At 44.7% G+C, this 144,179-nt stretch overlaps 2 protein-coding genes across 4 annotated transcripts; one reads left to right on the top strand and one right to left on the bottom strand.

The window, feature by feature from the left end:
* Positions 1 to 32,734: 32,734 nt before the first annotated feature.
* MRPS23 (mitochondrial ribosomal protein S23) lies at positions 32,735 to 62,067 on the bottom strand. 2 transcript variants are annotated; one of them, XM_075334303.1, is made up of 5 exons: positions 61,936 to 62,067; positions 60,072 to 60,248; positions 50,986 to 51,060; positions 35,452 to 35,575; positions 32,735 to 32,911 (listed from the first exon to the last, which is right to left on the bottom strand). In XM_075334303.1, the coding sequence occupies exons 2-5, from the start codon at positions 60,233 to 60,235 to the stop codon at positions 32,840 to 32,842; spliced, it is 435 nt and encodes a 144-aa protein (XP_075190418.1). In that variant the 5' UTR covers positions 60,236 to 60,248; positions 61,936 to 62,067; the 3' UTR covers positions 32,735 to 32,839. The 2 variants fall into 2 exon arrangements, with proteins under 2 accessions (XP_075190418.1, XP_075190417.1); XM_075334302.1 differs by lacking the exon at positions 61,936 to 62,067 and adding an exon at positions 61,628 to 61,709.
* A 210-nt stretch (positions 62,068 to 62,277) lies between these two features.
* Positions 62,278 to 140,489, top strand: LOC142290340 (uncharacterized). 2 transcript variants are annotated; one of them, XM_075334300.1, is made up of 11 exons: positions 62,278 to 62,345; positions 81,712 to 81,804; positions 88,591 to 88,657; positions 93,738 to 93,781; positions 113,230 to 113,260; positions 114,866 to 114,906; positions 116,015 to 116,084; positions 132,973 to 134,192; positions 136,319 to 136,364; positions 138,705 to 138,753; positions 139,069 to 140,489. In XM_075334300.1, the coding sequence occupies exons 1-11, from the start codon at positions 62,319 to 62,321 to the stop codon at positions 139,106 to 139,108; spliced, it is 1,728 nt and encodes a 575-aa protein (XP_075190415.1). In that variant the 5' UTR covers positions 62,278 to 62,318; the 3' UTR covers positions 139,109 to 140,489. The 2 variants fall into 2 exon arrangements, with proteins under 2 accessions (XP_075190415.1, XP_075190416.1); XM_075334301.1 differs by lacking the exons at positions 62,278 to 62,345; positions 88,591 to 88,657 and having other exon boundaries at positions 81,786 to 81,804.
* Positions 140,490 to 144,179: the final 3,690 nt, after the last annotated feature.

The following is a 144,179-nucleotide window of genomic DNA, read 5'->3' as shown; positions in this document are numbered from 1 at the left end:
GTTACACAGGGGATGGATATTTCAGCAAGACAATGATCCAAAACACCGCTCCAAATCTACTCAGGCATTCATGCAGAGGAACAATTACAATGTTCTGGAATGGCCATCCCAGTCCCCAGACCTGAATATCATTGAAAATCTGTGGGATGATTTGAAGCGTGCTGTCCATGCTCGGCGACCATCAAACTTAACTGAAGTGTAATTGTTTTTTAAACAGGAATGGTCAAATATACCTTCATCCAGGATCCAGGAACTCATTAAAAGCTACAGGAAGCGACTAGAGGCTGTTATTTTTACAAAAGGAGGATCTACAAAATATTAATGTCCCTTTTATGTTGAGGTGCCCATACTTTTGCACCGGTCAAATTTTGTTTAAATGAGGATTGCTCATTTTATGTTAGTACAATAAACCTCATTTCAATCCAGAAATATTACTGAGTCCATCAGTTATTAGATATATGAAACAGAAATAGCTGTTGCAAAAACCCAATTTGTTATAATGAAAAAAGGTTAACATTAATAGGGGTGCCCAAACTTTTTCATATGACTGTAAGTCCGGGTTGTTGCATTCTCATATTTTTGTTTTCCTTAGAGGACTCCTGATCAGACTTTGAATTGAGCTTTCTCTGTCTGTTTGTTTCCCTCTTTTGGGCTTATGAGATATTGTTTACTTTTACAATGCCCATCTGGACGAATTGGAAATGGATGAATTTTTAAAAATAATTCTTAAAACATCAAAAGTTGCATCATGTAAAAATCAGTAGCCATTTTTAAAGTGGACAAAATATGCAGGATTGTATCCCCTTGATACTTCCGCTTTCAGATCGTGTAACAACTGGCTAAGGCTAGGTACACACATCAGGTGTTCATTGAGCATACAGAAGCGTTTCCCCGAAATATACTATAAAGTCGGCATTGGCGACCCTTCATCAGCAGGGGGTCAAAGTGTGTTTTTATGGCCAGCACATTGTTTATCTAACTTTGTAGGAAAGCACAGCAGGCTGATGTAGTCCTCTGTATAAGAAAGTGCAAAGAAATCTATACCAGGTTGTATAGATTCTTTATGGAGGATCCCTATGGTGGAGGAATGCCTCGGTATCCATACTTGTGAAAAACCGTGATGGTCTGGCTCACTGTTTAGGCGGTGCTCAGGAGAACACTATGAATAGATTATCAAAAAACTCCGGCACTCGTTTATGATGAAAATAATTTTGTTCTTTATTGCATATCCATTAAATAAACGTTTCGGCTAATGCCTTCTTCATAAACTGGAATTTTCAATGAAAGTAAAAAACATATATCAGTACCATAGACATATATATTCTCGTACATATATACATATCGGTAATTCTCATGTAATATCAAAAAAAAGAGGGGGAAAAAATTGTTTTACCTAATAGATGAAAAAGCTCTATATTAGGAAGAACCTCAAGTGTACTTTTGAACAGTATATCTGAAGAAAAAAAGGAGGAAACAACCAAATATAACAATGAAGGAAACAAAAATTGATCTAGATCAAAATCTAGTAGTGAGAAATAGTATACAACATACCTAATGAGAGCTCACAGTAATCTATGGCTCCATATATGAAGGTCTTCAATTTTTATTATATGAGTAAGGGTACTTTCACACTTGCGTTATTTTCCTTCCGTTACAATCCGCCCTTTTGGGAAACAGCGGAATCCGTTAACGGATTCCGCTGTTTCCCATAGACTTGTATGGTTGACGGATTGTACCAAAAGGAGCTGCGTTGCTTCCGCTGGGCGACGCTCCGTTGCTTCCGCCCAGCGGGAGGAACGCAGCATGTAACGTTATTTTGAGCAGCGGAATCCTCTGGATTTCACTGCGCATGCTCTTTTTTTTTTTTTTTTTTTTTTTTTTTAAATCAAACTTTATTTTGGCTCGCGGTGGCCGAACGTTCAGCTGAGCGCCCGGCCGTCGGCAAGCGACAGCGCTCAGCTGAATGACCGGCCACCAGCATGCCCGGCCGCCGGCAAGTCACAGCGCTCAGCTGAGCGCCCGCCCGCCGGCATGCCCGGGCGCCGGCAAGTGACAGCGATCAGCTGATCACCCGGCGGCCGGCTGCAGGGAGCGATCAGCTGATCACCCGGCGGCCGGGAGCGATCAGCTGATCACCCGGCAGCCGGCTGCAGGGAGCGATCAGCTGATCACCCGGCGGCCGGCTGCAGGGAGCGATCAGCTGATCACCCGGCGGCCGGCTGCAGGGAGCGATCAGCTGATCACCCGGCGGCCGGCTGCAGGGAGCGATCAGCTGATCACCCGGCGGCCGGCTGCAGGGAGCGATCAGCTGATCACCCGGCGGCCGGCTGCAGGGAGCGATCAGCTGATCACCCGGCGGCCGGCTGCAGGGAGCGATCAGCTGATCACCCGGCGGCCGGGAGCGATCAGCTGATCACCCGGCGGCCGGGAGCGATCAGCTGATCACCCGGCGGCCGGCTACTGGGAGCAATCAGCTGATCACCCAGCGGCCGGCTGCAGGGAACGATCAGCTGATCGTTCACTATAGTCTGCCGCTGGTAAAACCGGGAAGAAAAAAAAAAAAAAAATCAAAACGAATTGCGTTGTTTTGCAGCATCCGTTGCATCCGTTGTGTCACTATATGCAACACATCCGTTGCATCCGTTACACAACGCAATGCAACGGATACCGTTCAACGCAAGTGTGAAAGTAGCCTAAGAAGAATATCTATGGGACAAAAAAATAAGATTTCAAAAATGAAAGCCATATCTATATTCACAAATCATTAATTATATAAATAAATATATTACCTCAATTAGGGGAAAAAGAGGGAATGACTGCTATCTCCCAGTGGGGCAGTGATAAAGTGGCAAAGTCGCTATATATAGGGAAAAAGAAAAGGAAAGAAAAGCTGTTAGAACATCACACTAAAGTGAGGAAAAAGAACCACAGGATAAAATCACAAGGATGAAGTCCCATAGAAACATACCAAAAGAGTGTAGACAGACGCAGTGCATTACCTGTGCAGCCGGTGGTCAGCGGTGAATGTGGAACCATGTAACCGCGAGAGGGAACAGGGGGAATATGTGAGAAGGGGGCGGGTCATAGTAATCATTTCCTATATCATGGAACGCACGGTGAGACGCACGCCACGCGTGCGCAGTGGAATCCGGAAGTGCGCGCATGCGCAGAAGCATATTTTGATTATAAGCGCTCAGAAGTCTTGGAACTCCAAACGGGACGTTATTAAATGCGTGTCTGTAAGATAAACAAGAAAAACGGCAGGATGTAATACAATAACTGGAAGGAGCATATAAAAAGCGATATCTACTAATATGAGATATGAAAGATACATACATATAATATATGCATATATCTGAGTACACATACACATAGGCCCATACACACACCTTTCAACCTAACCTTTGTAAAAGATTTGAACTCCAATATTACAATATTTATTGTCATGCATGAGTCCATGTGTATGTGTACCCCGATGCCTCCAAACATAGCATCATAGAAAAAATCATAAGCATATAGGGTCATCAGGCAGAACGGACCTCATACCTCCTAGTCAGAAATTTTCATATTCCCTGTTAAGACCGTGTGGGGAAAGGGTATTAAGCATATGGATCCAAAAGGATTCCCTTTCTTTTAATTTTTAAACCCTGTCCCCCCCGCGTCTCAACAGGGGAACATGCTCCAGAACTTGATACCTCAATTGTGAAATCGAATGTCCACACTGAATAAAATAAAATGGGATAGGCAACATAGTCAGCTTGCACCTGATGGTGGATTTATGTTTACCTATGCGGTCTCGGATATGCTGGGTAGTCTCACCAACATATCCGAGACCGCATGGACATTTAATTAAATAGACAACATATGAAGTGTCACAAGTGTAAAATTCTTTAATATAAAAAACCTTACCAGTACGGGGATGTGTGAATTGGTTGCCTTTAATAATGTTGGAACAGTGGGGACAATGAAGACAGGGAAAATTACCCTGTTTAGGGGTAGATAGAAATGTCTGACGGGACTTGAGGGCCGTAGACCCTATATCAGCCCTGACCAGTAAGTCACGAAGATTGGAGGAGCGTTTATAGCTGAATAGAGGCAGAGAGGAAAACTCCGGTATCTTAGGGTAAGATCTTGATAAAACCTGCCAATGTTTCGATATAATTTTCTTAATTATGGAATGAAAGGGATGAAATGTATTCACAAAGGAAATAAATGGACCATCCCTTTTAATCTTATGGGTAGTTTGTAGACTTTGTTGTAATGCAGAATTAACAACGGGTAAGGGGTACCCACGCTGTAAAAATTTATGTGTCATCTCTTCATGTCTAATCTGACGTTGAGCATGCGATGTAACTATCCTAGATACTCTTTTATATTGGGAAACAGGTAAAGAATTTTTAAGATGACGCGGATGGCTACTCGTGTAATAGAGCAAACTATTACGATCAGTAGGTTTTGTATACAAATCAGATGTGACAATACCCATAGAATCAATCTGTATAAGAGTATCTAGAAAGCTGATCGTAGAATGATCAATATGCTGAGTAAAGGATAAGCCTTGTACTCGTGTATTGAAATACTCAAAAAAGTCATTAAACTGTGTCTGAGAGCCTGTAAAGATAATGAAAATGTCATCTATATATCGTTTGTACATAAGGACATGATCTTGAAACAAAGGATGAGTGTGGACGAACATGGACTCGAAATGCGTCATGTAGATGTTCGCATAGGGTGGCGCGACATTTGAACCCATAGCCGTGCCTTTCTTCTGGAAGTAAAATTGGTCACGGAACAGGAAATAATTTTTGTTAACTACAATATTCAATAGATCTACACAGAATCCCTTCTGTATCGGAGAAAATTCACTATAGTGGTCAAGAAACCAAGTGACTGCTTCCATGCCTAATACATGAGCAATAGATGTATATAAGGAATTCACATCAAGAGTGACAAGAAAGGAATTAGGAGGAAGTGGCCCCAAGGAGCGTAATTGATGTAAAAAATCACCTGTATCACGAAGATATGAGGGGGTCTTAGTCACTAAGGGTGACAATATGTGATCAAGAGTTATCGCCAAAGGAGATAACAGAGAATCTATAGACGCCACAATGGGACGTCCAGGTGGATGCCATAAATTTTTGTGCACCTTGGGTAAGGTGTACAGAACAGGAACAACTGGACTAATCTTATTTAAGAAAGTAGCTAACTTGGTGTCTATAACACCAAGAGATGAGTAGTGCTGGATCCTCTCCAAAATAGTTTGTTTAATATCATTAGTAGGATCACGGGGATAGGCATGTATGTGGACGTATCTGCAACTGTGACATAATTTCAGAGATATAATAATTTTTATCCATCACCACTAGGGCACCGCCCTTGTCTGCTGGTTTGATTATAATAGAGGCATTGTTCCTAAGAGACTTTAAGGCCTGGGTTTCACCTGGAGGTAAGATTATTTTTTGATATGCAAATCACCATTTTTAACAGTATTGATAAAATTATCAATATCCGATTTGACAAGAGAGACAAATGTCTCTGCAGGATGATAAGTCTTGGGTGGCATGAAACTGCTTGGCATAGTAAGATTAAGATCACTAAAGGAAAATTGTTTGATATCACGGGTATCCGAAAGTACAATACCACGATCAGAAGGGAGCTGACTAAAGTGTACCTTAAGTCTTACCGACCTATAGAATTTGTTTAATTCCTGTTCCAATTTAAATGTATCAAGATGAGGAGTTGGACAAAAGGTTAAACCTTTTTGTAAAACCTGTGATTCGAGAGGGGACAGGGTGTAGGAGGAAATATTGAAAATGAGGTCCGTCCTACCTGGGATCTCGTTGTTTTACGTTCTCCGGATGTGGCTCTCCTCGGCCCCCTCCTCGTCTTCTTTGGTTGTAGGTACAGCGTGGTCCTAAAAAAGAACTACTATGGGACTCAATTTCACTACCAGAACTGGCAGAAGATGAAAATTCAGATCTGACTGGAAAACATCTACGTGGAAATGTTTCGCCACACCGCCATCTGTAGACCTGTCCACGTTTGTAATCTTCCTCATCTCTTGTAAATTTCTTGCGTTTACGTTCCTGTAAAGACTTCTTATATTCCAAAATAGTGGATTCCATTTTAGTTTTCATATTATTTAATTCGGTTGAGGAAAAAATATTCGAAAGTTGTCCCTCGATTGTAGATATCTGTCTGGAAATAGTATCCAGCTCCTTATGTAAAAAATCGATAGAGTCATCAGATCGTATGAACATTTATTCAGGATCTGTTCAAATGTTGTGCAAAAAATCGGAATTATCGGAAAATAACGTGGGGCGTAATGAAACGCGTAAACCGCGTGGTATCCGTTTTACCTTGTAATATTCTGCCAAGGTGATAAGGTGGAGTTCAAGTGCTGTCTGTCGCTTCAGCTCGCGTTCATATTCTTTCGTTCTAGATTCTTCACTGGGTGTGAATAGAAATTGGCCCGTGGAGGTCACTCTAGAGTGAATAGTAGAAGTTTTTGTTTCCTTCATTGTTATATTTGGTTGTTTCCTCCTTTTTTTCTTCAGATATACTGTACAAAAGTACACTTGAGGTTCTTCCTAATATAGAGCTTTTTCATCTATTACGTAAAACAATTTTTTCCCCCTTTTTTTTGATATTACATGAGAATTACCGATATGTATATATGTACGAGAATATATATGTCTATGGTACTGATATATGTTTTTTACTTTCATTGAAAATTCCAGTTTATGAAGAAGGCATTAGCCAAAACGTTTATTTAATGGATATGCAATAAAGAACAAAATTCTTTTTATCATAAACGAGTGCCGGAGTCTCTCGGTATCCATACTGACTGTGCAAACTGTTGAGCGCATGCACCAGACATTGCAATCTGACCTAATGACCATAGTCCGAAATCACACTAGAGTCGATTCTCGCATGCAAGAAAATCGGATCGATTATGGTAATGAGACGGTAATTAAACTCTGTTCTGAATTTATTCCGAGTGTCAGCACAGTGTGATCTGATTTGAAGTATACTGCCAGAAGATAGAGTCATTTTGTTCTCTATCTTCTCCATTCTGAGTCCGCAGAAATTTGATTGCACTTGGATGTTGCATGTTACAGAGTTGCTGCATTTCTTGTGAGGTGAGGTTTGTTTTCATCATTAAAAAAAAAAAAATCTCTAAAACCCAGATGTTCAACTGCAACTGTCTACTTCATAAAGAGTGCATACGACAAACAATTTTTATATATATTTTTTTTTTTTAAAAATCACATTTGTTGTTCTAGTCAAATTTTACAGTCAGACATGCCCCACCAATACAGAGCCCTAATGTAATGAAGGTGCTGGCTTTATGGATGTGTATACATTATTCATTTCTTATTGTCTATTTTTTGGGGGAAAAGTACTGAATTGGGTTGAAGATTTTATACAGTATAATATATAAAATATACTATATATATATATATATATATATATTATATATATATATTTTTACACATATATACACACACACATATATATATACACGCATACATATACACACTGTGTTTTCTCTTTTTAAATCCTGACAACCAAAAACGTCCAAATGACCCTGATCAGAAGTTCACATACCCCAGTTCTTAATACCGTGTATTGCCCCTCTAACATCAATGACAGCTTGAAGTCTTTTGTGGTAGTTGTAGATAAGGCTCTTTATTTTCTCAGATGGTATCTTTCCTTCAACTTTGACCAAGTTTCCTGTGCCTTTGTAGCTCACACATCCCATCCAAAATCATAACCGATCCACCTCCGTGCCTTACAGTAGGAATGGTTTTCCTTTCATCATTTGCCCTGTTGATACCTCTCCAAATGTAACTTTTATGTGTTGTTGGCCAAAAAGTTCGATTTTTTATCTCATCACTCCAAATTACTTTGTTCCAGAAATTTGGAGGCTTGTATCTATGCGGTTTGGCGTATTGTAGGCAAAATACTTTGTGGCATTTGTGTAGTAATGGTTTTTCTTCTGGCGACACGACCATGCAGCCCATTTTTCTTCAAGTACCTCCTTATTGTGCATCTTCAAACAGCCACACCGCTAGTTTTCTGTGAGTCCTTAATTTCAGCTGATGTTACTTGTGGGTTTTTCCTTTTCATTAAGAACAATTTTCCTGGCAGTTGTGGCCAAATTTTTGTTGGTCTACCTGATCGGGGTTTGTTTTTTTACAGAGCCTCTGATTTTCCATTTGTTAATCACATTTTGAACACTGCTGACTGGCATTATCAATTCTTTGAATATCTTTTGTATCCCTCTTCACCCAACCACTAACCATGAGTGAAAAATAGATTTTGTGTTATCATTCATATTCTCTGAAAAAAGGCCAAGAAAGAAAAAAAATTGCCGGGGTATGTAAACTTTTGAGCACATCTGTGTGTATATACAGTGCCTTGCGACAGTATTCGGCTCCCTTGAATTTTTCAACCTTTTCCCACATTTCAGGCTTCAAACATAAAGATAAAAATTTTACTCACTCCAGAAGTTCATTGAGGATCTCTGAATGATCCAAAGTTGTCCTAAATGACTGACGATAATAAAAATAATCCACCTGTGTGTAATCTAGTCTCCAAATAAAAAATTCCACAAGGTGAAAGTTACCGAAATATCGGTTTCTTCTACAGATTGGTTGGGTAGAGAGTATGTGACCTTATTCATCAAGTGTCTAAAAAAATCAATACAGAAAAAAGGGCAAAGGGAGGAATTTCTTTCCTTTTTCTTACCATATCAGGGTGTATTCCTGCCTGCCAATGGAGCACATCCTTACTTAACCGATGCCCCCATTCCTCGGCGGCTCTCCCTTTCCCTAAAGGCCCCGTCACACACAGATAAATCTTTGGCAGATCTGTGGTTGCAGTGAAATCATGGACATATTGTTCCATTTGTACACAGCCACAAACCTGGCACTGATTGTCCACAATTTCACTACAACCACAGATCTGCCGCAGATTTCTCTCTGTGTGTGACAGCGCCTTAACTCTCCCTCTTCAATTATAATTTTAAAGGCCTCCTAAAGAACCTTTATTAAAAGGCAACAAAACCACCTAATGTCTCCAGGCACCCCAATATAGTTGTACATATAAGGGAATACAGGAAAATCCCACACACAACAAAAATAATTTTTGTCTCAAAATTGAAATAATAGTTCGTGAAAGATTCCACTAAACTATCCCTTAATCCTCTTTCTCCTGCCTAACAATGGAGTACATCCTCATTTTTTCGATGCCCCCATTCCTCGGCGGCTTTCCCTCATATGCCCTAAATTCCCTACTAACAGTCACAGGGAGACAGTCAAAAAGACCTTTTAATGAATATGAACAATAGGGTTTAGCGCTAGGTCAGCACTTATCTGTCATTTCTTATTGTACGGTGCCTAGAGGCACCCATAGAATCAAATCGAAGGTTCTCAAGATCTTGACGCGTTTCACTCCATTTCAATAGTAGATGGAGTTCATCAGGAGTTTTTTTCTTTTTTCATTAAGGCATAAGAGCCTCCTATCAAGGAGTTATTGTCAGAGTCAAAATCCTCAAAATAAATACTCTATCAATAATTTATCAAAAATTAGTCAAAATGAATAGTTAGAAGTTATCCCCCAAAGATGTTCAGTGTATCAATATGGAAAACAATGCTCCATTACATAATAAAGCAATAGTTCACTTCCCCATTTATAGAATGATCTTTTTACCTTAGTTGTTGTAGCCTCCAGGAATCAGAGTGGTATGATACACTGGGGCTCACAAACGGAGGTTTAAATAGTGTAAATCCCTCCCCTTGCAAACATGTGACCTTTTTCAGTTCATTCATTGGTGAATAAATAATTTTAACCAATACCTAATTAAACCTATTTGGGAATCGATATGAATCTCCATTATGTTCTCATTACTATAATTGCTACCTACAAAAAGTGTTCAGTTAGTGTAAATAGCTTCATATAAGTGTTATCGATACCCGGAAGTATGGTGGAACGCAGCGTGAGATCCACGCATGCGCATTTAATCCTATTAAACCAGGAAATGTATCAGTGAAACACTTGATTCTATTGGATGTCTCTAGGCACCGTACAATAAGAAATATTAGATAGGTCAGCACTTATCTCTAAACCCTATTGTTCATAGTCATTAAAAGGTCTTTTTGACTGGCTCCCTGTGACTGTTAGGGAATTTAGGGCATATGAGGGAAAGCCGTCGAGGAACGGGGGCATCGAAAAAATGAGGATGTACTCCATTGTTAGGCAGGAAAATGAGGATTAAGGGATAGTTTAGTGGAATCTTTCACGAACTGTTATTTCAATTTCGAGACAAAAATTCTTTTTGTTGTGTGTGGGATTTTCCTGTATTCCCTTATATGTAAAACTATATTGGAGTACCTGGAGACATTAGGTGGTTTTGTTGCCTTTAATAAAAAGGTTCTTTAGGAGGCCTTTAAAATTATAATTGAAGAGGGAGAGTTAGGAAAAGGGAAAGGGAGAGCTGCAGAGGAATGGCGGCATCGGTTAAGTATGGATGTGCTCCATTGGCAGTCAGGAATACACCCAGATAGGGTAAGAACAAGGAAAGAAATTCCTCCCTTTGCCCTTTTTCTGTATTGATTTTTTTAGACACTTGATGAATAAGGTCACATACTCTCTACCTCTTAAGTGCCTCAACCAATCTAATGAAGAAACCGATATTTGGGTAACTTTCACCTTGTGGAATTTTTTGTTTTGAGTTAAATTTTTAATGTATACTAATAAAAAGTAAATTTTATTAATAGTTAATGGGCAAAACTTTAAACATCCCAAGAAGCACTGTGCAAGCGATCATATTGAAATGGAAGGAGAATCATACCACTGCAAATCTACCCAGACCCGGCTGTCCATCCAAAAATGTCATCTCAAACAAGGAGAAGACTGATCAGAGATGCAGCCAATAGGCCCATTATCACTCTGGATGAACTGCAGAGATCTACAGCTGAGGTGGGAGAGTCTGTCCATAGGACAACAATAAGTTGTACACTGCATAAATCTGGCCTTTATGGATGAGTAGCAAGAAGAAAAGCCATTTCTCAAAGATATCCATAAAAGTGTTTAAAGTTTGCCACAAGCCACCTGCGAGACACACCAAACACGTGGAAGAAGGTGCTCTGGTCAGATGAAACCAAAATCGAACTATTTGGGCACAATGCCAAACGATATGTTTGGCGTAAAAGCAACACAGCTCATCACCCTGAACACACCATCCCCACTGTCAAACATGGTGGTGGCATCATCATGGTTTGGGCCTTCTTTTCTTCAGCAGGGACAGGGAAGATGGTTAAAATTGATAGGAAGATGGATGGAGCCAAATACAGGACCATTCTTGAAAAAAACCTGTTGAAGTCTGCAAAAGACCTGAGAATGGGACAGAGATTTGTCTTCCAACAAGATAATAATCCAAATCATAAAGCAAAATTTACAACGAAATGGTTCACAAATAAACGTATCCAGGTGTTAGAATGCCCAGGTCAAAGTCCAGACCTGAATCCAATCGAGAATCTGTGGAAAGAGCTGAAAACTGCTGTTCACAAACGCTCTCCATCCAACCTCACTCAGATCGAGACGATTGCAAAGGAAGAATGGGCAAGAATGTCAGTCTCTCGATGTGCAAAACTAATTGAGACATACCCTGAGCGACTTGCAGCTGTAATCGCAGCAATAGGTGGTGCTACAAAGTATTAACTTAAAGGGGACAAATAATAATATTGCACGTCCCACTCAGTTATTTATTTTTTAAAAAAGTTTAAAATAAGCAATAAATTTCCTTCAACTTCACAACTGTGCCCCATTTGTTGTTGAGTCTTCACCATAACATTAAAATTTTTATCTTTATGTTTGAAGCCTGAAATGTGGAAAAGGTTGAAAAATCTAAGGGAGCCGAATACTTTCGCAAGGCACTGTATATAGCGTATGTTTTTGCACACTTGTTTTACTAGATCAATTTGACAACTGTACATGCCACACCTAAACTATTGCTGGCTGCCACATTTTGTTTTCTGTATATGACCCTCCAGACTCTACTTGCCATTGGAACCAGCCTTTAGTAGTTGAGGCTCATGGTCGATCCTACATGGTGCAGTCTCTCATAGCCAACATTCTTCCAGCCTAACTGTCCTGTGTCTTAAAGTGTGAAGGATGATCTGATAGAATGAGGCATAGCCTCGATCATAATAGAGGGCTTTTGTTAGGAGGTAGTGGTGTGCGAGTTTGCTGGTAACTAAGAAGAGTGATGTACTGTAAGACAGGGCTATATACAGGGGCTGAAAGGAAAAATACATAGTGCAGGATGGGCAGTATTCAGGGGACTGAGAGCAGACATGCTGCAGTAGCGACTGTGTACAGGGGCTATGGCTAGTTGAGCTGTCTTTGTTCCCTGCTGTTGAGAGACCAGTGATATGAAACTGAAAATACGGTTTTATTGCTGCATAAGACAAAAGCTTATTTTCTGCCATATGCCTCAATAGCAAAATGCACAAAACTGATCTGTCTGCAGCAGAAAAGAAATACAGCTCTGCACTGCCATTGTTATGAAGTACAAGAGAGTTGAGCTCTGCTACCACACTGCAGCAATATAGATATAAAAAAAAAAATCTGTCAGGTAGGGTACTGTAGAGGAGCAGACAGTACACAGAGGCATAAGGTGAATCCTACACTTATATTAGCTCAGAGAGGTCAGGCTAGTAAGAAGCACAAGGGAGAGGGGTCTGCAGCAATGAGGAAAAGCAGGGTGCTGCAGAGCAATCTAGTGTTAGCAGTAAGAAGAGCACCACACATTCAGCTTAAGCGGGCTTTACATATAGGGTCATCAGGCAGAACGGACCTCATACCTCCTAGTCAGAAATTTTCATATTCCCTGTTAAGACCGTGTGGGGAAAGGGTATTAAGCATATGGATCCAAAAGGATTCCCTTTCTTTTAATTTTTAAACCCTGTCCCCCCCGCGTCTCAACAGGGGAACATGCTCCAGAACTTGATACCTCAATTGTGAAATCGAATGTCCACACTGAATAAAATAAAATGGGATAGGCAACATAGTCAGCTTGCACCTGATGGTGGATTTATGTTTACCTATGCGGTCTCGGATATGCTGGGTAGTCTCACCAACATATCCGAGACCGCATGGACATTTAATTAAATAGACAACATATGAAGTGTCACAAGTGTAAAATTCTTTAATATAAAAAACCTTACCAGTACGGGGATGTGTGAATTGGTTGCCTTTAATAATGTTGGAACAGTGGGGACAATGAAGACAGGGAAAATTACCCTGTTTAGGGGTAGATAGAAATGTCTGACGGGACTTGAGGGCCGTAGACCCTATATCAGCCCTGACCAGTAAGTCACGAAGATTGGAGGAGCGTTTATAGCTGAATAGAGGCAGAGAGGAAAACTCCGGTATCTTAGGGTAAGATCTTGATAAAACCTGCCAATGTTTCGATATAATTTTCTTAATTATGGAATGAAAGGGATGAAATGTATTCACAAAGGAAATAAATGGACCATCCCTTTTAATCTTATGGGTAGTTTGTAGACTTTGTTGTAATGCAGAATTAACAACGGGTAAGGGGTACCCACGCTGTAAAAATTTATGTGTCATCTCTTCATGTCTAATCTGACGTTGAGCATGCGATGTAACTATCCTAGATACTCTTTTATATTGGGAAACAGGTAAAGAATTTTTAAGATGACGCGGATGGCTACTCGTGTAATAGAGCAAACTATTACGATCAGTAGGTTTTGTATACAAATCAGATGTGACAATACCCATAGAATCAATCTGTATAAGAGTATCTAGAAAGCTGATCGTAGAATGATCAATATGCTGAGTAAAGGATAAGCCTTGTACTCGTGTATTGAAATACTCAAAAAAGTCATTAAACTGTGTCTGAGAGCCTGTAAAGATAATGAAAATGTCATCTATATATCGTTTGTACATAAGGACATGATCTTGAAACAAAGGATGAGTGTGGACGAACATGGACTCGAAATGCGTCATGTAGATGTTCGCATAGGGTGGCGCGACATTTGAACCCATAGCCGTGCCTTTCTTCTGGAAGTAAAATTGGTCACGGAACAGGAAATAATTTTTGTTAACTACAATATTCAATAGATCTACACAGAATCCCTTCTGTATCGGAGAAAATTCACTATAGTGGTCAAGAAACCAAGTGACTGCTTCCATGCCTAATACATGAGCAATAGATGTATATAAGGAATTCACATCAAGAGTGACAAGAAAGGAATTAGGAGGAAGTGGCCCCAAGGAGCGTAATTGATGTAAAAAATCACCTGTATCACGAAGATATGAGGGGGTCTTAGTCACTAAGGGTGACAATATGTGATCAAGAGTTATCGCCAAAGGAGATAACAGAGAATCTATAGACGCCACAATGGGACGTCCAGGTGGATGCCATAAATTTTTGTGCACCTTGGGTAAGGTGTACAGAACAGGAACAACTGGACTAATCTTATTTAAGAAAGTAGCTAACTTGGTGTCTATAACACCAAGAGATGAGTAGTGCTGGATCCTCTCCAAAATAGTTTGTTTAATATCATTAGTAGGATCACGGGGGATAGGCATGTATGTGGACGTATCTGCCAACTGTGACATAATTTCAGAGATATAATAATTTTTATCCATCACCACTAGGGCACCGCCCTTGTCTGCTGGTTTGATTATAATAGAGGCATTGTTCCTAAGAGACTTTAAGGCCTGGGTTTCACCTGGAGTAAGATTATTTTTGATATGCAAATCACCATTTTTAACAGTATTGATAAAATTATCAATATCCGATTTGACAAGAGAGACAAATGTCTCTGCAGGATGATAAGTCTTGGGTGGCATGAAACTGCTTGGCATAGTAAGATTAAGATCACTAAAGGAAAATTGTTTGATATCACGGGTATCCGAAAGTACAATACCACGATCAGAAGGGAGCTGACTAAAGTGTACCTTAAGTCTTACCGACCTATAGAATTTGTTTAATTCCTGTTCCAATTTAAATGTATCAAGATGAGGAGTTGGACAAAAGGTTAAACCTTTTTGTAAAACCTGTGATTCGAGAGGGGACAGGGTGTAGGAGGAAATATTGAAAATGAGGTCCGTCCTACCTGGGATCTCGTTGTTATACGTTCTCCCGGATGTGGCTCTCCTCGGCCCCCTCCTCGTCTTCTTTGGTTGTAGGTACAGCGTGGTCCTAAAAAAGAACTACTATGGGACTCAATTTCACTACCAGAACTGGCAGAAGATGAAAATTCAGATCTGACTGGAAAACATCTACGTGGAAATGTTTCGCCACACCGCCATCTGTAGACCTGTCCACGTTTGTAATCTTCCTCATCTCTTGTAAATTTCTTGCGTTTACGTTCCTGTAAAGACTTCTTATATTCCAAAATAGTGGATTCCATTTTAGTTTTCATATTATTTAATTCGGTTGAGGAAAAAATATTCGAAAGTTGTCCCTCGATTGTAGATATCTGTCTGGAAATAGTATCCAGCTCCTTATGTAAAAAATCGATAGAGTCATCAGATCGTATGAACATTTATTCAGGATCTGTTCAAATGTTGTGCAAAAATCGGAATTATCGGAAAATAACGTGGGGCGTAATGAAACGCGTAAACCGCGTGGTATCCGTTTTACCTTGTAATATTCTGCCAAGGTGATAAGGTGGAGTTCAAGTGCTGTCTGTCGCTTCAGCTCGCGTTCATATTCTTTCGTTCTAGATTCTTCACTGGGTGTGAATAGAAATTGGCCCGTGGAGGTCACTCTAGAGTGAATAGTAGAAGTTTTTGTTTCCTTCATTGTTATATTTGGTTGTTTCCTCCTTTTTTTCTTCAGATATACTGTACAAAAGTACACTTGAGGTTCTTCCTAATATAGAGCTTTTTCATCTATTACGTAAAACAATTTTTTCCCCCTCTTTTTTGATATTACATGAGAATTACCGATATGTATATATGTACGAGAATATATATGTCTATGGTACTGATATATGTTTTTTACTTTCATTGAAAATTCCAGTTTATGAAGAAGGCATTAGCCGAAACGTTTATTTAATGGATATGCAATAAAGAACAAAATTCTTTTTATCATAAACGAGTGCCGGAGTCTCTCGGTATCCATACTGACTGTGCAAACTGTTGAGCGCATGCACCAGACATTGCAATCTGACCTAATGACCATAGTCCGAAATCACACTAGAGTCGATTCTCGCATGCAAGAAAATCGGATCGATTATGGTAATGAGACGGTAATTAAACTCTGTTCTGAATTTATTCCGAGTGTCAGCACAGTGTGATCTGATTTGAAGTATACTGCCAGAAGATAGAGTCATTTTGTTCTCTATCTTCTCCATTCTGAGTCCGCAGAAATTTGATTGCACTTGGATGTTGCATGTTACAGAGTTGCTGCATTTCTTGTGAGGTGAGGTTTGTTTTCATCATTAAAAAAAAAAAAATCTCTAAAACCCAGATGTTCAACTGCAACTGTCTACTTCATAAAGAGTGCATACGACAAACAATTTTTATATATATTTTTTTTTTTTTTTTTTTTAAAAATCACATTTGTTGTTCTAGTCAAATTTTACAGTCAGACATGCCCCACCAATACAGAGCCCTAATGTAATGAAGGTGCTGGCTTTATGGATGTGTATACATTATTCATTTCTTATTGTCTATTTTTTGGGGGAAAAGTACTGAATTGGGTTGAAGATTTTATACAGTATAATATATAAAATATACTATATATATATATATATATATATATTATATATATATATTTTTACACATATATACACACACACATATATATATACACGCATACATATACACACTGTGTTTTCTCTTTTTAAATCCTGACAACCAAAAACGTCCAAATGACCCTGATCAGAAGTTCACATACCCCAGTTCTTAATACCGTGTATTGCCCCTCTAACATCAATGACAGCTTGAAGTCTTTTGTGGTAGTTGTAGATAAGGCTCTTTATTTTCTCAGATGGTATCTTTCCTTCAACTTTGACCAAGTTTCCTGTGCCTTTGTAGCTCACACATCCCATCCAAAATCATAACCGATCCACCTCCGTGCCTTACAGTAGGAATGGTTTTCCTTTCATCATTTGCCCTGTTGATACCTCTCCAAATGTAACTTTTATGTGTTGTTGGCCAAAAAGTTCGATTTTTTATCTCATCACTCCAAATTACTTTGTTCCAGAAATTTGGAGGCTTGTATCTATGCGGTTTGGCGTATTGTAGGCAAAATACTTTGTGGCATTTGTGTAGTAATGGTTTTCTTCTGGCGACACGACCATGCAGCCCATTTTTCTTCAAGTACCTCCTTATTGTGCATCTTCAAACAGCCACACCGCTAGTTTTCTGTGAGTCCTTAATTTCAGCTGATGTTACTTGTGGGTTTTTCCTTTTCATTAAGAACAATTTTCCTGGCAGTTGTGGCCAAAATTTTTGTTGGTCTACCTGATCGGGGTTTGTTTTTTTACAGAGCCTCTGATTTTCCATTTGTTAATCACATTTTGAACACTGCTGACTGGCATTATCAATTCTTTGAATATCTTTTGTATCCCTCTTCACCCAACCACTAACCATGAGTGAAAAATAGATTTTGTGTTATCATTCATATTCTCTGAAAAAAGGCCAAGAAAGAAAAAAAATTGCCGGGGTATGTAAACTTTTGAGCACATCTGTGTGTATATACAGTGCCTTGCGACAGTATTCGGCTCCCTTGAATTTTTCAACCTTTTCCCACATTTCAGGCTTCAAACATAAAGATAAAAATTTTACTCACTCCAGAAGTTCATTGAGGATCTCTGAATGATCCAAAGTTGTCCTAAATGACTGACGATAATAAAAATAATCCACCTGTGTGTAATCTAGTCTCCAAATAAAAAATTCCACAAGGTGAAAGTTACCGAAATATCGGTTTCTTCTACAGATTGGTTGGGTAGAGAGTATGTGACCTTATTCATCAAGTGTCTAAAAAAATCAATACAGAAAAAAGGGCAAAGGGAGGAATTTCTTTCCTTTTTCTTACCATATCAGGGTGTATTCCTGCCTGCCAATGGAGCACATCCTTACTTAACCGATGCCCCCATTCCTCGGCGGCTCTCCCTTTCCCTAAAGGCCCCGTCACACACAGATAAATCTTTGGCAGATCTGTGGTTGCAGTGAAATCATGGACATATTGTTCCATTTGTACACAGCCACAAACCTGGCACTGATTGTCCACAATTTCACTACAACCACAGATCTGCCGCAGATTTCTCTCTGTGTGTGACAGCGCCTTAACTCTCCCTCTTCAATTATAATTTTAAAGGCCTCCTAAAGAACCTTTATTAAAAGGCAACAAAACCACCTAATGTCTCCAGGCACCCCAATATAGTTGTACATATAAGGGAATACAGGAAAATCCCACACACAACAAAAATAATTTTTGTCTCAAAATTGAAATAATAGTTCGTGAAAGATTCCACTAAACTATCCCTTAATCCTCTTTCTCCTGCCTAACAATGGAGTACATCCTCATTTTTTCGATGCCCCCATTCCTCGGCGGCTTTCCCTCATATGCCCTAAATTCCCTACTAACAGTCACAGGGAGACAGTCAAAAAGACCTTTTAATGAATATGAACAATAGGGTTTAGCGCTAGGTCAGCACTTATCTGTCATTTCTTATTGTACGGTGCCTAGAGGCACCCATAGAATCAAATCGAAGGTTCTCAAGATCTTGACGCGTTTCACTCCATTTCAATAGTAGATGGAGTTCATCAGGAGTTTTTTTCTTTTTTCATTAAGGCATAAGAGCCTCCTATCAAGGAGTTATTGTCAGAGTCAAAATCCTCAAAATAAATACTCTATCAATAATTTATCAAAAATTAGTCAAAATGAATAGTTAGAAGTTATCCCCCAAAGATGTTCAGTGTATCAATATGGAAAACAATGCTCCATTACATAATAAAGCAATAGTTCACTTCCCCATTTATAGAATGATCTTTTTACCTTAGTTGTTGTAGCCTCCAGGAATCAGAGTGGTATGATACACTGGGGCTCACAAACGGAGGTTTAAATAGTGTAAATCCCTCCCCTTGCAAACATGTGACCTTTTTCAGTTCATTCATTGGTGAATAAATAATTTTAACCAATACCTAATTAAACCTATTTGGGAATCGATATGAATCTCCATTATGTTCTCATTACTATAATTGCTACCTACAAAAAGTGTTCAGTTAGTGTAAATAGCTTCATATAAGTGTTATCGATACCCGGAAGTATGGTGGAACGCAGCGTGAGATCCACGCATGCGCATTTAATCCTATTAAACCAGGAAATGTATCAGTGAAACACTTGATTCTATTGGATGTCTCTAGGCACCGTACAATAAGAAATATTAGATAGGTCAGCACTTATCTCTAAACCCTATTGTTCATAGTCATTAAAAGGTCTTTTTGACTGGCTCCCTGTGACTGTTAGGGAATTTAGGGCATATGAGGGAAAGCCGTCGAGGAACGGGGGCATCGAAAAAATGAGGATGTACTCCATTGTTAGGCAGGAAAATGAGGATTAAGGGATAGTTTAGTGGAATCTTTCACGAACTGTTATTTCAATTTCGAGACAAAAATTCTTTTTGTTGTGTGTGGGATTTTCCTGTATTCCCTTATATGTAAAACTATATTGGAGTACCTGGAGACATTAGGTGGTTTTGTTGCCTTTAATAAAAAGGTTCTTTAGGAGGCCTTTAAAATTATAATTGAAGAGGGAGAGTTAGGAAAAGGGAAAGGGAGAGCTGCAGAGGAATGGCGGCATCGGTTAAGTATGGATGTGCTCCATTGGCAGTCAGGAATACACCCAGATAGGGTAAGAACAAGGAAAGAAATTCCTCCCTTTGCCCTTTTTCTGTATTGATTTTTTTAGACACTTGATGAATAAGGTCACATACTCTCTACCTCTTAAGTGCCTCAACCAATCTAATGAAGAAACCGATATTTGGGTAACTTTCACCTTGTGGAATTTTTTGTTTTGAGTTAAATTTTTAATGTATACTAATAAAAAGTAAATTTTATTAATAGTTAATGGGCAAAACTTTAAACATCCCAAGAAGCACTGTGCAAGCGATCATATTGAAATGGAAGGAGAATCATACCACTGCAAATCTACCCAGACCCGGCTGTCCATCCAAAAATGTCATCTCAAACAAGGAGAAGACTGATCAGAGATGCAGCCAATAGGCCCATTATCACTCTGGATGAACTGCAGAGATCTACAGCTGAGGTGGGAGAGTCTGTCCATAGGACAACAATAAGTTGTACACTGCATAAATCTGGCCTTTATGGATGAGTAGCAAGAAGAAAAGCCATTTCTCAAAGATATCCATAAAAGTGTTTAAAGTTTGCCACAAGCCACCTGCGAGACACACCAAACACGTGGAAGAAGGTGCTCTGGTCAGATGAAACCAAAATCGAACTATTTGGGCACAATGCCAAACGATATGTTTGGCGTAAAAGCAACACAGCTCATCACCCTGAACACACCATCCCCACTGTCAAACATGGTGGTGGCATCATCATGGTTTGGGCCTTCTTTTCTTCAGCAGGGACAGGGAAGATGGTTAAAATTGATAGGAAGATGGATGGAGCCAAATACAGGACCATTCTTGAAAAAAACCTGTTGGAGTCTGCAAAAGACCTGAGAATGGGACAGAGATTTGTCTTCCAACAAGATAATAATCCAAATCATAAAGCAAAATTTACAACGAAATGGTTCACAAATAAACGTATCCAGGTGTTAGAATGCCCAGGTCAAAGTCCAGACCTGAATCCAATCGAGAATCTGTGGAAAGAGCTGAAAACTGCTGTTCACAAACGCTCTCCATCCAACCTCACTCAGATCGAGACGATTGCAAAGGAAGAATGGGCAAGAATGTCAGTCTCTCGATGTGCAAAACTAATTGAGACATACCCTGAGCGACTTGCAGCTGTAATCGCAGCAATAGGTGGTGCTACAAAGTATTAACTTAAAGGGGACAAATAATAATATTGCACGTCCCACTCAGTTATTTATTTTTTAAAAAAGTTTAAAATAAGCAATAAATTTCCTTCAACTTCACAACTGTGCCCCATTTGTTGTTGAGTCTTCACCATAACATTAAAATTTTTATCTTTATGTTTGAAGCCTGAAATGTGGAAAAGGTTGAAAAATCTAAGGGAGCCGAATACTTTCGCAAGGCACTGTATATAGCGTATGTTTTTGCACACTTGTTTTACTAGATCAATTTGACAACTGTACATGCCACACCTAAACTATTGCTGGCTGCCACATTTTGTTTTCTGTATATGACCCTCCAGACTCTACTTGCCATTGGAACCAGCCTTTAGTAGTTGAGGCTCATGGTCGATCCTACATGGTGCAGTCTCTCATAGCCAACATTCTTCCAGCCTAACTGTCCTGTGTCTTAAAGTGTGAAGGATGATCTGATAGAATGAGGCATAGCCTCGATCATAATAGAGGGCTTTTGTTAGGAGGTAGTGGTGTGCGAGTTTGCTGGTAACTAAGAAGAGTGATGTACTGTAAGACAGGGCTATATACAGGGGCTGAAAGGAAAAATACATAGTGCAGGATGGGCAGTATTCAGGGGACTGAGAGCAGACATGCTGCAGTAGCGACTGTGTACAGGGGCTATGGCTAGTTGAGCTGTCTTTGTTCCCTGCTGTTGAGAGACCAGTGATATGAAACTGAAAATACGGTTTTATTGCTGCATAAGACAAAAGCTTATTTTCTGCCATATGCCTCAATAGCAAAATGCACAAAACTGATCTGTCTGCAGCAGAAAAGAAATACAGCTCTGCACTGCCATTGTTATGAAGTACAAGAGAGTTGAGCTCTGCTACCACACTGCAGCAATATAGATATAAAAAAAAAAATCTGTCAGGTAGGGTACTGTAGAGGAGCAGACAGTACACAGAGGCATAAGGTGAATCCTACACTTATATTAGCTCAGAGAGGTCAGGCTAGTAAGAAGCACAAGGGAGAGGGGTCTGCAGCAATGAGGAAAAGCAGGGTGCTGCAGAGCAATCTAGTGTTAGCAGTAAGAAGAGCACCACACATTCAGCTTAAGCGGGCTTTACATATAGGGTCATCAGGCAGAACGGACCTCATACCTCCTAGTCAGAAATTTTCATATTCCCTGTTAAGACCGTGTGGGGAAAGGGTATTAAGCATATGGATCCAAAAGGATTCCCTTTCTTTTAATTTTTAAACCCTGTCCCCCCCGCGTCTCAACAGGGGAACATGCTCCAGAACTTGATACCTCAATTGTGAAATCGAATGTCCACACTGAATAAAATAAAATGGGATAGGCAACATAGTCAGCTTGCACCTGATGGTGGATTTATGTTTACCTATGCGGTCTCGGATATGCTGGGTAGTCTCACCAACATATCCGAGACCGCATGGACATTTAATTAAATAGACAACATATGAAGTGTCACAAGTGTAAAATTCTTTAATATAAAAAACCTTACCAGTACGGGGATGTGTGAATTGGTTGCCTTTAATAATGTTGGAACAGTGGGGACAATGAAGACAGGGAAAATTACCCTGTTTAGGGGTAGATAGAAATGTCTGACGGGACTTGAGGGCCGTAGACCCTATATCAGCCCTGACCAGTAAGTCACGAAGATTGGAGGAGCGTTTATAGCTGAATAGAGGCAGAGAGGAAAACTCCGGTATCTTAGGGTAAGATCTTGATAAAACCTGCCAATGTTTCGATATAATTTTCTTAATTATGGAATGAAAGGGATGAAATGTATTCACAAAGGAAATAAATGGACCATCCCTTTTAATCTTATGGGTAGTTTGTAGACTTTGTTGTAATGCAGAATTAACAACGGGTAAGGGGTACCCACGCTGTAAAAATTTATGTGTCATCTCTTCATGTCTAATCTGACGTTGAGCATGCGATGTAACTATCCTAGATACTCTTTTATATTGGGAAACAGGTAAAGAATTTTTAAGATGACGCGGATGGCTACTCGTGTAATAGAGCAAACTATTACGATCAGTAGGTTTTGTATACAAATCAGATGTGACAATACCCATAGAATCAATCTGTATAAGAGTATCTAGAAAGCTGATCGTAGAATGATCAATATGCTGAGTAAAGGATAAGCCTTGTACTCGTGTATTGAAATACTCAAAAAAGTCATTAAACTGTGTCTGAGAGCCTGTAAAGATAATGAAAATGTCATCTATATATCGTTTGTACATAAGGACATGATCTTGAAACAAAGGATGAGTGTGGACGAACATGGACTCGAAATGCGTCATGTAGATGTTCGCATAGGGTGGCGCGACATTTGAACCCATAGCCGTGCCTTTCTTCTGGAAGTAAAATTGGTCACGGAACAGGAAATAATTTTTGTTAACTACAATATTCAATAGATCTACACAGAATCCCTTCTGTATCGGAGAAAATTCACTATAGTGGTCAAGAAACCAAGTGACTGCTTCCATGCCTAATACATGAGCAATAGATGTATATAAGGAATTCACATCAAGAGTGACAAGAAAGGAATTAGGAGGAAGTGGCCCCAAGGAGCGTAATTGATGTAAAAAATCACCTGTATCACGAAGATATGAGGGGGTCTTAGTCACTAAGGGTGACAATATGTGATCAAGAGTTATCGCCAAAGGAGATAACAGAGAATCTATAGACGCCACAATGGGACGTCCAGGTGGATGCCATAAATTTTTGTGCACCTTGGGTAAGGTGTACAGAACAGGAACAACTGGACTAATCTTATTTAAGAAAGTAGCTAACTTGGTGTCTATAACACCAAGAGATGAGTAGTGCTGGATCCTCTCCAAAATAGTTTGTTTAATATCATTAGTAGGATCACGGGGGATAGGCATGTATGTGGACGTATCTGCCAACTGTGACATAATTTCAGAGATATAATAATTTTTATCCATCACCACTAGGGCACCGCCCTTGTCTGCTGGTTTGATTATAATAGAGGCATTGTTCCTAAGAGACTTTAAGGCCTGGGTTTCACCTGGAGTAAGATTATTTTTGATATGCAAATCACCATTTTTAACAGTATTGATAAAATTATCAATATCCGATTTGACAAGAGAGACAAATGTCTCTGCAGGATGATAAGTCTTGGGTGGCATGAAACTGCTTGGCATAGTAAGATTAAGATCACTAAAGGAAAATTGTTTGATATCACGGGTATCCGAAAGTACAATACCACGATCAGAAGGGAGCTGACTAAAGTGTACCTTAAGTCTTACCGACCTATAGAATTTGTTTAATTCCTGTTCCAATTTAAATGTATCAAGATGAGGAGTTGGACAAAAGGTTAAACCTTTTTGTAAAACCTGTGATTCGAGAGGGGACAGGGTGTAGGAGGAAATATTGAAAATGAGGTCCGTCCTACCTGGGATCTCGTTGTTATACGTTCTCCCGGATGTGGCTCTCCTCGGCCCCCTCCTCGTCTTCTTTGGTTGTAGGTACAGCGTGGTCCTAAAAAAGAACTACTATGGGACTCAATTTCACTACCAGAACTGGCAGAAGATGAAAATTCAGATCTGACTGGAAAACATCTACGTGGAAATGTTTCGCCACACCGCCATCTGTAGACCTGTCCACGTTTGTAATCTTCCTCATCTCTTGTAAATTTCTTGCGTTTACGTTCCTGTAAAGACTTCTTATATTCCAAAATAGTGGATTCCATTTTAGTTTTCATATTATTTAATTCGGTTGAGGAAAAAATATTCGAAAGTTGTCCCTCGATTGTAGATATCTGTCTGGAAATAGTATCCAGCTCCTTATGTAAAAAATCGATAGAGTCATCAGATCGTATGAACATTTATTCAGGATCTGTTCAAATGTTGTGCAAAAATCGGAATTATCGGAAAATAACGTGGGGCGTAATGAAACGCGTAAACCGCGTGGTATCCGTTTTACCTTGTAATATTCTGCCAAGGTGATAAGGTGGAGTTCAAGTGCTGTCTGTCGCTTCAGCTCGCGTTCATATTCTTTCGTTCTAGATTCTTCACTGGGTGTGAATAGAAATTGGCCCGTGGAGGTCACTCTAGAGTGAATAGTAGAAGTTTTTGTTTCCTTCATTGTTATATTTGGTTGTTTCCTCCTTTTTTTCTTCAGATATACTGTACAAAAGTACACTTGAGGTTCTTCCTAATATAGAGCTTTTTCATCTATTACGTAAAACAATTTTTTCCCCCTCTTTTTTGATATTACATGAGAATTACCGATATGTATATATGTACGAGAATATATATGTCTATGGTACTGATATATGTTTTTTACTTTCATTGAAAATTCCAGTTTATGAAGAAGGCATTAGCCGAAACGTTTATTTAATGGATATGCAATAAAGAACAAAATTCTTTTTATCATAAACGAGTGCCGGAGTCTCTCGGTATCCATACTGACTGTGCAAACTGTTGAGCGCATGCACCAGACATTGCAATCTGACCTAATGACCATAGTCCGAAATCACACTAGAGTCGATTCTCGCATGCAAGAAAATCGGATCGATTATGGTAATGAGACGGTAATTAAACTCTGTTCTGAATTTATTCCGAGTGTCAGCACAGTGTGATCTGATTTGAAGTATACTGCCAGAAGATAGAGTCATTTTGTTCTCTATCTTCTCCATTCTGAGTCCGCAGAAATTTGATTGCACTTGGATGTTGCATGTTACAGAGTTGCTGCATTTCTTGTGAGGTGAGGTTTGTTTTCATCATTAAAAAAAAAAAAATCTCTAAAACCCAGATGTTCAACTGCAACTGTCTACTTCATAAAGAGTGCATACGACAAACAATTTTTATATATATTTTTTTTTTTTTTTTTTTTTAAAAATCACATTTGTTGTTCTAGTCAAATTTTACAGTCAGACATGCCCCACCAATACAGAGCCCTAATGTAATGAAGGTGCTGGCTTTATGGATGTGTATACATTATTCATTTCTTATTGTCTATTTTTTGGGGGAAAAGTACTGAATTGGGTTGAAGATTTTATACAGTATAATATATAAAATATACTATATATATATATATATATATATATATTATATATATATATTTTTACACATATATACACACACACATATATATATACACGCATACATATACACACTGTGTTTTCTCTTTTTAAATCCTGACAACCAAAAACGTCCAAATGACCCTGATCAGAAGTTCACATACCCCAGTTCTTAATACCGTGTATTGCCCCTCTAACATCAATGACAGCTTGAAGTCTTTTGTGGTAGTTGTAGATAAGGCTCTTTATTTTCTCAGATGGTATCTTTCCTTCAACTTTGACCAAGTTTCCTGTGCCTTTGTAGCTCACACATCCCATCCAAAATCATAACCGATCCACCTCCGTGCCTTACAGTAGGAATGGTTTTCCTTTCATCATTTGCCCTGTTGATACCTCTCCAAATGTAACTTTTATGTGTTGTTGGCCAAAAAGTTCGATTTTTTATCTCATCACTCCAAATTACTTTGTTCCAGAAATTTGGAGGCTTGTATCTATGCGGTTTGGCGTATTGTAGGCAAAATACTTTGTGGCATTTGTGTAGTAATGGTTTTCTTCTGGCGACACGACCATGCAGCCCATTTTTCTTCAAGTACCTCCTTATTGTGCATCTTCAAACAGCCACACCGCTAGTTTTCTGTGAGTCCTTAATTTCAGCTGATGTTACTTGTGGGTTTTTCCTTTTCATTAAGAACAATTTTCCTGGCAGTTGTGGCCAAAATTTTTGTTGGTCTACCTGATCGGGGTTTGTTTTTTTACAGAGCCTCTGATTTTCCATTTGTTAATCACATTTTGAACACTGCTGACTGGCATTATCAATTCTTTGAATATCTTTTGTATCCCTCTTCACCCAACCACTAACCATGAGTGAAAAATAGATTTTGTGTTATCATTCATATTCTCTGAAAAAAGGCCAAGAAAGAAAAAAAATTGCCGGGGTATGTAAACTTTTGAGCACATCTGTGTGTATATACAGTGCCTTGCGACAGTATTCGGCTCCCTTGAATTTTTCAACCTTTTCCCACATTTCAGGCTTCAAACATAAAGATAAAAATTTTACTCACTCCAGAAGTTCATTGAGGATCTCTGAATGATCCAAAGTTGTCCTAAATGACTGACGATAATAAAAATAATCCACCTGTGTGTAATCTAGTCTCCAAATAAAAAATTCCACAAGGTGAAAGTTACCGAAATATCGGTTTCTTCTACAGATTGGTTGGGTAGAGAGTATGTGACCTTATTCATCAAGTGTCTAAAAAAATCAATACAGAAAAAAGGGCAAAGGGAGGAATTTCTTTCCTTTTTCTTACCATATCAGGGTGTATTCCTGCCTGCCAATGGAGCACATCCTTACTTAACCGATGCCCCCATTCCTCGGCGGCTCTCCCTTTCCCTAAAGGCCCCGTCACACACAGATAAATCTTTGGCAGATCTGTGGTTGCAGTGAAATCATGGACATATTGTTCCATTTGTACACAGCCACAAACCTGGCACTGATTGTCCACAATTTCACTACAACCACAGATCTGCCGCAGATTTCTCTCTGTGTGTGACAGCGCCTTAACTCTCCCTCTTCAATTATAATTTTAAAGGCCTCCTAAAGAACCTTTATTAAAAGGCAACAAAACCACCTAATGTCTCCAGGCACCCCAATATAGTTGTACATATAAGGGAATACAGGAAAATCCCACACACAACAAAAATAATTTTTGTCTCAAAATTGAAATAATAGTTCGTGAAAGATTCCACTAAACTATCCCTTAATCCTCTTTCTCCTGCCTAACAATGGAGTACATCCTCATTTTTTCGATGCCCCCATTCCTCGGCGGCTTTCCCTCATATGCCCTAAATTCCCTACTAACAGTCACAGGGAGACAGTCAAAAAGACCTTTTAATGAATATGAACAATAGGGTTTAGCGCTAGGTCAGCACTTATCTGTCATTTCTTATTGTACGGTGCCTAGAGGCACCCATAGAATCAAATCGAAGGTTCTCAAGATCTTGACGCGTTTCACTCCATTTCAATAGTAGATGGAGTTCATCAGGAGTTTTTTTCTTTTTTCATTAAGGCATAAGAGCCTCCTATCAAGGAGTTATTGTCAGAGTCAAAATCCTCAAAATAAATACTCTATCAATAATTTATCAAAAATTAGTCAAAATGAATAGTTAGAAGTTATCCCCCAAAGATGTTCAGTGTATCAATATGGAAAACAATGCTCCATTACATAATAAAGCAATAGTTCACTTCCCCATTTATAGAATGATCTTTTTACCTTAGTTGTTGTAGCCTCCAGGAATCAGAGTGGTATGATACACTGGGGCTCACAAACGGAGGTTTAAATAGTGTAAATCCCTCCCCTTGCAAACATGTGACCTTTTTCAGTTCATTCATTGGTGAATAAATAATTTTAACCAATACCTAATTAAACCTATTTGGGAATCGATATGAATCTCCATTATGTTCTCATTACTATAATTGCTACCTACAAAAAGTGTTCAGTTAGTGTAAATAGCTTCATATAAGTGTTATCGATACCCGGAAGTATGGTGGAACGCAGCGTGAGATCCACGCATGCGCATTTAATCCTATTAAACCAGGAAATGTATCAGTGAAACACTTGATTCTATTGGATGTCTCTAGGCACCGTACAATAAGAAATATTAGATAGGTCAGCACTTATCTCTAAACCCTATTGTTCATAGTCATTAAAAGGTCTTTTTGACTGGCTCCCTGTGACTGTTAGGGAATTTAGGGCATATGAGGGAAAGCCGTCGAGGAACGGGGGCATCGAAAAAATGAGGATGTACTCCATTGTTAGGCAGGAAAATGAGGATTAAGGGATAGTTTAGTGGAATCTTTCACGAACTGTTATTTCAATTTCGAGACAAAAATTCTTTTTGTTGTGTGTGGGATTTTCCTGTATTCCCTTATATGTAAAACTATATTGGAGTACCTGGAGACATTAGGTGGTTTTGTTGCCTTTAATAAAAAGGTTCTTTAGGAGGCCTTTAAAATTATAATTGAAGAGGGAGAGTTAGGAAAAGGGAAAGGGAGAGCTGCAGAGGAATGGCGGCATCGGTTAAGTATGGATGTGCTCCATTGGCAGTCAGGAATACACCCAGATAGGGTAAGAACAAGGAAAGAAATTCCTCCCTTTGCCCTTTTTCTGTATTGATTTTTTTAGACACTTGATGAATAAGGTCACATACTCTCTACCTCTTAAGTGCCTCAACCAATCTAATGAAGAAACCGATATTTGGGTAACTTTCACCTTGTGGAATTTTTTGTTTTGAGTTAAATTTTTAATGTATACTAATAAAAAGTAAATTTTATTAATAGTTAATGGGCAAAACTTTAAACATCCCAAGAAGCACTGTGCAAGCGATCATATTGAAATGGAAGGAGAATCATACCACTGCAAATCTACCCAGACCCGGCTGTCCATCCAAAAATGTCATCTCAAACAAGGAGAAGACTGATCAGAGATGCAGCCAATAGGCCCATTATCACTCTGGATGAACTGCAGAGATCTACAGCTGAGGTGGGAGAGTCTGTCCATAGGACAACAATAAGTTGTACACTGCATAAATCTGGCCTTTATGGATGAGTAGCAAGAAGAAAAGCCATTTCTCAAAGATATCCATAAAAGTGTTTAAAGTTTGCCACAAGCCACCTGCGAGACACACCAAACACGTGGAAGAAGGTGCTCTGGTCAGATGAAACCAAAATCGAACTATTTGGGCACAATGCCAAACGATATGTTTGGCGTAAAAGCAACACAGCTCATCACCCTGAACACACCATCCCCACTGTCAAACATGGTGGTGGCATCATCATGGTTTGGGCCTTCTTTTCTTCAGCAGGGACAGGGAAGATGGTTAAAATTGATAGGAAGATGGATGGAGCCAAATACAGGACCATTCTTGAAAAAAACCTGTTGGAGTCTGCAAAAGACCTGAGAATGGGACAGAGATTTGTCTTCCAACAAGATAATAATCCAAATCATAAAGCAAAATTTACAACGAAATGGTTCACAAATAAACGTATCCAGGTGTTAGAATGCCCAGGTCAAAGTCCAGACCTGAATCCAATCGAGAATCTGTGGAAAGAGCTGAAAACTGCTGTTCACAAACGCTCTCCATCCAACCTCACTCAGATCGAGACGATTGCAAAGGAAGAATGGGCAAGAATGTCAGTCTCTCGATGTGCAAAACTAATTGAGACATACCCTGAGCGACTTGCAGCTGTAATCGCAGCAATAGGTGGTGCTACAAAGTATTAACTTAAAGGGGACAAATAATAATATTGCACGTCCCACTCAGTTATTTATTTTTTAAAAAAGTTTAAAATAAGCAATAAATTTCCTTCAACTTCACAACTGTGCCCCATTTGTTGTTGAGTCTTCACCATAACATTAAAATTTTTATCTTTATGTTTGAAGCCTGAAATGTGGAAAAGGTTGAAAAATCTAAGGGAGCCGAATACTTTCGCAAGGCACTGTATATAGCGTATGTTTTTGCACACTTGTTTTACTAGATCAATTTGACAACTGTACATGCCACACCTAAACTATTGCTGGCTGCCACATTTTGTTTTCTGTATATGACCCTCCAGACTCTACTTGCCATTGGAACCAGCCTTTAGTAGTTGAGGCTCATGGTCGATCCTACATGGTGCAGTCTCTCATAGCCAACATTCTTCCAGCCTAACTGTCCTGTGTCTTAAAGTGTGAAGGATGATCTGATAGAATGAGGCATAGCCTCGATCATAATAGAGGGCTTTTGTTAGGAGGTAGTGGTGTGCGAGTTTGCTGGTAACTAAGAAGAGTGATGTACTGTAAGACAGGGCTATATACAGGGGCTGAAAGGAAAAATACATAGTGCAGGATGGGCAGTATTCAGGGGACTGAGAGCAGACATGCTGCAGTAGCGACTGTGTACAGGGGCTATGGCTAGTTGAGCTGTCTTTGTTCCCTGCTGTTGAGAGACCAGTGATATGAAACTGAAAATACGGTTTTATTGCTGCATAAGACAAAAGCTTATTTTCTGCCATATGCCTCAATAGCAAAATGCACAAAACTGATCTGTCTGCAGCAGAAAAGAAATACAGCTCTGCACTGCCATTGTTATGAAGTACAAGAGAGTTGAGCTCTGCTACCACACTGCAGCAATATAGATATAAAAAAAAAAATCTGTCAGGTAGGGTACTGTAGAGGAGCAGACAGTACACAGAGGCATAAGGTGAATCCTACACTTATATTAGCTCAGAGAGGTCAGGCTAGTAAGAAGCACAAGGGAGAGGGGTCTGCAGCAATGAGGAAAAGCAGGGTGCTGCAGAGCAATCTAGTGTTAGCAGTAAGAAGAGCACCACACATTCAGCTTAAGCGGGCTTTACACGCTACGAGATCGCTACATCGATCTCGTTGGGGTAACGGATTTTGTGACGCACATCCGGCCGCTGTAGCGATCTCGTTGTGTGTGACTCCTAGGAGCGATTTTGGATCGTTGCAAAAACATCCAAAAATCGCCCCTCGTTGACATGGGGGTCCTCTCCCAATTATCGCTGCTGTCACTTGGGCGAAGTTGATCCTCGTCCCTGCGGCAGCACACATCGCTACGTGTGACACCGCAGGAACGAGGAACATCTCCTTACCTGCCACACGCCAGCAATGAGGAACGAAGAAAGTGGGCGGGATTCCCGCTCATCTCCGCCTCTCAGCTTTGATTGGGCGGCCGCTTAGTGACGTCGCTGTGACGCCGAGCGAACCACCCCCTTAGAAAGGAGGCGGTTCGTCGGTCATAGCGACGTCGCCGAGCAGGTAAGTACGTGTGACGCTGCCGTAGCGATAATGTTCGCTACGGCAGCGATCTTCACATATCGGCATAACGATAGAGGCGGGTGCTATCACGCTCGCCATCGCTAGCAATCTCATAGCGTGTAAAGCCACCCTTAGTGAAGCTGCATGCAAAGATAGAAATGGAAAAAAAAAAAAAAAAAAGACACAAAGGTACAAGAAAAAGGAACATTATGTTAGGTCTAGTATGTATATTAACAAGATGTATTTACTGTGCTTTGTGAAAAAATAATGAGATTAACAGTGTAAGCCCTTGAAGGAGTTGCCCATTACTTAGACTACTCCTTCATTTATATACACGCCACAGAAAATATAAAAAATAAAAAACAAAAATGTATATAAATTAAATTACCTCCTGGAACAGGATATTTCACATTAGTGCTGTAGACTATCAGCTGATCGACTGCAAATTTTATACTTCCCTCCCTAGATTTTTTTTAATTTTATGTCAAAGTACTGGACGACCCCTTTAATGACGGTCAATATATCTTTTAACATAGCTGATTTAACTATACTATATTCAACGAATGCCTCAGTGGTCCCGTGCTATACATACTGACTTTAACTTCTGCAGACAGTGATATTATATTAACCCCTTTAAATGCTTGCAGATTTCTGGTAGCTGCTTTTCACTCTTCAATTACTGGAATAAATTCTCTATTACTAAAAATCCAAAATATTGTGATCAGCATTCTCACAAATTTGATGCAATTCTGTAGCATCAATTTAAACAAAACTATAAATGAACTGGAAAACAAGGTTAGTTACATTAGACTGTTTAATTAGCAATGTTTCCACAATGTGGCGATTACACAAGACATCCATATTGTTCAAGTAGTCACAATCTAGGGGATTGTCCATGACTCTAATCAACAGGTTTCCTCTGATTTCACCATGGACTCTGGTTGGCTTTCTGGAACAGAAGATTGCCGATTTGAAGCCTAGAAAGAGAGTGAAAATAGCTGTATTGGTGATTGTGAAAGCTCCGCACTTTATGACAATAATGTAAAGGTGCCGTTGTCTTTGGATAAGTATTTTCTTTATGGCTTATTAGGGCACATTGGGGAAGAAGATGAAGGTCCCTTGAATCAGTACTTTCTCTATTTGCTGGATGAGGGATCCATTACTGCAGAGGGCTGCTTAAGTCTCACAAAACCCATTAACTGGATTTTATGTGATTAATGAGATGCTGGGGCACCTCCTTCCTTAACCCCGTCACGACCGGCCGATTTTGCGCTTTCCGTTTTTACTTACGTAAAAACTTACGTTACTTGCGTAACTTTTGTTATTTTTCAATCAATATAGTTATGCAAGGGCTCATCATTTTTTTGCGGAACAAGCTGTACTTTTAAATGAAACTACAAGTTTTACCATATAGTATACTGGAAAACAGCAAAAAATTCCATATGCGGGAAAAATTTGCAAAAAAGTGCCATTGCACTATTGTTTATGAGACATTTTATTCACCGTGTTCACTATATGGTAAAACTGATGTGTCAGTGTGATGCCTGAGATCAGTGCGAGTTCATGGACACCAAACATGAATAGGTTTACTTTTAGCTAAGGGATTAAAAAAAAAAAAAGTCAGAAGTTTGTCCGAAAAAAGTGGCATACATTTTGCGCCATTAACCTCGACCCGTAGTGTTCTCATTTTTTTGAGATCTATGACTCAGTGACTACTTATTTTTTGCGTCTCAAGCTGACATTTTTAAATGTACCATTTTTGCGCAGATGCTATGTTTTCATCGCCTGTAATTGCATTTTGCGTAAAATTTGTGGCAACAAAAAAAAAAAAAGCGTAATTTTGGCATTTGGAATTTTTTTGCCACTACGCCGTTTACCGATCAGATTATTTTATATTTTGATAGATCGCTCATTTCTAAAAGCAGCAATACCAAATGTGTGTATATTTATTATTTTTTTAACCCTTTAATTTTCAATGGGCCAAAAGGGGGGGGAGATTTAAACTTTTAGATTTTTTTAAAACTTTTTTTTTTTAAACTTCTTTTTTTTATTTTACTAGTACACCTAGGGGGCTATAGGGATCAGCTGTCTGATCGCTCATTCATTTCTCCCGATCAGAGCAGTACCGCTCAGACCAGGAGAAATGATCATCTCTTATAACCGGCAGTCCTCTGCTGCTGATTAAAGGACCTGAGTCATGTGAGCTACAGGAGTCATCACATGACCCTGTGCTACCATGACAACCATGCGATCCACGTCACGTGACTTCTGGTATAGGGCAGGGAGTAAACTTCTACTGCTATCGCCGTTAATATGGCGCTGTCACATCTTGATAGTGCCATTTAAGGGGTTAACAGGTCCGGTAGCGATTCCACTCGTACCTGCCATGCACACATGTCAGCTGTACAAATCAGCTGACATGTGCACGGATCCCCGCCTGCAGCAGTACGTGGGGATTAACACTATGACCGTAGGGACGTAATAGCCTGTGGTCCTTAAGGTGTTAAAAGAAACTGCATTAGGGACCAATCACAGTGTCCATACACGAACACAAAAATTAAAACTTTAGGCTATGTCCGCACGTTGCTTTTTACCTGCTTTTTACCTGCTTTTTTGCTGCTTTTTCAACTGCAGCGTTTAATGGCACAATGGTTGTGTTCTGCTTTTCAAGCAAAGTCTATGGGAATTTGGGTTTCTTGTCCGCACTATGCAGTTCAAACTGCAGCCTTTTTGTTGCAGAACTTTGGTCAAAAACTCAGCTTTGCAGTGCAAAACCCAAATGGCAAAAACAATTCACATGTCAATTGTTTTTGCCATTTGGGTTTTGCACTGCAAAGCTGAGTTTTTGACCAAAGTTCTGCAACAAAAAGGCTGCAGTTTGAACTGCATAGTGCGGACAAGAAACCCAAATTCCCATAGACTTTGCTTGAAAAGCAGAACACAACCATTTTGGCATTAAACGCTGCAGTTGAAAAAACAGCAAAAAAGCAGGTAAAAAGCAGGTAAAAAGCAACGTGCGGACATAGCCTTAGGTGTGATTGCCGGAAGCAAAAGATGTAATATTGGTGGCTCATCCAGGATAGGCTACCAATCTAAAAGAAAACTAAGTGTTTTCCCAGCGATCAGCCCATCCCTTTTGCACAACTTTTGTAGCTGGCTAAGGAGCAGCTCCAGATGTAGTTCTCCACCAATTGTTCCTCAAGATGCTAGCTGGAAAAAATGGAGGCGTTCAGGACTAAGTTAAAGAGGGCTTTTCTTTGTTTTGTTTTTTTTAATTGACCTGAGTACTTCCTCCAATTGAGTACGGACAGTGGCATAAGAGTGGATTAAGTGTGAAGATCGGCACTATGTCCAGTCCCAGCACTTGCTCCAGGAGTCTGTGTGTAGGATTGCAGTAAATCACCTGCAATCTTGACAGTTACATCACTTTGCGGGAAGGAGTTAAATAGGTTACAAACTAATTTGGAGGATAACATTGTAAATTTACTAAAATAATAAAGCTCTCACGTTCACTTACCCCTGTGTATCCTGCCCTCCTTAGAATAATGCCTTCTGCAAGTAATGCTTTGGATGCCTCATCAAACAGCTTGTCTTCTGTCACTGCTCCTGCTTTCTGGAGTTCTATGTAGGTTTCTACAAATCTGTAACAAAATAAAAATAAATAAAATATGGTACTAAAATACAACAGCTGAAGATTACCAAATGGATTTGCGTTTTTGTCTTCAAGCGGTTGACGTACGAGTCTTGTATTTAGGAGTTTCATGGAAGCTCCCTCAAACAAGGGATAATAGATATTCTCATGTTAGCACTGGTTTCTCATAGTCTTTTCAGAATTGGAACTGCAGTGTGCCCCTATGCTTTCCTTAAAAATAACAATATATAATTAAAATAATAAAATGTGCACTGTTGACTAGAAATCACCACTGCAGTCAAAGCACAGAAACAAGAGTAGCCGTGGGAAATTGGTGCCGGGCCTGGGGAAGGGCAAGTGCAATCCAAAGTTGTGTTTTTACTAGTAGCTGATCATATGTGGAGCATGTTTCTAAAAGCGGGAAAACCCCCTTAAGCTGCTTTCACACATCCGATTTTTGCTGTGCAACACAATCCGGCTCTTTGCAGAAAAAACGCAGCTGTTTTTTTTGCCGCCGGTTGCGTTTTTTCCGCATAGACTTTCATTCGTGCCGGATTGTGCCGCATGGCCTTACGTTCGGTCCGGTTTTTGCCGGATGCGGCATACTTAGCCCATGCGGCGGCCGGATGTAACTTTGCCTTGCAGGTTTTTTTTGTCCGGCAAAAAAAAAAAAAAAAAAAAAAAAACGCATTGCGCCGCATCCGGCCAATGCGGCGCTTTTTCCAATGCATGCCTATGGACGCCGGATGCGGCAAAAAACGCATCTGGCCGCCGCATGCAGTTTTTTGCACTGCGCATGCTCAGTAGCGTGCCGCAACCGGCAAAAACCGGACGGGCTGCATGTAAAAACTTATGTAAAGGATGCGTTTTTTTTCGCCGCATCCGTTGCATAGGTTTTAGAGCCGGATTTAGCCGCACTGCTAAAACCGGATGTGTGAAAGCAGCCTTAAGCAGCTTAATCCATTAATTAAAAGCCTGACACCATGACGTATCCAAAGTAATTAATATAGACACTTAAAGGGTTATTACCATCTTCAAGATCCTATCCATCCCTCATGTTCAGGGCATTACAGGACCTTAGGTATCCATGGTTACGACCACGCATATAGTCACAGTTAGTTACTAGTGGTGGTAACCATACATACCTATGGTCCTGCATTGCCCTCTTCATGAGGTAAGAGACATATCAGGAGAACTGTACTACATTTCTAATTGGAGATATTTGCTAATATTCTTATTATTACACCTACCACATATTGGGATAGGATCTTGGATAGATGGGAATAACCCTTTAAGCAGAATAATAAATTAGCCAACAGCAATTTATGAGTCGTTTCCTATTAACTTTACTATAAAGGGTAAATTCGCATTGCAAAGTACAGATTGATACATTAGGTTCAGTAGATGTATTTGATTTAATGCAGTCATGAAGGTTGTTTTTAACGTGCACATTTTAGAACAGTTTGTTTTGTCTCCCTTCTCCCCTCCAGCTTCCATTAAAGGTTGCTTTCAGAGAGCAGTAATATAGATATTTTCACTCTTCAGTGTAGTTCTGTTAAACGACGAAAGGTTTAGGTATTGCAATCATCAGAAGAAGCTAAAATGCCATAATATAAAGGGGAATCACAGTAATTTCACCCCATTACGACAGCCTTATGGAAATAAACGGTGGCAGAAAAGGAAAACTTCTTCTGATCCGCCGTTTATAAATGACAGCAAGAAAAAAGTGAAGAGTGCTCCGAGCGTCAGAAAATCTCTGGGGTTTCAGCTACCGGGGGTAGCTGAAACCCTGGAGATCACAATTTGGGCTGTTTTTTTTCCGGTCTCCAGTCTTGTGATTACTGGTACACACTGTGTAACCGTGATAGTAAATGGCAGTGCCGGTAAAAAATAATTTATCTCCCATCTGGCATGTTCAAACATTCAAACATGTTAGATGGGAGATTAATCTCTTCCCTTGGTCCCCAAGTGTGGCAAAGTGCCCCCCACCCCCAGTCCACCTCACCCTACTGATCACCTAATATGGCCACTACATGCGTGGCGCGCCCGCTGCAAGCGTCCTCCTCCTCCGATTCTGCCTCATCTGACATGTCACATGAGGCAGAAAAGTCGTCCCCAGATCCAACTAGGTCGTACCCATGTCCAGCCCGGTCATCCCCAATCCCTTTGGTACCTCTTGCAGAGTCGATCCTCTGCCACCCCTCCTTCTTCTGGTCGTCAAAAGAAATACTGCCACATGCACAGAGCGGCTCTCAGCTGGCTCTGCACACAGTGACACTGAGCTTCCTGCACTCACAGCCATGCTGTGGACCCAGGGAGTGTGAGTGCAGTATTCACAGGTGGCTGCAGCCACACTCACATGGAGGGCCTGCTCTTTCAGAAAATGGGGGATACATTCTCTGAACGTGCCCCCCATATTCTGGAATGAGGTTACTGCAGGTCACTCTGCCCTTGGTTGGATCGGGACCGTGTGGTTGCAGTATTCTCACTCAGATCACTGCAGCCACTCTTCTCACATGGAGTGCCTGCACTTCCAGAAAATGGGGGGGGGGGTTGTGCTCCCTAAGCATGCCCCCCATATTCTGGAAGGTCCAGAGTCGTCGTGTGACCTCCAAAATGGATTGTGTCAAACCGGATTTTTTTTCTTTTCAATAAATTGGTTAAAGGGGGAATGTGTTGGGGGGTATTTTTTCAATTTTTTTTTTGTCTTAAATTTTTTTTTTATTACTGTGATGTCAGGTATCTGATAGACGCCGTAACATCAATAACCTCTGGGCTTGATGCCAGGCGACATTACACAGCTGGTCTCATCCTCATATATTACCTCGTTTGCCACCGCACCACGGCAACGGGATGAGTTGGGGTGAAGCGCTAGGATTGGGACATCTAATGGATGTGCCACTTCCGGAGCGGCTGCGGCCTGCTATTTTTAGGCTGGGAGAGCCAAATAACCATGGCCCTTCCCACCCTGAGAATACCAGACCTCAGCTGTCTGCTTTACCTTGGCTGGTAATCCAATTTGAGTGGGGACCCCCACGTTTTTTGTTTGTTTGTTTTTTTTATTTATAAATAATTTAAAACAAAAAAAAAATAAAAAAAAAACAAACCACATCGTGGGGTGCCCTCCAAATTGGATTACCAGCCAAGGTGAAGCTGTGAGCTGTGGTCTGCAGCCGTCTGCTTTACCCTAGCTGGTTATCAAAAATGGGGGGAGCCCATGTCGTTTTTTTTTAATTATTTATTTTTTGGCTAAGTACCCTTTAGCGCCACTTGATAGTCACTAAAGGGTGCCAACTTAGAATATGTAGGGGATGGGATTTTATATATGTGTTTTACTTCTATCTGTATCCATCCATCCATGCTAGCTTTTTAGGCTATGTGCCCATGATCAGGGTTTGCAGCATTTTGGATACAGAGTGTTTTCACTGTGTCCAAAACGCTGCATTGTGCAGTACAAGCACAGTGGAAGGATTTTTATAAATATCATGCCCACTGCGCTTCTTTTCTCTGCAGCATAAACTGACCTGCGGTGCGACTTCCCGAGCCGCAGCATGTCAATTGTTTGCTGCAGAGATGAGAGTGTTCACCGCGGGGAGAATAGAGTTAAAGTCCGCAGCAGCCTGAACCCTGATCGTGGGCATGGGCAGGTGCGTTCTCCTGAGAACAACACTGACATCTCCACAGGAGGGCTGGCACTTCATCCTAGAAGCGGTGGGCAAGGACAGCTACAGTCTCCTGCGGACAACACATGCCTCTCCACAGGAGGACTGGCACTGCGTCCTAGACACCGTATCGTGGGCACATAGCCTAACAGTGAGAATTTTGCTGCCACATCAACACTTTTGCGAACTATCTGTGGATTCAAAATGCCTACCCTACCCCTAAATAACATCTTTGAGGGGTCTAGTTTCCAAATTGAGGTCACTTATGGGGGGGGGGGTTACTGATGTATAGGTACCCTAGGGGCCCTGCAAATGCGACATTGTGCCCGCAATTTAGTTCAACTTTTCCAAAATTCAAATGGTGTTCCTTCCATTCCAAGCCCTCCCGTTTGTTTGGTTTTTGACCACATGTAGGGTATCCCTGTACCCATAAGAAATTGGATAAACTGTGGGTTCAACTTTTTGGTGTTGCCTAGGAAGTGAGAAATTCGATGATAAAGCAACATTGTTTGTGAAAAAAAAAATGAAAATTTTGAATAGGACGACCTAAGATTATCAAATTCTAGCCCTGCCGTGTGATCAAACAGTTCATTTCCAACACATGTGAGGCATCAGCATAATGCGCAAAAATTGCACGATAAATTTAATTTTTCTTGATACTCGTGGGAAAGAAAACAAACAAAAAAAAAAACACTATCTTGTTGGAAGTAACTATTTTAGGTAGAAATGTATTTTTTTAATTTTCACAGCTCAATGTTATAAACTTCAGTGAAGCACCAGCTCACCACACATATAGATAACCTGAGGGGTCTAGTTTCCAAAATGGTGTCACGTGTGTGTGTGTGTGTGTGTGTGTGTGTGTGGCATCCTACAAATGCAACATGGTACCTGCAATCTTTTTTAGCCGAATGTCCTTTCCAAAATTCAAATATTGCTCCTTCTGTTCCGAGCCCTCCCATTTGTCAAACAGAACTTTCTGACTACATGTGAGGTATCATCACGCTCATATAAAAGTGGCTAAACTGTAGGGTCCATTTTTTAGCGTTACTTCTTGAAAAAGTGAGAAATTTGGTGCTAAATCAACATTTTTTGTGAAAACAAAAATGAAAATTATTCAATATGATTGACTAATATCAAATTCTGTGAAGTACCATATTTTTCGGACTATAAGACGCACTTTTTTCCCCCCAAATGTTGGGGGAAAGTTGGGGGTGCAGCTTATGGTCTGAATATAGGGCTGCGGCCGGGAATGAGGGTGCTGTGGTGGAGCAGGCCATCGGGGGCATGAGCAGGCTGTAGCAGCGCCTGCCTTGACCACATGGGCCTGCTCATTACATATGCACACCCATCCTCCCGCAGCGCTGAAGCCGGCGCTGACAGGTGGGCGCATAATTAACAGCCGGCCATGATCACCCCTGGCAATTACAGCCTGGAGTGATCATGTGCGGCTGTATTCACTGCCCCCGCGCATCATTATCAGCGCAGGGGGCAGTAAATAAGTACGGTACACTCACCGGCCACTTCCATGCAGCATTGCGATTTCCTCTAGTCTGCCGGTCAGCTGATCTGTGTAGAGCGCTTTGAGCACAGCGATGACGTCATCGCTATGCGCGCCCCTAGTCTCCACGAAAGTCAGCTGACCGGCAGACAGGAGGACATCGCGATGCTGCAGGGAAGTGACCGGTGACGGCTCCACACAGATCAGCGGTGCTGTTGCCGCCACAGACAGGGGGAGGAGCAATTCTGCATGGAGCCAGGACTGGTGAGTATAAACGTTTATTGTTTTTTGTGTGATACAGGATACATGCCATATAGCAGGATGAGGGCATATAGCAGGATGAGGGTATATAGCAGCATGGGGCCATATAGCAAAATGGATGGGAGTATATAGCAGGATGGAGCCATATAGCAGGATGAGGGTATATAGCAGCATGGGGGTATATAGCAGGATAGGGCCATATAGCAGGAAGGCGGCATATGGCAGGATGGCGGTATATGGCAGGATGGCGGCATATGGCAGGATTGGGGTATATAGCAGGATGAGGGCACATACCAGGATGGGGTACCTTAGCAGAGAATTTGAGGACATTACCCCCATAACAATGTCAGCAGCAGATCCTCGCCCCATAACAATGTGTCATGACTACATTTTTTTATTAAAATTTTAATTTTCCTCCTCTAAAACTAGGGTGCCTCTTATAGTCCGAAAAATACGGTACCTGTGGGTTCAAAATACTCAGTATAACCCTAGATAAAATTCTTGAGGGGTCTAGTCTCCAGAATGGGGTCACTTGTGGAGGGTTTCTGGTGTTTAGGTACCTTACGGGCCCTACAAATGCGACATGGTGCCCGCAATCTTTTTCAGCCAAATTTGGGTTATAAAATTCAAATATTGCTCCTTGTGTTCCAAGCCCTCCCATTTGTCTAAACCACTGTTTCTCAACTCCAGTCCTCAGGACCCACCAACAGATCATGTTTTCAGGTTTTCCTCAATGTAACAGGGAATAATTCCATCACCTGTGAAACATTAAGGAAAACCTGATGAGGAAAACCTGAAAACATGATCTGTTGGTGGGTCTTGAGGACTGGAGTTGAGAAACACTGGTAAACAGAGGTTTCTGACCACAAGTGGGGTATCAGTGCGCTCAGAAGAAACTGGGGGAACACATTTTGGGGTCCATTTTGATATTTTCTCATTCTAAAAGTGAAATAATTGGGTCTAGAGCAATATTTTTAGGTAAAATGCAATTTTATTTTCATGCCACATTGCTTTGGTCCTGTGAAGCACCTGAAGGGTTAATAAACTTCTTTGATGTGGTTTTGGGTACTTTGAGGGGTACAGGTTTTTGGGTATTTTCTGTTACGTAAATATGGTTTTGTAAAATTTATTGAAAAAATGAGAAATTGCTGATGAACTTTGACCCCTTCTAACTTCCTAACCTCAAAAAAATTTGTTTCAAAACTTATGCTGATATAAAATAGAGATGTGGGAAATGTAATTTATTTACTATTTTGTGTGACATAACTCCCTGGTTTAAGGGCATAAGAATTAAAAGTTTGAAAATTGCATAATTTTTAAAATTTTCATCAAATTTCCGATTTTCACAAATTAAAGCAAAAATTATTGTCCTAAATTTACCATTAACATGAAGTACAATAAGTCACAAAAAAAAAAAACAAACAATCTCAGAATCAGCGGGATCCGTTGAAGCGTTTCAGAGATAAAATCTCATAAAGTGACACTGGTCAGAATTGCAAAAAATAGCCTGGTTATTAGGGACAAAACTGGCTTCGTCCTACAGGTTTTAACACTAGAACTACTGAGGTAGTCATTTTGACTACTTTGCACCATGTATTTCTATATAGGTGTCACGAGTCCAGTAGTTCTAGTGTTAAAGGGGTTTCCTACGAACAAAGTACATTTCAATTAATAGATCTTGGAATAATAATAATTTGCACAATTGGATGTGTTTAAGAAAAAAAAATGTATAAAATGGAAAAAAAAAAAAAAAAAAAAAAAAAAGTGTATACAGATATCACAGTGGGGGGGGGGGGGGGGGGAAGGGAAATCACCGGTGCTGCTTTCTGTGTGGTAAATCATTTTTACAATAAGAAGTGTTTCACTTCACAGAATGAGTCTTGCCTGTATAATCTTTTATTTCCTCCCCAGCCCGGGAGGTGCAGTATAATCAGACCATGTCCCTGTACGGTCAGACACGGCCATTACACAGTACATAGCAGGGACACATATACAGGATTATCTTAGCACAGATACATTTTTTAAACACATCCAATTGTAGAATTTATTATTCCAAGATTTATTGATTAAAGTGTACTTTGTTCATGGGAAAACCTCTTTATGCCTGTTTCACACGTCAGTGAAAAACAGACGTTTTTTACTGACGTGTTAATAACGCATATGTCCATCCGTGTTCTGTGATTCACAGCACATGTGGGTTGTCCATGGGCAATCCGTGATCCGTCATCTGTGATTGCACATGGACGTATACTCACCTGTCCCCGCTCCTGCTGTCCGTGGTGTTGAACTCTTCGGCTCTGCTGTGTTTCCGCCCCGGGACGGCTGTTCCTGTATACATGAATATGCATGAGAATAAGCACCCGGCTCTGAAGCATGCAGAGGCCGAACACAGCGTTGCTGGAGAAGGTGAGATAAAAATGATTTTTTCATTTTCAATGTCCGTGTTTTTCTGGTACGCATTTCACGGACCACACCATAGTGTGGTCTGTGGGATATCAGTGATGCCAGAAAAAAAAAAAAAAAAAAAACAGACATGTTTCCATGTGGCAATCATGGACACACGTGTATGCCGCACAAAGACACGGTAAGTAAAAAAATCACTGATGTGTGTGCAGACCCACTGATTATAATGGGTCTGCGTATGTCCGTGATTCTGGTATGTATAAAAACTAGCACATACGTACCAGAATCACTGACGTGTGAAACAGGCCTTAAGTAGTTTATTTTCTAGAAAAAGTTTCACACATCTGACATTGATGGTGCAAGTACATACTACTATGTCTAGAAAAGCTGCTGGTCTCATGACCAGAAACGATAGCCTCATTTAGGTCTATGAAATTGTTAATTTAGGATCAGGAGACCCAAGCCATACTCGGGACTGTGTGGAGTTAGTGCTGTCTTAGGCTATGTGCGCACTTACCGGATTTTGCCGCGGATTTTCTGCGGATTTGCTGCATGTTTCGCTGCAGAAAATGTTCATAACATCTCTGCAGTGAATCACCAGCAAATCCTATGGAGAAAAAAAAAATCCTGTGCGCACTAGGCGGAATTTGACAGCTGCATGTTTTGCATGTTTACTTACCGTAAATTCTTTTTCTTATAGTTCCGTATTGGGAGACCCAGACCATGGGTGTATAGCTTCTGCCTCCGGAGGACACACAAAGTACTACACTAAAAAGTGTAGCTCCTCCCTCTGAGCATATACACCCCCTGGATAACCAGATCTAGCCAGTTTAGTGCAAAAGCTGAAGGAGAATAGCCACCCACAAGTAAAGACAGAGCAAGAACCGGAACAACCGGAGCCTCTGTCTACGACAACAGCCGGTGATAACACGTGGAACAAGAAACTGCCAACAGGCAACAGGGAGGGTGCTGGGTCTCCCAATACGGAACTATAAGAAAAAGAATTTACGGTAAGTAAACAAAATTCTCTTTTTCTTTATCGTTTCTATGGGAGACCCAGACATTGGGACGTCTCAAAGCAGTCCATGGGTGGGAATAAACAGAAAACTGAGAAGTAGGCGGAGCCTAACTTCACAAATGGGCGACAGCCGCCTGAAGGATGCATCTGCCCAAGCTCGCATCTGCCGAAGCATGAGCATGCACTTGGTAGTGCTTTGAAAAGGTATGCAGGCTAGTCCAAGTGGCAGCCTGACAGACTTGCTGAGCCGTAGCCTGGTGCCTGAAAGCCCAAGAGGCACCGACAGCTCTGGTCGAGTGTGCCTTGATCCCCGGCGGGGGAGGCACCTGAGTACACTGGCAGGCATCGGAAATGGTCGACCTAATCCAACGAGCTAAGGTCGGCTTAGAAGCCGAGAGGCCCTTACGCCGACCTGTGGTTAGCACAAAAAGAGAGGTGCACCGCCTAAGAACAGCGGTGTGAGACACATAGATCCGGAGCGCCCGCACCAGATCCAGAGTATGCAACGCTTTTTCAAAGCGATGAACAGGAGCCGGACAAAAGGAAGGCAGGGAAATGTCCTGGTTAAGGTTGAAAGGAGAAACCACCTTAGGGAGAAAGTCCAGAGTCGGACGGAGAACCACCTTGTCTTGATGAAAAAACAAAAAAAGGTGACTCCGAAGAGAGCGCAGCCAAATCAGAGACTCTCCTGAGGGAAGTTATGGCCACTAGAAAGACCACTTTCTGTGAAAGACGAGACAAAGAAACCTCCCTAAGAGGCTCAAAGGGGGGTTTCTGCAAGGCCGTGAGGACCAGATTGAGGTCCCAGGGATCCAAGGGCCGCCGGTAAGGCGGAATGATGTGAGACGCGCCCTGCATGAAGGTGCGCACCTGAGCCAGCCGGGCGATACGCCGCTGGAACAACACTGACAGAGCCGAGACTTGTCCCTTGAGGGAATTGAGGGATAGTCCTAGCTGCAGACCGGACTGTAGAAAGGACAGAAGGGTCAGCAAGGAAAAAGGCCAAGGAGCATGGCCGGAAGAGCGACACCAGGACAGGAAAATTCTCCAGGTCCTGTGATAGATTTTGGCCGAGGAAGACTTCCGAGCCCGAGTCATAGTGGAGATGACTTCAGGAGGAATACCAGAAGCCGTCAAGATCCAGGACTCAAGAGCCACGCCGTCAATCTGAGAGCCGCAGAATTCTGGCGGAAAAACGGACCTTGTGAGAGAAGGTCTGGACGGTCCGGAATATGCCATGGTACCTCTACGGACAGATGGAGCAGGTCTGGGTACCAAGCTCGCCTGGGTCAGTCCGGAGCAATGAGGATGACCCGACGGCCCTCCATTCTGATCTTGCGCAGAACTCTGGGCAAGAGAGCTAGAGGGGGAAACACGTAGGACAGACGAAACTGGGACCAATCTTGAACCAGAGCGTCCGCTGCAAAGGCCTGAGGATCGTGGGAACGAGCCACGTAAACCGGAACCTTGTTATTGTGCCGGGATGCCATTAGATCCACTTCTGGAGTGCCCCACTTGCGGCAGATTGACTGAAACACTGCCGGATGCAGGGACCACTCGCCACTGTCCACGGTTTGACGGCTGAGATAATCTGCTTCCCAGTTTTCCACGCCTGGGATGTGGACTGCGGATATGGTAGACTTGGAGTCCTCCGTCTATTGAAGGATGCGTTGAACCTCCAACATTGCCAGGCGGCTGCGTGTCCCGCCTTGGTGATTTATGTAGGCAACCGCTGTCGCGTTGTCTGACTGGACTCGGATGTGCTTGCCCGCCAAAAGATGGTGAAAGGCTAGGAAAGCTAGAAGCACAGCTCTGGTTTCCAGCACATTGATCGAGAGGGCTGATTCGGACGGAGTCCAAGTGCCCTGTGCTCGGTGGTGGAGACATACCGCTCCCCAGCCGGCTAGACTGGCATCCGTGGTGAGGATCACCCAGGACGGGGCCAGGAAGGAGCGTCCCTGAGACAGAGAGAGAGGGGCCGAAGCCACCACTGAAGTGAGCCCCTGGTCTGTGGCAACAGAGCCACTAGCCTGTGCAAGGAGGAAGTCCGCTTGTCCCAACAGCGGAGAATGTCCAGCTGTAGAGGACGCAGATGGAACTGGGCAAAGGGAACAGCCTCCATTGACGCCACCATCTGACCCAGCACCTGCATTAGGTGCCTGATGGAATGATGGCGGGGCCTCAGTACAGAGCGCACCGCCAGATGGAGGGATGCTGTTTGACTAAGGGCAGCTTCACAAGTGCCGGCAGAGTCTCGAACTGCATCCCTAGGTCAACGTGAGCCTCTGGGTCGGAGTCAGAGTGGATTTGGGCAGATTGACAAGCCACCCGAATTGGGCTGGAGTGGCGAGAGTGAGCGAGACACTCCGCTGACAGTCTGCGCTGGATGAAGCCTTGACTAGAAGGTCGTCCAGGTAAGGAATCACTGCCAACCCCTGGAGGTGCAGAACCGCAACCACTGCTGCCATGACCTTGGTGAATACTCGAGGGGCCGTGGCTAACCCGAAGGGGAGAGCCACGAACTGGAAATGTTTCTCTCCGATTGCAAAACGTAGCCAACGCTGGTGTGAAACTGCAATTGGCACATGCAGATAGGCATCTCTGATGTCGATGGATGCCAGGAAATCTCCTTGGGTCATTGAGGCAATGACTGATCGCAGAGACTCCATGCGAAAATGCCGCACCTGAACATGCTTGTTGAGAAGCTTGAGATCCAGGATGGGCCGGAAGGAACCGTCCTTTTTGGGGACTAGGAAGAGATTTGAGTAGAAACCTCTGAACCGTTCCCGGGCGGGAACCGGAACAATTACTCCGTTGGCCTGCAAGGATGCCACGGCCTGAGAGAAGGCGGCGGCCTTGGAGCAGGGGGGAGTTGACAGAAAAAATCTGTTTGGCGGGCTGGAAGAGAATTCTATCCTGTAGCCGTGGGAGATGATATCCCGCACCCACTGATCGGAGACGTGTTGAAACCACACGTCGCCAAAGTGGGAGAGCCTGCCACCGACCAAGGACGTTGCTGGCGCGGCCAGATAGTCTAGAGGAGGCTGCCTTAGTGGCAGCAGCTCCTGCGGTCTTTTGTGGACGCGCCTTTGTGCGCCAGTTGGGTTTTTGGCCCTTGGCTGAGTTAGTGGCCGAGGCCGAGGGCTTAGAGGATGACCAGTTGGAGGAACGAAACTCGACTGGTTCCTAGCCTGGGCAGGTTTCCTGGTTTTGGTTTGTGGCATGGAAGTACTCTTCCCGCCAGTAGCTTCCTTAATAATTTCATCCAGTTGTTCACCGAATAGCCTGGATCCAGCAAAAGGGAGCCCAGCAAGGTACTTCTTTGAAGAAGCATCTGCCTTCCACTCTCGAAGCCACAAGCTCCTGCGGATAGCGAGGGAATTAGCCGAAGCCACCGCAGTGCGGTGAGAAGCCTCCAGCATGGCAGACATGGCATAGGATGAAAAAGCTGAAGCTTGGGAAGTCAAGGCAACCATTTCGGGCATAGATTCCCTGGTGAGGGAATGCATCTCCTCTAGAGAAGCAGAGATGGCTTTGAGAGCCCACACTGCTGCAAAAGATGGGGAGAACGAGGCCCCTGCCGCCTCATATACAGATTTGGCCAGAAGGTCAACCTGGCGGTCAGTGGAATCCTTAAGAGAGGTGCCATCAGCCACTGATACAACTGTCCGGGCTGAGAGTCTAGTCACCGGAGGGTCTACCTTTGGTGAATGAGCCCACTCCTTGACCACCTCAGGTGGAAAGGGAAAACGGTCATCAGAACCACGCTTTGGGAAGCGTTTGTCAGGACAGGCCCTAGGCTTGGTCACAGTGGCCTGAAAACTGGAGTGGTTAAAGAACACACTCCTTGTCCTTTTAGGCAAGGTAAACTGGTGCTTTTCTGCCAGAGAGGGTTGCTCCTCTGATACTGGCGGATTGAGGTCCAGTACAGAATTAATGGACGCAATCAAATCACTAACATCTGAGTCACTTTCGGACAGATCAATGGGGCACATGGAGGTAGCTTCCGAGCCCCCCGTAAAGGCATCCTCCTCGTCCTGCGAGTCAGCTCTTGAATCAGAGCCGCGGGACGAGGAAGGAGAGGGGACCCTGCGTCTCCTTTTAGGAGGACGGGGTCTGGGACCAGATGAAGAATCCTCTGTGAGCTCCGCTGAGAGAGCCCTAGCAGCAGAGGCGCCCTGAGAAGGGGGCTGATGCGTGTTCAGCAAAGTCCGGGACAGCTGTCCCATGGAGTCGGCAAAAGACTGGGAGACTGACCTAGAGAAGGATTCTACGCAAGCCGGGGGTTCAGCCACCGGAGCCGGAGCAGCCGGAGGGACCACTGTGGGTGCGATTCCAGGCTGAGGCATTGAACAGGCATCACAATGTGGATATGTGCTCGGTTCAGGCAGCACGAGCTTACATGCAGTGCATATTGAGTACAGCCTTGCAGCCTTGCTCCTCGTGTGAGACATGCTGCTGAAGTGGCGGCTCTGAGCCAGAATGACCCCCAGAGAGTATATAAGAAGGTCCACAACCGGAGGTTGTGGCTTACCAGACCGTTTGTGTGCCCTCCAGATCCCAGAGCCCGGACCCCCAAGCAGCTTAGCAGGGATGCTGCAGCCAGCGCTGATCCAGAGAAAAACGCTGAGAAAATGGCGCCGGAGCGAGGAGAGGGGGCGGGACCTGCTCTGAGAGCGGGATCTGGAGGGCCAAGGAGACTTACAGGGGAGGGGACATGTACTCAGAGAGGAGTGTCCCTCCCCTGTGCCGAACGGCCGCTGGGCGGAGCCGCACTGTCCCTCTGCATGACTGACATGCGAGGGCAGTGAAATCGAAAGTAGGCCTCCGGCGAAGCCGGGGCCTAAATTTAAGCGATGCGGCCGGCGCGCAGGCACCATCGGCGCGGTTCTAAGGCGACAACCAGAGAACCGGCCGGAATTGTCAGAAAAGTTACACAGCACACTCTCCCACCATAATAAAAGTACAGGGACCCCCCAATATAAACGTCTCAGGTACTTAGCTTGCTGAGACGCAGGGTTCCAAGTCCCTGGGGATGAGTGCTCCGTCCAGCAGGATCCTGAAGGGCTGCGGATGGAGACCGGTCTCCTGCAAAGCATGGAGAACCGTGCTGGCTCCCACTTCAAGCCAGAGCCCGAGGGATGGTGAAGGAGCGCGGCATGTAAGGCTCCAGCCTTGGAATCAACCTTAACAGCACCGCTGACACAGTGGGGTGAGAAGGGACATGCCGGGAGTCCAGGCTTGGACCCGCTTTTCTTCAAAATCTTTCCAAAAATGAAAAATCAGATGAGAATGCATGTGTGGATGTATGCCTCCTGAACACAAAGCAATGAACTGGCTAGATCTGGTTATCCAGGGGGTGTATATGCTCAGAATGAGGAGCTACACTTTTTAGTGTAGTACTTTGTGTGTCCTCCGGAGGCAGAAGCTATACACCCAATGTCTAGGTCTCCCATAGGAACGATAAAGAAATAAGCTTTGCATGAAAGCGCCCGTTATTGACAATTATGACTCCTACCAGGACGTAAAACCCTTTCAATAGCAAAGATCTGAAAACCAGATACATCGCTTTTGTGGATTGTGACTAAGGGTGGCTTTACACGCTATGAGATCGCTAGCCGATGCTAGTGATGGCGAGCATGATATCACCCGCCCCTATCGTTATGCCGATATGTGAAGATCGCTGCCGTAGCGAACATTATCTCTACGGCAGCATCACACGTACTTACCTGCTCGGGGACGTCGCTGTGACCGGCGAACCGCCTCCTTTCTAAGGGGGCGGTTCACTCGGCGTCACAGCGACGTCACTAAGCGGCCGCCCAATCAAAGCGGAGGGGCGGAGATTAGCGGGACGAACATCCCGCCCACCTTCTTCCTTCCTCATTGCTGGCGTGTGGCAGGTAAGGAGAGGTTCCTCATTCCTGCGGCGTCACACGTAGCGATGTGTGCTGAAGCAGGGACGAGGATCAACTTCGCCCAAGCGACAGCAGCGATATTTGAGAATGGACCCCCATGTCAACGAGGAGCGATTTTGGACATTTTTGCAACGATCCAAAAATCGCTCCTAGGAGTCACACACAACGAGATCGCTACAGCGGCCGGATGTGCGTCACAAAATCCGTGACCCCAACGAGATCGATGTAACGATCTCGTAGCGTGTAAAGCCCGCTTAAGTGTTTAATAGTTCCTGAATAACTAGCATTCCCCCTGGCTACATTGGACAAAATGGTCAGAAATTCGTTTTAGCCATTTTCTTATGGTGCATCCCACATAGCGCATGTTGCAGATTTTATATACTATGCAATAACCAGGTTGCAGTTGGTAAAAGTCTCGATCCTGCGTTCCACACAATGTCGCAATAAAGAATGGTCAATCTTTCTTCCAATCTGGACAACAGTGGCCAAACACCCTTTTTCTATTTGCTGCAATTTAATTGGTTGTTACACCTTGGACGGGCACCTGAAGATTGTATTCCCGAGAACCCGTACATTCTTATCAGCGTTAGTGAGCTTTTATCTTATTTGTAAGTTTTTATAAATTCATAGTAATAACTATTTTTAATGGGTCATGCATCTTACCTTTCACAAACAGATCTGAAGTTTTTTCTGTACAAATGAAATATTCCCGCGCTACCATACGTCTCATAAAATTTGCTGAGCAGAAAATAAAAAGAAAATAGAACTGTCAAAAAAGGGTAAAAATAAACAAGCTACATACAAAAAATTTTTACATCAAATAAATTTATCCACCATTTCTAATACATGTAAAAATACTGAACTCTGAAGAAGGGAATTTTGTTTACTTACCGTAAATTCCTTTTCTTCTAGCTCTAATTGGGAGACCCAGACAATTGGGTGTATAGCTACTGCCTCCGGAGGCCACACAAAGTATTACACTTAAAAGTGTAAGGCCCCTCCCCTACTGCCTATACACCCCCCGTGGGATCACGGGCTCCTCAGTTTTAGTGCAAAAGCAAGAAGGAGGAAAGCCAATAAACTGGTTTAAACAAATTCAATCCGAAGGAATATCGGAGAACTGAAACCATTCAACATGAACAACATGTGTATACAAAAAAACAGGGGCGGGTGCTGGGTCTCCCAATTAGAGCTAGAAGAAAAGGAATTTACGGTAAGTAAACAAAATTCCCTTCTTCTTTGTCGCTCTATTGGGAGACCCAGACAATTGGGATGTCCAAAAGCAATCCCTGGGTGGGTAAAATAATACCTCGTGATAGGGCCATAAAAACGGCCCTTCTTTACAGGTGGGCAATTGCCGCCTGAAGGACTTGTCTACCTAGGCTGGCGTCCGCCGAAGCGTAGGTATGCACCTGATAATGCTTGGAAAAAGTGTGCAGACTCGACCAAGTAGCCGCCTGGCACACTTGCTGAGCCGTAGCCTGGTGCCGTAATGCCCAGGACGCACCCACGGCTCTGGTAGAATGGGCCTTCAGCCCTGAGGGAACCGGAAGCCCCGCAGAACGGTAGGCTTCAAGAATTGGTTCCTTGATCCACCGAGCCAGGGTGGATTTGGAAGCTTGCGATCCTTTACGCTGGCCAGCGACAAGGACAAAGAGTGCATCCGAACGGCGCAGAGGAGCCGTGCGGGAAATGTAGATTCTGAGTGCTCTCACCAGATCCAACAAATGCAAATCCTTTTCACATTGATGAACTGGACGAGGACACAAAGAAGGTAAGGAGATATCCTGATTGAGATGAAAGGGGGATACCACCTTAGGAAGAAACTCCGGAATCGGGCGCAGAACCACCTTGTCCTGGTGAAACACCAGGAAGGGGGATTTGCATGACAGTGCTGCTAGCTCGGACACTCTCCGAAGAGATGTGACCGCTACTAGAAAGGCGAGAAAGGGAAACATCCCTCAAAGGCTCGAAAGGCGGCTTCTGGAGAGCAATTAGAACCCTGTTCAGATCCCAGGGCTCTAACGGCCGCTTGTAAGGAGGGACGATATGACAAACCCCTTGCAGGAACGTGCGTACCTGAGGGAGTCGTGCTAGGCGCTTCTGAAAAAATACAGATAGCGCAGAGACTTGTCCCTTAAGGGAGCCGAGCGAGAGACCTTTTTCCAACCCGGATTGCAGGAAGGAAAGAAAAGTAGGCAAAGCAAATGGCCAGGGAGAAACTCCCTGAGCAGAGCACCAAGCTAAGAATATCTTCCACGTCCTGTGGTAGATCTTAGCAGAGGTTAGTTTCCTAGCCTGTCTCATGGTGGCAATGACCTCTTGAGATAATCCTGTAGACGCTAGGATCCAGGACTCAATGGCCACACAGTCAGGCTCAGGGCCGCAGAATTCTGATGGAAAAACGGCCCTTGAGACAGCAAGTCTGGTTTGTCTGGTATTGCCCACGGTTGTCCTACCGTGAGATGCCACAGATCCGGGTACCACGACCTCCTTGGCCAGTCTGGGGCGACGAGGATGGCACGGCGGCAGTCGGACCTGATCTTGCGTAGCACTCTGGGCAACAGCGCCAGAGGTGGGAACACATAAGGCAGCCGGAACTGCGACCAATCTTGGACTAAGGCGTCCGCCGCTAGAGCTCTGAGATCGTGAGACCGTGCCATGAAGGCCGGGACCTTGTTGTTGTGCCGGGACGCCATTAGGTCGACGTCCGGCCTCCCCCAGCGGCGACAGATCTCCTGAAACATGTCCGGGTGAAGAGACCATTCCCCTGCGTCCATACCCTGGCGACTGAGGAAGTCTGCTTCCCAGTTTTCTACGCCCGGGATGTGAACTGCGGATATGGTGGATGCTGTGTCTTCCACCCACGTCAGAATTCGCCGGACTTCCTGGAAGGCTTGCCGACTGCGTGTCCCTCCTTGGTGGTTGATGTATGCCACCGCTGTGGAGTTGTCCGACTGAATTCGGATCTGCTTGCCTTCTAGCCACTGCTGGAAGGCTTGTAGGGTAAGATACACTGCTCTGATTTACAGAACATTGATCTGAAGGGTGGACTCTTGCTGAGTCCACGTACCTTGAGCCCGGTGGTGGAGAAAAACTGCTCCCCACCCTGATAGACTCGCGTCCGTTGTGACCACCGCCCAGGATGGGGGTAGGAAGGATTTTCCTATGGACAGTGAGGAGGGAAGAAGCCACCACTGAAGAGAGTCCTTGGCTGCCTGAGAAAGGGAGACGTTCCTGTCTAGGGACGTCGACTTCCCGTCCCATTGGCGGAGAATGTCCCATTGTAGTGGACGCAGATGAAACTGCGCAAAAGGGACTGCCTCCATTGCTGCTACCATCTTCCCTAAGAAGTGCATGAGGCGTCTCAAGGGGTGCGACTGGCCCTGAAGGAGAGATTGCACCCCTGTCTGTAGTGAACGCTGTTTGTCCAGCGGAAGCATCACTATCGCTGATAGAGTATGAAACTCCATGCCAAGGTATGTTATCGATTGGGTTGGAGTCAGATTTGACTTTGAAAAGTTGATGATCCACCCGAAACTCTGGAGAGTCTCCAGCGCAACGTTCAGACTGTGTTGGCATGCCTCTTGAGAGGGTGCCTTGACAAGTAGATCGTCCAAGTAAGGGATCACAGAGTGACCCTGAGAGTGCAGGACTGCTACTACTGCTGCCATGACCTTGGTGAAGACCCTTGGGGCTGTCGCCAGACCGAAAGGCAGGGCTACGAACTGAAGGTGTTCGTCTCCTATAACGAAGCGTAGAAAACGCTGGTGCTCTGGAGCAATCGGCACGTGGAGATAAGCATCCTTGATGTCTATTGATGCTAGGAAATCTCCTTGAGACATTGAGGCGATGACGGAGCGGAGGGATTCCATCCGGAACCGCCTGGTTTTCACGTGCTTGTTGAGCAGTTTTAGGTCCAGAACAGGACGGAAAGACCCGTCCTTTTTTGGCACCACAAACAAATTGGAGTAAAAACCGTGACCTTGCTCCTGAAGAGGAACAGGGATCACCACTCCTTCTGCCTTTAAAGAGCACACCGCCTGCAGAAGAGCCTCGGCTCGGCCGGGAGGCGGAGAAGTTCTGAAGAATCGAGTTGGAGGACGAGAGCTGAACTCTATCCTGTACCCGTGAGACAGAATGTCTCTCACCCAACGGTCTTTGACATGTGGCAGCCAAATGTCGCCAAAGCGGGAGAGCCTGCCACCGACCGAGGATGTGGAGAGAGGAGGCCGAGAGTCATGAGGAAGCCGCCTTGGTAGCGGTTCCTCCAGCTGCTTTCTTTGGGCGTGACTGAGCCCGCCAAGAATCTGAGCTCCTCTGATCCTTTTGAGTCCTTTTGGACGAGGAGAACTGGGACCTGCCCGAGCCTCGAAAGGACCGAAACCTGGACTGTCCCCTCCTCTGTTGGGGTTTATTTGGTCTGGGCTGAGGTAAGGAAGAATCCTTACCCTTGGACTGTTTAATGATTTCATCCAATCTCTCACCAAACAGTCTGTCACCAGAAAATGGTAAACTGGTTAAGCACTTCTTGGAAGCAGAATCTGCCTTCCATTCCCTTAACCACAATGCTCTGCGTAAAACCACGGAGTTGGCGGACGCCACTGCCGTACGGCTTGTAGAGTCCAGGACAGCATTAATAGCGTAAGACGCAAATGCAGACATTTGAGAGGTTAAGGACGCTACTTGCGGAACAGATGTACGTGTGACAGTGTCAATCTGCGCCAGACCAGCTGAAATAGCTTGGAGTGCCCATACGGCTGCGAATGCTGGAGCAAACGACGCGCCGATAGCTTCATAGATGGATTTCAACCAGAGTTCCATCTGTCTGTCAGTGGCATCTTTAAGTGAAGCCCCATCTTCCACTGCAACTATGGATCTAGCCGCAAGCCTGGAGATTGGGGGATCCACCTTTGGACACTGGGTCCAGCTCTTGACCACGTCCGGGGGAAAGGGATAACGTGTATCCTTAAGACGTTTGGAGAAACGCTTATCTGGATAAGCGTGGTGTTTCTGGACTGACTCTCTAAAGTCAGAGTGGTCCAGAAAAGTACTCAATTTACGCTTGGGATACCTGAAATGGAATTTCTCCTGCTGTGAAGCTGACTCCTCCACTGGAGGAGCTGGGGAAGAAATATCCAACATTTTATTAATGGACGCTATGAGATCATTCACTATTGCGTCCCCATCAGGTGTATCCAGATTGAGAGCGGTCTCAGGATCAGAATCCTGATCAGCTACCTCTGCCTCATCATACAGAGAGTCCTCCTGCTGGGACCCTGACCAGTGTGATGAAGTCGAGGGTCGCTCATAGCGAGCTCGCTTAGGCTGTCTGGGACTGTCGTCCGTGTCAGAGCCATCACACCGGGATGCATGGGACCCCCCCGGAGCACGGATTTGTTCCAAATGGGGGAGGCCAGTGAGCATTGAATCAACAGTGCCCATGGTCTGAGCTACCGGTCTGGACTGCAAAGTCTCAAGGATTTTAGACATAGTCACCGACAGTTTATCAGCAAAAACTGCAAACTCCGTCCCTGTCACCTGGACAGTGTTCACAGGCGGTTCTCCTTGGGCCACTTCTAGCAGAGACCCTGGCTGAGCAAGTGCTACAGGGGCCGAGCATTGCACACAATGGGGGTCAGTGGCACCTGCCGGTAGAACAGCCCCACATGCGGTACAAGTACCATAGAAAGCCTGTGTCTTGGCCCCCTTGCTTTTTGCGGACGACATGCTGTTGTCTAGCAATCTAGGAGGGTATATAGCCAAGAATAGCGACCGTACAGTGCACTGTATAGCATACAAGCATAAAGTACAAATGAACACTTCGGCACAAATGGGGTCAGCACCCGAGGTGCCTCTTACCGCCCGCTGCCAGCGGGTGTGTGGTCGCCAGAATCCCGTGTCTGGGTCTCCCAGAGCTTGTCTCCCCTCTCCAGTCAGACTGCAAACAGGAATGGCTGCCGGCGTCCTATGAAGAGGGGCGGGCCGTGGGCGTGCCCCAGACAAAGTGCGGGAAACTGGCGTCCCACTGTGCCCAGTGAGGGGGGTGGAGTATGCTAAGCAGACTCCAGCCCTCAGCGCTGACGTTCTGACCAGCGTCCCGCCCTTCCCCTGACTGGCAGGCCTGGGGGCGGGAACGAAACGGAACTAGGCCGCAAAAGCCGGGGACTCGATTTATAAGCGCGGCCGTCATATATGCACGGCCAGCGCGGAAGTCCCCGGCGCACCACAAGTCCCAGCCGCGCCGCAGTGTAAAAAACCGCCAGCAGCGGCTGGCGCGGCAGTCCCTAATACATAAACTCACGCAGCAAAGCTGCGGTGAGTAAAGCACAAGCGTGTCGCGCTGCTGTCCCCGGCGCACTAACACACCCAGCAATGCTGCAGTGTGTGTGCGCGATTTGTACGGGGACACAGAGTACCTTAATGTAGCAGGGTCCTGTCCCTGACGATACTCATCTCCACGTCCAGCAGATTCCCAGGGGCTGTGGACGGAGCACGGTCTCCTGTGCTTGGAGACCGATAGGATCCCACTTCACCCAGAGCCCTAAGGGGATGGGGAAGGAAAACAGCATGTGGGCTCCAGCCTCCGTACCCGCAATGGGTACCTCAACCTTAACAAACACCGCCAACAAAAGTGGGGTGAGAAGGGAGCATGCTGGGGGCCCTAGTATGGGCCCTCTTTTCTTCCATCCGACAAAGTCAGCAGCTGCTGCTGACTAAACAGTGGAGCTATGCGTGGATGTCTGACCTCCTTCACACAAAGCATGAAAACTGAGGAGCCCGTGATCCCACGGGGGGTGTATAGGCAGTAGGGGAGGGGCCTTACACTTTTAAGTGTAATACTTTGTGTGGCCTCCGGAGGCAGTAGCTATACACCCAATTGTCTGGGTCTCCCAATAGAGCGACAAAGAAAGAAAAATTTTAGGCTGGTCTACATAGCGACTTTAGCCAGGTCATCATTGCACGGTCAAAGATGGCACTGTTAGAGCTACATTGAGTTAGAATTAAGCCTGCTTACATGCTGTAATTTCTCGTGCGTTCGCATTTGCGATCGCACCCAACCCCATCATTTGTGCGATATGGGCAATTTGTTGCCCGTGTCGCACAAAGTCGTAACCCCCCGTCACGCGTATTTACCTTCCAAACGACCTCGCTGTGGGCGGCGAACATCCACTTCCTGAAGGGGGAGGGACGTTTGGCGTCACAGCGACGTCACACAGCGGCCGGCCAATATAAGCGGAGGGGCGGAGATGAGCGGGATGTAACATCCCGCCCACCTCCTTTCTGCCGCATTGCCGGCGGGACGCAGGTAAGCTGCAGTTCATCGTTCCCAGGGTGTCACACAGAGCGATGTGTGCTGCCTCGGGAACAATGAACAACCGGACGTTTGATTTTTAGAAAATGAGCGACGTGTCAACGAGCAACGATAAGGTGAGTATTTTTGCTCGTTCACACTCGCTCGTAGCTGTCACACGCTACGATATGTCAAATGATGCCAGATGTGCGTCACTAACGACGTGACCCCGACGACATATTGCCCGATATATCGTAGCATGTAAAGCCCGCTTTAGTGTAAGCTGTCTTGTTGCCTTAGCAAGTTGTTTTGACTGCAACAAAAAAGTTGCATAGGATCCAATGTTGGACATTGTGACATTTAAAGGGGTTGTCCACTACTTGGACAACCCGTTCTCCCCGTTCTCATTCACCATGTTTGCCCAAATTGAGTATGTGTTGTTATTTTAAACGGGGGCAAACATGGTGAATGAGAACGGGATGTCCAAGTACTGGACAACCCCTTTAAGTAATGGATGTGACAAACTTAATGTCACAACATGACCAAATTGAAGGGGTTGTTTGTTGACTAATGGACAAACCCTTACAATTGGCCCCACGGTGCTGCATAATAAAAAATAAAATTAAAAAAAAAAAAAAAATGTACACTTAAAGGGAACCTGTCATCAGAAATTTCGCCCAAAAGCTAAAAGATTCCCCCTCTGCAGCTCCTGGGCTGCATTCTAGGAAGGTCCCTGTTATTATTGTGCCCCATGTGAGACCAAAATAAAGCCTTTATAAAGTTCTACCTTTTTGTATGCAGCTTCTGTAAATGTGTCACGGGGGCGGGCTCTCTGCCGTCCGTTATTCTGCCCCCTGGTCCTGTATGCCGCCCCCATCGCTCCTTTCCATATGTGATGCACCGCCCACTGCTCCAGCCATCCCCGCGCATGCCCAGTGCCAGTCTCACAGGACTGAGCAGTGTGAACGCTGGTGACATGTGCGCAGGCAAGTGATTATGGGCGGGACTGTGACTGTTATCAGCAAGTACCCGCCCATAATCTCGTGAGCGCGCAAACCTCTCCAGCATTCACACTGAGCTCAGTGTAGATGCTAGACTGTATGGGCTGCTTCCAGGAATGACGTCCCTTTGTCATGTGATAGTGTTTTGAACACGCCCCTATCACATGACAAAGGGACGTCATCCCTGGAAGCAGCCCATACAGTCTAGCATCTACACTGAGCTCAGTGTGACCGCTGGAGAGGTTTGCACGCTCACGAGATTATGGCCGGGTACTTGCTGATAACAGTCACAGTCCCGCCCATAATCACTTGCCTGCGCACATGTCACCAGCGTTCACACTGCTCAGTCCTGTGAGACTGGCACTGGGCATGCGCGGGGATGGCTGGAGCAGTGGGCGGTGCATCACATATGGAAAGGAGCGATGGGGGCGGCATACAGGACCAGGGGGCAGAATAACGGACGGCAGAGAGCCCGCCCCCGTGACACATTTACAGAAGCTGCATACAAAAAGGTAGAACTTTATAAAGGCTTTATTTTGGTCTCACATGGGGCACAATAATAACAGGGACCTTCCTAGAATGCAGCCCAGGAGCTGCAGAGGGGGAATCTTTTAGCTTTTGGGCGAAATTTCTGATGACAGGTTCCCTTTAAATCTTGGGCTAGCATATGTTATGGACTGCAGCACTGACATCATGTGAACAGTGCTCTAAAAAAAAAGCCGTATAAAATATGACCGAACTGAGTCAATTATACAGAAACTAAAAACCTCAAGTTCTATTAAAAATAATTCCTTTATTGATATATATTAAAATTGAAAAAACACCCAGTGGTTATAAACACACAAGGACACGTGAGAGGAGGAGCTAAATATATGTGATCCCTGTAGTGCCCTAAGGGACCCTGCTCCTACTTGCCAACGGAGGGTGTGACACCGTAAATGTTTTGGGTGCCCCTGTTCCACGTCGGCTTACCCACACTGTGCCCTATATAGTTAGTGAATTAAGATTATAATTACACTATAGATGGATATATATCAATGTTGGAATGTATAATGCACAAAGTGTTGATAAATCACACTGTAAGCAAAAAATGATAGCTTCCAATCAGAAATAAGCCATACAGGACAGAAAGATCATATGCTAAGCCCCAAAACATTTACGGTGTCACACCCTCCGTTGGCAGGTAAGAGCAAGGTCCCATAGGGCACTACAGGGATCCCATATATTTAGCTCCTCCTCTCAGTTGTCCCTGTGTGTGTTTATAACAACTGGGTGTTTTTTCAATTTTAATACATATCAATAAAGGAATTATTTTTAATAGAACTTGAGTTTTTTTCGTTTCTGAACAGTGCTCTAATAACTGACCCATCCTAGCAGCAGTTTATCAACTAGATGGCGCCTATTTTACTTACTTTGTGTATGCCCAACCCATATATAGCAGTTAATAAACTTACGCGCGTATGATGTCTTCACTGTACAGAATTTCCGGCACATTATCCGGCAGCTTGTTCCTGCGGTTTAGCGGTTTCTCATAGGTTGGTTCTCGCTTTGGTGGAAAGGCAGCGTACACATCGTACCAGATGGGCTTCTCCTTTTGCTTTATTACTCCGGCACGCATGAGATCTCGTGTTCTATGAAACACGGGCCACAATTACAAATAATTGACCAAATACGTGTGCAGTCACACAGAGATAGGTACATGTAAATCTGATGTTGTGTCTTGTAATAAATCACCTAGGCAGGTTAACAAAGCAATTATTTTTATTTCCTTCGTCCACAGTTTTACAGCAACTCCGAGTAAATGGTCAAAATGAGGCATCCCCAGTCCAGAAGATTCCAAACCAGGACCAGAACCCCCGTAAGAGGCGGTACCCACTGTCACAAAAACTGTGGGACAATCAAAAGTTGTGAATCTCCGCTGGTATACTGTGTAGTCACAGACTATGCTCCTTCAGACGACAGATACCATGACTGTAGAACATGTTTCCAGCCAGCAACAAGCCCTTATCAGTGTCCTAAGTAACCCAAGCCAACCTCTGGGTTTGAGCTCAGCCTCTGTGAAACATGCTCCCTATGCTAACTGTGCACTGGTGAAAGGTATTTTCCTGCGACCAAGCGCCTCACCTGGGACTGCAGGGTCCGCCGCTGTCAGGCAGCCCAGGGTCCGCCCCTGTCAGGCAGCCCAGGGTCCGCCCCTGTCAGGCAGCCCAGGGTCCGCCCCTGTCAGGCAGCCCTGGGTCCGCCGCTGTCAGGCAGCGCTAGGTCAGTCGGCCCGCCGCTGTCAGGCAGCGCTAGGTCAGTCGGCCCGCTGCTGTCAGGCAGCGCTAGGTCAGTCGGCCCGCCGCTGTCAGGCAGCGCTAGGTCAGTCGGCCCGCCGCTGTCAGGCAGCGCTAGGTCAGTCGGCCCGCCGCTGTCAGGCAGCGCTAGGTCCGTCGGCCCGCCGCTGTCAGGCAGCGCTAGGTCCGTCGGCCCGCCGCTGTCAGGCAGCGCTAGGTCAGTCGGCCCGCCGCTGTCAGGCAGCGCTAGGTCAGTCGGCCCGCCGCTGTCAGGCAGCGCTAGGTCCGTCGGCCCGCCGCTGTCAGGCAGCGCTAGGTCCGTCGGCCCGCCGCTGTCAGGCAGCGCTAGGTCCGTCGGCCAGCCGCTGTCAGGCAGCGCTAGGTCCGTCGGCCAGCCGCTGTCAGGCAGCGCTAGGTCCGTCGGCCAGCCGCTGTCAGGCAGCGCTAGGTCCGTCGGCCCGCCGCGGTCAAGCAGCCCTAGGTCCGTCGGCCCGCTGTGGTCAAGCAGCCCTAGATCCTTCGGTCTGCCGTGGTCAGGCAGCCCTAGGTCCGTCCGTAAAGGTAAGGTCAAAAGCGAACTTCATAGGATGAAAAAGAAGTATGACTACATTACATATTTAAAGTAATCCATTATAAAATATAATAAAAAACCATCTCTAACCAGATACAAGGACATAAAGCTGGTTATTAATAAGCCCCGAGCAGTGCATCACCCCACAGGGCACATTACGTACCTGGTGAACACAGTGCCCAGCTTCTCCAGTCTGCTGCCAGCCATGCTGCGTATGACCGGCGTCGGGACCGTCAAATCCAAGCATCGGTCATCTACAACATGGACTGGCGACTGAACACACAGCGGCCATATTTAATACTGGAGACAATTGCCCAAAGTTCAGTGTGGAGCAAGCAATGCTTGTGATTATTGTAGAACAGCAATTACGCTACTGTTACTGTTCACAGCACTTTGACCATGTCTTTACGGCAGTGCACTTTTAGTACGAGTGCAACCTAAGCGCAACAGGATGGACGAGAGGCTCATTACCGAAGCAGGCGGATTCATCAAATGCAGAGCAATCCGACCGTCGGGAATGTTTTCGGGTGGTGTGAAGCGCTCACCCCGTGATGAAATGGAACGTTATACTGATCATAGGAAAGGTCTGATTATATCGATTATGTATGGAAAGAGGCGCTCAGGCTACGTCCCCAACATCACACATCTGGCTGTCACCGCTGCGCCAGAGACCAGCATATCCAAATCATAAACATGTGACCTTGACAAGCCACCAATCAGGAGACGTTGACCAGTGACGTCATGTTCACGTGCTTAGATCCTCCAGCCAATGAGAGCGCGCTGGCTGGAAGTTTGTATTTCCGCTCACGATTCCCAGCTTAGGGCTCGGTACCCGTCGCAGCCAGACACTGGAGATGAGGGGCTCGTCCGGAGAGGCCAAGGTAATAATAGGCCGCCAGCTCTCCGGCGCCATGTAGAGGAGCCTCTGCTGTGTGTCTGCCCCCCTCAGAGCAGCCACTGAGGGGAGGTGACTGACAATGTGGAGGGGATACATTGGGCTGTGAAGCTGAAGGGTCGCCCACAGGACGGCCTCAGTTGGTGTGTGGGGTCAGGCTACACAGTGGAGGGGAATGGATTGCTTAGAATTTGATGGCTGCCCAATTTCAATAGTTGATTGCTCTCAGTGAGAGAAATGTTCAATAAGAGCATTACTTCATGCTGTGTACTTGCCACAAATCGCAATATTGCACCTGCAGTGGCCAGAATATACCTGAGCAGCATTGTGACCCGTGCTACTGACTAGTGATGGCGAGCACCGCCATGCTCTGGTCTCGCAATGACCAGTTGGATGCTTGGATGGGTGAGACTCGAGAGCTCGAGTATAATGGAAGGCAATGGGGAGCTCGAGCATTTTCACAGACTATTTCCTGGAAAAATGCTTGAGTTCCCCGTTGACTTCCATTATACTCGAGCTGTGCCCATTCGAGCATCCAGCTAGTCACAGTACAGAGGACGGTAGTGCTCACTCATCACTAGAATCAAACCCTCTTTTTGCGCTGTAACGCACGCAGTTAGGCTATGTGCGCACATGTGCGCTCTGCACCACACACAAAAGGTCCGCTTCAGAGCGCAGCTGAAAAGCTCCGTTCTGAAGCGCCTGGTGCCTGCAGAACTTGTGCGCTCTGCATGCTGCCTCTCCCTATAGACAGCATGCAAACCGCACGAAAGAAGTGACATGTCACTTCTTAGAACGCACGCTTCGGGCAGCAGCCGAATCTCTGCGTTCTAATACGCCACATGCGCACGTCTCATGCACAATCTTCATAGACGCAGCACGCATGCAGTTATGCAGAACGCAGCGTAACTGCATGCAATACGCACATGTGCGCACATAATGCAGCACTCCCAGTACATATTTTTTCTTCCCTAAACGTGTCTCTTGTCAGTGTATTAATATACCCCTGATTGCAGTCTTCTCCATTATCCAGTGCTGTCCCGCTCCTCTTCTGAGTCACATGACTGATTCTGACTTTCCTGATCACACTGCGGTCTCTGGTTCCACAGAACAGTTTGCTATCCGGAGATTGTTAATCGCTGTCACGTGGCTCAGCAGAGGAGCTGGATAACTGAGAAGACGACAATGGTGAGTATATTCTGCTAACATAATTTCAGTGCTTCTTTAAAGAAGTGGTTCACCCATATTTATTATTGGCCACATCGATATACTCTTGAGAAACTAGGTTTCTCTCAAATTCTTTGTGTTGTCAATAGTGCCTGAGAGCGGTGGTATTGCGGACCGCTCTTCCCCCATCGCCTGACCCCCCCCCCCCGGGCTTCGTGACCTCAGGGATCCGGTGATGTCACGTCAACTTCCTGCTCACCCGACATCACTGCAGCCGGCCCCAGTCTCTGAGTGACTGGGCTGTGGGTGGAGTTTCACTGCTCATCACAGCCCAGCATCGCTCCTGCTTCTGTGCTCTGCAGTGAAAGAGGAGTGAGCAGGGAGGTGCTGCACTGTGACACTGGGCTGTGATAAGCGGGGAAACTCCGCCCACAGCCCAGTGACTCACGGGGACCGGAGCCGGCCGCGGTGATGTCAGGTGAGCAGGAAGTTGATGTGACATTACCGGATCCCCGAGGTCACGGAGCCCGGGGGTCAGGCAATTGGGAAGAGCGGTCCACAATAGCGCCACTCACAGGCACTATTGGCAACACAAGGTATTTGAGTGAAACCTTGTTTCTCAACAAAATATCATTGTGGCCAATAATGAATATGGGTGAACCACCCCTTTTAATACCCAAGTAACCTCATCTGACTAGGGAAAACCAGTTGTGGATCAGCAGCCTATTTAAATGGACTCTGTCAGCAGGTTTTTGCTATATATTCTGAGAGCAGCATAACATAGGGCAAGAAAGCCTGATTCCTGGGCTGTGACCCTAGGCTGCTTGGTGTAGTTTTTCTTGAATGCCTTTTTTCGTCTGATGTGACAGAGCTAAGACTTGCTCTGTGCATAACATTTACAGGCTTGATAGCTTTCAGTTACCTGGTGCTGCCTTCACCTAAATGCCATTTTAAAGGGAGAATTCTTAAACCGCACTATTGTTCCTTGATACTCGCTTAAAGGGAACCTGTCACCTGAAATTTCGCTATTAAACTAAAAGAATCCTCTTCTGCAGCTCCTGGGCTGCATTCTAGAAAGGTTCATCTTGCTACTGGCCCCCCTTTCAGACCTACATAAACACTTTATAAAATCTTACCTTTTGGTATGCTAATGAGGTTTTCTGGCCACGGGGGCGGGCAGTATTGCGCCCGTTATTCCCCCTCCTGCCGCTGTTCGCCGTCCCCCAGTGTTGATTGACAGATGACTCCGCCGCTCTCATGTTACTCAGTTTTACTGAAGTATTGCACATGCCCAGTGGCAGTATCGCAGGACTGAGCACAGCTCAAATTGCGAGCGCCGGTGATCGTATTGCGCAGGAGTGAGATTATGGGTGGGTACTTGAATGAAGCTGGTGATGACAATGTCATCACCAGCGTCATCCAAATAGCCGCCCATAATCTCGCGCATGCGCAATAACATCACCAGCTCTCGCGATTTGAAAACAGTGCTGTCCAGCGATACTGCCACTGGGCATGAGCGAGATTATGGGTCGCTACTTGGATGACGCTAGTGATGACAATGTCATCACTAGCGTCATCCAAGTAGCCGCCCATAATCTTGTGCATGCCCAGTGGCAGTATCGCGGGACTGAGCACAGTTCAAATTCTTAGTGCCGGTGATTGTATTGCGCAGGCGCGAGATTATGGGCGGGTACTTGAATGACGCTGGTGATGACATTGATGACCTGAAGGATTTAAGTTAACATCCTATAAGGCCGGTTTCACACATCCGGCTTTTTGCCGTTTTGCCGGATGCGGCGCTCTCCCGTACAGTTAATACAGTACAGTGACAGCGCAACAAGCGCCGGTCACATGCTGTCATGTGACCGGCGCATGTGACCCGGAAGTTACAGCGCTGTCACTGTACTGTATTAACTGTACGGGAGAGCGCCGCATCCGGCAAAACGGCAAAAAGCCGGATGTGTGAAACCGGCCTAATCCCTCTCTTCGTATGCCAGTTCCTGTGCACGCTCCTGCTCTTCATCCTCAGCTGAATCATCCTCCCATTAGTCCCAAGCTGTGAGATCTGCAGCACCACCTGGGCAAGCGGCAACATGCTCTGCTGAAACTCATCTCTTTAGATGATAAACCACACACCGCAGCAGAGCTTTGGAAAGGTCTGAAAGACCAAACCGATCAGTGGCTCTCGCCGCTGAACCTAGAACCAGGCCTGGTCGTGTGCAACAATAGGCGGAACACTGTGACTGCTCTGAATCTTGACAACTTTTACCACATTCCATGCCTGACCCACGTGCTTAACTTGGTTGTCCAATGGTTTCTCAAATCCTACACAGACTTGCCAGAATTACTTGTCAAGGTACGCTGCGTCTGCACCCATTTTAGAAAGTCACCTACTGCTGTCCCGGTCTGGCAGTGTTGCAGCACTGCTTTCAATTGCCACCTCACCGAATGCTTTGTGACCTGCCTACATGCTGCAACTCAATATCATTATACATGGCTTAGTGAGCAGCAGAGGGCAATAGTTGATTACCAGCTTCAACATACCCGTTGGACTTTAAGGCTTTGTGCGCACTGGAAAATGGAATTTTCTCAAGAAAATTCCGCAGGCATTGAAAGATTACCGCACCCGCGGTAAAAAAAAACGCGGCAAACCGCACCCAAAAACCGCATGCGGTTTGCTGTGGTTTGCTGCGGTTTTACCGCGGTATTGTTCGCGGTTTTGCCGCGTGCAGGTTGGTACATGTGCTTTAATTCATTCAATGCAATAAAGCACATTGAAAAAAAAAAAGTAATTTCCTTAGATAGCAGATAGAGAGATAGTTAGATAGAGGTATAGATAGTCCCTGTGAGCACACGCTGCATTTCTCACGGTCGGTAGTGAGTTCACATTACCGGCCGTGGGAAATGCCCTGGAGTTACCTCTGCTGTCTCGCTGCGAGGCTGCATTCAGCGGTGTCTGTGTCAGTCGCGGCTGGATGCAAGCATTGCAGGACGTGGATTATGCCGGAGCGGTGTGTTTCGGGGTGGTTAATAAACGGGTGAACCAGGAGCTTTTTTGTGTTTTATTTAAAATAAATGATTTTTCGGTGTGTGTTTTTTCACTTTACTTACGGGTTGATCATGTCAGCTGTCTCATAGACGCTGCCATGATCAAGCCTGGACTTAGTGCCGGCGATCCGCCGCCATTAACTCCTTATTACCTGGATCGCCAACGCATCACGGCATCTAGAAGAGCTGGGGACACTCCGGTACTGCCGCACAATGGATGCGACAGTCCCAGGGCAGCTGAGGCTGATATTCTCGGCTGCGGGAGGTGGGAGGGAGGCGGGGGACATTAACCCTGCCCCTCGCCCTCCACAGCCTGAGAATACCGGGCCACCACTGTGTGTTTACCTCGGCTGGAAGGTAAAAATACAGCAGAGCCCACGTTTTTTTTTTTTGTTTTTTTTTTTCTTTCTATATTTCCGTTTGCTTTCTATTTGTATTCTATATGTTTGTGTGTGAGTGTGATGTGTGTGTTCTATGTCTGTGATCTGTGTGTGTTTACTCTCTGCTCCGCTTCCTCTTCCTGTCATAATGACATCACTTCCCTGCAAACCGCAGGCAGCGATGTACATTACCGCAGGTATACCGCAGGGAATAACGCAGGAAAACGCAATGAACCGCACAGAATTTGCTGCCTGCGTTATTCCCTGCGGGATTTCACAATTACATTGCAGTCAATGGAGTGAAATCCCGCAGCGACGTGCAGAAAAGTAGTGACATGCAATTGTTTTTGCTGCGGGAATCCCACAGCAAAACATGCAGCTGTCAAAATCCGCATAGTGCGCACAGCATTTTTTTTTTTTTCCATAGGTTTTGCTGGTGAATCACTGCAGAGATGTTATGAACATTTTCTGCAGCGAAACATGCAGCAAAACCGCAGGAAAAAACGGTAACTGCGTACAGGGCTTTAATCAGTTGCTGCACATAACTGCAAAGTGGGCATGGATGTCTGACAGCACCAAATATGCACCTCCTGTCAGAAAACTGCACCGAAACTGCATTAAAACTATTTTTGGACTTTTTTTTTTTTTTTTTTTTTTTCTTTCTATTTTTGACGAGATGCAGATCTGGTGCTTGAAGATTTTCATCATATTCCTGCACCCAATCTACATCTGACAAAACAAATTGCATCAAAACCGCATCCATTATGCTTTTGTATTGATACAATGTTTTTTTTTTCCCCCAGAAGGTGTAGATTGGGTGCAGGAATATGGTGTAAGAATTTCAGCACCAAATCTTCATCTCTTAACCCCTTCACGACCGCGGGCAGTAATCTTACGTCCTAGCGGTCAGTGTTACTGCTCGTGGTCTGCTGCAAGCAGCTTGCAGCGATCGGCGCACATATCCGCTGATTTTTACAGCTGAGATATGTGACTGGCAGGCACGAGCGGAATCCTTATCCGCCCGCGCCTTTTAACCCCTGAAATTGCGCTGTAATGTCACTCAGCGGCCGATACCGGAAGTCACATGACGTGATCACGTGACTTCCGGTAGTTGTCATGGTAGCACAGAGTCATGTGATGACTCCTGTAGCTCACATGACTCACTTCCTGCCTCACACAGCCGAGAGCTGGGTGAGACAGATTAGCAGCATATCTGCTTTTTACAGCTGTATAGCTGTGATCAGCAGATATGGAAGAGCGATCAGATTGCTGATCCATATAGTCCCCTTTAAAAAAGTTTTAAAAAATGTAAAAAAAATAAAACTTAGTGTCTAGCAAAAGTATTCGGCCCCCTTGAATTTTTTTTATAAAAGTTTTTAAAATAAGCAATAAATGTCATTCAACTTCACAATTGTGTCCCACTTGTTGTTGATTCTTCACCATAACATGAACATTTTTATCTTTGTTTGAAGCCTGAAATGTGGGAAAAGCATCTGCACAAAAATCGTACCATTCAAAACGGCAGCCTGAGACGCAAAAAAAAACAGTCACTGAGTGATCGATCCCGAAAAATAAGGACGCTACGGGTCACGGAATATGGCGTAAAACGTACACCACTTTTTTCAGACAAACCAGATTTTTTTTTTTAACCCCTTAGATACAAGTAAACCTATTCATGTTTTGTGTCTACAAACTTGCATCACCCTCAGACATCACACCCACACATTAGTTTTACCATATAGTGAACACAGTGAATAAAATATATCAAAAACAATAGTGCTATCGCACTTTTTTTGCAGTTTTTCCCACATTTGGAATTAGTTTGCAGTTTTCCAGTACACTATATGGTAAGACTTATGGTTTTCATTTAAAAGTACAGCTCATTCCGCAAAAAACAAGCACTCACATGACCATATTGACCTAAAAATAAAAAAGTTACGTCTCTCGGAAGAAGAATGACAAAAAAAAACAAAGTGAAAAATCGGTTGGTCATGAAGGGGTTAACAAAGAATGCGGTTTTCTGTGAGGAGATGCAGGTCTGTGACGTCACCTCAGTGAGTTCATTGAGGTTCCTCCTATTTTGATACACAACCAAGATAAGTGGATGGCTGGGGGCTGTAGCTTGTAGCCGTTGGCTTTATCTGTGCTAGTATCCATATATAGGGGGACCTCGCAGTTATTTATTTATTCATTTTACACCAATATAACGTCAGAGAGGGTGGGGGTGTGGTCTGACCTCATCCAATCAGAGACACTGGTGGGTGGGGAAAACAGTGAATATGTATGAGGGAGAATTATCGCCCCTGGAAGTAGTGTGGCAGCCGCCAGGAGACTCTGTAAGTATGTACTGTTTTGCTTCCCTTTTTTACAGTGATTTCCCTGGCCAATCACAGCCATGCCAACATTTGACATGGCTATGATTGGGCTGGGAGAGGATAAATTCGGCAAACCGTACATGTACCTATCCCAACCGAACATTTCTGACTTTTTGGTCAAATGTTTAGTTTTCCAATCGCTAAAAGGATTGTACGATTTTGTAATTTTCTGATCAAGATGGCTTTTCTCTAGTAGTAAAAGATATTGAAAAAGTTTTTTCCAAATATTGGAGTGCCAAGTATATATGTTCATTTCCATAGTCACCTGCTGATGCTCCTCCAAATTCTTCAGCATGTAACATGGACCTTGAGGATCCTCAACCAACACAGCAGGGCAATATTCTTCCCCTGTTCCCTCTTGAATTTTGGTGGGTTTGATTTCTAGGATAAATATGGGTTTCAGTAGGCAACAAGTGTCTGTCATCTTCTTCCAATGTCAGAACTCAGTTACTCATGCTCCTGTTTACCTTCTGCATGATGTAGTGCTTCAGTATTTTACACTGCTTGTACAGATGCTGCAACGTGTACAGTGCCTTGCAAAAGTATTCGGCCCCCTAGAATTTTTCAACCTTTTCCCACATTTCAGGCTTCAAACATAAAGATAAACATTTTCAATGTTATGATGAAGAATCAACAACAAGTGGGGCACAATTGTGAAGTTGAATGAAATGTATTGCTTATTTTAAACTTTTGTAAAAAATAAGCTGAAAAGTGAAACGTGCAATATCATTAGTCTTCTTTAAGTTAATACTTTGTAGCGCTACCTTTTGGTGCGATTACAGCTGCAAGTCGCTTGGGGTATGTGTCTATCAGTTTTGCACATCGAGAGACTGAATTCTTGCCCATTCTTCCTTTCCAAACAGCTCAAGTTGAGTGAGGTTGGATGGAGAGCGTTTGTGAACAGCAGTTTTCAGCTCTTTCCACAGATTCTCGATTGGATTCAGGTCTGGACTTTGACTGGGCCATTCTAACACCTGGATACGTTTATTTGTGAACCATTCCATTGTAGATTTTGCTTTATGTTTGGGATCATTGTCTTGTTGGAAGACAAATCTCCGTCACAGTCTCAGGTCTTTTGCAGACTCCTACAGGTTTTCTTCAAGAATGGTCATGTATGTGGCTCCATCCATCTTCCCTGTGCCTGCTGAAGAAAAACAGGCCCAAACCATGCTGTTGCCAACACCATGTTTGACAGTAGGGATGGTGTGTTCAGGGTGATGAGCTGTTTTGCTTTTGCGCCGAACATATCATTTAGCATTGTGCCCAAATAGTTTGATTTTTGGTTTCATCTGACCAGAGCACCATCTTCCACATGTTTGGTGTCTTCCAGGTGGCTTGTGACAAACGTTTTAAACAACACATTTTATGGATATCTTTGAGAAATGGCTTTCTTCTTGCCACTCTTCCATAAAGGCCAGATTTGTGCAGTGTATGACTGATTGTTGTCCTATGGACAGACTCTCCCACCTCAGCTGTAGATCTCTGCAGTTCATCCAGAGTGATCATGGGCCTCTTGGCTGCATTTCTGATCAGTCTCTCCTTGTTTGAGATGACATGTTTGAGGGATGGCCGGGTCTTGGTAGATTTGCAGTGGTATGATACTCTTTCCATTTCAATATGTTCGCTTGCACAGTGCTCCTTGGGATGTTTTAAAGTTTTGGAAATCTTTTTGTAACCAAATCCGGCTTTAAACTTCTCCACAACAGTATCACATATATATTCCTTGGTCTTCATGATGCGATCTGCGCTTTAGGCCTCTGCCATACTTACGTGACAAAATGTAACATTTTTGTCACGTACGTGTTAAAGGGGGTGGTTTTGTCCCCCGTGTGCAGTTTTTGTGGCACGTACGTGTTCTCCGTGTGTTATACGTTATTACATACGGAGAACGGAAAGTCCCGCCTACCTGCATCATCCGGCGCTGTCTGTGGTGCTGAATGACGGCGTCCGGCCAAAGCCACGCCCCGCTGACGCTGCTTCCGGCCCCCAGTGAAGGAGAAGCGTTGTTCAAAATCACTGGGGGACGGATGCAGGGGACAGCCGCGGCAGAGACTGCAGGAATGGTGGAGGTGAGTATGTGTTTTTATTATTTTTACACTGACACGTGTCTTTCTCCAGCGCGTGTCACACTGGCCTGCATCCACACTACATCCATGTGGTACTGGTGCGGGCCGTGTGACACCTATGCTGCCGGAGCAACACTGACATGTCAGCGGTTTTAAAAAACTGACACACGTAAGTACGGAACAGACACACGTTCCGTTCCTGAATACTTACATGTGTCCAAAACAATAAAAAAAAAACATAGGAACACGTGGGCCCGTGTCTCCGGTACGTGAAAAAAAAAGCACACACGTACCGGAGGCACGTGAGTGTGACGGAGGCCTTAAACAGAGTATTGAGACGATCACAGAGCAGGTGACTTGATTACACACAGGTGTCTTATATTTATCATCATCATCAGTCATTTAGGACAACTTTGGATCATTCAGAGATCCTCAATGACCTTCTGGAGAGAGTTTGCTGCACTGAAAGTACAGGGGCCGAATAATATTGCACGCCCCACTTTTCAGTTATTTATTTTTTTAAAAAGTTTAAAATAAGCAATAAATATCATTCACCTTCACAATTGTGTCCCACTTGTTGTTGATTCTTCACCATGACATTAACATTTTTATCTTTATGTTTGAAGCCTGAAATGTGGGAAAAGGTTGAAAAATTCAAGGGGGCTCGATACTTTCGCAAGGCACTGTACATCGTTTAACTCCATCCGGCTGAGTCGTTACAAACTCGATGGCTGCCTTTTTTTTGCAAAGTGGAGAGGTTGACATTTGCCACATATGATCTTTTGAAATGAGCTGGCACTTTCCTGGCCACAGCCACCAACTTTTTTTCAAGCTTGTATATTTGTTAAATAAATGTTGCGCAATTCAAGACATGGGCCATGCGTGGAGTTAACTTTGCCCCACCGTAAGGCTAAGTTCACACTTCCGTTGTTTTGCATCCGTCACATGCGTTGCTTTACGCATGTGACTGATGCGTTGTACAACGGATGACAACGGTGACAAAGAAAAGAATTTCTTTGTCGGACTCCGTTGTGTGCGGGGGGCGGAGTTCGGGGGGCGGAGCTGAGGACGTCAGTGCCGCGGTCTGCATGGCTGGGGACAGGTGAGTGAGTGTGTCTACATGCGTGTGTACATGCGGAGTGCGGGAGGGGGCGGAGCTCGAGGGGGCAGAGCCGAGCGGGGCCGTGGAGATGAGGACGTCAGTGCCGCGGGGACTGCAGGGCTGGGGACGTGTGTGTGTGTGTGTGTGTGTGTGTGTGTGTCTGTGTGTGTGTGTACACATGCGGAGTGCGGGAGGGGGCGGAGCCGAGTGGTGAAGTGTCGGCCTCCTTGCACACTATATCCAGGGTAAATATCGGGTAACTAAAAGCAAAGCACTTTTTGCTTGGTTACCCGATATTTATCTTGGATACCAGCTTAGCGCGGGCTCCCTGCACCCGTAACCACTGTAAATATCGGGTAACTAACCAAAGCGCATTGCTTGGTTACCCGATGTTTATCCTGGTTACGGGGGCGGGGAGCCAGAGAGCGCATGCGCAGCGAAATCCTACGGGTCGCGCTGCTCAAAAACCGTTACAGGCTGCGTTGCTCCCGCCCGGCGGTCAGTTAAAAAACGACTGACCGCAACGCAGCGGATGCAACGCTGCATCATCAGTCACAATCCGTCACTAATAGAAGCCTATGGGGAAAAACAGGATTCCTGCAGGATACCGTAATTCCTCAAGGCTACGGATTGTGACTGGTGCAAAACAACGGAAGTGTGAACTTAGCCTAAGGCAACCAAACTGGACAATTCAGAGATGCTGTTCACGGGAAGCCAGCCAACAAGCAAGTTGATGCTTGACGCACAGCGGTAACTTATCCACGTTAGTCCAGGCGTACACCTTGAGTATTTCAGTTTTTACCTACAGTATATGTAAGCCAGGAGTGGGTAGTGGTGTACATATATTCAATTATAATTTTCCTCTGATTGTACCACTTCTGGTTTTGGCTTAAAAAATAAATACTGAGGTAAAAAAAGAAACCCTCACCAGATGACGTGTGCACGCGGCCAAGCTGTAAAACTGCTCTGCAGCAATTTATCTTGCATGAGTGAGAAGAGTGTTTGGAATCTGATGTCTGTCAGTAGGCTCCGTAGGGAGAGGCTGATAACTGCTGCAAAATTGTGGAAAAAGACATGGCTCCTAGTGTCAAGGCTTCACCACCTGTCCACTTGTGGTGGGCATTGCTGCTGCTAAAATCATTTACCCAGAGAGCTGTGAGGCTCCTCTATTATCCCTTTCCAGCTGCTTCAGGAATCTTCAGTCAAGTGTAGTTTGGGGTTCAAATACAATTTAAGAGCACAGACTACATTCTACCTCATGGGAGAACAATGGCTGGGCACTTTTTTTTGCCAGAAATAATTGCAGGTTGGTAGCTTCCAGCGAGGCTGCACATCATTTCTCAAAAGGGCAGCAGACTCAATATATTGGTACATGGGCAACTGCACTACCAGCAACTTGGTCAGGGGAGAGATTAATTGGCAAACCAATGGCTCTCTGGGAGCGTACGACAAGCAGTAGTGGTGGATGATACCCACTCCTTTGGGGTGTGGCATGGCTGACCTATGAGCGTGGCAAGAAGGTGGAGGACAACTTGAGGCTTCCTCTGATTGCTGGCTGGCTTTGATTGTGCCAAATGAGCAGGTGATGTCGCTTCATGTGTTTATAGAGCTGTAATTCATAGTTTACGCAAATCGGGACGTCCATAGATTATTTTCCTTTTGCACATACTGCCAAAGAGTCGTCTGCTGGAAACGTGCAAAAGAAATGCCACACAAGATGCCCTTCGTTTTCATGACAGTGAAAAGCCCGTTCCGCTGCTGCTGAGCCTCCTTCTACACAACACATTTACAGCATCACTCATCTCCAGAGCTGGTGGCAGAAAAAGCTGATTTTACACCAGGGGATCTGTTAGCAAAGCTTTAAGAACTGTGCTTTTGTATTGGTGATGCCTTTCTCCTTTTGATCTCAGTGTCGCTCCCCAGAGCAGCCGAGCTGTTCGGATCCGGGTGGTCGGTGACTCGAGTGATCCCGGACCCGGGTAATGGCGGACGCTTAATAAGATTCCGGGGCTATTTACAAGGGATAATAAAGTTAATGTTCGTGACGCCACCTGCGGGTTGCGTTTAAGGGTGTAGAACCGCCGCTGCTGCTTGTGAGGGACTGGGGCTGATGGAATCAGCAGCGAGTGTGTTAACCCCCTCCACAGGTAGGGTAAACCCCAGGGTCCTCTAGGTGCTGGATGAGGTGCAGGCTGAAAGGAATGCAAGCAGGCAAAGTCTGAGTGAAACAGGGAGTCTTTACTGATGATTTACTCACAGGTTACACTCCCCTGGTGCTGGGGACAGATTCCTGGTTCCCTTTGTCCCGGTTATGTCCGTGTAGCCTGGCTATGGGCCCCTCCATGCACCTCTCTTGTCGCATGGCTCCCTCCTGGCTTGGAACACTTGAAGGGCCACTAGAGGGTGAGGAGGAGCTCTGGAAGTTTCCTCACCGTGCAGATTCTGGCAGAAGGCTTGAAGCTTTCCTACTTCTCCCCTCGGGTTCTGCACACGGTTGTGTGCACAGCTCTGTCAAAGTTCCTTGCAGACCCCGCAGCCAGCTGCTTCTCCCCTGGGCATTGTGCGATCGATCCTCAGGCCTCGCACCCAGACCTGACACCCCGCCGGGTGTCCTCCTCCTTCCTTCTCCTCTCTCTCCTCTTTCACCCACTAACTCCTCCCCTTCCCTCCAGTTACCTAAATACAGGAGGGTTGGATTTACACCTCCTTGGCAACCTCCACTTCCTGGGCCGGCTTTACGCCAACCCTCTCAACCTGTGTCTCTGTCATGCTCTCTAGTGGTGGTGTGTGTGTGTGTGTGTGTGTGTGTGTGTGTTTGTTTGTTTTAGGTGTGTGCAGGTTTAGTCAGAGCTAGGACTCCAGGAACCAGGTTGCAGATCTTAGTAGCTTGACCGCAGGGGCGCTACATCAGCACCATTGTCTGGTTCCCAGTTTTTGTCTACCGTAAAATTATTATCTCTGATTTGACTGACAGTTACCTGCGTGTGTAAATGGCCTGAGCTCTTTTTTTTTTTTTTTTTATTTTTCCCCCTCTGCGTAATTTCTACCTCAAGATTTTCCCTGTCTCCATGCGTTACTACCATTGCCTGTACCACCATGGCTCACAGAGCCAGTGACTCGCCCACCCCAGGGCTATGGGACACCCGGTGCCGGGCCGGACTAGTCCGGTGGTAGTCAGTGGTGGCTGGGCCCGGCTCCGTGGCCCTGGTGGGTGTCAGTAGTATATGTGGCTTGATGAATAAAGTTTGTGTTCGTGACGCCACCTGTGGTATGCGGCTATTAAGCCGCCGCTGCTGTGTGAGGCCTCCGGGGAGATGATATAGCAGCAATGGTGGTACTGCTCCCCACAGGTGGAGCAATGCCCCGGGGCACAGTTGGTGCTTGTGAATGTCTATGCAGCTGGAATAAGAGAGACCACTCCAAGGGTGCAGTTCAAGTTCTTTACTCACCCTTCTTGTCACAGTACTGTAGGGACCCTTGGACTGCTGGGACCACTGTCAGGGACCTCCGCCGTTTCTGGGTGATTCAGAGAATAAAAGCCGGTACCCTTCTCTTAAGTGTCTCTTTCTTCTGCTGTCTTCCTTAGCCTTGCCTTTGATAGGATAAACCTGGCTTGGCCTCCACTACAGCCTCCAGGCTGGGGGGTCACCTGTCGGCTGATTACCCCTTTTCTGGAAGTTCTGCAATGGGTTCTGGCCCTGGGAGTCTACAACGTTCCCTGGGCCTCGGTTTTTACTGTTTGGAGATGATCTTTGCACTCCTCCAGTCTCTAGGGACCGTCCCCTGTCGCAGCTTGATCCCTCCACCAATGTTACTGTGGAACAGGCCACCGTAGCTCTAAACTGCCCCGACAGCTATACAGACTACCCGTGGCCCTGCGACTCCTTCTGTCTTCTACGTGGTGTCACCTGGACCCTCCGAGTCCCAGGATCTTCACCAGGAAGCATCTCTTTCTGTTTCTCTGCTCCTGTCTGACTTGGAGCTTTCTTTCTCTTTTCTTCTTCTCCTCCTTGCCTGCCTCCAGCAGGCCTCCTCCTCCCTCCTTTCTCTCCTTCTTCTCCAACTACATGCTGGCTCCTCACTCTCTCCCTCCCTGAGGTAGACTGGCTAAACTTGACCTTCCTCTCTGTGTCTGCTCTCAGATGGCTCCTCCCACCTCCCCATTTGCCCTGTTCTACCCTATAGGAGCAGGGATGGGTCTTACGACCCCTCCCAGCATGCAGCATGGGAGGGTTGTCTGCCACTTTCCCTGGTCCCAGTGTGTTCCTAGCAATAGGTGTAGTGTGGATTTACCAGGGGACCGGAGTTCACTCTCTTCCTCTCCCAGAATGGGGCATCACACCGTTGGATGGGGTGCAATGACCTGTGGCGACGGAAGCCTCAGGGGCGCCACACCAGCAACGCAGTTTGGTGTTAAAACCATGTTCTCCTGTGGCCCCACATCATCCAAACAAAGGCTGACTGGTCATCTTTTCCAGTAAGTTAAATGGAACAATTTGGTCTGTTGCAGTATGTTCCTTTAGCCCCCAAGTGATATACATATATATGACTTACTAGGATGCTTGTTGTAGCTTCAATAAAATTAGTGTTTTATCAACAGAAGATGATCACTAGGCGACTCATCTCTTGCCATGTAATCTACCTGCTGTAAACTATCACATTGATGAGCATTGGTCCTTCTATGATCCATATGCCATTTTGCATATGGCTGATTAACACCATTGTCTGAACGTGCCCTACGAAAGACTTGCTTTAATGCATTAATGACCAGGGACTATTTGCTTTTACACTTTATTTTTTTTTTTTCTTGCCTTCTTCCAAAAGCCGTAACTTTTAATTTTCCATTTAAAATGGACAAAGGAGTTCATTATTTTTTTTATTTTTTTTTTTTTTTTTTTTTTTTGTCTTTTGCATGACAATATGTAGTCTTTAATAATGACCACATTAATTTCACTATGCAATGTACTGACAAATAAGACAAAAGTTCAAAACCGAATGAAACCGAAAAAAAACCCCAGTGCATTTCCATAAGGGTGCTTTTACACGCTGCGACATTGCTAACGATATATTGTCGGGGTCACGTCGTTAGTGACGCACATCCGGCGCCGTTAGCAACATCGCAGCGTGTGACACCAAGGTGTGGCGATCAACGAGCGCAAAAACGTGAAAAATCGTTGTTTGTTGACATGTCTCTCCTTTTCCAAATATCGTTGCTGCTGGAGGTACGATGTTTGTCGTTCCTGCGGCAGCACACATCGCTGTGTGTGACACCGCAGGAACGACGAACATCTCCTTACCTGCGTCCACCGGCAATGAGGAAGGAAGGAGGTGGGCGGGATGTTCCGGCCGCTCATCTCCGCCCCTCCTCTGCTATTGGACGGCTGTCGTGTGACGTCACTGTGACACCGCACGACCCGCCCCCTTAGAAAGGAGGCGGATCGCCGGCCAGAGCGACGTCGCTGGGAAGGTAAATCCGTGTGACTGGTGTAAGCGATGTTGTGCGCCACGGGCAGCGATTTACCCGTGACGCACAACCGACGGGGGCGGGTATGCTCGCTAGCGATATCGCAGCGTGTAAAGTACCCTTAAGCTGGATTTTGCTAGTTATTCATTCCTTCCTTCCTTCCTTCCTTCCTTCCTTCCTTCCTTCCTTCCTTCCTACCTTCCTACCTTCCTACCTTCCTACCTTCCTACCTTCCTACCTTCCTACCTTCCTACCTTCCTACCTTCCTACCTTCCTACCTTCCTACCTTCCTACCTTCCTACCTTCCTACCTTCCTACCTTCCTACCTTCCTACCTTCCTACCTTCCTACCTTCCTTCCTTCCTTCCTTTCCCTCCCTATGGAATAACAGATACAGGGGGAGGAAGAGGAAGCAGGGCTGTGGAGTCTGTAAGCCAAACCTTCGACTCCGACTCCTCAATTTCTCTTGCACCGGCTCCGACTCCTACGTATATTGCTTATAGTTAGGTGAAAAATTTATTGTAATACATGAACATGTGTATGTGAACATCAGACATTTAATAATTTTTATGATACAATAATCAAGATGTTTGGATAGAACATAAAATATATTTATTGGATACAACTTTAGAACACAAAAAACTGTAATATATTGTAAATATGTAATACACTATGTAATATACAGTAGATTACATAAATATCTTGTGTGTGTGTATACAGTGCTGGCCAAAAGTATTGGCAACCCTGCAATTCTGTCGGATAATACTCAGTTTATTCTTGAAAATGATTGCAATCACAAATTTTTTGGTAATATTATCCTCATTTATTTTGCTTGCAATGAAAAACCACAAAAAAGAATGAATCAAAAATCAAATCATTGATCATTTCACATAAAACTCCAAAAATGGCCCGGAAAAAAGTATTGGCACCCTCAGCCTAATACTTGGTTGCACAACCTTTAGCCAAAATAACTGCGAACAACCGCTTCCGGTAATAATCAATGAGTTTCTTACAATGCTCTGCTGGAATTTTAGACCATTATTCTTTGGCAAATTGCTCCAGGTCCCTGAGATTTGAAGGGTGCCTTCTCCAAACTGCCATTTTGAGATCTCTCCACAGGTGTTCTATGGGGTTCAGGTCTGGACTCATTGCTGGCCACTTTAGTGCTTTCTCTCAAACCATTTTCTAGTGCTTTTTGAAGTGTGTTTTGGGTCATTGTCCTGCTGGAAGACTCATGACCTCTGAGGGAGACCCAGCTTTCTCACACTGGGCCCTACATTATGCTGCAAAATTTGTTGGTAGTCTTCAGATTCATAATGCCATGCACACGGTCAAGCAGTCCAGTGCCAGAGGCAGCAAAGCAACCCCAAAACATCAGGGAACCTCCGCTATGTTTGACTGTAGGGACCGTGTTCTTTTCTTTGAATGCCTCTTTTTTTTCCTGTAAACTCTTATGTTGATGCCTTTTCCCAAAAAGCTCTACTTTTGTCTCATTTGACCAGAGAACATGCTTCCAAAACGTTTTAGGCTTTCTCAGGTACGTTTTGGCAAACTCCAGCCTGGCTTTTTTGGGAAAAGGCATCAACATAGAGTTTACAGGAAAAAAAGAGGCATTCAAAGAAAAGAACACGGTCCCTAAAGTCAAACATGGCGGAGGTTCCCTGATGTTTTGGGGTTGCTTTGCTGCCTCTGGCACTGGACTGCTTGACAGTGTGCATGGCATTATGAAGTCTGAAGACTGCCAACAAATTTTGCAGCATAATGTAGGGCCCAGTGTGAGAAAGCTGGGTCTTCCTCAGAGGTCATGGGTCTTCCAGCAGGACAATGACCCAAAACACACTTCAAAAAGCACTAGAAAATGGTTTGAGAGAAAGCACTGGAGACTACTAAAGTGGCCAGCAATGAGTCCAGACCTGAATCCCATAGAACACCTGTGGAGAGATCTCAAAATGGCAGTTTGGAGAAGGCACCCTTCAAATCTCAGGGACCTGGAGCAATTTGCCAAAGAATAATGGTCTAAAATTCCTGCAGAGCATTGTAAGAAACTCATTGATGGTTACCGGAAGCGGTTGTTCGTAGTTATTTTGGCTAAAGGTTGTGCAGCCAAGTATTAGGCTAAGGGTGCCAATACTTTTGTCCGGGCCATTTTTGGAGTTTTATGTGAAATGATCAATGATTTGATTTTTGGTTCATTCTTTTTTGTGGTTTTTCATTGCAAGCAAAATAAATGAGGATAATACCAAAAAATGTATGATTGCAATCATTTTCAGGAAGAAACAGAGTATTATCTGACAGAATTGCAGGGGTGCCAATACTGTTGGCCAGAGATATATATATATATATATATATAGATATATATATAGATATATATATATATATATATATATATGTTTAATAAATATTTTATGTTCTATCCAAATATCTTGATTATTGTATCATAAAAATTATTAAATGTCTGATGTTCACATTGTACTACAATAAATTTTTCACTTAAATATAAGCATTATACTAAATGTTATTATTTAGTAAAATATTCAGCACATTCTGCATTGCACTACTGTCCCCAATTTATTATATATTTTAGGAGTTGGAGTCGGTGCATTTTATACCGACTCCGACTCCACCAAAATGAGCTCCGACTCCACGACTCCGACTCCACAGCTCTGGGAGGAAGAACAGGCAGGCAGGCAGACAGGGACGGGAATAACTAGCAAAATCCGACCCACCTATTAGATATTCCCTTGCACCGATCAACAAATAGCAGTGCATTTCACAAACTTTACTTGCCTATAATTCAGAAAGTATACATCCAATCTCACAAAGACATGTTTAGAATCAGCATGATATCGGGAGAACAGCACTGGCTTTTGTTTATACATAAAAATCCTGGTGGTTGGTCCTCTTTAATTTTTGGAAATGTCCTGTGATCTGACGAAAATAAAATTGAACAGTTTGGCCATAATGACCATCGTTACGTTTGGAAGAAAAAGGGAGAAAAAGCAACTTCCCAAAACATCAGTCAAGAACTTAAAACTTTGTGGAGAAGTGGGTCTTCCAAATGGACAATGACCCAAAGCATACTGCTGTACTGGTTACAAAGTGGCTTAAGTATAACAAAGTCAATGTTTTGGAGTGGCCATCGCAAAACCCTGATCTCAATCCTATTGAAATTTTATGGGTAAAGCTGAAAAGGAGGTATGAGCAAGGCGACCTACAAACATGGCTGTTATACCAGTTTTGTCAGGAGGAATGGGCCCAAATTAATACCAACTATTGTGAGAAGCTTGTGTAAAGATATCCAAAACGTTTCCCCCAAGTCATACAGTTGAAGGGCAATGGTACCAAATACTAATGAAATGAATGTAAACGTTTGACTTTGCAGAAAGTAATGCCTTAAAACGTATTTTCTCTCATTATTCTGGTATTTGGCAAATATAAATCATTTTGGTTCCTAATTGACTGGAAACAGAAAAGGTTAATTCTGATTTCATGTCCGATAGTGAGAACACATGCATATGTGTCTTTTTTAAATAGTGTATGTAAATTTGCCATTGCTGATAGAAGTTGACCAGGATCACTGAAGCAAGCAAAAACGTATTCCTGGCCAGCTTCAGTGCAGTAATTGCAAGCCAAACAACCGCTGTGGTCAGTCATCTAGGCAATGGGAATTTAAAGAAGTATTTAATAAGTAGAGCTTATTATTACAAGCACTATATGACAATATCCATCTAGTATCTGTTCATTTCAATAGGCTCCTGGCAGTAAGAAGATGGATCGTTTCCAAAGCGGTCTGGAAAGAAGTCAGCGCAACTTTCAGATACGAATGAAAGCCATTTTTAAAAAGGTTGGTAATGACTTTTTTTTTCCCCTCGCACCACAAATGCAGGTCTCAAAAAATGAAATCCTTTGTTTTAGAATTTATCTGACCTTTCCTAGGGAGTTGCCGGAAATTTTTATCAGTGGAGCCTCCATTTGGAGGGGCATACCAATGAATGCATCACGCCAATAGATCGGAATAAAGCCTTAAGAATATCTGTGATTAAACTGGTTCCAGCACCACATATGTATGCAACTAGTCACCATCGGTGATATCACTGTCAATAGCAACAGCAGCATTTAGATGGTTAAACCCATTGTTACCCTGCAAATGCAGGTCCCGATGACTTCCTTGGCAACCCCCAGTCCTGGTATTGGCCGCAGGTTCGAAGGGGGTTTGAATAACCTTAGCATTAGCAGGTTCAGACAGGCTAAGTGTCAGTGTAAAATGGAGAGGTCTTGTGTCCTTCCCTGAGGTTTTCCTGTTTTGTTCCCCCCCCCCCTAACATTTTAATGGTGGTCTTTCCGTAGTGTTTACAGCGTCTTCGCCACTGTCATCTTATAGCCTAAATTGTAGAAAAAAAATTATCTAGTAACAGAAGTCACCTGGAAGGTTAGCATGCTGCTTTTAAAAGTTTCCCAGTTTCAAAACACAGAAGCGATTAAAGAGAAGGTAACAAATACTGAACTTGTGCACACAATGTTGTTTTTTACATTGCTGTGCATGTTAAATTTCTTTTTTGCTGAGCATTTTCCACCTGAAAGACGTACACACATCTCTATCCTGTGCTCTACGCTAAGCACTTATATCTGGGTTGTGTTCTAATTCCCTTAAAAACTTGATTCCCCCTAAAAACCTGATTGAGCCATTCATTATAATGAGGCACATGCGGTCACTTTGGACTCCCTCAGGCCTCTTTCATTAGTGTGACCTAATTTTACTGTATTTTTGCATATTCCTAAAATAGATTGAACACCACTGGAAAGAGAGACCAGGCAGTCAAAATTGAATCAATCAGTCTTATTATGATTATTGGTCCTGTCTGTTTATGTATGAATCGTGTTTAGGGGGCGATTAAGACAGTCCGATGTAAGTGCTCAGCAGGGAGCACAGTATAAATATGGACCAAGCCTTATACTGAGTGATTCCAAAACTGTGTTTCCACATTACTGGTAGCCCAAAGGCTGCGTAGAGGTAATATAAACTCCACCCCGCAAAAAATAAGTTAAAAAATATCCTGTCGAATTGTGCCTCGAAATCTAAATGCCCAGATCCCATCTGATCTTCACAATGTGCCTAATCCACCGTTAACTCCACATTTCTGCCATACTGTAGCATGAAGAACCCACCTGACAGTTTACATGATGCGTGTTTCTAGAAGCACAAGCTGGTCAAAATGTAGGGGCAGTAAGCTGGTATATATATGTACTTATTTCTCTCTGAAATATCACATTATGAGTAGTGAAGGATGAACCCGAACTGTAACGTTCAGGGTCCGTATCGGATACCTAGTGTCCGTCCACAGACCTTGAACAAGGACTTCTCAGGGAAATCCCTGTAACTGTTCGGTTGCAGCCACCCGGATATTGATAGAAATTAAAAAATAATTAAAAAAAAAACAAAAACAAGGACTGAAGCAGGAGTGTTATACGGCTGTCACACTGCTTCCGGCTCTGCTCATTAACCCACATACATATTCACTGCTTCCACCACACGTCTGTGGTTGCAGTCAGACTGCGCCCCCACCCTGTGTGACAGCGTCTGATTGGTTGGAATCCCACACGCTGTCTGCTTTTTGCTAAGGAATGCAGATTTGGTGCTGAAATTATACACCAAATTCTTGCACCAAACCTGCATCTCCTGGCAAAAAATTGCATCAAAACCTCATCGCATTTTAGATGCATTTATATATAATATATATAAAATTTATAAAAAAAAAAGTTATTTGGCCCTTCCCAGCCTAAAAATTACAGCCCGCAGTCGCCCCAGAGGTGACGCATCTATTAGATACACCAAATCTGGCTCTGTACTTGGCTCTTCCCATTGACCTGGTGCGGTGGCAAACAGTAATATATAGGGTTGATGCTGGCTGTGAATTGACAACTGGCATCAAGCCCTGGTATTAGTAGAAATATTAAAAATTTTATTTGCGCCTTCCGACATCCAGCTGCAGCAAGGCAGGGACTGGTGTCTCATGGTGACCTCCCGCTCCTGTCTTCAGCTCACGGATCGCTTACCTTTCCCCATTGGCTGCTGCGTCCTTGCCACCTCTGCCGTTTTGTGTTGCCTTAAGCAGTGTGATGACCTCATCACACTGCTGCACGCTGGGCCATGAGATGACGCAACGGCACCCAGCTCTGCTCCGCTGACCTTGCCTCAGCCACATGGCTAATTTGCATGTGATGCCACTGAAGTGCTTCACATGCAAATTAGCCAGTGTAGTGGTCAAAGCAAAACGGCCAGGCCCATATACTGTGACTGGGGCCCAATAAAGAGGGGGACCCAGGGCTTAATAAAGCAAAGTAATTACCCCAGGCCCCCTTTTCACTGTGCCCCATTCACCAGTCATGGTTATCATGCTCTGATGGCGGCCCTGGCGTTGAGGTACCATGGAAATCTCAAGCTGTGATGTCACAGCTGCGGCCTCCGTCAGTCTCTGCCTGCAGCGGGCGGTCATGGTTCTGTGCCTGTTTGCTATGACATCAGGATGTAACAGAGCTGTGATTATCGTGGGACCTCATGTTAATTATGTCGAACCTTAGTGTTTTTGGGGTTAATAAAAGGGTGAAAGAGGATGGTGTTTTATTTCAAATAAAGAATTTTTTTTTTTTTTTTCGCTTACAGGATTAGTAATGGTGGGGGAGGGAGGTCTCATAGACCCTACCCATTACTAATCTAGGGCTTATGGCAGCTGTGAGCTGTCATTAACTCTTTATGTTAACCCAATTTCCAGCTCACCAGGGCAATTCAGATGAGCCTGGATTGTCCGATCTAATGGATGTGACAATTCTGGGTGGCTGTAGGCTGCTATTTTTAGGCTGGGAGCCCAATAACCATATGTCTCGCCAGCCTAACAATACCAACTCCCAGCTGTTGGCTTTATCTTGTCTGAGTATCAAAATTGCATGGGGAGCATGCCGGTTTTAATTTATGTAAATGTTTTTGTTTTGTTTTTTTTTAAAGCCACATAGGGGCTCTCTTATTTTGATACACCGCCAAAATAAGCACAAGCCTGGGTGCTGCAGCCTGTAGCCATATGATTTATCTTTGCTGTGTATTACAATATGGGGTGACCCCACAGTTGACAGCGTGATTTAACCCCTTCACGACCATGGACGGATCTTTCCGTCATGGATCGTGTCCCGGTAAGCCCCGCCCCCTGCCGCGGGCAGGCGGCGTGGATCGGCACACATCAGCTGTTTTCAACAGCTGGCATGTGTGCCTACATGTTCCGAGTGGAATCGCATTCCACCCGGAACATTAACTCCTTAGATCTCGCTGCCAAAGTCTGGCAGCGAGATCTATATGCGCGCGGCCATGTTTTTTACTTACCACCGCCCCCTCCGGACGTCACGTGAGTGATCACGTGACGTTCGGTGGTTGCCATCGTAGCACAGGGTCATGTGATGACGCCTGCTGGTACGAAGTTTCACTTTCATTTTTCCTCGGCCGGGAGCAGAGGAAAAAAGAAAGTGACTATTTCTGCTGTTTACAGCGGTATAGCTGTGATCAGCAGACAGCGATCAGCAATCAGATTGCTGATCGCTATAGCCCTCTAGGGGGACTAGTAAAATAAAATAAAAAAAGTAAAAAAAGTTTTAAAAAATTAAAAAAAAAAACAAAAAACCTAAGTTCAAATCACCCCCTTTCCCCCCATTGAAAATTAAAGGGTTAAAAAATAAATAAATATACATATATTTGGTATCGCCGCGTTCAGAAATGCCCGATCTATCAAAATATAAAATCAATTAATCTGATTGGTAAACGGCGTAGCGGCGAAAAAATTCCAAACGCCAAAATTACGTTTTTTGGTCGCTGCAAGTTTTACGCAAAATGCAATAACAGGCGATCAAAGTGTAGCATCTGCGCAAAAATGGTACCATTAGAAACATCAGCTCGAGACGCAAAAAATAAGCCGTCACTGAGCCATAGATCCCAAAAAATAAGAACGCTATGTGTTTCGGAAAATGGCGCAAAACGTGTGCCACTTTTATTGGACAAACTTGTGAATTTTTTTTAACCCCTTAGATACAAGTAAACCTATACATGTTTGGTGTCTACAAACTCGCACCGACCTCAGGCATCATACCCACACATCAGTTTTACCATATAGTGAACACAGTGAATAAAACATCCCAAAAACTATTGTGCCATCACACTTTTTTTGCAATTTTTCCACACTTGGAATTTTTTTGTTGCTTTCCAGTACACCATATGGTAAAACTTATGGTTTCATTTAAAAGTACAACTTGTCCCGCAAAAAACAAGCCCTCATATGGCAAGATTGACGGAAAAATAAAAAAGTTACGGCTCTCGGAAGAAGGGGAGCAAAAAACAAAAACGCAAAAACGGAAAGTGCCCCGGGGCTGAAGGGGTTAAGTGGTTAGGTGCGAGTCACACGCGTCTGTTAGCTGCACATGTCGACTGATCAGATCAGAACATGTCGGCTAATCCCCACGTCAAAGGGATGGAGGCAACCTAGGATATCTGTATACGTTCTATGTATTTAAAGGGTTTTCCGATGAACAATGTTAATTTTCAAGTTTATTTCATTCAATGGATCTTTGAATAATAATTTCCATAATTGGATATTTAAAAAGAAAAAAAATAAATAAATATATCCGGTTTTGAAATTGTCCCCTGCTATGCATGGTGTAATGGATTTGTCTGACTGAGCAGGGACATGGTCTCATCATACAGCTCATGGGAAGAATAGAGTATACAAAAATAGAGTATATAGACATCACAGCAGGGGATCATAGCTGATTCTTTTTGTGAGGTAATACATTTCCCTGTGTTTTTCTTTTGTTTTTTATATATAAACCTATGATGTAATGTCTGTATATTTAAGTTCCTCACTGGCCCAGTAGCTGTGGTATGATCAAACCATGTTCCTGTATGGTCCGACACGGCCATTTCACAGCATATAGTAGGGACATATTTATGAGATTATTGATTATCTCAGCACAGGAACTGTGTGTTTTTGGGGTTTTTTTTTAAACATTCAATTGTGGAACATTATGATGATGATGATGATGATTCCTAAATTTATTGATTACAATTAACTTTGTGGGGAAAACCCCTTTAAAGTCTGTCCACATGTTTTTGCTATGTAAGCTGAAGACAACCCGCTGTAAGGCTTAACACTTAAGGGTACTTTACACGCTGCGATATTGGTACCGATATCGCTAGCGTGCGTACCCGCCCCCGTCGGTTGTACGTCACGGGCAAATCGCTGCCCATGGCGCACAACATTGCTAACACCCATCACACGGACTTACCTTCACTGCGACGTCGCTCTGGCCGGCGATCCGCCTCCTTTCTAAGGGGGCAGTTTGTGCGGCGTCACAGCGACGTCACACGGCAGCCGTCCAATAGCAGAGGAGGGGTGGAGATGAGTGGGACGTAACATCCCGCCCACCTCCTTCCTTCCTCATTGCCGGTGGACGCAGGTAAGGAGATGTTCGTCGTTCCTGCGGTGTCACACATAGTGATGTGTGCTGCCGCAAGAACGACAAACCACATCGTACCTGCAGCAGCAACGATATTTGGAAAAGGAGCAACATGTCAATGAGCAACGATTTTTCACGTTTTTGCATCGAATGTGCGTCGCTAATGACGTGACCCCAATGATATATCGTTAGCGATGTTGCAGCGTGTAAAGCACCCTTTAGAATTTAAAGATTAGTGTCTTGTCAAGTTTCGATCCATTATTTGTTTAAACAGCGGGACTGATCGTTGCTCGGACCACACGGTAATGCACATGGCAGGCTGCACTTCCCCTCTTCTGATTGAGCATTGACTTTGAGGTGTCAATCTCTATAGAGCCCGGTGTGTGCAGAGGCAGCTTTCTCAGCTCTGCTAAATTGCTAAATCTAAAAATTGCATCCAATAATTTTATATATATGTGTATGTGTATGTGTATGTGTATGTGTATGTGTATGTGTATGTGTATGTGTATGTGTATGTGTATGTGTATATGTATATGTATATATATATATATATATATAATGTGTGTGTGTGTAATATATATTTGGATTCAGGGTCTCTGTATCATGCTGCCCTGAGATGAGGTAGCAGTCATATGCTTCTGACAAATTATCTTTTAATTGTGGTCCTGGTGCTGAGACCCCCACCGATTTATGAATACTGCACAGCGGAACTATTCAGCCAAACGCTACCCTCCTCACAGACTGACGACTGGCTCCCTAGAGGTTTTGTTTAATCTTTTTCGGTCTGGGAGGAGAGACTGAAACTATGCTCAATATTAGTGATCACTGGAGGTCTCTCTGTACCACAACCCACAGCAAACATAACTTCCCTGTGGTTGCCCTTTTAAAGGGATTGTTTGTGTCATGTCCCCTACATCATGGTGTTTTGGTAAAGTTTGGGTAACTCAAAGGTTCCTTTTATTAGTTTAGGACTTAAAACCTTTCATGCTTATGACCAACTCTACAGTCGTGTGTGCTGGAGCTAGATAAAACCTATTCTACCCATCTGTTGTATTCTGTATTTCACTGAATGTCATGTCTGATCATGTGTGTTATGCCACTTGCTAGAATGTTAATTTGTTCTTATGTTTCCTAACTTTAGTACGATCGTCCCTTTGTGGATGATATTATTGTGCACATTGAAGATCTTAGTTATGACACTCCTAACGGTAAGCAAAGTGTTGTGCTGTTTAAAAAAAAAAATAAATGGAAAGAGTTTTATTATGGAGGAGTCCAATTTCATCATCTTCACCATTTTACACTTTGTTTATAACTGATTAAACATTATTTAATATGTAATAACATAGGATTGCTTTTTAAGGCTGAGGTCACACTGTACTTAGCTTGTTTCAAAGTTGCATCTTCTAAGTGTGACAGAAGACTGAATTATTTTGCTACACTGTAACATGGTCACTAAGTGAAGCTGAAAGCCTTCGGCTATGTGTGCACGTTGCGTAAATTCATGCAGTTACGCTGCGCTTTGTAGCGCAGCGTAACTGCATGCGTCCTGCGTCCCCTGCAGTCTATGGAGATTGTGCAGGGGCCGTGCACACGTGGTGTCTTAGAGCGCAGCGCTTCGGCTGCTGCCCGAAGCGCGCGTTCTAAGAAGTGACATGTCACTTCTTCCGTGCGCTTTGCCGGCAGCCCCTGCTCTGTCTATGGCAGGAGCTGCAGGCAGAGCGCATGGAATCGGCTTTTTTTTTTTTTTCTCTACGGACATTTTCTGCAGCGATTTAAAGCGCACGTGTGCTCTTCAGATCGCTGCAGAAATTTCTGCAGGGCTAGTACGCAACGTGCTCACATAGCCTTATTGATTCTGCCTCTCTTGAGTGGGAATTATGCATTGAATTTAGTGAATGATCAGTGCAGTGGGAGCGCCTGTGGGGAGACGAGTATAAAATATGTGGAGAAATTAGTAAAAAAAAAAAAAAAAATTCCTGTGATATACCTCCAAGTTTTTTAAACTTTGTGTGTATTATTTAACCTTTAAAGCAGTGGTCCCCAACCTTTTTGGCCTTTAGAGCCACATCCATCTCTGAGAGGGTCACGAGCCACATTAGCCCCCGCCCCTCACAGAAGTGACACCAGAGCCGTTATAAGGCCGGAGTCACACTTGCGAGTGCCTCGTGTGTAACTCGCGCGAGTCTCTCATTGCATCACCCGGCACGGCCGCACACTCTCCTGACAGGAGCGGGTCAGTTGCATGTATCTCTATGCAGCTGAGACGCTCCTGTCCGGTGAGGGTGCGGCCGTGCCGGGTGATGCAATGAGAGACTCGCGCGAGTTACACACGAGGCACTCGCAAGTGTGACTCCGGCCTAACCAGTATGAGAGCCATAGCTTTACTATAGAAATCACCATACCGATGCACCATACAAATCTATGCAGGGGTTTTTGCCTCCATTCTGATCTGTTCTTCAGTGTGCAGCTACTCACAAATTGAGACCTGCTCTTCATAGCTGTCTGCAAGACCTAGTGCTAATACACCTAGCTGACAGATAGCCATAAGCCACACATCATGGGCCCACAAGTAACATGAGGCTCTTGAGCCATAGACTAGGGACTTCTGCCTTAAAGGTCACCAACCAGCATAATTTTGCTATATAAAGTAAAGCCAGTGCCACACTAGTGCTAGGCAGCTGAATGCAATGATACTTCACAGATTGCATGCTTAATTGCTGAAATATCTTTAATCCAAGTCCCAGAAATGCACTGCTCGTTCGTTTGGTGTGTGCATTGGGGCAGGGCTGTGTGGGTCGGGTCCTGCATTCTCTTTGCCTGGACTTTTCCCCCCAATCACCACCATTTCCTGCATGCCCAGTATCATTGTGAAGTATTTAATCAACTCTTCGCTAAGATAGCACAGGCGCCGACTCAATCTCCAGCACCATCTTAGATGTCTCCTCTTGCTTCCTTTTCATCCGATGCTGTTGATGAGGGCGGTGCATGCTCCCTCACCTCCTATTCCCTCCAAGACCGCAGGAGTGCACATGGTTACAATAGAAGAGGAGCCAGCACCGCATCTAAAGCTGACAGGATGGCAGCAGTCTTAGAGGTAAAAGGAGGCGAGGGCGCATGTGCCACCCTCGGCAACAGAATCCAATAAGTAGGAAGCAGTAGGAGACTTCTTCAATAAGATGGCGCTATGCACAGGGGCTCACTCCAACTCCATCTGACTGAGGAGTTGATAATACTTCACAATGATACTTGCTTGTGCACAGGAAATAAATGAAATGGTGACGATGGGGGAGAAAGGCAAAACAAAGAGAGTGGGGCGGATTAAGAATGCAGGATCAGACCCACATAGTCCTGCCCCGATGCACTCTCTAGACCACTCATGGCGAACCTTGCCGAGTGCCAAAATTGTAGCCTTACACTCAATTTTTTTTTTTTTTTTTTTACCAAGTGCCAACTAATCCTATTGTAAATAGTTGATTTTAACCTTACCTTTGCAGTCTTCTCTTCAGCAGGGGGCATCACGCTCATGCTTACTACACATTGAAGCTCAGCCATTGCCACAGCCCTTTACAGACACAGCAGTTTGACTGATGTTTCTGGAAAAAACTGCAGCATATTAGACAGATTTTAGCATGGAATGCAATCAGATGTCACCCTGTAATCCACATCTACATTTCAAAGGCTGAACATCTTGAAAACCCATAAAGATGTACGAGTTGCTACCCTCCCCTTTCATTGTGTAGTTATGTCCCCCTTCCTGGGCCACTCCCTGGTAAACATGTCCCCCATCCTGATGTATATTTCCTACATTCTGGTATATTTTTCCCCATCAGAACATCATAACTCCATCCTGGTAAATGTACCCCATTATTGTAAATGTATTTAATCGCTGGCATGTTCCCCCCCCCATGCTGTTAAATGACCCTATCCTGTTAAATGTACCTCATCCTGGCATGTTCCCCCATCCTGGTAAATGTACCCCATCCAGGCATGTTCCCTTATCCTGGTAATTGTCCCCTTTCCTGGTATGTTCCCCTTCCTGCTAAATGTTCCCCATCCTGGCATGTTCATGTACCCCCATCCTGGCATGTTTCCCTATATCCTTTCATGTTTCCCCCCATCCTGGTAAATGTATCCCCCATCCTGTTAAATGTCACCCTTCCTGTTAAATGTCACCCTTCCTGGCATGTTCCCCTTCCTGCTAAATGTACCCCATCTTGGCATGTTTGCCCCCCCCTTGCATGTTTGCCCACACCCTTGCAGCCACGTTGCCCCCCCCCCACCCTTGCAGCCACGTTGCCCACACCCTTGCAGCCACGTTGCGCTCCCCCACCCTTGCAGCCACGTTGCCCCCCCCACCTTGCAGCCACGTTGCGCCCCCACCCTTGCAGCCACGTTGCGCCCCCACCCTTGCAGCCACGTTGCGCCCCCACCCTTGCAGCCACGTTGCGCCCCCCCACCCTTGCAGCCACGTTGCGCCCCCCCACCCTTGCAGCCACGTTGCGCCCCCCCACCCTTGCAGCCACGTTGCGCCCCCCCACCCTTGCAGCCACGTTGCGCCCCCCCACCCTTGCAGCCACGTTGCGCCCCCCCACCCTTGCAGCCACGTTGCGCCCCCCCACCCTTGCAGCCACGTTGCGCCCCCCCACCCTTGCAGCCACGTTGCGCCCCCCCACCCTTGCAGCCACGTTGCGCCCCCCCACCCTTGCAGCCACGTTGCGCCCCCCACCCTTGCAGCCACGTTGCGCCCCCCACCCTTGCAGCCACGTTGCGCCCCCCCCACCCTTGCAGTCACGTTGCGCCCCCCCCCACCCTTGCAGCCACGTTGCGCCCCCCCCCCCACCCCGTGCTGTCCATGTTTCCCCCCCCCCCCCTCCGTGCTGTCCATGTTTCCCCCCCCCCCCCCTCCGTGCTGTCCATGTTTGCCCCCCCCCCCCCTCCGTGCTGTCCATGTTTGCCCCCCCCCCCTCCGTGCTGTCCATGTTTGTTTCCACAAACCACCCCCCGTGCTGTCCACGTTTGCCCGGTTCTGGCACTGTCCCCCCACACCTTGGCACAGCCACACACAGTTTAAAAATTAAAAAAACTCACCTTGCAGCACCCGCTCCACCACTGCGCGCCGCTGGGTCCTCGGTCGGTTCCCACGCGGCCACAAGATGCCGGCGCTGCTTACTGACGCTCCGCCGTCTCCTAGGCAACAGGGCTGCGGCCTAGGAGAGAAGGAGTGTCAGAAGGAGGAGAAATTTCTCCTCTGCTCCAACACAACTTTGAACTGCCGGCACGATCACACCGACAATTCAAAGTGGCTGAATGTGGCGACAGCGCGCGTGCTGGCAGGAAGGGCTTTGCGTGCCCAGTCTGGCACGCGTGCCATAGGTTCGCAATCACTGCTCTAGACAAACGAGCAGTGCATTTCTGGGGACTTGATAGAAGAGAGTTCAGCAAACAAGCATGCAATCTGTGAAGGCAAAGCATCATTGCATTCAGCTTCCTAGCACCAGTGTGGCACTGGCTTTACTTTTTATAGCAAAATTCTGCTGATTGGCTCCCTTTTAAGGACCGAGAGGTGTTTTTGTTTTGTTTTTTTTTCTGGTTACCCTGTTTACCGATCGGATTAATTTTTTTCTGTTTTGATACATCAGACTTCTATGAACACAGCTGTGCCAGGTGTATATTTTTTTTTACTTCATTTTAATGTGGTAAAAGATGGATTATTTGAATATTGATATTTATATGAAAATCAAAAATATTAAACCTTTTTTTCTACTTTGTACTGTGTTAAATTTTGAACCTGCAACAGTCTGATCACTTGTCGTGTGTGTGTGTGTGTGTGTGTGTGTGTGTGTGTGTGTGTGTGTGTGTATATATATAGAAGATATCGGTCTCCTATGAACGGCTGCCACAGGCTGGTTTTCACAGTAGTACCGTGATGACAGACACAGGGGTCATCAGATGACTCCTGGCTGTCATGACAACATATCAGCATCATTGCCACCCGATAAGGGGTCAGAACAGCACGCCCTCTGTCGGCGCACGTTAAATGCTGTTGTCAGAGATTGACAGCAGCATTTAACATGTTATCAGCTGTGTGCGGCAAGGCAGATGAAGGCTGAATCATTCAGCCTTCATCTGCAGGGAAAGAGGCCTGGCGTGTGAGCCTGCATCACAGGCAGGGAAACGACATATGATTTGCATAGCATGTCATGCGTCGTTTCGTGCATTAATATATGAAAACGTTTTGACATGACTATTTTAAGTACGAAGTATAATTTTTATACATTTTTATTCCAGGTCGACGCTCATGGATATGTGAAACTCTGATGTCGGAAAATGTGGTACATATTCTTTATTCATATAAAACAAGGTTCGGAGTTTAGATGCTTTACGTGTGAACTTAATTCGCACGAGCAACGCTTGGTGCTCAACCCTGTGTAAGTCGCTTGCAGTGTTTGAACAGCGCACACTTGGGGTAACTGCATGATCACATGTGGTGTGTAACAAAAAGAATTGAAAAAGACCATGTGATGCTCGTTCAAACTCACCTGTAGCAAGTAATAGATGTGGGCAATATGGAAATCACACCTGAAACCAGATAAAAAAGGGGACAAGTTGACTTAATTATTACATTGTTTGTATGCCACACTAATCATGGAGAACTGAAAGAGAAGACAACTGTCTGCGAACTTGAGAACCAAAATTGTTGAAAAAAAAATAAGCACTCTCAAGGTTACAAGTCCATCTTTAGAGAACTTGATGTTCCTTTGTCCACAGTGCACAACATGATCAAGAAGTTTACAACCCTTGACACTGTAGCTAATCTCCCTAGACAAGGACAACAGAGACAAATTGAAATGTTGCAACACAGAAATTCAATGGAGGACAGGGAGAGAGGAAGGTCCGCTCACCATATGTTCGTCAGATCCGCAAATTTTTAGCAGGTGCACGGATCCTTGTAAGTGGTGTCCACAGGAGCAGAGTTGAAAAAGTGTTAGAGGATCTGGGACTTTATTTTCAATAAAATTATTATTTCTTTTATTGGAACGTCTTAAAAACAGTGAATTAAAATCACATGTGCATGAGTTGATGAAAGCTCCTGACTTGTGTTTCGGACATACGTCCTTACGGTATAATAAAATAAACGCACACATAAATACAAAATCATAGTGACCTGTCCCAATAGAAACTGATATTTAATTCATTATATTGCACGAGACAGAATTTATATGGCAACGTGTTGAATGGAACAAATATTATATTGGTTGCACAACACGCACCTGGAAGAAGACATTCCCCCGTCACTTCCTAAGACTACTTTAAATGGGCGATCTTCCTATGGGCTCTCTAAGCACTTCTCTGAAGTACATGGAAGTAATCTCATGTAGATTTAAAGGCATAGAAAGGGTGAATAGACACCCCCCCCCCCTCCCCCAAAAGGTGGCACATGGGAAATAATGCTTCTAAATAGAGAAGCGTATTGGATTCTTGCATTAAATACACGACTTCCTAGGGGATTAAATTATTATTGTAATCCCTTTATATTTTTACGAACACCAATGCTTGAACATCTTTTCTTTTTATTGTACAACAACAATATGAGTGTGTTTTAAAGTGACACTCATGAGTATTAGTGCAAACATGTAGCTATATGCTTTCTTTCTCTTCATTTATTAATGGTGTTGTAATACAAATACTGACATTATTAAATTATTAAACATTTCATGAGAGAATCCCTTAACAATCACAAAATATGTATGCATATTTTTTGCAAAGGTGCATTCAGACTTGGAGGAAAGATAGCAGATAGCTGTTACTGACTGCCTTTTTGACATTCAGACTCCTTGCTGGTCATCCTAGAAGTCTCACCACCTGTAAGGCTATCATCGCTCTCTGCTTTATGCCACTACGTAAACGTACCAGGGAAAGCACAGTCGTCGTCCCCCCCCCCTTCCCTCTTGGACTCACTCCGCCCGGGCTTCTTCCTATGCAGGTCAAAATTGGGCCTCTGTTTTGCAGCTCTGAAAGTATGTTACCTGGTCCTCTGTCACACCTCTTCAAGCCTGGGTAGAAAGGTGTTGGAAGCAACAATCTTTGGCCCCTTTCACACGTCAGTGATTCTGGTACGTATGTGCTTTTTTTATATGTACCAGAATCACTGACATACGCAGACCCATTATAATCAATGGGTCTGCTCACACATCAGTGATTTTTCACTGAACTTGTCTCCGTGCAGCGTGCACCCTTGGCCGTGATTCTGCACGGAGACAAGTCAGGTTTTTTTTCTGGCATCACTGATGACTCACGGACCACACTATGGTGTGATCAGTGAAACACGTACCAGAAAATCACGGACATATTAAATATTTTCAACTTACCTTGCCTGCGATTCGCTGTGCCTGCTCCGCTCTCGGCAGCTGCTGCCTGGCTCATGAATATTCATGAGAGCAGGAAAACCCGACCAGGAAGTAGGTGCTGAGAGCAGTGGGCGGACGCTGGAGACCCGAGGAGATCAGCACCATGGACAGCAGCAGTGAAGGCAGGTGAGTAATGTCCATGTGCAATCACGGGATCACGGATTGCACATGGACAACCCACGTGTGCCGTGAATCACGGAACACTGAGGGACATGTGCGTGTTTTACACGTCTGTTTTTCACGGACGTGTGAAATGGGCCTTTCTCTGAGCTTTCATTAGTGGACACAGTACTCATGCCTTTTTTTTTTTTGATCAGGTGTTTTGTGATTTTATTTTCTTGTTTTTCTTTCTTTTTGCTTCTACTTCTTTCTCACTAATTAAGTAGCTTGGTGCCATTAGGTGAGTGTAGCCTACTGAAGAGGAGCCAATTTATTTTATTCTTTTCTGTTTCAGTCTTCTTGTGGAGGCAGCATGCACCCATGGTTCCCCTGTATTACTCATAAAGGTTATGACAGAGATATTTAGTACAAACAAAATCTTCTTTTTATCAATAAAATTACTTTGTATCTAAAAGAAGCAAACACCTGAGTGTTTTAAAACTCAGTATCTATCTAAAAATCTTTTGATTTTGATTTTTTTCTTTGTCTTGTGTATGGCACGACTTCTCATTGATCCGTCATTGAGCCCTCTGCACCATGCTCTTTAACGTGTGTGCGTTGGAAGAAGAAACAGGATGCGTACTGCTATTGTGCACATAATTTTATTTTTCTTAGCGTTTTCCCTGCGATTCACTGAGCTTGCATGTCACACTACTCTGTGCTGTAACTGGAGTGATCTCACACTGATAGAGGTCAGTGTGAAAGTAAAATTAACACCAGTACTGGCAGTCACACCACGTTCTCTCCTCACTAAACAGCCAGATTAGGATGCATAGTGCAAACGCCTGTACACTGACAGAGAATGAATGATAATGTGTTGCTGTCAGCCAAAGTTTTGCTTTTTTAACCCTTCGCAGCAGAGCCGGTTTTTGCCTTTGTAACCAGGCCATTTTTTTTTATTTATTTATATTTTTTAAATTTTGACCAGTGTCACTTTGAGGTTATAACTCTGAAACACTTAAATGGATCCCGGTGATTCGGAGATTGTTTGTTTGGTTTTCCTGACATGTTGTATTAAATGTTGGTGGAAAATTTTTGGCTGATTATTTCTGTTTTTATTTATGAAAAATTGAACAAATTTCAGAATTTTGCAATTTTCAAACTTTGAATTTTTATGTCCTTAAGACTGGAGTCACACGATCATATGGCATCCATTGCGATATGCTAATGATCCTCAGCTCCCGCTGTGCTGTCAGCATGAGCAGTGTCTCATGCAATTGTGATCCGATCCTGCGATTGGATCACCTCTACCGAGGAGACGGAGGGACTAATTTGCCCATCCCCTCCATTGTCAACTGATGAGATTATTGCTCTGCCCTCGGATGTCATCTGAGTGCAGTGCAATGTTTCACTCCACCCATAGACTTGTATGGGTGTGGATGACACTGCTCTTACTGACAATCGCAGCATGCTGCAATTTTTCGCTCCTCCAGAATCTCGATGAGAAAAGCTGACCATCTGCTCTCCCTCATTGAATAACATTGGTCCAACTGCAATGCGAGATTTTCTCCCATTGCACTTGTCCAAGTCATTATGCTTGTGTGAGCATACCCTAAGGAGGAGAACTATATCACACAAAATCATCAATAAATAACATTTCCCACATGTTTACTTTACATCCGCACCATTTTTTGAAACATTGTATATATTTTTTTTGCTATGAAGTTGCTAAGAAGGGTAAAAAGTTTATCAGCAACTTTTTTTTTTTTTTTTTTTTCTTCCAACAAAATTTATAGCACAAATTTTTTTAGGAACCACATCACATTTGAAGTGGCTACAAGAAGCCTGGGTGACAGAAAATACCCAAATGTGACATTCTAAAACCTGCACCCCACTGCTCTACACCACATCCAAGAAGTTTATTTAACCTTTTAGGTGCTAACTAAAGCGATGTGGAAGGAAACAAATGAAAATTTTACTTTTTCCCACAAAATATTGCTTTAGCCTCAAATTTTTAATTTTCCAAAGCGTAACAGGAGAAAATGCACTGTACAATTTGTTGTGTAATTATTCCTGAATACACAGACACCCCATATGTGGTGGAAATCTACTGCTCGTGGTTCTGGGTGCATATTGTACCTGACAGCTTCCCTTGAAAATCTGGAGCTAAATGGGTTAAAGTGGCACAAAAATTGGTCACACAATTTCTGCTAAACGTGGCACTACCCCACCAGTGAATTACACAAATTAGGACAGAGTGTGGAACCATATCAAAAGTATATAAATGGAACACCCTTTAACACAGTATAAGAGGACGACTAAAGGGAAAACGTAGTCTTGGTCATGTCAGGACCACGAAAATCACAACGCGTCAAAAACTAACTTCTTGCAAAAATATAAAGAAAAAAGTTATTAAATATCATTATAGCAAGAAGTTAAAATATAACAACATCAGATCACAGTTCTAATTAACAGGATTTTTACAGGGGGTCACTGAAGACTATTTATAGAGGGCCAGCAAACCACACATGGCAAAAGATGGAAAATGTGTGATGATCAGCAAACACATTAATTGATAATTCATATTCGATATAATGCAATAAATTAACATAATTATAGGGTAGTAGTAGAAGACCACATATATCCCATATATAAATATTAATATTAGGGGTAATATTAGTATAAGGAAACTGCATCTATTGTTCTTCTCTGGTTTTTGGTTTGTGTGCGGAAGCACCAAGCCTCAAGGCGAGTTGAGAGATATTATCCGTGCTGAAGTCAGGGATTCCATAGGCTCTGTCAGCACCAAAAGCACATTAAAAAAACACTAGGAAAGATGGGGGAACTTCAGATAAATCAGGCAGCTCTGAACGGGGTTCCAGAAAATTGTCACCTGCCTCTTCCTCATTTTTGGACTGCTCATCTTCCTCATACGTGGGCGGTAGACCATGCTTCCCATCCTCTGAGGTGACACCCCTAGAGAAAGCTGTCCGCTCCACTATGGGGCTGGTGGATGATAAAGTTCCTAAATCCACACAAGACCCCATGTTTGGAGGCCTGGAATGCAGGTCCGTGGTACCTGGGAGGCTGCAGCAGGAGCTCTTTGCTCGGCGGTGGCAGGTACATGCGTAGCAAGGTCCCTAATGGTCTGGGTCCAACAATTAGAAGACCAACTTAAAGGTAACGTGTCTAGAAAGGACATTATTTTCTCAATTCCACGTATACAGGGGGCGGCAGACTTCTAGTGGAATGCTTCCATCGACACGCTCAAATGATCTGCAAAGGTAGTAGCTCTTTCCAATTCAGCCAGAAGGGCCCTCTAGTTGAAATCCTGGAAGGGAGATGTACAGTCCAGGAACAGACGATGCGGGATGCCTTGTGAAGGAGATTTTTTTTTTTTTCTTTGGATCACAGCTGGATGGCCTTCTGTGCAAAGCGGCAGACAGGAAACAAGGATTTCCTGCTGTACAAACTCCATTCCCTCGTAGCCGTCAGTTTTGGAGGAAGCAATTTTTCCATAAGGAAGGAGCCTCCCAGAGACCATGACTCCTGGAAGGATAGACGGAATTCCTCAGGATTATGTTTTGTCAATCATCCTCTACCAAGCCAAAAGGCCCTCAATGATGCAATCATCCCGTGGGGGGGAAGGCTCTCCCTTCCTGCATGGGAAAAGATTTCCTCCAGCCCGTGAATTCTATGGATCATCGCAAAAGGGCTGACATTACAACTGGAGTTGCCCCCTCGGGGGTATTTTATTGTAACATATGACGGGGAGAGAAAAGAATAGTGATCTCCATCCTAGAGCACTTAGGGTGGATCATAAATCAGGAAAAATCTAGAATACAACCTCAACAGTGATGGTCTTTCTTGGGGCTGATCCTGAATTCAGTTGCTCAGAAGTCTCTTCTCCCGAAGGAGCAGATACTCAGGTCCCAATCCCTGGTCACCTTGGCGATTTGAAAAACCAGTCATGACCCTCAGACAGGCTATGTCTCTTGTGGGGTCCCTCTCATCCTGCATCCCCGCGGTTCCTTGGGCTCAGATACATATGAGATCCCTTCAGATGGAGGTCCTCACCTGACAGCAACAGCCAGGAAGCTGCTTGAATATGAGAATCCGCTTGGATCCAAAGGTGTTGCTTTCCCTGTCCTGGTGGCAGGACTTAACTCGTCTGTCCGCAGGCGTGTAATTTTGTCGCAACATCACTGATATCCTCACAACAGATGCAGGTCACTAAAGGCTCCGTTACACGCAACAACGTATCTAACGATATATATCGCCGGGGTCACGGATTCCATGACGGACATCCGGCATCGTTAACGACGTCGTTGCGTTTGACCGCAAGGAGCGACTGTTAACGATGGAAAATACTTACCTTATCGTCCATCGTTAACACGTCGTTCCGTTTCAAAAAATCGTTGCTTGTTGAGCTCGCAGGTTGTTCGTCGTTCCCGAGGCAGCATACATCGCTACGTGTGACACTTCGGGAACGACGAAGTACAGCTTACCTGCGGCCGTCGGCAATGCGGAAGGAAGGAGATGGGCGGGATGTTATGTTCCGCTCATCTCCGCCCCTCTGCTTCTATTAGGTAGCCGCTTAGTGACACCGCACCAACCGCCCCATTAGAAAGGAGGAGGTTCGCCGGCAACAGCTACATCGGTAGGTAGGTAAGTACGCGTGACTGCTCCAAACGATTTTTTGTGCCACAGGCAGCGATTTGCCCGTGACGCACAAACGACGGGGGCGGGTGCTTTTACGAGCGATATCGCTGCGTGTAACACCCCCTTTAGACTGGGGAGCTCACCTAAGAACTTACCTGTTACAAGGACTATGGGACGATCATGTGAGGACTCAGTCCTTAAACTTCAGAGAACTAACTGCGATAAAATCGGCCAGGGATCATCCCATGACAATAGATACAATGCAGATCACGTGGTCACAGGGTCTTCTATATGCCTTTCCACCCCTGGTTCTTCTTCCGGCAGTGCTCAGGAATACAAAGCCCTCGTTATTCTCTTAGCTCCTTTCTGGCCAAAAAGAGCCTGTTTCTATTGGCTCCAAAGACTGGCAATGTCAGACCCTTGGATACTGCCGGATGAGATAGACCTCCTAGTCCTGGGACCAATGTGCCACCCCAAGGATCTAAAGCCTGCTTTACACCTTACGATATCACATACGATATCGTATGCGATCGTACCCGCCCCCATCGTATGTGCGGCACGTTCAATTTGTTGCCCGTGTCACACAAACGATTATTTGCCGTCACACGTACTTACCCTTCCCTACGACCTCAATGTGGGCGGCGAACATCCACTTCCTGGAGTGGGAGGGGACGTTCGGTGTCACAGCGACATCACACCGCAGCCGGCCAATAGAAGCGGAGATGAGCGGGACGTAAACATCCCGCCCACCTCCTTCCTTCCGCATTGCTGGCGGGAGCCGCGGGACGCAGGTAAGATCTGTTCATCATTCCCGGGGTGTCACACACTGCGATGTGTGCTGCCTCAGGAACATTGAACAACCCGACGTGCAATTTTAAGGAAATGAACGACATGTATGCGATGACTGGTTTTACCTTCAATCGCACAGAGCTGTCACACGCTACAACAACACTAACGATGCCGGATGTGCGTCACTTACGACGTGACATAGATTTGATGTAGCGTGTAAAGCCCGCTTTACTCTCCCATGTGGCACGTTTTTCTTGGGCATTCTAAAACCACCATGGGTGAGTGATCAATGTGTTGTAGATTTGGCTATATATTACCTATGTATTTGTAGTAATATACTGTGATGAGCACTCCTAATTGGAAGCCCTGGTTTGAGTGAGAGTTGCACTCTAGAATTAAACTAGATTATTTAATGTACACACTGAAATCCATGATTTATATATGGGATTTATGTGGTCTTCTATTACTACCCTATAATTATGTTAATTTATTGCATTATATATAATATTATCAATTGTGTTGTTGATCATCACACATTTTCCATCTTTTGCCATGTGTGGTTTGCTGGCCCTCTGTAAATTGCCTTCAGGGATTCCCTGTAAAAACCTGTTTATTAGAACTGTGTTCTGATGTTGTATTTTAACTTCATGCTGTAATGATATTTAATAAAAAAAATATATATATATATTGCAAGGAGTTAGTTTTTGACGTTTTTTTTTTTTTATTTTTGTGGTCCTGACATGACCAAGACTACGTTTTCCCTTTTTTAGTCCTCTTGTTATAACTACCCCACCAGTGGCAGTACGGTACTGCTTAGCCACATGGTGAGGCTCGGAAGGGAAGAAGCACTCTTGGAGCACAGATTTTGCTCGGATTTAATACTTTGTATACAGAGCCCCCTCAGTGCCAGAAGAGCAGGATCCCCCTCAAGTGACCCCCATTTTGGAAACTACATCCATGTGGGAATTTCTATGAAGGTGTAGTGATGATTTTGACTCCATGGACGTTTTCTAGAAACAAATATGCAGTAGAAGTTACTCAGTGAAAATTGCAAATTTGCCATTGTAGTGGCCCTACATTGTAGTGCCTGTACATTGTACCCAGCTCGTGCTTCTAGAGACACATACCTTGTAGATTAAGCGGCATCTTCTCACTACAATAATGGCAAACATGGACGTTAAATGTCGTATAGGAACACTGTGGGGCTCAGAAGGAGGGAGGCATTTGGATTTGAGTGCAGGTTTTTGTGGGGCGAGAAACCATAGTGCCTTTTCAGAGCCTTTGTGTTACCAATAATGTGAAAAACCCCTATATTTCCATTGACCTATAATAGACCTGATGGGGGCCTTTTTTTTTTTTTTTCTTTTTTTTTTTTTGTTTTTTTATGGATTGAGTTGAAGTTTCTATTGGGAACACTTTTACATAAAATGTTTTATTACATTTATCAAGTGCTCAACGCTGCGCACTTACATTGCGGTTTCCATTTAAATCTCCACATGATGTGATTCAGCTACCAATCCGTAGTGATCAAATCACTATAATGAGGCAGCAGAGAGATATTCTGCACTCCTGTCTGGCCCCTGTTGAGGAGTCATTTTCAGAAAGTCATAAAGCTGATTGACGGCACTTTTATGCACCACTGAAAAGATGGACACTGCGGATCATAGGCAGACAGTTCAAAATGACTCCCACTGCCTCATTATAGAGAATCTTTTGTCAGGGTTTAGTCTTATTTCAGAGATTTACATGTAAACCCTGGCGTAAGCGCTCAGCGTAGAGCACAGGACAAATGTGAACCATGCTGTACTGTGAACTTTGGGAGGAAGAATAAATCAAGAGCAGCTGAAGAATCACATTTATTTATTTTATTTTTTACACTGTTTACCATGCAGTATAAGTTATTTGATGGTTCTATTCTTCAGGGCGGTGCGATTACAGCAATACCAGATTTATATAGTTTTGTTTTAGTTTGTGTTTTGCCTGCTATCACAATAAAAATGCCGTTTAAAAAAAAAAAAAAAAAAAATTGCATCAACATACTGTATATTGAGAGCTATCATTTTTTTTAGATTTGTGGCAGCATAGTCATATGAGGTATTTGTTTTTTTGTGGGGCTACTTGACGTTTCTATTTAGTACCATTTTTGGCATTTCTACCCTTTCTTGTCTATTGGGGGGGGGGAGGAGAGAGGTCATCACGCTACGACTTCATCACATTGCTGCTGGCAACGCAGAGGTGGCAAGGATGTGGCGGGCAATAGTAAGCACCCCATGGAGGATCTGAAGAGGAATGGTGGAGGTGCCCCCGCCGACCCCCTTCCTGCTTATCTGGCTGTGCGGCCGAGGACATACAGCCAACTGAAATGCATTACAGTGCAGGGAGGACCTTGCGCAATGTGAGAGCTGGGGAAGGTGAGAACATTTTTTTTTTTTTTTTTTTTTTTGAGACCGAACCGGGCCATATTTACCAGGTGGAGGGCATATAAACCAGGATGGGGACACATATACTATGATGGTCCCAGGAGGTTATCATACAGTCATATGAAAAAGTTTGGGCACCCCTGTTAATGTTAACCTTTTTTCTTTATAACAATTTGGGTTTTTGCAACAGCTATTTCACATTTATGTTGAGGTGCCCATACTTTTGCACTCGTCAAATTATGTTTAAATTCGGATTGCACATTTTCTGTTAGTACAATAAACTTCATTTCAATCCTGAAATATTACTGAGTCCATCAGTTATTAGATATAAAACTGAAATAGCTGTTGCAAAAACCCAAATTGTTATAAAGAAAAAAGGTTAACATTAATAGGGGTGCCCAAACTTTTTCATATGACTGTATATACCAGGAGTGGCCCTGCATATGAACAGGTGTACCAGGATGGAGACATATATGCATGTCCGCTAAAGGAATCCGCACCGTTAACAATCACAAAATTTTGCATAGCCACCTTATGTGACTCAGGAAACGTCATACAGTAGACTATGTTTTGAGGGGAAAAGTTAACCTCACGCTTTAGTTTGCCAAAAAACCTGCTTACATTAAAATCAATGAAGCTGTTAACGGATATGTTATTATGGACGGAGAAAGACAGACACACACAGACACAGAGACAGACAGACAGACAGACATGCCCATAAAGAGACACGCGCAGTTCTACTTCTATTTTGGTATAGGTCATTAATGGCTCTGATTATTTGCTATAGGCAACGAAGGACATTCTTCATTGTATAATACAGCTTATGTGTCAATTAATATCATTTCGATGTAGAAACAAATAAGAGAGACAGACCGAGATGGATAGGGAGAAACAGGGAGACAGATAGCGAAAGGGACATCAAGGGAGTCAGGTTCTACAGCTAGTTTATATATAAATTTGGCTTTATGTTTTATATCCATAAAAGCCATGTTTATATATAAACTGCTGGGTGTGTAGATTTTTTTTTTTTTTTTTTTTTTTTTCTATGCAGGTTTTTTTTTCTCATGTTCTAATTCCTTTTTGTTTGGTTTTTTGTTGCATAGTTTTTGTTAGCACCCCTCCCCACCACACCCTGTTTACATTCATTACCCTGTGATGCCCACTACTTAACAAAGTGTTGCGAGGAGCAGTGTGTGGGGGATATTTATACAGTGGGGCAGTGTCTATGGGTGGATGTTATACAGAGGGGTGGGATGTGTGTTTGGGGGGGATTATACAGAGGGGCAGGGTGTATTGGGTGATGTTATATAGAGGGGCTGTGTGTGTGGGGGGGGGGGATATTGTATATACAGGGGCAATGTAGAGGTCGTGTTATCATGTTTGAGGGAAATACTTCATTTTCTGGAGCAACTTTTAAGCGTTATATATATATATATGTGTGTGTGTGTGTGTGTGTGTGTGTGTGTGTGTGTGTGTGTGTGTGTGTGTGTGTGTGTGTTTTATATTTCTTTTTTTATATTTTTTTTTTTTTTTCAGCCAGCAGATGGTGTGTGTTTGATGTAAACTGTTAATGTGTGATTGGTGAGTATGTAGTGCAGGAGTGAAGTTTTTCCAAGAGTGGCCGTGGGAGTCGGAACTGTGGAAGGTTTGAGGGGTGGAGGCGGAACTGGGGTGGAGCCTCGGCAGAGTCTCAAGGGGGCCAATATGGTATTCTGAAAATCCTGGTGGCGGCCCTGCCGGAAGCGCAACAATTGCGGGACCTGGGGGTCACAGTACTCTCCACTGACTGAAGAAAAACATTGGCCTTGCACTGAGCCCAGCAAGTGCCGACGTTTATCTACAGTGGGCGGTTGTAAAGTGTTTTAACTGCCACTCTGCAATACGTCACAGTCCATCAGTATCACACTGCTCTCTGTTTTAGAGACAAGCCGTGTGATATACATGGACAAGGAAGTGATATATATCGGCAACTTTTCTTAATAAATTGAAAACCTATGGCCCCAACAGCAACACACACATTTTTAACTAATGTTTTGTTTTTTAATTTATATTTAGAAATAAAAATTATTTGTAATTTATTAAAAAGTGGGGAATTAGAATTTTAAGAACCCCAATGGTCAGAGCTAGGGATGAGTAAGTCCTACTGTGCTTGGTACTTGTAACGAGCAATTGGACGCTTGGATGGGCAGGACTCGAGTACCAGTGTATAATGGAGGTCAAGTATTTTTCCAGGAATTCTTCCCCATTGACTTCCATTATACTCTGGTACTCGAGTTGCGCCCATCCGAGCCTCCGGCTGCTCGTTACAAGTACTGATCACTTTCTGAAGTTTGTCCTAAAAAAGTGGAACACTTTCTGCACCGTTTTCCGTGACCCGTAGGGTTCTCATTTTTCGGAATCTATGGCTGTTACTGCTTATTTTTTGCATCTCAAGCCGAGGTTTTTAATGATACCATTTTTACGCAGATGCTAAGTTTTGATTGCCTGATATTGTTATTTGCGTAAAATTTGCGACAACAAAAACCGTAATTTGGTGTTTTGGAATTTTTTTTGCCGCTACGCCATTTACCGATCAGATTAATTTATTATTTCTTTATTGTTCCTATGGGAGACCCAGACATTGGGTGTATAGCTTCTGCCTCCGGAGGACACACAAAGTACTACACTAAAAAGTGTAGCTCCTCCCTCTGAGCCTATACACCCCCTGGAGAACCAGATCTAGCCAGTTCATTGCTTTGTGTTCAGGAGGCATACATCCACACATGCATTCTCATCTGATTTTTCATTTTTGGAAAGAGTTTGAAGAAAAGCGGGTCCAAGTCTGGACCCCCGGCATGTCCCTTCTCACCCCACTGTGTCGGCGGTGCTGTTAAGGTTGATTCCAAGGCTGGAGCCTTACGTGCCGCGCTCCTTCACCATCCCTCGGGCTCTGGCTTGAAGTGGAAGCCAGCACTGTTCTCCATGCTTTGCAGGAGACCGGTCTCCATCCGCAGCCCTTCAGGATCCTGCTGGACGGAGCACTCATCCCCAGGGACTTGGAACCCTGCGTCTCAGCAAGCTAAGTACCTGAGACGTTTATATTCGGGGGGTCCCTGTACTTTATTATGGTGGGAGAGTGTGCTGAGTGAGTTTTCTGACATTTCCGGCCGGTTCTCTGGCTGTCGCCTGAGAACCGCGCCGATGGTGCCTGCGCGCCGGAGGCCTACTTTTGGTTTCACTGCCCTCGCATGTCATTCATGTAGAGGGACAGTGCGGCTCCGCCCCGCGGCTGTTCTGCACAGGGGAGAGACACTCCTCACTGAGTACATGTCTCCATCCCTGTAAGTCTCTTTGGCCCTCCAGATCCCGCTCTCAGAGTAGGTCCCGCCCCCTCTCCTCGCTCCGGCGCCATTTTATCAGCGTTTTCTCTGCGATCATCACTGGCTGCAGCATCCCTGCTGAGGTGCTTGGGGGTCCAGGCTTCGGGATCTGGAGGGCACACAACACCGCTCCAGCGGTCTGGTAAGCCACAACCTCTGGTTGTGGGCCTCTGTATAGACTCTCTGGGGGTCACTCTGGCAGAGCCCCCACTTCAGCAGCATGTCTCACACGAGGAGCAAGGCTCCAAAGCTATATTCAGTATGCACTGCATGTAAGCACGTGCTGCCTGATCCGAGCACATATCCACATTGTGATGCCTGCTCTAACCTGACAATGCCTCAGCCTGGAATCGCACCCACAGTGGTCTCTCCGGCTCCTGTGGCTGAACCCCCGGCTTGGGTAGAATCCTTATCTAGGTCCATCTCCCAGTCTTTTGCCGACTCCATGGGACAGCTGTCCCGGACTTTGCTGAACATGCATCAGCCCCCTTCACAGGGTGCCTCTGCTGCTAGGGCTCTCTCAGCGGAGCTCACAGAGGATTCTTAATCTGGTCCCAGGCCCCGTCCTCCTAAGAGGAGACGTAGGGCTCCCTCCCCTTCCTCGTCCCGCGGCTCTGTTTCAGAGGCTGACTCGCGGGACGAGGAGGATGCCTTTACAGGGGGCTCAGAGGCTACCTCCATGTGCCCCATTGATCTGTCCGAAAGTGACTCAGATGTTAGTGATTTGATTGCGTCCATTAATTCTGTACTGGACCTCAATCCGCCAGTATCAGAGGAGCAACCCTCTCTGGCAGAAAAGCACCAGTTTACCTTGCCTAAGAGGACAAAGAGTGTGTTCTTTAACCACTCCAGTTTTCAGGCCACTGTGACCAAGCCTAGGGCTTGTCCTGACAAACGCTTCCCAAAGCGTGGTTCTGATGACCGTTTTCCCTTTCCACCTGAGGTGGTCAAGGAGTGGGCTCATAAACCAAAGGTAGACCCCCCGGTGTCTAGACTCTCAGCCCGGACCGTGGTATCAGTGGCTGATGGAACCTCTCTTAAGGATTCCACTGACCGCCAGGTTGACCTTCTGGCCAAATCTGTATATGAGGCGGCAGGGGCCTCGTTCTCCCCATCTTTTGCAGCAGTGTGGGCTCTCAAAGCCATCTCTGCTTCTCTAGAGGAGATGCATTCCCTCGCCAGGGAATCTATGCCCGAAATGGTTGCCTTAACTTCTCAAGCTTCAGCTTTTTCATCCTTTGCCATGTCTGCCATGCTGGAGGCTTCTCACCGCACTGCGGTGGCTTCGGCTAATTCCCTCGCTATCCGCAGGATCTTGTGGCTTCGAGAGTGGAAGGCAGATGCTTCTTCAAAGAAGTACCTTGCTGGGCTCCCTTTTGCTGGGTCCAGGCTATTCGGTGAACAACTGGATGAAATTATTAAGCAAGCTACTGGCGGGAAGAGTACTTCCATGCCACAAACCAAAACCAGGAAACCTGTCCAGGGTAGGAACCAGTCGAGGTTTCGTTCCTTTCGTTCCTCCAACTGGTCGTCCTCTAAGCCCTCGGCCTCGTCCACTAACTCAGCCAAGGACCAAAAATCCAACTGGCGCACAAAGGCGCGTCCACAGAAGACCGCAGGAGCTGCTGCCACTAAGGCAGCCTCCTCTTAACTATCTGTCCGCGCCAGCAACGTCCTTAGTCGGTGGCAGGCTCTCCCACTTTGGCGACGCGTGGCTTCAACACGTCTCCGATCAGTGGGTGGGGGATATCATCTCCCACGGCTACAGGATAGAATTCTCTTCCAGCCCGCCAAACAGATTTTTTCTGTCAACTCCCCCCTGTTCCAAGGCCGCCGCCTTCTCTCAGGCCGTGGCATCCTTGCAGGCCAACGGTGTAATTGTACCGGTTCCCGCCCGGGAACGGTTCAGAGGTTTCTACTCAAACTTCTTCCTAGTCCCCAAAAAGGACGGTTCCTTCCGGCCCATCCTGGATCTCAAGCTTCTCAACAAGCATGTTCAGGTGCGACATTTTCGCATGGAGTCTCTGCGATCAGTCATTGCCTCAATGACCCAAGGGGATTTCCTGGCATCCATCGACATCAGAGATGCCTATCTGCATGTGCCAATTGCAGTTTCTCACCAGCGTTGGCTACGTTTTGCAATCGGAGAGGAACATTTCCAATTCGTGGCTCTCCCCTTCAGGTTAGCCACGGCCCCTCGGGTATTCACCAAGGTCATGGCAGCAGTGGTTGCGGTTCTGCACCTCCAGGGGTTGGCAGTGATTCCTTACCTGGACGACCTTCTAGTCAAGGCTTCATCCAGCGCAGACTGTCAGCGGAGTGTCTCGCTCACTCTCGCCACTCTAGCCCAATTCGGGTGGCTGGTCAATCTGCCCAAATCCACTCTGACTCCGACCCAGAGTCTCCCGTACCTAGGGATGCAGTTCGAGACTCCGCTGGCACTTGTGAAGTTGCCCTTGATCAAACAGCAGTCCCTCCAACTGGCGGTGCGCTCTCTGCTGAGGTCCCGCCGTTATTCCATCAGGCACCTGATGCAGGTGCTGGGTCAGATGGTGGCGTCAATGGAGGCTGTTCCCTTTGCCCAGTTCCATCTGCATCCTCTGCAGCTGGACATTCTCCACTGTTGGGACAAGCGGCCTTCCTCCTTGCACAGGTTAGTGGCTCTGTCGCCACAGACCAGGAGCTCTCTTCAGTGGTGGCTTCGGCCCCTCTCTCTGTCTCAGGGACTCTCCTTCCTGGCTCCGTCCTGGGCCTGGGTGGTCCTCACCACGGATGCCAGTCTATCCGGCTGGGGAGCGGTATGTCTCCACCACCGAGCACAGGGCACTTGGACTCCGTCCGAGTCAGCCCTCTCGATCAATGTGCTGGAAACCAGAGCCGTGCTCCTGGCTCTCCTAGCTTTTCACCACCTATTGGCGGGCAAGCACATCCGAGTCCAGTCAGACAACGCGACAGCGGTTGCCTACATCAATCACCAAGGCGGGACACGCAGCCGCCTGACAATGTTGGAGGTACAACGTATCCTTCAGTGGACGGAGGACTCCAAGTCCACCATATCCGCAGTCCACATCCCAGGCGTGGAAAACTGGGAGGCAGATTATCTCAGCCGTCAAACCGTGGACAGTGGCGAGTGGTCCCTGCATCTGGCAGTGTTTCAGTCAATCTGCCGCAAGTGGGGCACTCCGGACGTGGACCTAATGGCATCCCGTCACAACAACAAGGTTCCGATTTACGTGGCTCGCTCCCACGATCCTCAGGCCTTCGCAGCGGACGCTCTGGTTCAAGACTGGTCCCAGTTTCGTCTGTCCTACGTGTTTCCCCCTCTAGCTCTCTTGCCCAGAGTCCTGTGCAAGATCAGAATGGAGGGCCGTCGGGTCATCCTCATTGCTCCGGACTGGCCCAGGCGAGCTTGGTACCCAGACCTGCTCCATCTGTCCGTAGAGGTGCCGTGGCATCTTCCGGACCGTCCAGACCTCTCACAAGGTCCGTTTTTCCGCCAGAATTCTGCGGCTCTCAGATTGACGGCGTGGCTCTTGAGTCCTGGATCTTGACGGCTTCTGGTATTCCTCCTGAAGTCATTTCCACTATGACTCGGGCCCGGAAGTCTTCCTCGGCCAAGATCTATTACAGGACTTGGAAAATTTTCCTGTCCTGGTGTCGCTCTTCCGGCCATGCTCCTTGGCCTTTTTCCTTGCCGACCCTTCTGTCCTTTTTACAGTCCGGTCTGCAGCTAGGACTGTCCCTCAATTCTCTCAAGGGACAAGTCTCGGCTCTGTCAGTGCTGTTCCAGCGGCGTATCGCCCGGCTGGCTCAGGCCCGCACCTTCATGCAAGGCGCGTCTCACATCATTCCGCCTTACCGGCGCCCCTTGGATCCCTGGGACCTCAATTTGGTCCTCACTGCCTTGCAGAAACCCCCCTTTGAGCCTTCTAGGGAGGTTTCTTTGTTTTGTCTTTCACAGAAAGTGGTCTTTCTAGTGGCCATAACTTCCCTCAGGAGAGTCTCTGATTTGGCTGCGCTCTCTTCGGAGTCACCTTTTTTGGTTTTTCATCAAGACAAGGTGGTTCTCTGTCCGACTCCGGACTTTCTCCCTAAGGTGGTTTCTCCTTTCCACCTTAACCAGGACATTACCCTGCCTTCCTTTTTGTCCGGCTCCTGTTCATCGCTTTGAATAAGCGTTGCATACTCTGGATCTGGTGCGGGCGCTCCGGATCTATGTGTCTCGCACCGCTGCTCTTAGGCGGTGCACCTCTCTTTTTGTGCCAACCACAGGTCGGCGTAAGGGCCTCTCTCTGCTTCTAAGCCGACCTTAGCCCGTTGGATTAGGTCGACCATTTCGGATGCCTACCAGTGTTCTCAGGTGCCTCCCCCGCCGGGGATCAAGGCACACTCGACCAGAGCTGTCGGTGCCTCTTGGGCTTTCAGGCACCAGGCTACGGCTCAGCAAGTCTGTCAGGCTGCCACTTGGACTAGCCTGCATACCTTTTCAAAGCACTACCAAGTGCATGCTCATGCTTCGGCAGATGCGAGCTTGGGCAGACGCATCCTTCAGGCGGCTGTCGCCCATTTGTGAAGTTAGGCTCTGCCTACTTCTCAGTTTTTCTGTTTATTCCCACCCATGGACTGCTTTGAGACGTCCCAATGTCTGGGTCTCCCATAGGAACGATACAGAAAAAGAGAATTTTGTTTACTTACCGTAAATTCTTTTTCTTATAGTTCCATATTGGGAGACCCAGCACCCTCCCTGTTGCCTGTTAGCAGTTTCTTGTTCCGCGTGTTTTCACCGGCTGTTGTCGTGGACAGAGTCTCCGGTTGTTCCGGTTTTTGCTCTGTTTTTACTTGTGGGTGGCTATTCTCCTTCAGCTTTTGCACTAAACTGGCTAGATCTGGTTCTCCGGGGGGTGTATAGGCTCAGAGGGAGGAGCTACACTTTTTAGTGTAGTACTTTGTGTGTCCTCCGGAGGCAGAAGCTATACACCCAATGTCTGGGTCTTCCAATATGGAACTATAAGAAAAAGAATTTACGGTAAGTAAACAAAATTCTTTTTTTTTTTCTTTTTTTATATACATTGGGCGTTTCTGAACACTGCGATGCCAAGTGTGTGTGTGTGTGTATTTTTATTTTTTTTCAACCCTTTTTATTCTCAATTGGGCAAATGGGGGGTGATTTGACCTTTTTTTTTGTTTTGTTTTGGGTTTTTTTTTTTGTAGTTGCCCTAGGGAGCTATAAGGATCAGCAGTCTCACCACTCATTCATTTTTCCTGATCAGAGCTGCACAGCTCAGATCAGCAGAAATACTTGTCTTCCGTTACAGCTGCTGCTCTGTTGGCTGTAGCTGGAAGTGAGTCATGAGAGCGACAGGAGTCCTCACGTGACCCTGTGCTACCATGGCAATCAGCAGCTCCCCGTGGTCATGTCACAGGGCCCTCACCACAGCAGCTGGTGAGGATCACCCCTTCATAAGTTAGGACTTACATGTATGTGCTTGGTCGTGAAGGGGTTAAGCAAAATATAATGCTTTATACACTTCTTGCAACTTACAGCCAATTAAGAAAAAAAGGCTCACTGACAACCCATGCAACTTGGGGAGGACCATTTACTTCTGATTTCTCGCTGAATCGTAGTATGTAAATTGTAAAAGTAGTCAGCAGCGGCTCTGTGCCCTAGTAGTTCATAATGTGACCTTGCACTAATACGGTCTGCATCCAACCAAGGGCGACATTTATTAGGGATCTGCATGTATTTCTTCCAGGCACCCCAAAACTATGTTGGTGGGTTAATTTGCTTCCCGTTAAGTTTTCCTGTATTATGAGGTAATTTGAGACCGGTGTGAGTTAAAACACTGTGCACAGCTGCAGAATGTTGATGCCATACAAACAATGGGAAATATATGTAGTTGCTGTGTGTAAATGGACGTTTAGCTACCTGATCAGTATGTGATAAACCTGTTTTAAAAGTATATAATACTCTAACTTTCTACAATGTCTCTTTCATAACTTGTTTTTGTAACTTGTGTTTTTTATTTATTTATTTTTTTCCAAGAAATCAGAAGTTGTCGATGACAAAATCAGTGGTAATGATTATTTTTCTTTTTTTATTTATTTTTGTTCCATAAACCTAAGAATTTAGGGCAAGTTCTACATCACGGCTATTTGCTATTGTACCATCACCCATTCCCTGTAGACTGTGAGCCCTCGCGGGCAGGGTCCTCTCTCCTCCTATACCAGTCTGTTTTGTACTGTTAATGATTATAATAATAATATTTGCTCTTAATGCAACATCCGGATGTAAGCAGTGTATGGAGCTGGAACAGCACAGCTCCAATTACTATGTGGTGGCTTTTCTATACTATTTCTTTAATATGTACTGCAACTTGGCTTTTAGAAATTGTATTTGTTACTTTGGCTCTATATACTGTTTATATCCGCCTATTACCAACACCCAACACTACAAACTGGTCTGTCCCTCACTGATATATATTGACAACCTATGTTTAGGATACATGAGCAATATTATACTTAGTGCATTGTCCCTTTTTAAAGTAACTCCAGACCTGTGATGTTGTTTTGTTGGGGGGTTTTTTGTCAGTGGTCAGATCTGAAAACTTGTTTCCTGTTCAGATCCACTGCTATCACAGTTACTTATGATAACTCAACAGCTCCTTTCAGAAAGTTATAATGACAGCTCAATCTCCATAAATTTATACTTCTATTTGATATTCTCTAAAGAGCTAGTTCACTACTCTGCAGTAGTGGCCACATCTCTGTAAAACTGATAGAGAAGGCTTTTCCAGTTGACCTGACATCACCGCAGCCTGCCCACATCTGGGCTGTGGGGGGCGTTTCACTGCTCATCCGGTGATGTCACGTCAACTTCCAGTTGACCTGACATAACAGGATCCCAGAGGTCACAGAGCCTGGGGGGGGGTCACTTCATGGGGATGAGCAGACCGTGATAGCGCAGCTCAGAACCTGAATTGGCTGATGTAGGTATTTAGAAAAAGCCTTCCCTAACAGTTTTACAGGGATGTTGCTACTATTTCAGAGTAGTGAACCACACCTTTAACCTATTTAAGGGATTATAGAGCGAATACTAATAATTCAATTTCACAGCATGAAGAAATGGCACTGTATCTAACTGTCCATGTGATTTTGTGATGTCCAAAAATCATCAGTCATTAATTTTTAAAACTATCTTGTGTATTGTACTGGTTAAGATGACAGTAACCAAAATTCATAGTGTGTACCATTCAATTTTAGTAAACTTAAACTGTTGAATTAATTTGGTTTCCAGGAGTTTTATTGAAAGTCGTTATCTACTATTTGGACAATCGTTCTTAAATGAAACTGCTCCATGTAAATTAAAAACAGCATATACTTACTTAGACCGTTACTGTCACTGTAATGTGGGCGTGTTGTTACATGAGTAATGGTCGATGATTGACCGGTATCAGGTTATGTAACAATGTACCGCAAGCGCCCACAAACAGTGCCAATATCGATGAAACGGTGACGGTCCAGGAGGTGAGTGTTTGCCATTTTTATTTTACTTTGGACATTGTTTATATTCAGAATGACCTTCCAGGTATAGTACAAGCCTTAGAAAAGGGATCCATTTGACTACCCTGATGTTATTTGTGCCTTGGTATGTTCATTTTTTTTCTGTTGATCTCATTTAGACACTGATGACCGTCAAGAGAGAAAACCGACAGTGTTTAAGGTAAATGCTAATATTGTTTTGCATGTGGTGAACAAGGGTTTCTCAATGAATTTCTCAACATGTACACTGTTAATATTGCCATCGTAAAATCGGTTTGTGGCCTCAAGTAGAAAATGGGTAACTGCCATTGACTAAAACTGGTTTGTACTGTTTAGGATTTTTGCAGTACATTTTGTACTGAAATGGCATAATAGGCCCTGTAGCAACCTGTTAGTATTGTGACTGACTGGTCTTTATTTAGGACCATCCGACTTTTGTTTTCCTTTTTCTACTTTAATTTTTGTCCTTCCTTTCTTCCAGAGGTCAAATTCTAAACGTATAGCAGTGTCCAGCAATGTTTGTGCTATTTAGGGGTTATTTGGGGGTTTTGTTGCTTAGGATAGGCCTTGACCTGAAAACTGTCATTAGAAAGTCTAGAAGATTTCATTATGACCAGCTTATTTCTCCAGCACCCAGATCTACGTACTAATACATGGAGCTTAGCTGACAAGGGAATTATGGCGGGTACAGTAAGGCCCTGTGCCCACGCTGAGTATTTTGACATGGATTTTGATGCAGATTTTCAGAAATCTGCAGCAAAATCTGCATGTCCTTTGTGAAGCCAGCAAAGTCTATGGAAATTCAGAAGTGCTGTCCCCACGTTGAGTATTTTTCCCTTAAGTATTTAAATTTTATTTTTTTCTGCACCAAATACGCAAGGGAAAAATAAAGCAACGTGGGCACAGCACTTCTGAATTCTCATAGACTTTGCTGGCTTCACAATGGACATGCAGATTTTGCTGCAGATTTCTGAAAATACGCGTCAAAGCTACACAGCGTGGGCACTGGGCCCAAAGATATTAGGGTCTCTCTCCTCTCATTCACCATAGCAAATACAGAGTGAGAAGCAGCAATCCATGATCCAGACAGTCTAATTATATCATCTGCGCCATACAGACAGGAAAGTGCCGTGCCAGCCATGTTCGATTTTTTTTTTTTTTTTTTTTATTTTTTTTTTTTAATAAATAATCTTGCCAAAACAATTTTTTTTCAGTTTTGTCCAGATTATTTAATAGTTTAGAATCTACAGTATGTATAATACTCTAATGAATGTGCTGCTTTATTTTAGGTTGAACTTTTCTCTGGCGAAACATCTACTCCCTCAATTCAATATAAAAAAGAAAATCCTTCTAATGATGGTGAGTTTCAGGTTTGAATATATTGTAATGCATTGTATGTATTATGTGGAATAAAATGTTTCTGCAGTTGGTTTTAATTGTACTTGAACAGTTGTTCCCCAGCAGCTAACATTTATTCCAATACATTACAAGCTGCCGGATTCCGTTCAGTCTTAACCACTTAGTGACCAGGCCAAATTATTCAAATCTGACGGCACTTTGTGGCATTAACTCTGCAATCTGTCAACGTATCCCAGTGATTTTAAGACTGTTTTCTTTTGGAGGGGGGGTTTGTGTGACTCATCTTTTATGATTTATGAGAAAGATAAATATACTGTAGGTCGATTTATGTTTTTGAGTTTTATTTATTTTTAAAAAATCCGAAATTTGTAAAATTTTTATAAATGTAACAATTTTCAAATTTTTAGATGATTATCCCTTTAATCCAACATAATCTGTAAAATGTTTTTTTTTTTTTTTATTTTGTTAAGTCGTGAAGGGGTTCAAGCTTCTATGACTCACTGGTATTTTATAGTTTGTGTCACTCCCTTTTAACACCTTCACCCCTGGGCAATTTTTCATTTTTTTTTTTGTTCTTCAGTCTTGCTATATGAGGACTTATTTTTTGCGGGACGAGTTGAACATTTGAATGAAACCATACGTTTTACCAAATGGTGTATTGGAAAGCAGCAAAAAAAAGCACAGTGAAATTGCAAAAAGAGTGCAATTGCACAATTGTTTTTGGGATATTTTATTCAATGTTCACTATATGATTAAGCTAACATGTTAGTATGATGCATCAGGTCTGTATGAGTTTGTAGATACCAAACATGTATACTTTTTACTTTTATCGAAGGGTTAAAAAAAAAAATCAAAAGTTTGTCCAAAAAAAAAGTAGCACTTTTGGCGCCATGTTCCGTGGCCCTTAGGGTTCTCATTTTTCGGCATCTGGGCTCAGTAATGGCTTATGTTTTCAATCTTGAGGTGATGTTTTTTAATTATTCCATTACATACGTCATTGGTTGTGAAAGGGTTAATGCGAGCTCTCGCAACTAGCCCGCATGTTTCTCCACACATATGCAAATAACAGGTGTGGGTGGTTCTCCAATCCACCCGCGCCTGTTAGCCAGTTGAATCCCGCTGTACAATCTGAGTGTACAGCCTTTCACAACAGCTTCAAGTCCTCTAAGGGGACTATTAAAAAAAGAATAAGTATAAAAGAAAAGTTTGTTTTGGGTTTTTTTTTTAGTTTTTTTTTTTTTTTTTTTTCTTTAAAAACAAAAATTAAAACACATTTAAATCACCCCATTGCAAATAAAAGCATTTAAAAATGGTATCACATTCAGAAAAAACTGATCTATTACAATATAAAATTAATCTGATTTAATAAAGGGCGTAACAAGCAAAAACATGAATACACCAGAATTACGTTTTTCTGACCTATTAATGAAATCAGGTTTCTGTGTTCTAGTTTTGGCAATGTTATGTATTATTTTTTGGGGTTTTTTTTTCTCCTTTTTTGATATGACAATCTGTATTACAAATTTAACCCCTTAACGACCGCCGATACGCCTTTTAACGGCGACAAATTAGGGTACTTCTTCTAAACCGACGCTTTTTAACGGCGGTCGGAAAAAAGGGTCTAGCGCCCCCCAGAGTCGGAAAATCTTCGGGGTCTCAGCTGCCGGGGGTAGCTGAGACCCTGGAGACCATGATTCTGGCCGTTTTTTCCGGTCCCCGCTCACGTGATCACCGGTACACACAGTTTATCGATGATCACCTTACAGTAAATGACCACGCCAGTAAAAAATCATTTATCTCCCATCTGGCATAAACAAACATGTCAGATGGGAGATAAATGTCATCCCCGATCCTCTACGGTCCCCCGGTGTCGCCAAAGTGTCCCCCCCACCCCCCACTTCCTCCCGAAAATCTAACATGGTGCCGCGCACAGCAGCGCGCCGGCCGCATTTACCCTGTTCCTCTGGTTTCTGTTGCATGTGCTATGACACATACGACAGAAAACTGCTCCCCAGGCCCTGCCAGGTCACCCCCTATTCCCACCCCGGTGTTCCCCGGTGTCCCCCGTACCTGTATAAGCTCTGATCCCCCGCGGCCCCCTCCTCCTTCACAGTGCACGCCGGTCACACGTGCAGAGCACGGCTGTCGGCTCAGCTTCCTGGTTTGCTTTCAGAGACGCTGTGCTGGCTGCTCGCACTCTGCAGCTGTGACCCGGGGAGGGTGGGTGCAAATTCTTTACACCCACTCTCCTCAAATGGAGGGTCTGCACTCCTAGAAAATGGGAGATACGTTCCCTGAACGTGCCCCCCCATATTCTAGAAGGTCCAGAATCGCCACGGGACTTTCACAATGGATTACAGCAGGGACCCGATTTTTTTTTCTTCTTTTTTTCAATAAATTGGTCAAAGAGGGAATGTTTTTGGGGAGTGTTTTTTCAAATTTTTTTTGTCAATTTTTTTTTTTATTACTGTCAATTAGTTATGTCTGGTATCAAATAGACGCCGTGACATAACTAATTGCTGGGCTTGATGCCAGGTGACATTACACATCTGGTATCAACCCCATTTATTACTCCGTTTGCCACCGCACCAGGGCAATGGGATGAGTTGGGGCGAAGCGCCAGGATTGGCACATCTAATGGATGAGACACTTCTGGGGCAGCTGCAGCCTGCTATTTTTAGGCTGGGAAGTGTCCAATCACCATGGCTCTTCCCACCCTGAGAACACCAGACCCCAGCTGTCAGCTTCACCTTGGCTGGTGATCTAATTTGTGGGGACCGTACGTTTGGTTTTTTTTTTTTTTAATTATTTATTTATAAATTAATTAAAAAAAAAAACAGCTTGGGGAGCCCTCCAAATTGATCACCAGCCAAGGTGAAGCTGTCAGCTGTGGTTTGCAGGCTACAGCTGTCTGCTTTACCCTAGCTGGCTATCAAAAATAGGGGGGACCCCACGTCATTTATTTTAATTCTTTTTTGGCTAAATACAAGGCTAGGCACCCCTTGGTGCCACATGAAAGGGTGCCAGCTTAGAATATGCAGGGGGTGGGACGTTATATATGTTTGACATCTATCCATTCATCCATTGTAGCATTTTACGCTGTGTGCCCACAATCAGGGTTTGCAGCGTTTTGGGCGCAGAGTGTTTTCCCCTGCATCCATAACGCTGTGTTGTGCAGTAGAAGCACAGTGGAAGGATTTTTAGAAATCCCGTGCCCACTGGGCTTCTTTTCTCCGCAGCATAAACCGACCTGTGGTGCAGCTTCCCGAGCCTCCGCATGTCAATTTATGCTGCGGAGATGAGTGTTCTCTGCAGGTAGAATAGAACTAAAGTCCATAGCAGCCTGAAGCCAAATCGTGGGCATGGGCAGCTGCGTTCTCCCGTGGACAACACTCACATCTCTGCAGGAAGGCTGGCACTGTGTTCTAGACGCCGTGTCGCTGGATCATGGCCACATAGCCTAACAGTGAGAATATTGTTGCTACAGCAACATTTTTGTGAAGTACCTGTGGATTCAAAATGCTTACTATACTCCTGAATAAAATCCTTGAGGGGTCCAGTTTCCAAAATGCGGTCACTTGTGGGGGTTTCTAATGTATAGGTACCCAAGAGGCCCTGCTAATGTGACATGGTGCGCGCAATTTATTTCAACTTTTCCAAAATTCAAATGGTGCTTCTTCCATTCCAAGCCCTCTCATTTATCCAAACAGAGGTTTTTGGCCACATATGGGGTATCCCTGCGCTCACAAGAAATTGGATAACATGTGGGGTCCACGTTTTGCTGTTGCCTCTTGAAAAAGTGAGAAATGTGATGCTAAAGAAACATTTTTGTGAAAAAAAAGAAGGGAATTTTGTTTACTTACCGTAAATTCCTTTTTTTCTAGCTCCAATTGGGAGACCCAGACAATTGGGTGTATAGCTACTGCCTCCGGAGGCCACACAAAGTATTACACTTAAAAGTGTAAGGCCCCTCCCCTTCTGGCTATACACCCTCCCGTGGGATCACGGGCTCCTCAGTTTTAGTGCAAAAGCAAGAAGGAGGAAAGCCAATAACAGGTTTAAAGACAAATTCAATCCGAAGAAACATCGGAGAACTGAAACCATTCAACATGAACAACATGTGTACTCGAAAAAACCAAAAATCCCTAAGAAAACAGGGCGGGTGCTGGGTCTCCCAATTGGAGCTAGAAGAAAAGGAATTTACGGTAAGTAAACAAAATTCCCTTCTTCTTTTTCGCTCCTAATTGGGAGACCCAGACAATTGGGACGTCCAAAAGCAGTCCCTGGGTGGGTAAAAGAATACCTCGTGATAGGGCCGTCAAACAGCCCTGTCCTACAGGTGGGCAACCGCCGCCTGAAGGACTTGTCTACCTAGGCTGGCGTCCGCCGAAGCGTAGGTATGCACCTGATAATGCTTGGTAAAGGTGTGCAGACTCGACCAGGTAGCCGCCTGGCACACCTGCTGAGCCGTAGCCTGGTGCCGTAATGCCCAGGACGCACCCACGGCTCTGGTAGAATGGGCCTTCAGCCCTGAAGGAACCGGAAGCCCCGCAGAACGGTAGGTTTCAAGAATTGGTTCCTTGATCCACCGAGCCAGGGTGGATTTGGAAGCTTGCGATCCTTTACGCTGATCAGCGACAAGGACAAAGAGTGCATCCGAGCGGCGTAAGGACGCCGTGCGGGAAATGTAGATCCTGAGTGCTCTGACCAGATCCAACAAATGCAAACCTTTCTCAAATTGATGAACTGGATGAGGACACAAGGAAGGTAATGTGACATCCTGATTGAGATGAAAGGGGGATACCACCTTAGGGAGAAACTCAGGAACCGGGCGTAGAACCACCTTGTCCTGGTGAAACACCAGGAAGGGAGATTTGCATGAGAGCGCCGCCAGCTCGGACACTCTCCGAAGAGACGTGACCGCCACTAGAAAAGCCACTTTCTGTGAAAGACGAGAAAGGGAAACATCCTTCATAGGCTCGAAAGGCGGCTTCTGGAGAGCAATTAGAACCTTGTTCAGATCCCAGGGCTCTAACGGCCGCTTGTAAGGAGGGACGATATGACCAACTCCTTGCAGGAACGTGCGCACCTGAGTAAGTCGTGCTAGGCGTTTCTGAAAAAATACAGATAGCGCTGAGACTTGTCCTTTAAGGGAGCTGAGCGACAAACCTTTTTCCAACCCGGATTGCAGGAAGGAAAGAAAAGTAGGCAATGCAAAAGGCCAGGGAGGAACTCCCTGAGCCGCGCACCAAGATAAGAATATCTTCCACGTCCTGTTTGTAGATCTTGGCGGAGGATGGTTTTCTAGCCTGCCTCATGGTGGTAATAACATTTCCAGATAATCCTGAAGACGCTAGGATCCAGGACTCAATGGCCACACAGTCAGGTTCAGGGCCGCAGAATTCAGGTGGAAAAACGGCCCTTGAGATAGCAAGTCTGGTCGTTCTGGTAGTGCCCATGGTTGGCCTACCGTGAGGTGCCACAGATCTGGGTACCACGATCTCCTCGGCCAGTCTGGAGCGACGAGGATGGCGCGACGGCAGTCGACCCTGATCTTGCGCAGCACTCTGGGTAACAATGCCAGAGGTGGGAACACATAAGGTAGTCGGAATTGCGACCAATCTTGAACTAAGGCGTCTGCCGCCAGAGCTCGGTGATCGTGAGACCGTGCCATGAAAACCGGGACCTTGTTGTTGTACCGTGACGCCATCAGGTCGACGTCCGGCATCCCCCAGCGGCGACAGATCTCCTGAAACACGTCCGGGTGAAGGGACCATTCCCCTGCGTCCATACCCTGGCGACTGAGGAAGTCTGCTTCCCAGTTTTCCACGCCTGGGATGTGAACTGCGGAAATGGTGGAAGCCGTGTCTTCCACCCACGTTAGAATCCGTCGGACTTCCTGGAAGGCTTGCCGACTGCGTGTGCCACCTTGGTGGTTGATGTATGCTACCGCTGTGGAGTTGTCCGACTGAATTCGGATCTGCTTGCCTTCCAGCCACTGCTGGAAGGCTTGTAGGGCAAGATACACTGCTCTGATTTCTAGAACATTGATCTGGAGGGTGGACTCTTGCTGAGTCCACGTACCCTGAGCCCTGTGGTGGAGAAAAACCGCTCCCCACCCTGACAGGCTCGCGTCCGTCGTGACCACCGCCCAGGATGGGGGTAGGAAGGACTTTCCCTTTGACAATGAGGTGGGAAGAAGCCACCACTGAAGAGATTCCTTGGCCGCCTGAGAAAGGGAGACGTTCCTGTCGAGGGACGTCGACTTCCCGTCCCATTGACGGAGAATGTCCCATTGTAGTGGACGCAGATGAAACTGCGCGAAAGGGACTGCCTCCATTGCTGCAACCATCTTCCCTAGGAAGTGCATGAGGCGTCTCAAGGGGTGTGACTGGCCTTGAAGGAGAGATTGCACCCCTGTCTGTAGTGAACGCTGTTTGTCCAGCGGAAGCATCACTGTCGCTGAGAGAGTATGAAACTCCATGCCAAGGTATGTTATCGATTGGGTCGGGGTGAGATTTGACTTTGAAAAGTTGATGATCCACCCGAAACTCTGGAGAGTCTCCAGCGCAACGTTCAGGCTGTTTTGGCATGCCTCTTGAGAGGGTGCCTTGACAAGTAGATCATCCAAATAAGGGATCACCGAGTGACCCTGAGAGTGCAGGACTGCTACTACTGCTGCCATTTTAGGTAAGGAGATGGATGTTTGAACACCGCGCCAAAGACCACTAATGCAGGAGATGAATTTAACGTGACTTTATTCCATGTTCAGGTCAGGTCACCTGAACATGGAATAAAGTCACGTTAAATTCATCTCCTGCATTAGTGGTCTTTGGCGCGGTGTTCAAACATCCATCTCCTTACCTAAAATTGCTTACTACAGGGATGACTGCTGCCGTTGACCGAGTATATATGCCTGCACAGTGGTTGTGACTTTCACAACTATACTTGGTGAGTAACCTCCGTGAATCATACCCTATTTGTTTGTGGGGTAAGACCCTATTGCGCTCTCTATCCACAGTGTTTTTACTACTGCTGCCATGACCTTGGTGAAGACCCTTGGAGCTGTCGCCAAACCGAAAGGCAGGGCTACGAACTGAAGGTGTTCGTCTCCTATAACGAAGCGTAGAAAACGCTGGTGCTCTGGAGCAATCGGCACGTGGAGATAAGCATCTTTGATGTCTATTGATGCTAGGAAATCTCCTTGAGACATTGAGGCGATGACGGAACGGAGGGATTCCATCCGGAACCGCCTGGTTTTCACATGCTTGTTGAGCAGTTTTAGGTCCAGAACAGGACGGAAAGACCCGTCCTTTTTTGGCACCACAAACAAATTGGAGTAAAAACCGTGACCTTGTTCCAGAAGAGGAACGGGGGTCACCACTCCTTCCACTTTTAGAGTGGACACCGCTAGCCGCAGAGCATCGGCTCGGTCGGGAGGTGGAGAAGTTCTGAAGAAGCGAGTTGGAGGACGAGAGCTGAACTCTATCCTGTACCCGTGAGACAGAATGTCTCTCACCCAACGGTCTGTGACCTGTGGCAGCCAAATGTCGCCAAAGCGGGAGAGCCTGCCACCGACCGAGGATGCGGAGAGAGGAGGCCGAAAGTCATGTGGAAGCCGCCTTGGTAGCGGGTCTTCCGGCTGTCTTTTTTGGCCGTGACTGAGTTCGCCAAGAATCTGAGCTCCTCTGATCCTTTTGAGTCCTTTTGGACGAGGAGAATTGGGACCTGCCTGAGCCTCGAAAGGACCGAAACCCCGACTGTCCTCTCCTCTGTTGGGGTTTATTTTGTCTGGGCTGAGGTAAAGATGAATCTTTACCCTTGGAGTTTTTAATGATTTCATCTAAGCGCTCCCCAAACAGTCGGTCACGAGAAAATGGCAAACTGGTTAAACACTTTTTGGAAGCAGAATCTGCCTTCCATTCTCTTAACCACAAGGCTCTGCGTAAAACTACGGAGTTGGCGGACGCCACTGCCGTACGGCTCGTAGAGTCTAGGACAGCATTGATCGCGTAAGACGCAAATGCAGACATTTGAGAGGTTAAGGGTGCCACCTGCGGAGCAGATGTACGTGTGACCGTGTCCATCTGTGTAAGACCAGATGAAATAGCTTGGAGTGCCCATACGGCTGCGAATGCTGGAGCAAACGACGCGCCGATAGCTTCATAGATGGATTTCAACCAGAGCTCCATCTGCCTGTCAGTGGCATCTTTTAAGTGCCGCCCCATCTTCCACTGCAACTAAGGATCTAGCTGCGAGCCTGGAGATTGGAGGATCCACCTTGGGACACTGGGTCCAGCCCTTGACCACGTCTGGGGGAAAAGGATAACGTGTATCCTTAAGCCGCTTGGAAAAACGCTTATCCGGATAAGCGTGGTGTTTCTGGATTGCTTCTCTAAAGTCAGAGTGGTCCAGAAAAACACTTAATTTACGCTTGGGATACCTGAAATGGAATTTCTCCTGCTGTGAAGCTGTCTCCTCCACAGGAGGAGCAGGGGGAGAAATGTCCAACATTTTATTGATGGACGCTATAAGATCATTCACTATGGCGTCACCATCTGGTGTATCCAAATTGAGAGCGGTCTCAGGATCAGAATCCTGATCAGCCATCTCCACCTCATCATACAGAGAGTCCTCCTGCTGGGACCCTGACCAGTGTGATGAAGTCGAGGGCCGCTCATAGCGAGCTCGTTTAGGCTGTCTGGGACTGTCGTCCGTGTCAGAGCCATCACCCTGGGATGCAAGAGACACCCCCGGATCCCGGAGCTGTTGCGACTGAGGGGGACCAGGGAGCAATGAGTTAACAGTGTCCATGGCCTGAGGTACTGGTCTAGACTGCAATGTTTCAAGAATTTTAGTCATAGTCACAGACAATCTGTCAGCAAAGACTGCAAACTCCGTCCCTGTCACCTGGACAGTATTTACAGGAGGTTCTGCCTGGGTCACCTCCAGCAGAGGCCCCGGCCGAGCAAGTGCCACAGGGGCCGAGCACTGCACACAGTGGGGGTCAGTGGAACCTGCCGGTAGAACAGCCCCACAAGCGGTACAAGCAGCATAGAAAGGCCTGTGCCTTGGCACCTTTGCTTTTTGCGGTCGACATGCTGTTGTGTCCTCTGAGAATCTAGGAGGGTATATAGCAGAGGATCCCCAGCGACCGTACAGTGCAATGTAAAGCTGCAAGCATAAAATACAATATACACTTCGGCACCAGTGGGGTCAGCCCTTGAGGGCAGCTTACCGCCCGCTGAAAAGCGGGTGTGTGGGCACCAGAATCCCGTGTCTGGGTCTCCCAGTCTCCTCTCTCCAGCTCAGACTGCACACAGGAATGGCTGCCGGCGTCCTGTGAAGAGAGGGATCGTGGGCGTGCCTCAAACAAAGTGCGGGAAACTGGCGTCCCACTGTGCCCAGTGTGAGGGCTGGAGTATGCAAAGCAGACTCCAGCCCTCTGCGCTGACATTCTATACAGCGTCCCGCCCTTCCCCTGACTGGCAGGCCTGGGGGCGGGAACGAAACGAAACTAGGCCGCAGAAAGCCGGGGACTCGAGTAATAAGCGCGGCCGTGATATATGCACGGCCAGCGCGGAAGTCCCCGGCGCACCAGAAGTCCCAGCCGCGCCGCAGCGCTGACAACAGTGGCCGCGCGGCAGTTTCAATACATGTCCCCTCTCAGCAAAGCTGTAGATAGGAATGGCACCAGCGCGCAGCGCTGTTGTCCCCGGCGCACTAACACACCCAGCAATGCTGCAGTGTGCGCGCGGATTGTACGGGGACACAAGTACCTTGTCGTAGCAGGGCCCTGTCCCTGACGATACTCCGCTCCATATCCAGCAGATTCCCCAGGGGCTGTGGACGGAGCACGGTCTCTGTGCCTGGAGACCGGTAAATCCCACTTCACCCAGAGCCCTAAGGGGGATGGGGAAGGATGCAGCATGTGGGCTCCAGCCTCTGTACCCGCAATGGGTACCTCAACCTTAACAAACACCTCCGACAAAAGTGGGGTGAGAAGGGAGCATGCTGGGGGCCCCATATGGGCCCTCTTTTCTTCCATCCGACATAGTCAGCAGCTGCTGCTGACTAAACAGTGGAGCTATGCGTGTATGTGTGCCTCCTTCGCACAAAGCATGAAAACTGAGGAGCCCGTGATCCCACGGGAGGGTGTATAGCCAGAAGGGGAGGGGCCTTACACTTTTAAGTGTAATACTTTGTGTGGCCTCCGGAGGCAGTAGCTATACACCCAATTGTCTGGGTCTCCCAATTAGGAGCGAAAAAGAAAATGAAAATTTTCAATATGGCAACCTAAGCTTATCAAATTCTGTGATGTATTCGTGGATTCAAAATGCTCAATATACACCTAGATAAAAGCCTTGAGGTGTCTTGTTTCCAGAATGGGGTCACTTGTGGGGGACCTCCACTGTTTAGGCACCTTAGGGGCTTTCCAAATGCGACATAGCGTCCACTAATTATTCCAGCCAAATGTTCAGTCAAATGGCACTTTTTCCCTTCCGAGCCCCGCTGTGCACCCAAACAGTTGATTTCCACCACACATAAGGTATCAGCATACTCAGGAGAAATTGCACAATAAAGTTTATGCTGCTTTTTTTCCTTTTACTCTTGTTAAAAAAAAAAAAAAGCTATGTGGTTGAAGTAACAATTTTGTGATAAAAATGTATTTTTTTTTTTTTATTTTCACAGCTCAACATTATAAACGAATGTGAAGCACCTTGGGGTTCAGGGTACTCACCAAACATCTAGATAAATTCCTTGAGAAGCCTAGTTTCCAATATGGGGTCACTTGTGGTGGTTTTTTGCTGTTTACGTACCTTAGGGGTCCTTCAAATGCAACATGGTGCCCGCATTCTTTTTCAGCCAAATTTCCTTTCCAAAATTCAAATATTGCTCCTTTCGTTCCAAGCCCTCCCATTTGTCCATACAAAGGTTTCAGACCACATGTGAGGTATCACCGCGCTCATAAAAAAAGTGGGTAACAAACATTTGGGTCAAATTTTTGGAATTGTCTCTTGAAAAAGTGAGAATTGATGCTAAAGCAACATTTTTGAGAAAAAAAATAACAATTTTTCAATATGACAACGTAACGTTATCAAAATCTGTGAAGTACCTGTGGATCCAAAATGCTCACTATACCCCTCGATAGAAGCCTTAAGGGGTCTAGCTTCCAAAATGGGGTCACTTGAGGGGGGTTCCTGCTGTTTAGGTACCTTAGGGCAGAGGTCCCCAACTCCAGTCCTCAAGGCCCACCAACAGTGCAGGTTTTTGGGATTTCCTTAGTATTGCACAGGTGTTAATGTAATTACCTAACCAGGTGCTGGTTCCAACAGCAGTGCAATGCTAAGGAAATCCTGAAAACATGCACTGTTGGTGGGCCTTGAGGACTGGAGTTGGGGAACCCTGCCTTAGGGGATCTGTAAATGCAACATGGTGCCCGCAATCTGTTTCAGCCAACTTTGCTTTCCAAAATTCAAATATTGCTCCTTTCGTTCCAAGCCCTCCCATTTACCCAAACAAAGGTTTCTGACCACATGTGGGGTATCGGCGCGTTCATAAGAAAGTGGGTAACAAAGTGTGAGGTCCAATTTTTGGTGTTACCTTTTAAAAAAGTAAGAAAATTAGTGCTAAAGCAACATTTTTAGGTAAAATGTTAATTTTTATTTTTTTTTCATTCCACATTACTTTAGTTCCTGTGATGCACCTGAAGGGTTAATCAGGATAAGGGGTACTTCACACACAGCGAGATCGCTACTGAGATCGCTGCCGAGTCACGTTTTTTGTGACCTCATTAGCGATCTCGCTGTGTGTGACACTGAGCAGCGATCTGGCCCCTGCTGTGAGATCGCTGCTCGTTACACACAGCCCTGGTTCGTTTTTTTATTGTTGCTCTCCCGCTGATAAGCACACATCGCTGTGTGTGACAGCGAGAGAGCAACAATCCTGAATGTGCAGGAAGCAGGAGCCGGCGTCTGACAGCCTGCGGTAAGCTGTAACCAAGGTAAACATCGGGTAACCAAGGTGGTTACCCGATATTTACCTTCGTTACCAGCCTCCGCAGCTCTCACGCTGCCAGTGCCGGCTCCTGCTCCCTGCACACGCTAAGTTAAGCGGTGTGAGCTGGTAACTAAGGTAAACATCGGGTAACCATACCCGATGTTTACCTTAGTTACCAGTGTCCGGAGCTTCCAGACGCCGGCTCCGTGCAAGCGCAGCGTCGCTTGCACGTCGCTGATGGCTGGGGGCTGGTCACTGGTCGCTGGTGAGATCTGCCTGTTTGACAGCTCACCAGCGACCATGTAGCGATGCAGCAGCGATCCTGACCAGGTCAGATCGCTGGTCGGATCGCTGCTGCATCGCTAAAGTGTGAAGGTACCCTAACTGCAGCCTTAATAGGATTATTAAGATAAGGCCATTCAAAAATCGGGGGGGGGGGGTGGGGGGGATTCACAAGGAGTCGACTGCTGCATCAATCTGTGATGGTTTGGGGGAGCCATGTCATCTACTGGTGTTGGTCCACTGTGTTTTATCAAGACCAAAGTCAGCGCAGCCATCTAACAGGAAATTTCAGAGCTTTTCATGCTTCCCTCTGACGACAAACTTTTGGAGATGGAAATTTCATGTACAAGGAGGACTTGGCACCTGTCCACACTCCCAAAAGTATCAATACCTGGTTTAATAATCACAGTATCATGCTTGATTAGCCAGCAAACTCACCTGATCTAAACCCCATAGAGTATCTAGGGGTTATTGTCAAGAGGAAGATGAGACACCAGACCCAACAATGCAGATGAGCTGAAGGCTGCTATCAAAGCAACCTGGGCTTCCATAACACCTCAGCAGTGCCACAGGCTGATCGCCTCCATGCCACGCCGCATTGATGCAGTAATTCATGAAAAAAAGAGTCCCTACCAAGTATTGAGTGCATTTACTGTACATACTTTTCAATAGGCCAACATTTCTGAATTAAAAATCCATTTTTTTTCATTGTTCTTATAGAATACAGTAATCTAATTCTCTGAGATAATAACTTTTGGGTTTTCATACACTGTAAGCTATAATCATCAACATTAACAGAAATAAACACTTAAAATAGATCACTCTGTAATGACTCAATGTAATATATGTGTTTACATTGTCATGGTTGAAAGTGTTTGCACCCTTTCAGTTGTTTCAGAAAATTAAGTTTTTCTCCCAGGAAATTATTGCAATTACATTTTTGTTATACACTTGTTTATTTACTTTTTTTTTGCGTATTGGAACAGCACAAAATAAAAGACAATAAAGGCAGCTAGGTCAAAAATGGGCCAGACAAAATTGTTAGCACCCTCAATATTTGGTTGCACACCCTTTGGAATAAGTAACTGCAGTCAATCGCTTCCTTTAACAATCAACAAGCTTCTTACACCTGCCAACAGCAATTTCAAGATCTCTCCATAGGTATTCAATGGGATTTATATTTGGACTGGCCTCTTCAGAATTCTCTAGCACTTTTTTTCTTTTAATTTCTGGGTGCTTCTTGAAGTATATTTGGGGTCCATGTCATGCTGAAAGACTGTTAGGGTATGTGCACACGATCAGGACACGCTGCTCGGAGAGCCACACTGCAGGTCAGTTTACCCTGCTGGCAGTACACTCCACGCACAGAGGGCATAGGATCTTTAGAAATCCTGTCTACTGTGCTTGTACTGTACAACACAACATTTTGGATGCCACTGAAACTGCGCTGTGTCCAAAACACTGTGAACCCTGATGATGGGCACACAGCCTTTAAGCTGGCTTGCCAATTTTAAGAGGTTATGTCCAGAACCATCGTCTCAGGCTGAGTTTATGATGCTCAGCCTAACCACTGTGCAGTTCGGCGTCCAGTCTTTTTGTTCTTCTGTAAATCAGAAACAAGCCAATAGACCTAATTACGACCAGGAACAGGAGGACGACAAGAGGATGAATAAATAAGTTAAAGAATGAAGTAGCTTTGGAGCTGTATTTGAACAAACTCTCCCACCATGACACTGTTCAGTCTTTTTCTTGAGTGTACACAATTATTTGTTGTATCAAGCTACACCTAGATGGTGGCATGAATCTCCGAGTCTATAAGTTTTCTCAGTCTCCTCCTCATGGCTCAAATCTGACAGGAGATTTTTTTTTCAGTTCCATGTCAAATTTGAGAGCGATCCTCGAGTCTCACAGAAGTGTCTGAGCAACCTAAAACAGGATTAAAGGGAACCTGTCACCAGTTTTTTGGCCTATAAGCTGCGGCACCACCAGTGAGCTCTTATATACAGCAGTCTGTTATGCTGTATATAAGAGCCCAGGCCGCTTTGTAGAACATAAACACTTTATAATACTCCACCTAAACCGGTCGCTGCGGTGGATGTGGGTCAAGTGGGTGTCTTCGTCCTCTGGTGCCGGTGCCTCCTCTCTCGGCCATCTTTGACCTCAATCTTCTGAAGCAGTGGTGCATGACGCATCCGACGTCATACACACTCGCCGGCATTCCAGGTCCTGAGCAGGCGCACTTTGATCTGCCCTGAGCAGGGCAGGTGAGAGTATTGTAGTGCGCATGCGCGGGACCGGCGAGTGTGTTTGACGTAGATATGTCATGCACACAGGCATCAGAAGGAGCACGAAGATGGCCGAAAGAGGAGGCGCCGCCACCGGAAGACGAAGATGCACATTTGAGCCACACCACCGCTTCGACCAGTTTAGGTGAGTACTATAAAGTGTTTATGTTCTACACAGCGGCTTGGGCTCTTATATATAGCATGTTAGAATGCTGTATATAAAGAGCCCGCTGGTGGTGGCCGCAGCTTATAGGCCCCAAAAACTGCTGACCGGTTCCCTTTGAGGATATAATACGCTTTTTGGAGTTCTCCCGATTCAGTTAGAACATATGTTTTATACCAACATGGGTTGACTTTCGACTCACAGGCTCCTTGGACTCTTTGCTTTCTTTTCTTGAAGTGTATTTTTTCTCCATTTACTATTAGGAAAGTTTCCCATGCTTGCTCATTTTTCTGGCTCTAGATACTTTAACACCCTAAAAGCTTGTATCCGTGTTGGCACAATTTTTTCTCGTGTAGGTCTGGGACAAGCCGATTCACACCCTACAAAAAAAACATGAAACCCAGTAAACCGACTATAACACACCCCATCTGTTCAGTTGATTCGTCTGTCTCAACAGCCAAACTGTAAAGGCCGCTTTACACGCTACGACATTGCTAAAGCGATGTCGTTGGGGTCACGGTATTTGTGATGCACATCCGGCTGCGTTAACGATGTCGTTGCGTGTGACACCTATGAGCGATCTTGAATCGTCGCAAAAACGTTCAAAATCGCTAATCTGTGACATGCCCCCCCTATTCCCAATTATCGTTGCTGCTGCAGGTACGATGTTGTTCGTCATTCCTGCGGCAGCACACATCGCTATGTGTGACACCGCAGGAACGAGGAACCTGTTACGTCCCGCTCATCTCCGCCCCTCCTTTTCTATTGGGCGGCGGTTCAGTGACGCTGCTGTGACACTGAATAAACCGCCCCCTTAGAAAGGAGGTGGTTCGCCGGTCACAGCGACGTCGCAGAGCAGGTATGTGCGCGTGACGCTGCCGTAGCGATAATGTTTGCTACGATCACCACATATCGGCCGTACGATGGGGGCGGGTGCTTTCCAGGAAGATTTAGTTAGTGTCATGGGTTCTAAACTTCTTGATTTATGTTGCGCACCGTGGACAAAGGAACATTAAAATCTTTGCAGATGGACTTGCAACCTTGAAATTGTTCATATTTTTCAACAATTTTTGTTCTCCAATCCTCAGACAGTTCTCTTCTTTCTGTTCTCCATGCTTAGTGTGGCGCACACACAATGCAAAGATTGCATCAACTTCTCCCCTTTTTATCCGGGGTGATTTTCATATTGCCGACACCTGTTAATTCTCACAGGTGAGTTTAATTGGGCATCACACGCTTGAAACAAAGTTGTTTACCCACAATTTTGGAATGGTGGCAACAATTTTGTCCAACCCATTCTGCAGTGAGAGCAAGAAGTGGCCATCACATATCGCATTGGTAGCTCGCCCTTTTATTTAAAAATGAAAAAAAAAAAGCCCTGGAGGCAGATTCTTTAGCCATATGCGCACTAGAAAAGGGAATTCTCTAAAGAAAATTCCAGACCCTCTGAAAGAATTCCGCACACGCATCAAAAAAACGTAAAAAAACCACACCCAAAATCCGACGGTTTTGCCGTGGTTTGTGTGCGGAATTGCTGCGGGTTTGCCGCAGGTTGGTCCCTGCGTTTTATTTTTTTTTACCATTTATCTATGGGGAAAACCGCAGGTACCTCCGGAAGAGAAGTGACATGAACGTTAGTTCCACAGCGGAAATTCCGCAGGGACAAAAAAAAGCAGTGTGCACACAGCTTTTTTTTTTTTTTTTTTTTTTTTTTTATCCTCATAGGTTTTGCTGGAGAATGACTGCAGAAATATATAGAACATATAATATAAAACATTTTCTGCAGCATTCCTTCAGCGAAATTCTCGGCAATTCCGCAGCTTGCTAACCGGGCCTCCTATAGATCTGTGTCTGGCCCATAGCCTGGAACAGCTCATTTACATGTAAGAAAAGCATACATTTCTTTGCAATAAGTAATTGGATCGCCGATATCAAGGTATCATTTTATTGAACCTCCAATGACGTACATGCACATATAGATGGCTTAGGAGGGCTGATCCTACTGACCAGTTTTCCTTTTAAATGTATAATTTTCTGGTGACTGCTTCCCTTTTAATAGTGTGCATGATTTGTCTTACTATGATATTCTTCTAAATCAACAGTTAAACTAACATTTCACTGTGAGTTATTCATTACATTGATATGTTTCCTTTTCTAGACTACAAAGGATTTCCATCAACCCCGTTTAGTGCTGTGGCAAAGAACTTTATTGACATGAACAGCAAAAAAGTCATATTAAAGTCTCCTAGAAGGTTTAATGTAGCGGAAACCAGCTTCTTTAGGCCAGGGAATACAACCATTGAAGAGCTTTACCCGCAGATGATTGTGCGCATGAGCAAGGCTTGGAATTTAGATTTTAACAACAAAGCTGCTATTAATATCCAGAAATGCAGACGCCAACTTTGGTGTAAAAATAAGATGGAAGCCATGAAAACGATCAGCAAGCGTCTTAAGACGTACACAATACGGTCTGTACCAGATTTAGAGGATACTGCGAGTCTGGTTGATTCCACACTGCTTCAGGAAGAATGCTTGAGCAGATCCACTTTAGGGGAAGTTAAAAGTCAGAATTCAAGTCTGTTTTTACATAAATTAAGTCCTGTCATCTCATTTACACATCCACTTTTGCCTAAGAGGAGCAGTAATAAAACTTTTGACTGTATCCTAGATAATGATGCTCCAAGCACAGACCGTTTCTTTCCTGGCCAACAGCAAAAAGAAGGCAATTGTGTTTCGACTCTTTGTAATGGCTCAAGACTATCGCCTGACGTTTTTAAAATGTCCAGCAGTGCAACAAGGAGTATAACCAACAAAAGCCAAATGGTTAAATCTTCATACAGCATAGACCCAAGACAACATACTCCTACTGTGATAAGAAGAATATCTTTTTCTGAGCCATATGCATTGCATAGCCCTAAAACCAAGGTTACCAAAGCAAGCTACAATATGAGCGAAATGACCAAAAGCCCAAGGCAAACCAATCAAAACCTGGTTGACGTTGATGAGCGAAAGTATGAACGCCACAAAGAACACACTGACCAAGTAGTGAATAAAACATACAGTCTGACTAGGAGAAATACCTTTTCTGAATTTTCTGACCCTCGCCCTCTAAGTATGGATTTTGATAAAAAGCTAAAACAGTCTAGATGCCAACATGGTTTTCCATGGGATAAAGCCAAAGTCCAGTTCTCGGACACTGTTTCTTCTTTGGTAAATTCACCAGGATCTTCAAGAGCCAAAAGGCTGCTAAGTCATGATTATTCATTTTCAATCTCAAAGAAGCCTAGGAGCGCAACTGACGCCTTAATCGGTACTCCAAAACAATTAGCTCATGGTAATCACACATTCTCAAGACCCAGCTCTACCCTGAACCATTCAGTGAGTTCTTTCTAACGTATAACATCTGTTTCTTTCTTTTTTCTTCTGCAGCAAATCAAATATGTGTGTGTGTGTGTGTGTGTGTGTGTGTGTGTGTGTGTGTGTGTATATATATAATATATAATATATAATATATATATATATATATAATGTGTATGTATAATTTATTATTTTTTTTTACATCCCTATTATCATGATTTGCCATTTACCATGCACTTTCTGCTTTAGATTCTGCATATTCTCTTGCCCTGAACATTTCACGGCAGTATGTGGATCTGACACTTTCCTACTATGTGCAATCTATTCCTGACCTAGGAGTTGCCACTACACTTTTTGACCTTCCTGAAATAGTTAGGTTCAGAAATATTTGGACAGTGACACAATTTTCGCGAGTTGGGCTCTGCATGCCACCACACTGGATTTGAAATGAAACCTCTACAACAGAATTCAAGTGCAGATTGTAACATTTAATTTGAAGGTTTGATCAAAAATATCTGATAGAAATTGTAGGAATTGTACACATTTCTTTACAAACACTCCACATTTTAGGAGGTCAAAAGTAATTGGACAAATAAACCAAACCCAAACAAAATATTTATTTTCAATATTTTGTTGCGAATCCTTTGGAGGCAATCACTGCCTTAAGTCTGGAACCCATGGACATCACCAAACGCTGGGTTTCCTCCTTCTTAATGCTTTGCCAGGCCTTTACAGCCGCAGCCTTCAGGTCTTGCTTGTTTGTGGGTCTTTCTGTCTTAAGTCTGGATTTGAGCAAGTGAAATGCATGCTCAATTGGGTTAAGATCTGGTGATTGACTTGGCCATTGCAGAATGTTCCACTTTTTTGCACTCATGAACTCCTGGGAAGCTTTGGCTGTATGCTTGGGGTCATTGTCCATCTGTACTATGAAGCGCCGTCCGATCAACTTTGCGGCATTTGGCTGAATCTGGGCTGAAAGTATATCCCGGTACACTTCAGAATTCATCCGGCTACTCTTGTCTGCTGTTATGTCATCAATAAACACAAGTGACCCAGTGCCATTGAAAGCCATGCATGCCCATGCCATCACGTTGCCTCCACCATGTTTTACAGAGGATGTGGTGTGCCTTGGATCATGTGCCGTTCCCTTTCTTATCCAAACTTTTTTCTTCCCATCATTCTGGTACAGGTTGATCTTTGTCTCATCTGTCCATAGAATACTTTTCCAGAACTGAGCTGGCTTCATGAGGTGTTTTTCAGCAAATTTAACTCTGGCCTGTCTATTTTTGGAATTGATGAATGGTTTGCATCTAGATGTGAACCCTTTGTATTTACTTTCATGGAGTCTTCTCTTTACTGTTGACTTAGAGACAGATACACCTACTTCACTGAGAGTGTTCTGGACTTCAGTTGATGTTGTGAACGGGTTCTTCTTCACCAAAGAAAGTATGCGGCGATCATCCACCACTGTTGTCATCCGTGGACGCCCAGGCCTTTTTGAGTTGCCAAGCTCACCAGTCAATTCCTTTTTTCTCAGAATGTACCCGACTGTTGATTTTGCTACTCCAAGCATGTCTGCCATCTCTCTGATGGATTTATTTTCTTTTTTTTTCAGCCTCAGGATGTTCTGCTTCACCTCAATTGAGAGTTCCTTAGACCGCATGTTGTCTGGTCACAGCAACAGCTTCCAAATGCAAAACCACACACCTGTAATCAACCCCAGACCTTTTAACTACTTCATTGATTACAGGTTAACGAGGGAGACGCCTTCAGAGTTAATTGCAGCCCTTAGAGTCCCTTGTCCAATTACTTTTGGTCCCTTGAAAAAGAGGAGGCTATGCATTACAGAGCTATGATTCCTAAACCCTTTCTCCGATTTGGATGTGAAAACTCTCATATTGCACCTGGGAGTGTGCACTTTCAGCCCATATTATATATATAATTGTATTTCTGAACATGTTTTTGTAAACAGCTAAAATAACAAAACTTGTGTCACTGTCCAAATATGTCTGGACCTGACTGTATGTTTGATAAATACTTTTATAAGCCATATTTCATCACTTATTCTTTTTTATAAGCCAGCAACTGTTTAGATTTATTTTTGCTGTTTTTAAGATGGCTAACCCCTTTTAAACATTTATTTTCAGGTTGTTTCCTCAGCTCATATGTTCCATCACAGTCCAGGGTCACAGAGTAAGTAAACTTTGAGTCTTCCAGGGGTGCAAAAATCATCCTCATGCTTAAAAAAAAAAAAAAAAAAAAATAATAAAAACTTTTGGTAAAAAAAACAAAAAACCAAATGGGCTAACCGTTCACTCATAACTTCTAAAGATCATACATTTGCATGACTGGAAGTGCCCGGCATTCAGAAGAACGGTCATAGTGGACACAGGTTTGCTCGGCTGGGGATGCTGAATTGAATAGCATGTTAGTACGCCCCTGTGGGCTCACTAACATGCTAAGAAGACGACTAGTCTGGGGTTATAACGCCCTTAGGACTAGGCCTCTCATTCTTGAGCATAAGATAAATGATCTTTAGAAATACTTTTTGTAAAGATCCCTTTATCTATGCTAGTGTATGCAGGGATGGTTAGGCAGGGATTAGCAATGTGCACCCAGAACTGCTCGTGGCTCTGGGAGCATATTGCACCTGGCAGGTTCCCTTTAAAAATGTCATATATTCTGCTGTAACGGTAACCTGTTTTGTTTCTTTGGTTTTTTTTTTTTTTGGTTTTTTTTTACACACAAACCTGGGCAAAAAAAAAAATCACAGCAAAAACAAGGTATGTGACCCATTATGCTATGTGCACAAAGTGCGTTTTTCGCGGCATTTTTGCGTGTTTTTTTTTTTCGGGTGCATTTTTGTGCGTTTTTGAGCTTAAAAAAAAAATGGACATGTTAATTCTTTCCTGCGTTTTTCTGCATTTTCGCCCCATGCAGTGCATTGTAAAAACGCAGAAAAATGCAGAGATCAAAAATGCAGCAAAACGCAGTAAAAACACATGCGTTTTTACCGGTGCCTTTTTTTCCTGCGTTTTTGCCGCGGGTGCATTTTTATGCGTTTTTTAGCTGCCAAAAACGCAGCGTCAACAAAACGCTATGTGCGCACATAGCCTTAGGGTATGTGCCCACGCTCAGGACTCGCTGCATCCTGAATTCTGCGGGGCCGCGAGTCTCCTCTGCAGGAGAACGCAAGAGACCGCAGCTGCTTGTACCCACGATCAGGGTTCAGTGTGCTGAGCCACACCGCAGGTCAGTGTTTGCTGTGGAAAAAACAAGCACAGTGGGCACGGGATTTCTAGAAATCAATCCACTATGCTTGTACTGTACAACGCAGCATTTTGGATGCAGTGAAAACACGCTACATCCAAAACGCTGCAAACACTGATCATGGGCACGCACCCTTAGTTGGGATATTGGTGAACTTGGTTTGCTCAAGTTCAAACACCATGGTGTCATGGTTAGCACAAGTACGACGTCTGGAGATTATTTATTTCTTTCTTTATTTTTTGAAGCATGAGCATCATTGTTAGCATATACCTAAATCTGTTTTTGTTTTGTTTTTTTTGTTTTTTTTTGATGATTTAAAGTTAAAATGAATTAAAACGTGACTAAATCAGTGGAATGTGCACAAAATAAATAGAATCTGTCACTAGGCGTTTTGTTTTTTCATGTTAGAGCAGCATAAATTAGGGGTAGAGACCCAGATTGCAGCAATTTGTCACTTACTGGGCTGTTTGCTGTAGTTTTTAGGCTATATGCGCACACTGCAGATTTGTTTCTTCTGCAAAAAACACACCCTCTGGCAGAATCTCTCATCTCTGGCAGAAAAACGCAGCCAAAAAATGCATGCGATTTTTTTGCCTCGTTTTCGGTGCGGTTTTGTCCCTGTGGTTTTTACACATTATCAATTGCAAAACAGGGAAAAATGCAGTAACCTGCGGTAAAAAAGGGACATGCTGCTACTTTTTGCTGCAGAAATTCTGCAGCAAAACCTGTAAGGAAAAAAGAATTTCTCATAGACTTTGCTGGGAAAGGGCTGCTTGAAGTTTATGGACACAAACTACACAAATTCTGCAGCATAAACCACAGAAAATCTGTGGCAAAAACCGCAGTGTGCGCACAGGGCCTTAAAAGATTTTATTTGCTGCAGCTCAGCTAGTCTTCACAATGATGAGCTCCTTATGTAGCCTTTGATAGTCAATACCTCCAGCTACCCCGCCCCCATAATAGTTCATGATCTTCTGCGTATGCATAGTCTAGACAAAACAGTCAGTCATTTGTGCGGGCGAGGATAGCCAGAGCTCATTATCGAGATGACTGTGATATATTTTCCAAACTACAGCAAGGAGCCCAGTGGGAATCAGGATAGTGTGTCCCTTATTTTATCCTTCACTCAGATTCAGAAGCACAAACCTGGTGACCAATTCCCTTTGCGCTCAAGGTTGGGCTTCTTTACACTAGTATGTTGCATCCACCTAAGATGCATGACATTGGCTCATTGTGTTTAATGTAGGGATTTTCTTTTAACAGGGTCCTTTTACTCAGGAAGGAATGGTGGAAGTCCTAAAACATATGCATGGTATAGTATTGATTATATATATATGTATATTTCAACTTTTTAGAAATAGTTTTGTTGACAGCGAGGAGTGTTTAGATGATACATCCTGATGTGGAAAAAGTGCTTCAATAGTTTTAATGGGAGAAAAGCTCTCCTATGCTGTAGATAAATACATGTCTCTTTACTTGGGGCCTATTCACATTTGCTGAAAAAACTGATGTTTCTTTTAGAAATCAGTCTCATCTCTTCATTTGCAACAATATTATCTTGTTTTTTAATTTGTCTTTTATGTTGTTAACGTGTCATTTTTTTTCAATTTTATTTCTTTGCATAAAGCACGTGCAGGAAACGGACTTGCCAAAAAGACAACAACTAAAAGGAGTCTCTCCACTAAATCATCTCTATGCAATTGGAAAGAAAAAAAAAAAGCTTGTTCACTAGTTTTAAATGTTGTCTTTGTGGAATATTTCTGTGATACCATATCAATATCCTACCTTAAACGAAGTCTTTTAGTCACAAAATGCATATTAAAGTACTTAAATAGTTACCATATTTTTTTGTTTTATAAGACTCATCCCAAATTTAGACAAAAAAAAAGTGTCAGTATTCTATTCCGCTGGTGTCTTACCAGGGGGTCGGTGGTGGAGTGTAGGTCACAGAATGCAGGGGCAGTCGTGGAGCAGGGCGATGCTGCGGCAGGTGGGGTGTCCCAGATGCTCGGCGGCGCTGTGAGGCAGAGAAAACATCCAGGAATGTAGCTTACCAAGGGGGGGGGGGGTGGATAATGGTGACAGGAGCAATACCGCAGGCTGTGTGCTGAACTGTGCTGTGGGGCGGGCGCCACTGGCTGTGGCTGTATGCTGCAGGTGGCGATTCACGAGACATCCTGAAGATGTCGGCGGTGTGGGCTTTAAAGAAATAACGCCATGGACTTCAGGAAAATGCTGCGAAGGCGGCACATGTGCAGATGGAGATCTCGGCTCTATGAGATCTCAATCTGCGCCGCCTCCACAGCCATTTTCCTGAAGTCCATCGCATCTGAGACAGCGAAGGATCTGAGAGCTATGGCACCCTCCTCTGCAGCCATTTGCCGGGAGATCTATGGCGCCCGCCTCCACAAGCATTTTCCGGGAGATCCATGGCGCCCTCCTTGCGCCACCATTACACCCAAGCTACGGGCCCACAGCAATGACTGCATCGCTCCACTGGTGCCAATGCTACAGAAAGTCGGCGGCATCAGACTCCCGTGACTCCGCTCCACCGCTGCAGCGCTCCCCAGTAAGCTTGATTTGCTTTTATAAGATGCCCCCCTATTTTCTCCACAATTTGGGGGGGGAAAAAGTGCGTCTCATAAAGCAAAAAAATATGGTATGCAGTGGACCCTCTATAGAAATCATCATACCAACAGTATACATTTACATGTTTAGTGGCTGAATAAAATACTTTTATATCACATAGACATGAGGGGGCTTTATTTCACCCTTTGTGTGGCTAAGGACTCTCCTCGGTTACTTCCCTTCAATTTCCTTTCTAAGCATTTATTCTGATTGTCAGCTCTCACTTGCCTAAACTTTCTGCGGCACACTGACACTTAAAGAATCCAGCGGCATTCACATAGTGAATACCTCGCTCTTGTCTGTAAAATTTAAAGTCCATTTTTCAGTCACAAAAACTATATGTATACTGTTGTTATGATTTTTATATTGGCCAGGTCACCCTGTTTAAATGGGTGGTTGAGTACTCTGCAATAATGGCCACATCCCTATAAAACTGATAGGGAAAGCTTTTTCTACCCTGTTTTCCCGAAAATAAGACCCTGTCTTATATATATATTTTTTTTGCCCCGAAAAAAGCACTAGGCCTTATTTTCAGCGGGTGTCTTATTCTCAAGGAGACCTGGTTGGGGGTAAGTTTACCCCCCACAAAAAGCAGGACCCCCAGCCCCTTCCCCGAATCGTTATACTTACCAGCCCCGGGCTTCTGTATGGCTCCCAGATCTCCCTGTGATCTCCCAGCAGGTGTGCTGCACTCCTCTCCTGCGTCTGGCTGATTCATATTTCAGATCACACACTCACACATCAGATAGCATACACACATTATATATATATATAATGTGTATATATGTGTGTATGCTATCTGATGTGTGTGTGTGTATGCTATCTGATGTGTGAGAGTGTGTGTGTGTGTGTGTGTGTGAGAGTGTGTGTGTATATAATATATTTATATATATATATATATATATATATATATATATATATATATATATATATATATATATATATATATATATATATATATATATATATATATATATATATATATATATATATATATATATATATATATATATATATATTTTATTATTATTATTATTATTATTATTATTATTATTATTATTATATTTTTATATATATATATTTATATAATATTATATAAAAAATAATATTACATATACATACACACACACCTTTCACATCATTCCTCCGCTGTGCTGCACGACGTCCTCCTCTGCCTCCGGCCGACACTCGTACATCAGATCACCACACTCTCACATCAGACAGCATACACTCACACACTCTCGATGTTGCACATACCTGTACAATCGCGCGCACACACTCGCAACATCCAGAGATACCACGTGCTTCCGGCCATGTGATCATCCTGCAGGTCCTGGAAGCTCACTGCAGTGCACAGCGTCGCAGGTCCTTACGGGCGCTAAGAGGCAAGCGACATCGCTGGATGTGGTGAGTGTGTGTATGCGACCTGTAGTGTGCGTATGTGTCGGTTTGTGATCTGATTAGTATGTGAGTGTTCCGCCGCAGCACCTTGATACGCTCCCCTACTCCTGGTCGGCATCTGGGGAGTGTGATCAGGAGGTCTTCTATCTTCTTTCTTCTGTCCTTTGGGGGTGTCCGCTGTCTACAATGAAGTGTTCTGCAGTATCTTTAAAATGTTTTTACCGCTGCATGGACACTTCATTATTGATCGTAACTAGGTCTTATTTTCAGGGGATGTCTTATATTTAAGCCTCCCTGAAAACTCCTGCTAGGTCTTATTTTCGGGGGAGGTATTTTTTTCGGGGAAACACGGTAAATACCTTGTTCAGCCAATTCTGCCTCTGAGTGGTGCTATTGCGGTCCGCTCATCCCCATAAAGTAACTTCCCCCGGGCTCCATGACCTCTGAGATCCGTGATGTCGGGTCAACTGGTAGTTGTCGTGACATCACCAAGCCTGGCCCCAGTCTTCCTGAGTGACTGGGCTGTGGGTGGCGTTTTACTGCTCATCACAGCCCTGCAGTCTCCTTCACTGCAGAGCGCAGCAAGCAGGAGCTATGCTGGGCTGTAATGAGCGATGAAACTCCGCTCACAGCCTAGTCACTCAGGAAGACTGGGGCCGCCTCAGTGATGTCGGGTCAATTGGAAGTTGTCGTGACATCACCGTATCTCAGAGGTCACGGAGCCCTGGGGGGCACTTCACGTGGGTGAGCGAACCGAAATAGCGCCGCTTAGAGGCCAAATTGGCTGAACAAGGTATTTAGAAAAAGCCTTCTCTATCAGTTCTACAGGGATGTGGTCACTATTGCAGAGTAGTGAACCACCTCTTTTAATATGCATTTTGGGGGTGACAGACTTTCTTATTTTTATGTCATGCCAAATAAAAAACTGGAGACATAGATAAATGGTACAGGTCTTGTTTTAATTCCTTGATGCTAATCTTTCTAAACTTGCATTTATTATTGTAAAAGAGTTTTTATCCAAAACCTAATAATGGCTATAGTAGCAAATCTTAAGTTGGAGCAGCTACTCGAGGATTACAATTGTTTCCTATTATTGCTGTGGTCTATTCTAGTAATACTCATTGCATCATCAGTTGCTGAAAAGCAAATTCATTAGTGACAACAAATGTGGCTGCACGTCCTGCAGACAAAGTTGAACAAATTTTGGCTATTGCTATAAAATCTTTGTGTTCATGCTTAATTTTTAGGTTGAAACATGTTTATATAACATATTTTTTTCTTTAATATTATATATTACAATTTTAACATTAAATTGTTGCCTGTAGATTGTGATCCATTATCTCTTAAACAAGTCAGGAAATTTTACTTAAAGGTGTTCACAAATTGGACAACCCCTTTTCAATTACTATATTCCCTCACATACAAACTGTATTGTCCTTCGGTGCTGGCGCCATTCCAGCAATGCTGGGCTTGCATGACATTGCCAAGTGAGTCCTGCAGCCAATCTGCAATCGCTAATTTCCTACAGATGTCCGTTTCTTCTTAAAGTGAACCTGTCAGGTGCAATATGCTCCCAGAGCCACAAGCAGTTCTGGGTGCATATTGTTAATCCCTGCCTAACCGGTCCTGTATACACTAGCATAGATATCTTTAGAAAAAGATCTTTTATCGTATGCTAATGAGCACAGGGACTAGTCCCAAAGGTGTTGCTTCCCATGCTAGTCAGCCCCATTAGCATGTTAACACACCCCTGTGGGTGTGCTAATATGAGGATGAACTCACTCACCTCTCCGCTGCCATTGCCGCCCGACTCTGGATTTCAACTCAGCGCACATGACCCCGGAGTTCAGGTCATGTGCACTATGAAGAAGGGTGTATGCGTCACGGCTTCAAACTGAAGTAGTGCGCATGACCGAAACGCCAGGGTCATGCACACTGAGCTTAAATCCAGCTTCGGGCGGCGATGGCAGCAGAGAGGTGAGCGAGATCATCTTCTGAAGCTGCGCATTGATTAGCATGCCCACAGGGGCGTGCTAACATGCTAATGGGGGCGACTAGCCAGGGGAACTAACGCCCAGGGGACTAGTCCCCTCATCGCTCATCGTAATCGCTCATTAGCATACGATAAAAGAGCTTTAGAAATACTTTTTCTAATGATCCCTTTTATCTATGCTAGTGTATACAGGGATTAGGCATATGCACCCAGAACTGCTCGTGGTTTTGGGTGCATATAGCACCTGAAAGGTTCCCTTTTAAGGAAGTGACAGTGAAGCAGCCTCTGATTGGCTGCAGGACTCTCACATGACTTAATGTCACTCAAGACCTGTAACGGTGCCAGAGTTGACAAGGGGTTGTCCGAGTTGTGCAAAGCCCCTTTAAAGATTTTTTGTACTACCACCACATGGGTTGTTTTTTGTTTTTATTTTCATATGTACCCAATTATTTCCCCCATTGTAGTTGTTCTTACTGTTAGTGCTATGGACAACTAATCTTCATCACAAATTACAAGCAGCATGGAAGAGAATTGTTTTTTTCTTAAATTCCAGAATCCCCTAAAATCCTTTTAGATCTTATCCATTCCAAGCATAATGGTTACTTCTGAAAAGAAAAATTGAAATAGAAGAAATACTACTTTTTACACAAGGGGCTGCAACCTATGGCTGATTTTACACTTCTAACATTCATGGTCTGAGTCTGGATCTGCTGTGG

Source organism: Anomaloglossus baeobatrachus, chromosome 2 (genome assembly GCF_048569485.1).
Source record: "Anomaloglossus baeobatrachus isolate aAnoBae1 chromosome 2, aAnoBae1.hap1, whole genome shotgun sequence".
NCBI classification, from domain to species: domain Eukaryota; kingdom Metazoa; phylum Chordata; class Amphibia; order Anura; family Aromobatidae; genus Anomaloglossus; species Anomaloglossus baeobatrachus.
The sequence above is the reverse complement of the archived record's forward strand: the minus strand, read 5'-3'. Positions and strand labels throughout refer to the sequence as shown.

What these genes read in the sequence shown, in the direction of transcription:
- MRPS23 (XM_075334302.1), bottom strand. Translation starts at nt 61,671, where the DNA reads ATGGCTGGCAGCAGACTGGAGAAGCTGGGCACTGTGTTCACCAG. An exon ending in TTCAGATCTGTTTGTGAAAG is followed by an intron (nt 35,576 to 50,985) that starts GTAAGATGCATG and finishes ATTTTGTTACAG; the next exon opens with ATTTGTAGAAACCTACATAG. An exon ending in GGAGGGCAGGATACACAGGG is followed by an intron (nt 32,912 to 35,451) that starts GTAAGTGAACGT and finishes CTCTCTTTCTAG; the next exon opens with GCTTCAAATCGGCAATCTTC.
- LOC142290340 (XM_075334300.1), top strand. Translation starts at nt 62,319, where the DNA reads ATGAGGGGCTCGTCCGGAGAGGCCAAG. An exon ending in TAGTTATGACACTCCTAACG is followed by an intron (nt 88,658 to 93,737) that starts GTAAGCAAAGTG and finishes TTTTTATTCCAG; the next exon opens with GTCGACGCTCATGGATATGT. An exon ending in TGTCGATGACAAAATCAGTG is followed by an intron (nt 113,261 to 114,865) that starts GTAATGATTATT and finishes GATCTCATTTAG; the next exon opens with ACACTGATGACCGTCAAGAG.